Source organism: Petaurus breviceps, unplaced genomic scaffold (assembly GCF_028583685.1).
Source record: "Petaurus breviceps papuanus isolate PSGF00001 unplaced genomic scaffold, PetGlider_PUasm1.0 37, whole genome shotgun sequence".
Classification (NCBI taxonomy): domain Eukaryota; kingdom Metazoa; phylum Chordata; class Mammalia; order Diprotodontia; family Petauridae; genus Petaurus; species Petaurus breviceps.
In genome coordinates this window covers 8,441,984-8,577,950 of record NW_027186296.1, presented here as the reverse complement: position 1 = coordinate 8,577,950, position 135,967 = coordinate 8,441,984, and the positions used below count along the sequence as shown (strand labels likewise).

At 39.3% G+C, this 135,967-nt stretch overlaps 2 protein-coding genes, 1 long non-coding RNA gene and 2 pseudogenes across 10 annotated transcripts; 4 read left to right on the top strand and 1 right to left on the bottom strand.

Annotated features, from left to right (window-relative positions):
* Positions 1-3,369: 3,369 nt before the first annotated feature.
* LOC138168840 (small ribosomal subunit protein uS9-like) lies at positions 3,370-3,850 on the bottom strand. Its single transcript, XM_069097724.1, has one exon. The coding sequence runs from the start codon at positions 3,848-3,850 to the stop codon at positions 3,407-3,409; it is 444 nt and encodes a 147-aa protein (XP_068953825.1). The 3' UTR covers positions 3,370-3,406.
* Positions 3,851-26,273: 22,423 nt separating this feature from the next.
* Positions 26,274-57,026, top strand: LOC138168760 (endosome-associated-trafficking regulator 1-like; annotated as a pseudogene).
* A 14,596-nt stretch (positions 57,027-71,622) lies between these two features.
* LOC138168456 (uncharacterized) lies at positions 71,623-89,574 on the top strand. 8 transcript variants are annotated; one of them, XR_011170104.1, is made up of 5 exons: positions 71,623-71,672; positions 74,434-74,491; positions 78,868-79,033; positions 87,282-87,488; positions 88,513-89,574. It is a non-coding gene; the product is annotated as an uncharacterized lncRNA (long non-coding RNA). The 8 variants fall into 8 exon arrangements; XR_011170106.1 differs by lacking the exon at positions 71,623-71,672 and adding an exon at positions 72,601-72,703 and having other exon boundaries at positions 87,287-87,488; XR_011170102.1 differs by lacking the exon at positions 71,623-71,672 and adding an exon at positions 72,601-72,703.
* LOC138168701 (leukotriene A-4 hydrolase-like) lies at positions 75,030-78,556 on the top strand (annotated as a pseudogene).
* A 36,901-nt stretch (positions 89,575-126,475) lies between the features above and the next one.
* Positions 126,476-126,892, top strand: LOC138168759 (ribonuclease-like). The gene has a single exon (XM_069097616.1). The coding sequence runs from the start codon at positions 126,476-126,478 to the stop codon at positions 126,890-126,892; it is 417 nt and encodes a 138-aa protein (XP_068953717.1).
* Positions 126,893-135,967: the final 9,075 nt, after the last annotated feature.

Below are 135,967 nucleotides of genomic sequence, written 5' to 3'. Positions count from 1 at the left end.
ATCATCATCATCATCATCATCATCATCATCATCATCATCATCATCATATCTTCATCTTTATCTTCATTTCCATCATTAAATATTTAAAGACTAAGTATTAATTACACGCAAGACTCTGTTAAGTATAGGAATACATTAGAGGTTTTGGGGGAGGGAAATATGAATATGTAGTTTATTGGAAAGAGCACTTAGGAGACAGGAGACGGGTTCTGGATCCAGTTCTGTCACTGGTAATTTGGTCAGATAATTTTACTTCTCTGGGACTCAGTAAGATGATTATGTATGGCAATAGAGTGATGGGTTTGGAATCAGAGGAGCTGGTTTTAAATCCAGGCTCTGTATTTTTCTACTTGTGTGTCTTTGGGCAAGACATTTGGCCTTTCTGGACCTTAGTTTTATTATCTATATAATGAGGTAGCTGGATTAGATGGTCTCTAAAGTTCCTTCTAACTCGAATGACCTATGAATTCTATATAAAAATCAATCAGTCAATCAATCAACATTTATTAAGTGCTTAACCTCTTTTAACTTTAACCTTTAACCTCACTGACTGCTCTAAGTGCTTGGGGTACAAGTGAAAAACAAAACAAAACAGACAGTCTCTAACCTCAAAGACATTCTGGGGGTTAGAGGAATACATACTCATAAATAAGTAAATACAAAGCAGTTTTGGTGGGAGGAGGAGGGTAGGAATTTTAAAGGTTTCATGTAGAAGAACTGAGTTCTGAAGGGAGCTAAGGATTCTAATAAATGCTTTAGGAAAGTTGGCCAAGGGGAGATGGGAGCTACTCAAAAAAGGAAATTCCAAAGACCCAAATGAAAACAATTCCAATCAGGAGGAAAAATGGGAAGAGACTAATGTGGGTGCTCAGGGGACTTTTCAACTGATTTAGATATAAAAAACAAATGTACAGAGTTTAGAACTAAGGTTAAGTAATAGAAATGAAAATAAGAGCATGGCAGAGTTCTGTAAAATCCTAGGTTACTCTGAAGACTCGTGCCTGTACATTATGAATACTGTTTTCAAGAAGATAATTAGAAAGCATTGTACATGGTAAGCATATTCCCCCAAATGAAACTGTCTAATTTTTTTGAGAAACACTGAAAAATTATTATGAACTTAACAAATATTAATGTTTCCATATACCAAGAATAGAAGATTGTTCATGAACTCATCAATCTACTGTTTACAGCTTGAAACTGACCATATCTTAATGGATAATATAAAATTGGTTAATAATATAGTAATCATTTCAGAATCTTGTCTATAGGAATTTAGATCACCACCTGGTTACAGCAAAAGTCAAAATCTATACCAAATAAGAAGAAAAGAAGATACAACTATGTGTACTTACAATGTCTCAAACCTTATCTATTCAGACAATTTATTCCCTCCAAAAAAACTGAAAAGGGACAAAAGATGTTGAGTGACTATCTCTTAGAGGTAGCTAGGTAGTGCAGTAGATAGAGTGCTGGACCTGGAGTCAGGAAGACCTGAGTTCAAATGTGACCTCAGCAACTTACTAGCTGTGTGATCCTGGGCAAGTCATTTAACCTGTGTCTGCCTTAGTTTCTTCAACTATAAGATGAGAATAATAACAGCACTTAACTTCCAAAGTTGTGAGGATCACATGAAATAATATCTGTAAAGTTCTTAGCATAGTGCCTGGTACATATTAACTTCCTTCCTTCCTTTAGGACTAGCAGAAGCCTCCCTTATTTTGCTCCCTTAGGATCTTGTTCATCCTTGGGAAATGAAGGGGGTAGTTCATTTCACCATTCATTTAAGCAATCATTTATTAAGGGTCTTTGTGTTAGGTGCAAGGACAGCTAACATCTACGTGATGCTTTAAGGTTTTTGTTGTTGTTCAGCTGTCTCAGTCATTTCTTCATGACCCCAGTTGAAGTTTTCTTAGCAAAGATGCTGGAGTGCTTTTGCCATTTTCTTCTCCAGTTCATTTTACAGATGAGGAACTAAGGCAAATAGGATTAAATGACTTGCCCAGGGTCATATAGCTAGTAAGTGTCTGAGGCCTTATTTGAACTTAGAAAGATGAGTCTTCCTGACTTCAGGTCTGGTGCTGTATACACTGTGCCACCTAGCTGCTTTAAGGTTTGCAAAATTCTTTACAAACATCTCATTTGATCCTTACAATGACCCTGGGAAGTAGAAATGTTATTATTTTCTCCAGTTTACAAATGAGAAAACAGGCTGAGAGCTATGAAGTGACTTGTCCAAGGTCACATAGCTAGTGTCAATATGAAGTAGAACTTTTACTCCTAAATTCTTCAGTTTCTGGTTTAGGAATTCATAATCCTCAGAAATCTTTTCTTATTTGTTCAGGCAGTATCATGCTCTCCACAAATTACCTGGAGTGCATAGTTGTATTCAGCTTTGATAATCTTAGGAGGTTTTCTGTCCAGTACTGCACATATACCCCCAAAAGTTCATCTCTTTATTGATAATGTCATTAAAATGCCATTTAAGTATATATCATTTTAAAGATGCAAATAATCACTATTTCCCCCCCCCCCATTCTGCCATCTAGTGGAGAATCTTATCTTGACTCACTTCACTGGAAACTGGAATATTGACTTTTTTAAAAATAGTTTTTTATTGATGTTTTCTTTTTCTTATATCACTGTAGTATCCTGTGTGTTCTTCCTCTTCTCCCAGAGACATCTCATATGACTAGTAACATTTGTTTTGAGAGAAAGAAAAGAAAATACAACTGACTGATACATTGAGGAAGTCCAAAAACATGTGCAATATATAACACCTGTGGACTTCTCAACTTTGTGGAGACAAAGGGACAGGTTGGAGTTATCTTCTTATATCTCTTCATTCCAATCCCACTTGATGTTTTTAATTTTGTTACATTTATATTTGATTGGCATATTGTTATTCTTTCCATTTACATTTTTATAGTTATTGCTTTCTTGGCTCTGTTTACTTCACTCTATATCACTTCATATAGATCTTTCCATGTTTCTCTGTATTCATCATACATACCATCTCTTACAATGCAGTAGTATTCCATTATGTTAATGTACCACAATTCGTTTAGCCATTCCCCAATTGATAGATAATTATTTTGTTTCCAATTCTTAACTATAACAAAAAATGATAAATATTGCTATAAAAATATTTTGGAATACATGGGGATTTTTTTTTAAAGGTCATATACCAAATTTATTGCAAAAAAAACCACAATTGGGGCGGCCAGGTAGCACAGCGAGTAAGAGCACCGACTCCAGTGTCAAGATAACCTGGAGATCGAATCCCGGGCTCAGACACTCAGCACCACACCCAGAAATAACTGGCCGTGTAACCTTGAGCAAGTTACTTAACCCCGATTGCTTAAAAAAAACAACAACAAAAAACCCCACAATCCTAGCAGTTGCCTTATCGATAGGATTTCTGGTAGCGAGCCCGGGCTCCAGGGCCACCAGACTTCTTGGATTCACAGCGCCTAGGGTCAGCCACCAGCAGGGTTTGGTCATATTGGACAAGGATGTCTTTTATTTCCTTCTTGGAGGCCTCTTCCACATACTTCTGGTAATAAGCCACCAGGGCTTTGGAGATGGACTGGTGGATAGCATAAATCTGGGCCACGTGGACTCCTCCTTTCACACGGACCCGGATATCAACTCCAGCAAAACGTTCCTTGCCTAGTAGGAGGACAGGCTCGAGCAGCTTGTACTGTAGGGTGCAAAGTTCAATCATCTCCAGTGGTCGCCCTTGATTCACCTTGATCAGCCCATTGCCTCTCCTGCAATGAGCCACAGCAGTGGCTGTTTTCTTTCGCCCGAAAACCTGGGCAGACTGGAGCGGCCCCTTGGATGGCATGTCTACATATATATATATTCTTTACATATCTTGCATATCAAACTTTTATTAGAGAAATTTGATAAAAAGACTTTTTCTCATTCAACCACTTCCCTTTCTTTTTGCTTTTTTTTTTTTTTTGGAGGGAAGGCAAGGCAATTGGGATTAAGTGACTTTCTTTAGATCACATGGCTAGTTTTTTGTGTTAAGTGTCTGAGACAAGATTTGAACTCAGGACCTCCTGGGCCGGTGCTCTAGTTGATTAGTTTTTTTTGTTTGTTTGTTTTGCCTTTTTTTTTTTGGAGGGCAGTTGGGGTTAAGTAACTTGCCCAAGGTTACACAGCTAGTTTTGTGTGTGTGTGTGTGTGTGTGTGTGTGTGTGTGTGTGTGTGTGTGTGTGTGTGTGTGTTAAGTGTCTGAAGCCAGATTCGGAACTCAGGTCCTCCTGACTCCCGGCCGGGGCTTTACTCACTGCGCCACCTAGCCGCCCCTTGCCAGGTGTTCTATTTACTGAGCCACCTAGCCACCCCAATCATTTCCCTTCTTATCCTAGATGCCTTAATGTTGCTTGTGAAGAAGTGTTTCTATTTCTAGTAATCAAACTTATCTATTTTATCTTTTATAATTGCCTATAGCTCTTGTTTGGTTAAGAATGCATCTCTTGCCCATAACTGTGAGAGGTACACAATCTGTTTTTTTAAAAATAATTTTATAATAATATGATCTTTAATCATTTAAGAACCATGTATCCTTTTAGATTGTATTGTGTTGTGTGGTATAGGTGATGCTCTCATTTCTGCCTGACTGCTTTCCAGGTTTCCCAGCAGTTTTAAAAAATCAAATAAGGTGTTTCCCCTTAGGTAACTTAAGTTTTCTACTTTATTCAACATTGGATTACTGAGTTCTATTATTTCTGAATCTTCTCTAGTTTGTCCCATTGATCTATCTTTTTATTTTTATTTTTTTTAACAAATACCAGATTGTTTTGATGACTACTGTTTTATAATATAGTTTGAGGTCTGGAAGTGTTATTTCCCCTTCATCATTTTTATGATTTATCATTTTACTTTATCATTTCCCTTGATACTCTAGATCTTTTGGTTTTTCAAATGAATTTTGGAATTATTTTATCAATGTCTATAAATTATCCTCTTGGTCACAATTGGCATAGCATTAAAAGTATAAATTAATTTTGGTGAAGTTGTCATTGTTATTATATTGATATAGATTGCCTATGAACACTGAGTATTCCTCCAGCTATTTAGGTTGTTCTTTAATTCTTTAAAGAGTTCTTTGTATTTGAATCTATCTTTTTTATTTTTGGCATGCTTTAGGAAGTTGACTCCCAGATATTTTATTCATTTTGTAGTAATCTAGAATGAGATTTCCCTTTCTATTATTGCTTCATATATATGTATATATACTTATATACATACATATGTTATTACATATAAATGCGGTTGACTTTTGAGATTTATTTTGTAGTCTACAACTTTGTTGAAGCTATTATCTCTGTTAACCTCTTTGCAGATTCCTTAGGGTTTTCTAATGCATCAGCAAACAGGGATATTTTTTCTACTCTTTACCTATTTTTATTCCTCTAATTCCTTTTACTTATCTTATTGCTAACATTTCCAGAACTATATCAAATAATAGTAGGGAGAGTGGACATCCCCACTTCACTCCTGTATTTATTAGAAAATGTTCTAGTGTATTCCTATTGCATATGATGCTTGCTTTTGGTTTTAGATAGATGCCTTTTTATGATATTAAAGAAAAGTTCTTCTATACCTACACCTTGTAGGCATAAAAGTGTGTTTTATTTTGTTGAAAGGGTAGCTAGGTAATGCTAGGCCTAAAGTCAGGAAGACTCATCTTCCTGACTTCAAATCCTGCCTCAGAAATTTAATAGCTGTTTGATCCTGGGGAAATCACTTAACCCTGTTTGCCTCTATTCCTTGACTGTAAAAAATGAACTGAAGAAGGAAGTGGCAAACCACTCCAGTTCTATATTGATATAAGTATTTTCAGATAAAATATTTCTTCTAAGTACTGCTTTGGCTGTATCCTATGGGACACATCTAAGTAGTTGGAAAAATATTAATTGCTCATGGATAGACCTAGCCAATATACAAAAGCTGACAATTCTAACTATATTTACTTATTTAGTTTATTTACTTATTCAGTGCTGTACTAATCAAAATACCCTAAAATATTTTATCAAGCTAGAAAAAATAACAACATCCATCTGAAGAACAAAAGGTTAAGGATATCAATGAAAAAAATGTGAAGGAAGAGGGTCTAGTTGTTCTAGATTCCAAACCATATTACATGCATTTCCATGTCATGGGAAGACTATAAATTTCTTTTTCTTTTTTTTTTTTTTTGGAAACAATTGGGGTTAAGTAACTTGCTCAAGCTTACATGGCCAGTTATTTTGTGTGGGTGTTAAGTATCTGAGGCCGGAATGCTCTTACTCACTGCACCACCTGGCCATCCCTAAATTTATTTTTCTTCTGGGAAAGAAAATTACCTACTCTTCCCTCATCCTTCTCCCACCTCTACTTCTGCATCTGATTTTTCTAGCTTATGTTCTGTATTGATAGAAGACCACTTCCTGAACACTTTGGTTTCAAAGGTAAGGATTTTTGGGGTGATCTCTGTTTTGGTTCCTTATATTTGTCTTTTAAATTTCTGGCTGGAGCTGTAATGATGACAGCTCCTTGTAGTATCATAGCATTATAGATCACAGCTCAGAGTGACCTTAGAGATTCTTTCATTTTACAAATGAAGAAACCAAAGCTAAAGGAAATGAATTGCCTTATCCTGAGTCACAGAGAACAAAATATTGTAGATTAACCAAATGTAGTGCCTTGTGAGTCCTGGAATGCCCCAGCCAATCACAAGACTACACATAGAGTATAAAAGGGAGAAGTTTTGAAAGCAGAGCCTTGATTTGTCTGAGACTTTTTCTTTTGATTTCATAATCATGCTGCTGCTGCTGGTGTGTATGGTGCTTTCTCTGGGAGCATGTTTGCTGGTATGGTCAAATGCTGAAGGGGAAATGAGCAGGTGGTGAGGGAGGGAGGGAGGGTGGGCACTGATCTAACTTTTGAGTTGACAAATTTTTAAAGTGACCTGGGAGTTGAACCTGGGACCAACCTTCTTTTGATGGGTGGTGGTTGTGAAGGATCAGATCCTGCCTTGTATTCATTGTGTGTACATTTTATGAATACATATTTTCCATGTGCTTACATGTACATTGGCCAACTCTCCCTGAACGTAAGTTTCTTAAGGGCAGGGTCAGTCTGATTTTATTTTATTTTATGCCCAGCACCCAGCACAGTGCCTGATGCTTAGTTATATGCTTAAAAATGGTTATTGATTGACTTATAAATTGATAAATATTATAATAATAAAGTAGTTACTGTCCATTAGTAACAGGTTGTTATTAGAAATGATAAAAGGACCTAGGGGTCAAGCCCTCAGTTCATTCTTCTCATCACTGAGTGACTGATGGCTTTTCTCAGAGTGTTCTAAGAAAGGCTTTGAGGAGGCAAGAGTTGGTGATTTGTGACTGGTTGGGGAAGAGGGTTTGGGAACATGGAGCTACTTGGGAAAGGGAAGGGTTTGGGAATTAGAAACGAGAGAAGGAGAGGGGATGCTAATATGTATCAGAAGTTTTGTATTGTAATGGGGAAAAAAACACTGGGACTGGAGTTGGAAGATGACTGTTTGACTTCTATTTATGACACGACAGTGGAGTGATCTTGATCAAGAAATTGAATTTCTTAGAGGCTGTTCACACAGTTATAGCTGGAAGGTTATTTAAGGGGTTATTGAGTTCAGTCCCTTCATTTTACATATAAGGAAACTTAGGATCAGAGAGATTAAGCAATTTTCCCAAGATCACGAGATAAATTACAGAAGCAGGATTTAAGTCTAGAGCCTCAAGCTCCCAAAATCTAGCCCTCTTTTCATTGCCCCACACTCCCTTCAGTTCTCCATTTGTAAAACAGACAGGCTAATTCTCATACTAAACACTTCACAGATTTGTTATGGGGAAGGACTTTATGAAACACAATGTTGTTGTGAGCTCTTTTTGTTCTCCTTTTGTCCTCAGACATGCCAAGGGTGATTCACAAGACTGGAGTGACCAGCACTGTGGGGGAGAATGTGATCTTGTCCTGCCAGCTCTCTGCAGAGAAGGAGGTTCTCCAAGTTACATGGCAGAAGGAAGGTCAAACAACAGATAATATAGCCACATACAGCTCCAAACATGGCCCTCAATTACTTGGATCCTACCATGACCATGTCCAAGTGACCCATAGTGATTTGAACTCCTCAGCCATCACCCTTGTGTTTGTCTCCTTAAAAGATGAAGGATGTTACAGATGCATTTTCATCATCTTTCCCAGAGGGCCTGTCCAGGGCAGGATGTGTTTGAGTGTTTTATGGTAAGTCATTGAGTTGGGACCATTGATGGATGGACTTTTCACACAGTATAAGATTTGTTCTTCCTGGGAGTAAAACCATTGTTTCTCAGAGGATGTGATATATGGAGGTTGTTTACCAAGAGGGTATTTCAGTTTATACAAAGAGAAAAAAACCTTATAAATTGTAGCACTGGTTAGAAATGGTAGGGAGATTATGGTTCCCTTTGACAGTTTCTGAGCAAAGGCTGGATGAACATTCATCAGACACATCACATAGTAGGACTATAATTTTGATTATGGATTGAACTAGATGGCTGATGAGGTCTCTTCCACCTATGACATTCTCTGATTCTGGTCATACTGAAGGTAGGATAAATATGAAGTTAGGTGAGGACTGTGCCTTCTCTCTTGAGAACTCTAAAATATATGCACTTATTCTTTCATATGATGCTTCCAGGGCTGCTGTTACTACCATTTCTACCACAACGACCACTACTCCCACCATGAAAAATGATGTAGGGGACATAGGACTGAACTAGGAAACAGTAAGAACAAGTTTCAAATCTGACTAGTGTCACCTGCCAATTATATGACCATGGGGAAATTAATTTATGACAGACTTAATAACAATCATTAAGAAAAAAAAAAACAATCTTGGGTTGGCTTGAGAGAGGTATTGTTTCCAGGCATTAGGACTCAAGTCAATAAGCTTTTGTTAAATGTCTACTTTGTGCAAGATACTGTGTAAACAAAGTGCTAGGTATAGCCCTGCTGCTATACCTTTGCTCTGGTCAGATCCCATCAGGAGAATTGTGTTCAGTTTCAGGTGCCAAATTTTTAAGAAATACATAGTTTTTCCTTTCAATTTATTTATTTATTTTTAGTTTTCAACATTCATTTCCACTAGATTTTGAGTTACAAATTTTTCTCCCCATCTTTCCCCTACCCCTACCCCAAAATAGCAAGCCTACTGAATACCCCTTCCCCCAATCTGTTCTCTCTTATATCCTAAGAAATACATCTTGAGATATTAAAGGACACAATTAGAAGGGTGAAGTATGCCTCTGGTTGTCACCATGTGAAGATTGGTTGAAAGAAATGCAGATGGTTAGCCTGAAAGGGAAAAAAAAGGGACAGTGTATTTGAAGGGGGTGGGGTTGCAATAGTCTGAAGGGCTGACACATGGAGGAGGGGTTTGACTTGACCCATTTAGCCCCATAAAGCAGAACCAGGAGCAGAAATTACAGTGTCTAATTCAGGCTTGAAAGAGTTTGGGATGGATTTGGGGACAAGGAGTGGGAAATTCACCCTAACAATGAGAACTGTCCAAAAGTGGAATGAGTTCCTTTGGGAGGAAGCAGTTCCCCCTCCTTGGAGGTCTTTAAGCATGGATTGACTGGACAATCACTTGTTGGGCATGTTATTGTTGTTATTCATACTGTATAAGTGAACTAAATGGCTGCTAAAGTCCCTTGTTTGTTGAAAATTTTATGATTTTGATAGAATTCAAGTAGGGAGAATGCCACTCCTTAGAATGTTCATGGCAAAATGTAAATCCTCACCTGGACGGAATCATTGTATCATAAAGTCTCAGATTTCAAAGTAGAAGAACCTTAGGGTATTACCTAATTTGACTCCCTCATTTTACAGAGGAGGAATCCCAGGTACGGGGAGGTGAAGTGATTTATTGGGATCTCACAAACAAATGAGTTTCTGAGGGGTCATTCAGCTTTAGGTCTTTGCTGCTTCTAGGAACAGCTTTCACTACATTAGGCCATCTAACTCCCAGAAGGGCCAATAAGATCAGAATAATATGGGGCCTCAGCAGTCATCAGGTCCAACAATCTAATTTTATAGTTAAGGAAACTGAGGCTTAGAAGGCTTGACTGCCTTGACTTGTCCTTGAAGTGTCCAAGGCAGTATTGTGGGCACATTGAACCTAAGAAGTGGGTTCCTGCAAACTCCAAATTTTAGAGACATTTAAATAACTAAAGAATGACTCGTGGAGGGGCGGTTGGGTGGCGCAGTAAATAAAGCACCAGCCCTGGAGTCAGAAGGACCTGAGTTAAAATCTGGCCTCAGACACTTGCACACTTACTAGCCATGTGACTTTGGGCAAGTCACTTAACCCCAATTGCCCTCCAAAAAGAAAAAAAAAAGAATGACTCATGGACAGAAAAGCATATATATTCAATGTTATCATCCCTTTTAGAGAAACTGAGGGCCATCAGCCAAGGACATATTACCAGACAATGCCTGGGTATGAAGCAGGGTAACCATTCCATTTACGTGCTTTTTCATGACCTCAGTTTTTGCTCTATCTATACGTTCACCACCTATCTACTTATCCATTTATCTATTATCTATATATATCCACTTACCTACTTATCTCTCCACTATCTATTTATCTAGCTAACATTTTGTGATAGTAATGGCAATTAAAGATTCCCCTGTATTGGCTTGGTTTTCAAATTGATTGTGTTAAAACCCAGAGCTTGTTAATCCCATCTGTGGGATGGACTTTTTGATGTGAAAAGAAAGTCCTGAACTGGGAGGAGCTGGTGACGTAGATTTGGAGAGACAAGGGAGAGGCGGAAGATCTTTTTGGAAGCAGCACCTCGTGGAGAGAGAGAGACTAAGAGAATTGCTGGTGGCCGCTTTGAATTGCCCTGGACTTTTGAGACCTGCCCCCTGAGCTGCCAAGGACTGAGGAGACATGGCTGTTTTGCTGGTACTTTGTCTGTCTGTTTTGATGTTATTTTGCCAGATTTGTCCACTGGTGAAAGACAGTCCTTTTATTGAAGAAGTCCTGGAACCTGGCTGTTCACTAAGAAGCCTTGAGACTGTCCTGCAGACAGAGAGTGAATACTGTCCACTGGTGAAGGACAGTGCTGTTGTTGCAGGGGTCTGGAGACTGTCCTGCAGACAGAATGAATACTGTCCACTGGTGAAGGACAGTGCTGTTGTTGCAGGGGTCTGGAGACTGTCCTGCAGACAGAGTGAATACTGTCCACTGGTGAAGGACAGTGCTGTTGTTGCAGGGGTCTGGGAGCCTTTCTGTTGGTTCAGAAGCCCTGAAGAAGGATTTTCTTGTTGTATGTTTACAGAAATCCTGGGAGAGGGCTTTGCTAATGTGTTCAGGGGTTCTAGGACTGTTCTACAGACAGAGGATAAATTCACGAAGGGATTGGCAATGTATCTTATGGCCTTGCTAAGCCTTGTCTCCCCAGGAACTAAGATTGCTGAGAACTTGCGTTGTGTCAAGATGAAGAAAAGACCTCCATTTGGGTATTAAGTGCTGTGTTTAAACTTGATGTAACTCTGGGGTAGATTCAATTGTGATCCAGGGGTGGGGAACTTTTGACCTTGTGTTTGGAAACTAATCTCCATTTGAGAAGAGGGGCTTTGTGGTGGACTTAATTAAGGTATAGCCTAGGGGTGGAGAAGTATTTAGAACAGAGACTTTGTAATTGATTGAATGATTGGAAGGTCCTGGGGTGGGGTAGTCCTTGGAGATGATTTAATCACATTTAGTAAATGCTGTATTTGGAATGATGTCATGTTTTGATCTTCTCTGTTCTTGGTTGGTCACTGAATAAAATGGAGAGCAGCACCTATGCTGGTATTCTGAACCTTGGGAAGTTGCCTTTCCTTGGCATTACACATTTATGTTTATTTATACATCTATCTATATTCATTATTTCACTTATTTATCTATATGTTTATTCATTCACTCGTTTATTTTATTGCATTTTATTTACTTGCTATTTACTATTTTACTTATTATTTTAACTTTTTTGCTATTTTTATTTATTTGTTATTTACTTACTTGTATGTTTGTTTATTCATTTTGCTACTTGGTATGTTCCTGAGATCTAAAAGTGACTTTCTTTTTTTTTGTAGTTTATTAAAAAAAAAGCTTTTTAGTTTACATCATTCATTTCCACAAAATTTTGAGTTACAGATTTTCTCCTCATTTTTCCCCTACCTACCACCCCAAAACAGCGATCCCACTGAATGTCCCCTCCCCAAATCTGCTCTCTCCCATATCTTCCCCCATCCTCCCTCTGACTTTCCAGTAGGGAATGGTGGACCACTATGCCCCAGTGCCTGTATATCTTATTTCCCAGCTACATGTAAAATAATAATAATAATAATATATATTTTAAACATTTGATTTTAAATCTTTGAATTCCATATTTTTTCCCTACCTCTCTTGTCATTCACCCTTACTGGGAAGATAAGCAATTTCATATTGGTTGTACATGTGTAGCTATATAAAACATTTCCATAGTGGATATATTGTGAAAGACTGTCTATATTTCCCTCCATCCTATCTCGCCCCCTACTTGTTCTATTCTCTACTTTGATCCTGTCCCTTTTCAAAAGTGTGTGCTTCTAACTTTCCTCCCTCCCAACTTGCCCTCCCCTCTGTCATCCCCCCTCTCATCCCCTTCCTCCCTATTCTCCTGTAGGGTAAGATACCCTATTTAGTGAGTATATCATTCCCTCCCTAAGCCAAATTCATTGAGAATAAGGTTGACTCATTCTGTTTTTCCTTCCTGTTCTTCTCCTCCACTGTAACAGTTTCCCCTTGCCTCTTCTATATGAGATAATTTACCTCATTCTATCTCTCCCCATCTCCTCTCATTATATTCCTCTCTCCCCTCTCAATTTCACCTTTTAAGCATCATCCCTTCCTATTCAAGTGGTCCTGTACCCTCTGTCTATGTATACCTGTACACATATATACACATACTCACATATGTATTCATATACCCATATACCCTCCTAAATAGACATACATATGTATGTATACATACATACATATATACACATTCCTATTCCCTTCAACTATTCTCATACTGAGAAAAGTTTCATCAGTTACAATTATTGTTTTTCCATGTAGGAATATAAATAGTTCAACTATGATAAGTTTCTTATGATTTCTTTCCCCTGTTTACCTTCTCATGCTTGTCTTGCTTCTTGTATCTGAATGTCAAATTTTCTATTCAACTCTGTTTTTTTCAGCAAGAATGCTTGAAAGTCCTCTATTCCATTGAATGACCATATTTTCCCCTCAAACATGATACTCAGTTTTGCTGGGTGTGTGATTGTTGGTTTTAATCCCAGCTCCTTTGACCTCTGGAATATCATATTCCAAGCCTTTCTATCCCTCAATGTAGAAGCTGCCAGATCCTGTGTTATACTGATTGTGTTTCCACAGTATTCAAATTGTTTCTTCCTGGCTGCTTGTAATATTTTCTCCTTGACCTGGACTGCTGTGCTTGCCCTGCTTCCCTCATTTGCTCATGTTGCCACTCAATTACTTGACTTTTGAGCTTTTGGTCACAGTAGAACTCTGCTTCCAGAGAGGAGAGCTTTGTCCCAAATCGCTTGGATTTTCTCAGCTGCTGGAGCTATTATTTGGGTGCCCTGTCAGAAGCCTCCACAGGCTCTACCACTGGGTCACACACCTCAGAACCTCCACCCTAGACCACAATCCAGATCCAAGCATGTTAAAGCAAGAGCAATTACCCCTCAGACTGGTGGCTTGGTTCCCCTACAAGGAAGTTCTAAAACAGCCACACAATGGCAGCTGCACAGTCACCGTGCCTCAGCTGCTTCTCCCTCCAGGGGCAGAGGCCAGACCACACTTCTGGACCCCCGGTTCCCAAAGTCCGTACTGACCTCTCACTTTGTCTTTGGCATTTTTGGTTTGATAATTCTGGAAACCGCAACAACTGCTGGTGATCCACTCTCCCAAAGTCACTCCAGTCATGGCTGGTCGTGGCTACCCTGGGGCTAAAACTGTGGGCTTACCCGGGGCTGGGCTCTGCTCCCCACACACTGTGATGGACCCTTTCTGTAGGCCTGCCAGGCTGCCTTCAACAGGAGATTTGTTTCTCTCTGTCACTTTGTGGGTTCTGTAGCCCTAAAGTTTGTTTGGAGTCATTTTTATAGGTATTTGAGGTGGTTATGGGGGGAGCACATGGAGGTATCCTGCTTCTACGCCACCATCTTCTCTGCATTACCTTATGATTGAATCCATACTATCAATCTTCAAAGTTATCTCTCTGACCATGGTCTCTATTTTTTCCCCCTAATCTTTCCTACATATTATTGCCAGGTTTATCTTCCTAAAACTAGTACATTAGAAAAATCATTGGATTTGTAGTCAGTAGACCTGGCATCAGTTCTTTTTTTCTTACTAGTAAAATGAAGGGATCATACTAGATGGCATTTGAGGTCTTTCCGACTCAATCAATGATCCTAAAGCACAGTTTTCCTTACATTACTCCAGCCCCAAACTCCTGTTGTCTGCAAGATAATGACTAAATTCTTTAGTTTGGAATTCACATCTATTCTTAGTCTGGCCTGAACCTTTACTCCTACTTTGTTATCCAGTTACTCTATTGTACCTTCATGACAGTTCTTGATTCTATCGAGGCAGGTCACTTATAGACCTGAGAATGAATTTTGCTATCCCACCTCCATTTCTCCTCTGGCCTGTACAATAGCACTCACAATTTAAGGGCTAGTTTTTTTTTTGAATCCTTTCCTGAAAAGACAACCTGCAGTGGCCTCTCCCACTTCTGAACTTCAAATCTAGAGTATGTCATAAACCACTCATTTGGCCCTTATTATATTATCTTGATTCATTAGTTACCTCTTAACAAGGATGGGTCATGTCACCTCTAATAGATCAAAAACTACTTTGAGTCAGGGTTCTATTGTATGTTCCAAAGTACCTTAACCCTGGTTGGTTGTTGTCCTTAGTTCTTGAAGAGGACCAAAATGACGATGTTGGAGTCAAGGCACAGTGTTTCCAACTGTGGATGATCAGATCAATATGAGCTTGGAAGGCTTTACCACAGTTTGGGCACAAATGGTTCACGTGAACATTTGGAGTGGTGATTTTTTTTTCCTGAGCTACTGCAATTCTACTTCACTCTTAGAGCACAGCAAGCATGCCCTGCTGGGTGGTGCTTTGCCAGTGTATCCCGGGGTTATGCAAACAGTTCCAAAGTTCTTCAGAAGACTTAAAGAATGTCCTTGTATTGCTTCTTCTCACCTCCACGTGAGTACTTACTTTGTATGAGTTCTCCATAAAATAGTCTTTTAGGCAAACATATGTTTAACATTTGAACAATGTGGTCAGCCCATTGGAGTTGAGCTCTCTGCAGTAGAGTTTGAATGCTAGAGAGTTTAGCTACAGAAAGGACCTCAGTGTCTGATACCTTATCTTGCCATGTGATCTTCAGAATCTTCCTAAGACAATTCAAATGGAAGCAATTCCATTTCCTCGCATGACACTGGAATACTATCCAGGTTTCATAGACATACAACAGTGAAGTCAGCACAATAGTTCTGTAGATCTTGTCTTTGGTAGGCAGTCCAATACCTCTTCTCTCCAATGCTTTCTTTTGGAGCCTTTCAAACACTGAGCTAGCTCTGGTAATGTGTGCATCAACCTCATCATCTATGTGCACATCCCTAGAAAGTACGCTACCAAGATAAGTGAACTTATTACTGAATGGAATTCAGTATTTCTCCCTTTGCTGTAACTAATGGTTTTATGTATGGATGATGTGCTGGTGACTGGTGGAGAACTTATGTTTTTTGGTGTTAATTGTTAGGTCTAAATTAGCACAAGCAGCAGAGAGTTGATCCATACTTTGTTGCATCTCAGCCTCAGAGGCTGCATTGAGTATACAATCATCTTTGAACAAAAAATCATGCACCAACTCTTCTCCATTAGGGAAAGCAAGAGGATGAGTATTTATGTTATGTGGCAGGCTCTGTGCTAAGTACTTTAGAAATATCTCATTTGATTCTCAAACAACTCTGAGAGGTAGGTGGTGTTATTATTCCCATATTATAGTTGAGGAAACCGAGGTAAAGCATGGTTAAGTAATCTGTCCAGGGTCACACAGCTAGTAAGTATCTAAAGTGGGATTTGAAGCTAAGTCTTCTTGGCTATAGGCCCAATGGTCTATCCATTGTGACATCTAACCGTCTCCCATGGTAGGTATCACTGAATATTTATTGAACTGTAATGTATTATTAATGTAGTACAGACTGACAGTGTTTGAGTGGTTTCATTATTTTAATTAATTTTGGGGCAAAAATATTTCCCACTCTCCTATGTACTAGAGTCATGTTCCCTATCCTTCATCTTTGTAATTTATTAGTAAGATAGGGTGAACAGGAGAGACTAGAACCATTGCTGTAGGTAGGAGGAGCAAAAAGTATTAGGAGTTGGGGAGAAGTGGAAGGTGAAAAGAGAAATACAGCAAAGAAAAGCATATGATTGACAGTATGATGATGCGCCACAGCCCATTTTAGGTACTTTTATTCATTCAATAAACATACATGCATTAAAAAATTGCTATCACTGCGCAGGGATCTCTCTTGCCTGTTGATAGAACCGTCCCTTGTAATGAAGAAGTGAGTTAAGGAAAACCAGCTAACATATATGTATAATTTCTAAAAACATAGTCAACAAGGCTACCAGACTTTTTTCATCTTCAGTACTTTGGAGTCAAGATTGGTTATTGCAATGAACTGAATTATGAAGCTTTCCTATATATAACTGTGATAATTGTGCATATTGTTCTATTGGTCCTGCTTACTTGACCCTGAAGACAGAAAATAATTCTTATTTGTATATCTTTTTCAGATTTATAAGGTCATTTTCTCACTCTAACCCTGTGAGGCAGACAGTTAAATAAATAGTTGTTTAATTGAATTGTAAATATTATCACACAGATACAGATGAGAAGTCTCAGAAAGGTAAATCCCCAGTGATCATGTACCCAGGTTTACTTATTCCAAGGACAATACTCTTTCCATTACATCACTATGAGCAGTGTTATAGATATTGAGCCATTAGGTATGTGGGCTGGTCTGCTTATGATGAACCCGTGGGTAATAAGGAGGAATGTCTCTGCTGCTCTCTTCAGGCATAGCATAACATTCCATTCAGTCATTCATTAAGCATTTATTAAGTGTCTTCTAGGTGCAAGGGACATTGTGTCTAGCTATGGACTGGAAATTCAAAGAAAGATAAAATCCTGGCCCCCCCAGGAACTCACATTGACCCTTTCGTGGCTGAATGGAGGATGGAATGAAGTGGGCAGACTTGTGGCAAGGAGATCAACCATCAGACTATTGCAGTAGTCCAAATAAGAGGTGATAACTTGAGATATGGGTATATAGGAAATGACCCTCTTTGTGAGACTTGCCTTCCCAGTAAAAAGAGAGAACAATTAGATAAACGTCTTTCCCTCCCAGCAGGTTACTTATCACAAAAATCTTGGAATGATTTGGTTTGTCAGAAGTCAATTCTATTCTACTGTGTGCAGGTAAGATCATACCAAACCTATACCATATTACCTCAGCCTATACAAAGTCAAAAGACTGAAAATATAGAAGACAATGTAAGATAACTTGCAGCAAAAACAGCTCATTTAGAAAACAGATTGAGGAGAAAATAATTTAAGAATCATTGGGCTATCTGAATGCCACGAACAAAAAAATATCCTGTACATCATATTTTAAGAAATCTCACAAGAAAACTACCCATTTTTCTTAGAATCAGAGGGTAAAGTAGAAATAGAATGAATCTACTGGTCACCTACTAAAAGAAATACCAAAATGAAAACTCCTCGGAACATCATAGTCAAAACCCAGAGTTTCTAGATGAAATTAAAAATACTATAAGCAGCCAGAAAGAAAGAATTCAAGTACCAAGGAGCTACAGTCAGGATCTCACATGATTTAGCAGTCACCACTATAAAAGAGCAGAGAACTTGGAATACAGTATTCTTGTATTCTACAACATAGGCTTACAAACAACAATAACTTACCCAGAAAAACTGAATATAATGCTATAGGGGGAAAAATCTTTAATGAAAAAGAGAACTAAGTATTTCTGATGAAAAGACCAGAGCTGCATAGAAACTTTGATATTCAAACACAGGAATGAACAGAAATATCAAAAGGGAAACATGAATAAACAATGATAAAGGACTGAACAAGGATGATCTACTTACACTCTAATATGGGGACATGATACATATGTCCCCACTGAACCCTGTCATCATTAGGGTCTCACAGAGGGAATCTAAATAGACAGGACCTGGGAGTGATTCTATTATGTCTTGATGATCTTTTTTTTTTTTTTTACTGTCTCCTTACATTGTAAATAAACATTCTCACAATTAGTTTTCTGTTCCATATTTCCAGTACAAATGCCCTTCTTTTTTTTATATTTGAATATTTGATTTTAAAACTTTCAATTCCAGATTTATTCCCTTCCCCCCCCTGCCACCCACCCCCACTGGGGGGACAAGCAGTTCAGTATAGGTTGTACATGTGTGGCTAATGCAAAACAATAACATAGAAGATGTATTGTAAAAGACTGACTATTTTTCCCTCCCTCCTATCCCACCTCTCACTTGTTCTATTCTCTACTTTGATCCTGTCCCTTTTCAAAAGTGGGTGCTTCCAACTTCCCTCCCCCCCAGCCTGCCCTCCCTTCCATCATCCCCCCTCACATCCCCTTCCCCCGCCATCCTCCTGGAGGGTGAAATCCCCTATTTAGTGTGTATTTCCCTCCCTTCTCAAGCCAGATTCAATAGGAATAAGGTTGACCTATTCCCTTTTGCCTTCCTATTCTTCCCCTCCATTGTAACCATTTTCCCTTGCCTCCTCTGTATGAGATAGTTTGCCCCACTCTGTCTCTCCCCATCTCCTCTCATTATATTCCTCTCACCTCTTAATTTCACCTTTTAAGTATCATCCCTTCCTGTTAAATTGGTCCCGTGCCCTCTATCTATGTATACCTGTAAACATATATACACACATTCACATATGTATTCATATGCCCGCATACCCTCATATAAAGATATATATATATATTTCTAATCCCTTCAACTACTGAGAAAAGTTTCATAGGTTACAATTATTGTTTTTCCATGTAGGAATGTTAATAGTTCAACTTTGGCCAGGTGGCTCAGCGAGCAAGAGCACCGGCCCCAGTGCCGGGACGACCCGGATCAAATCCGGGCCCAGACACTCAGCACCACACCCAGAAACAATAACTGGCCATGCAACCCCGAACAAGCCACTCAACCCCGATTGCTTAAAAAAAAAAATAGTTCAACTTTGATAAGTTCCTTATGATTTCTTTTCACTGTTTACCTTCTCATGCTTCTCTTGCTTCTTGTATCTGAATGTCAAATTTTCTATTCAACTCTGGTTTTTTCAGCAAGAATGCTTGAAAGTCCTGTATTCCACTGAATGACCATATTTTCCCCTGAAACATGATACTCAGTTTTGCTGGGTAGGTGACTCTTGGTTTTAATCCCAGCTCCCTTGACCTCCGGAATATCACATTCCAGGCCCTTCGATCCCTCAGTGTAGAAGCTGCCAGATCCTGGGTTATCCTGATTGTGTTTCCACAATATTCAAATTGTTTCTTCCTGGATGCTTGTAATATTCTCTCCTTAATCTGGGAATTCCAGAACCTGGCTATAATATTCCTAGGAGTTTTCTTTTTGGGATCTTTTTCAGGAGGTGATTGGTGGATTCTTTCAACCTCTATTTTGCCCTCTCGTTCTAAAACATCAGGGCAGTTTTCTTTGAGAACTTCCTGGAGGATGCTTTCCAGGCTCTTACTTTGGTCATGGCTCTCAGGCAGTCCAATAATTTTTAAATTATCTCTCCTGGATCTATTTTCCAGGTCAGTGGTTTTTCCCATGAGATATTTCACATTGCCTTCTATTCTTTCATTTGTTTGGATCTGTTTAACAGCATCTTGATTTCTCATAAAGTCATTAGCTTCCATTTGCTCCAATCTAATTCTGAAGCAATGATTCTCTTCAGTGAGCTTTTGAGATTCTTTTTCCATCTGGCAAATTCGACTTTTTAAGGCATTCTTCTCCTCATTGCCTTTTTGAGCCTCCTTTGCCATTTGAGTCAGTCTGTTTTTTAAGGTATTATTTTCTTCAGTCAGGCTGTTGACTCTCATTTCATAATTTTCTTGCATTGTTCTCATTTCTCTTCCCAATTTTTCCTCCACTTCTCTTATCTGCTTCTTAAGGTCCTCTATGGCCTGTAACCAGCTTGTATTTTCCTTTGAAGCTTTTGGTGCAGGAGTTCTGACTTCACTGTTTTCCTCCTGTTCCATGCCTTGCTCCTTCTTATCCCCAAAATAGGAGTGTAATGTTGGAATCTTCTGTCTGCTTTGTTTCCTTTGCCTGCTCATTTTGCCACTCAATGATTTGACTTTTGGGCTTTTTGCCACAGTAGGACTCTGGCACCAGACAGGGGAGTTTTCGTCCCAAACGCTGGGGTTTTCTCAGCTGCTGGAGGTATTAGATGGGTGCCCTCTCTGAGGTCTCCACATGCTCTGGCAAGCTGGACACACACCCCAGGACCTCCACCCTAGACTGCAATCCAGATCCAAGCAGGTTAAAGCAAGAGCGATGACCCCTCAGACTGGTGCTTGGTCCCCCTACACTCTGCAGGCCAGGAGCTGAAGCTGCCACGTGGTGCTGGCAGGCTGTGCTGGCGTCTCTGTGGTTTCTCGCTCCGGGGGTAAAAGCCACGCACTTCCACTTCCTGGGTCCCAAAGTCCAGACTGCACTGGCCTCTCACCTTGTCCTTCGCATCTATGTATTGATAAATCTGGAAACAGCCACAGCTGCTGCTGATCTGGAGTCCCTCTGGCTGGCGGCTGGTCAGGCCCGCCCTGGGGCTAAAGCCTGGGGGGGGGGGGCTGGGCTCGGCTCCCAGAGCGCTGTGCTGGCCGATTCCTGCCAGCCTGCCGGGCTGTCCTCAGCGGGAGGTTAGCTTCTCTGTGTCATTTTGTGGGTTCTGCAGCTCCAAAGTTTGTTTAGAGTCCCCTTTTTACATGGATTGGGGAGGGTGGAAGCTGGAGCCACGGGAAGGTCGTGCTTCTACTCCGCCATCTTGGCTCCGCCCTTGTCTTGATGATCTTAAGAGAAGAATGGAAAGAGAGTGGGAAGAGGAATACACTGTGGGTAATGGGAGGAGGGAAAGGAAAGGAAAGTTAGGGAAAGTTATCTTACATAATCAGGGTGCTCAAAATAGACCTGTCTACAAACAGGAAGAAATGGGCAGGAACAGACAACACTTCAACCTCACTCTTATCTGAACCGATTAAAGAAAGGAAAAGTATATAGAGATAGAGTTGGGTATAGAATTTCATTTTATTTAACAGGGCAACATGAGGGAAAGGGGTGAGGGGTGAGTGGAAATTAGAAGAAGGGCAAGTTAAGGGAGAGATTAGTCCTATACAAAGCAAACTTTAGGGATGTACAAAAATATTTATAGCTCTTTTTGGGGACCCAAGGAATGGGAATCTGAGAGGGTACCTATAAATCAGGGAATGAATGAACAAGTTTTGGTATATAAATTTGATGGAATACTATTGTCCTATAAGAAATGATAAAGGGAAGAGCTTCAAAGAAACTAGGGTAGAATTATATGAACCAATGCAGAATAAACAGACCCAGGAGAACAATTTATACAATAACAAATTTACCATACAACAGTATGGTAAAGGAAAAAAAACTTTGAAAGAATGAGACCAACATTTTTTGGGAGGCCAGTGTGAAAATTTGTTTTTGTTGATCATACATGTTTATAATGAATTTTGTTTTTCTTTTATTCTCAATTGCTGGAGGTGGAGATAGGGAGAAGGGTGAGAAGACAGATTTTTGCTGAATTAAACAAAATAAAATATATTAAAAAAAGAAAAAAATTGAATATATTAGTGAACTCTAAGCTCAATATGAGTCACCAATGTGACATGGCAGCTCCCCAAATCTAATGCTATCATTAGTTGTATTAAGAGAGACATAAGATCTAGAACAAGGGTAACAAGATTTTTACTATCCTTTGTCATGGTAATGGCATACCTGGAGTGCTGTGTTCAGTTTCAGGCATTGTCATTTAGGAAGACATATAAACTGCTATGTGTTCATAAGTGGGTAATTAGGGTTATGACAGGACTGGAGAATATATTCTCTGAAAATCAGTTGAAGGAACTGAGGTTGAAAGAGGAATACCATTAAATACTTGAAAAACTACATTGCGAAAGGAGGATTAGATTTGTTCTTTGTGGTCTGAAAGGGTAAAACAAGGAGCAATTGGTGGCCATTGCAAATATAGATATGTTTGGTGTAAGGAAAAATTTTCTGATAATTGGAACAATCCTAAAGCAGAATGGGCTGCCTCCAGAGGCCATGGATTTCTCTGTTTTGGAGGTCCACGGGTAGAGTGAAGATGAGCATTTGGGGATATTGTAGAAGGAATGTTTTTGTCATATCTAAAGTATTATATGGGTCTTTGGATCCTGGATTCTTTGATTGTACTAATTGCTCACTTCTTTTATTCTGTTGAAAATTAGAGTGGAGAAATAGGACGCATCAGCTATCTCCATAACAAATTTCAAGCATAGTAAAATTGCTTAATACTTGAGGAAATAATAATTTAAATTATAGACCTTTAATCCTACCATTGTTAGTACCTTAAAGCTATCTCCCCCCCCCCCAACTTGTTTTTGCTGTTGTTTGGAATTAACTATGAGTTTTGAGATAAATCAATTTATTATTTAAATATATGTCAAATGCAGACATTCTCTCACACTACCAAGCCAACCTTACCAGCTTTATGAGGATACTTGAAATAATTTCTTGGGACAAATGTCAGACTTTCTAATTCTATGTGCAAAAGCATAAATATGGAGTTAATAGACTCAGATATTTATCCCCAAACCATCACCATACCTGTCATGCCCCATGATCCCTATGATGAATTCATTCTCAATGTCTTCTTATAAGGGCTCAAAGATAGAGAGAGATGACTGTGGTTACTGGTGGGTTATATTTTCACATGCCTCTCTTATTATAAGTTGAATTCAACTTCCTTGTTCCTTAAGGGATTTTTCCCTACATTGGATGTCTCATTTACCCCGGTGGCTATGACACACTTATCTCACAAGTTGTCTTACTCATCCTTTCCCTTAAGGCACAAGAGGTACATATAAAAACTCAGGGCCAGGGACAGGTAGGGAGAAGCTGTCCAATACCTGGTCATCCTTACACAGGAAACAGAACACAAGAAGTTGGGTAAGTTGATGAATGGAGAAGCTAGTGGGTAATCAGGGTAATAGCAGGACTGGAGAATATATTCTCTGAAAATCAGTTGAAGGAACTGAGGTTGAAAGAGGACTATCATTAAGTACTTGAAAGAATACATGGTGAAAGGATGATTAGATTTGTTCCTTTTGGTCTGAAAGGGTAAAACCAGGAGCAATTGGTGGCCATTGCAAAGATAGATATGTTTGGTGTAAGGAAAAATTTAGTTTTATAGCATTCAGAGAGAGCTCTTTATTTAGATTGGGTCGGACATGAACGGAAGACTTCAATCCTTACTTATTTGGATTTGGAACTTGTAGAATTTTAACTTTGAGGATTAAACAATAGCACTATTGTTAATATGAAAATTTATATAATAAGTCCATAGGAAGTTATGATTTGATGTTAAAGATGCTGAGCAGTTCAATTCCATCCCCCTCTCACAAAGAAGAGCACATAGATTAAGTCAGTAAGAATTTGCTTTGGTTGGATAAGAGTTTAGATTGGAGAATAAAAATAGCTCACATTTGATAGTCTTTTAGAGTTTATAGAACACTTTATTCCTGGCAACCCTGGAAGATGAGATGCCCAAGTATTGTTATCCCCATTTTAGAGATGAGGAAATTGAGGCCATAAGAAGCAAAATGATGGTGTCAAGGTTTGTTGTGAAACTTGGTAGGGTTATGGGATTCCTAGAAATAATTGGTAGAACTTAACCTAAAAAAGAGGCCCTGTGGGACACAAAGTTTTCAGAGTAACTTGTAAGAAAGGAAAAAAAAAGGTTTCTCTTTAAAATGATCATATCTCACTATGAGTTTCTTCCAAAGGATTTCTTTGGATATTGAAAGGCTTAATAGATAAATTTTTTTTTAATGTGGGAGAAATTCCTAGACGATTTCAGAAAAATATCTACTCCTTCTTGTGGCTTTCCCTATTCCTTTCTTTGAATGGCAAAACTACCAAACTTAAAGTCATAAAAGTTTCTCCTTTTTTCCTCCCAATTCCTGTGAGTGATGATGGTAGTTGTAAGTACTATTTCTAACTCCTGTTTCTCCTTGGAGAAGGGTGGAGGCAACTGGTGCAGTGAAAAGAATGGTGAAGGTGGTCCTTAGAAGGCCTAATCTCATCTCTGCCACTACCTTTATTGCCTTTGAGGAAATTGTTTTTTCTCCCTTGGCTTTAGTTTCCTCATCTGTAAAATGAATGGATCATAGGTAGAGTGACTCAGTGCTCAGAGACAGTTACTCCACACTCAGGAGACAGATCAAGAAAAAACAAACAAACCTCTGAATGAGGGCCTAAGAATTACATAGAAGTATTCTTTGTTGAGGGTCTAGAATCAAAGTATACTGGTGATAGGAAGTCTTATAGTGAGACAGCTTGAGAAAGAAGACCAATCACATATGGAAAGGGGAAGAAAAAGAAAGGCAATCACCTTGAGGGAGGAGAATGATGTTGAAACAACCTTTAAGGGGCGGCCAGGTAGCACAGCGAGTAAGAGCACTGGCTCCAGTGTTGAGAAGACCTGGAGATCGAATCCCGGGCTCAGATACTCAGCACCACACCCAGAAATAACTGGCCGTGTAACCTTGAGCAAGTTACTTAACCCCGACTGCTTTAAAAAAAAAAAAAGAAACAACCTTTAAGATGCTTGTCTCTTCTTTCCTTCAGGATAACCAGACTATGTCAGGTAATTGCTATTTACCTAAGGATCTGATGTGAGCTATAGTAGATACTGAACCACAAAATAATGAATGATGTAGGAAAGAGCCTTAAGTTTGGAGTTAGAAAACCTGGATTAAAATCCTGGCTCTTCTACTTATTAGCTATCTATAAGACCTCAACACTTAAGTGTTAAGTTGCTTAATCACTTATATTTTTTTCTTTATCAGTAAAATATAGTGTTTGCACTAAATGATTTCCAAGTTCTCTTCTAACCCTGAACCACAGAACACTAATAACTACTAACAGAGGTTAAAGTATATTTGAAGGACCTCCATACATTCCTTCACTGGCTCCCCTGTAATGTAGGAACTTTCCCCAGCTCATTTTGAAGGACTGCACTTCCATCTCATATTTCCTTAAACTTTGAAAAAACTTCATCTTTGTTGAAGGGGAGTGGACATTAGAAAGGAAGTAGGAAAATGCTAAACCAGGTAGCTCAGAATGACTGAGGGATTTGGAGGCGTACTGCTTACTGGGGGATCTCTCAGGCAGTAAGAATCCTTTCTGACCTCAAAAAGAGGTTTTGCTACCTAGTAAAAGAATTATTATGATAAACTATAAAGGAATTTAACATCCAGAAAAGCTATGGTAGGGATAAGGACTGAGCTATATATATATTTTGCTTTTTGGAGGGCAGTTGGGGTTAAGTGACTTGCCCAAGGTCACACGGCTAGTTTTTGTGTTAAGTGTCTGAAGCCGGATTTGAACTCAGATCCTCCTGCTTCCAGGGCCCGTGCTCTATTCACTGCACCACCTAGCCACCCTTGGCCTATTTCTTAATAAGCACATTAGGTCCTATAACTAGATTTCATGATTACTAAAGGGCTAATGAAAAAACATCGTACAAATGACTTACATATAATAATCTGACAGTCAAATTTTACACTTATAATTTTATTATCTGAAAAAAATAGATTTAATTATTGATTACTCATCTATCCATATAATTCAATACACAATATTCACCCAGGAGATTATGAAACAGTAGCCCCAAAGGCTTACAGGAACCTTTCTCTGTCTCTAACACGGATACCTTTTCCAAGATGTGTGTTTTCTTCATTGATCTCCCTTCCTTTCCTAGGTGGAATTCCTTTGCTGAGTGAAGCCACAATGATTCTAGAGAGGTCACTCCTCTTGTTGTCCCTGCTGGCTCTGCTGGTCTTGGGGTTGAGCCAGCGTTCCTTAGCAGAGTCTCAAGAAGAAAAGTTTAAGAGGCAACATGTGGACTCAGGCAAGAAAGGCAATCCTGGAAAAAAATACTGCAACCAGATGATGCCAAAACGGGGCATGACAAAAGGGAAATGCAAGCCGGTCAATACCTTTGTGCATGAATCTTACAAGACAATCCAGGATATTTGTCATGAGGCAAAAACGAAGTGCACAAACCCAAATATGCACAACTGTTACAAAAGCAGTCATCCTCTGAGAATCACCAAGTGCAGCCTTTTGGGAGGTTCCAAACCAGGCAAATGCAAATACAAGGGGCAAAGTGCTAAGAGACAAGTCATTGTGGCCTGTGGAGGGAAACCCTTGAAGCCAATACACCTTGATCCTTAGGATAGAGCCTGAGGAGAGAGAAGCAGATGGAACCCTGAGTTGCCACCCGATACCTGACAAATTTTCTGAAATCACACTTCCTCTCCACTTCTGGCACCTCTTGTTACCCAACACATGTCCTTAGCTCCTCTTGTACTGAGTACATGAGGTTGGGAGCAAGGTTGGGACTGGATCCTGTCCCAAGTGTATCCCCTCTATTTTTCAGAGATGTGGTGGTGGTGGGATACCTGGGGCAGAGGGAGAATACAAAAGTCCCAAATGTTAATTGCTTCTCTACTGTTTTCAATAAAACCTATCTTCTTCTCCTGGAGTTCCTGAAGCCACACACTTTCAGAGTCTGTTTCTTTGGTTATCTTCCCACAAAATTTCAGTGGACACCATGGCAAGCATGTGAGACTTGAGTCCCTCTGTCTGGGTATCTTGGTTCATAGAGCTGATAGTCTTATTTCATTGTCTTGGGGGATTTCTCATAGGTGTAATTCAGCTGCTGAAAGTACATTTTCCCATGTAGGACAGAATATAGAATTTTAGAACTACAAGATGACTTAGAGATCTTTGAGCCCCCTTCATTTTACAGATGAAAAAATTTGAATTCCAGAGAGGGAAAGAGACTCATTTAAGGTCAAATACCTAGTATGTGACTGATCTAGAACCGACCCCAGAATTCCTTTCAGCCTTTCCATGTCACCCAATGGCCTTCTGAGGCAGCTAGATGGTACAATGGGTAGAGAGATGAACCTGGAGTCAGGAAGACTTGAGTTAAATGCAGCCTCAGACACTTACTAGCTCTGTTACCCTGGGCAAGTCACTTAATCTCTATTTTCCTCAACTGTAAAAAACACCTTTTTCATAAGGTCATTGTGAAGATTAAATGAAATAATATTTGTAAAGTGCTTAATACAGTACCTGGCATGTAGTAGGTGCTATTTAGATCCTTATTCTGTTCTGCCTTTCCCTTCCCTTCCCCGAGGGAGGAATGACAGCATTAAGAGACAAGATGATATATTTTTGTTTCTTTTCTCTATTCTGTATTCGTGTTCTTGTGTTTGAATCTAAAATAAAATATTGAAAAAAAAAGAGGCAAGATGGTATAATCTATGGAAGGTCTGACCTGCCCTGGAGTCTGCAAGTTTAGTATAAATTCTATTAATTCTACTTCCTTTCTTTGTATCACAGTTAGATTTTTTTTGATTTAATTATCATTATAATCATCTTCTATAACTATATACCTCTCCAAAGTAGCCAATATTTCTGTTTGAGAGAGTTACCAGAGGAGAAATATTTTGGTTTCCCTTCCTTGTGACACTGTGTCTCTACTGTCCTCTTAATCCCTTCTTCCACGTATAAATTGTGACTTAATAGCTAATAAACATTTATATAGTGCATTAAGTTTTGAAGGCACTTTATACATTTTCTCACTTGATCTTCATAACAACAAAGGTAGATGCTATTATTATCTCCATTTTACAGATGAGGACACTGAAGTAGACAGAGTTTACATGATTTGCTCAGTCACAAGGAAAGTGTCTGAGTTCGGATTTGAGCTTGTCTTCCTGACTCCAGGTCCAGCTCTCTGTCCACTACATCTTCTCATCTGCAAAGCTGCCTAGTCCTGGGTCGATTTAGGACCCAAAGAGCCAGTTCTGTGGATAAGTCTCCATCAGCTCATTTCATAAAGTTTGTTATTAACAGTTCTCTCTAGATAAAGAATCTCAACAAGAGCCAGGAAGAGCCAAAGGGCCTGACTCCAAAGCTTGGTTGACCACTTGTACAATTTCTCTCAAACTCCTCAAGGAGAAGTCATCAAATATTTGAAGGAGTGTCACATAGAAGAAGGATTAGACTTGTTTTGCTTGACTCCACAATGCAGAACTAGGAGGTATTTCAGAGACTCAGATTTCAGCTTTTTGTAAGGAAAAACTTAACTATTATAGCTGTCCAAACATTATATGAACTTTTTTAAAAAAACAAAAAATCTTTGATTGACATCTTTTTTTTTTTTTAACATCACCAGAATTTCTCCCAGGATCCCACTTTTTTTTTCCCAGAGGTCTGTCTCATATAACAAACAATATTTTCTAAGGAAATAAAAAAAAAAAGAAATAGAGGAAGAGAAAAAATTATCAACACCAATCAATACATTAAAAAAAATCTGGAAATATATACTGTGTTCTAAACCTGTAGAACTTCCACCTCTGCAAAGGAGTGTGGTGGGCTGTTTTCAAGTGTCTCTTCTTTGGGACTATGCTTATTCTCTAGAATTTCACAACATTAACTTTAATTTTTTTCTTTACATTTACTTTGCTTATATTAACTTTCAATACACTATAGTTTACTGACATGGTGTTGCAGCAAGCACCCCAAGCGTCCTCAGGGTTTGCAGCTACCACAGGTTCTTGGATCTGCTTTGTTAAAGGAAAGCAACTCAAAATGGGTTAACAAGCTTGCTTTAATCAGTCAGACATATATCATTTACCTTTTTCAGGAGAAAAGGTCAGCACCCTGAACCTCAAAGTATACAGGCATAATTATCAAGACAGAAACATCAAGTAGACAGATTTCCAAACTGTCCAAACATTACATCCATACCCAGTCAACATCTGGGTTTCCACATTCTGGGTTTTTCAAAGCCAGGGGACTCTCAACAACGGCTTCCCAGAATTCAGATCAAATCACAGAACACTTCTCAAAGTGAGTCCCAAAACAAAGCTACACATCAGGGCTTATATAGCCTTCTCCTGGCTCAGAGAATGTAACAACCTTATTGACCCACTGGCCAATCAAAAAGTATCTACTGAAAAACAAGCCTCCCACCCCAGGCTCCAGGTGCACTCTAGCCTAGGGGCAGGGAAGATCTTTAAGTTTGCATTTCCATTACACATGGGGAATATTTTATTCGATACTTACAGGGATTTAATACTTGATTTGACTTATTTTTTTAAGTGGTAAATAAGAATCAAGCAATAAAGATACATGGGGATGATGGGGTAAGGGAGTCTCACCATTTACATCTATTTGGGGTTGTCCCACCACAATCAATTAATAAACATCTATTGAGCTATTATCATGTGCCAAGTTCTGTGCTAGGTTCTTAGGTTATAGAATATAGACAACAAGTGAGACAATTCCTGTCTTCATGGAACTAACATTCTATTGGAATGTTATGGCTTTTAAATTATTTTCGTTGTGGAGATTGCCTATAGTTTACAGCAGGGCCAAGCTGAGACAAGGCTTTAGCCAGGATGTTTTGGAAGGGACATAGACTTGTATTTTTACTATAATATTTTTACTAATGCTAGCATATAGATAAGAATGTTACTGGACACTGAAAAAAGTACAGAACATTTCCATCATCAGCACTGTGGAATAACAATGTGCAAGTGGAAGTAATAAAGGTTGTAATTATTGTAGGAGAGTAGATGGGGAAGACAGAACAAGAAAAGATTGGGTAGTTTGGTATGATAAATTAATAAATGAATGAAGAAGCCTTTATTAAGCACCTATTGTGTGCCCAGCATTGTACTAAGTGCTGGGATCTTTGCTCTAAAGGAAGTCATACTCTGAGGATCATAGTACATATAAAATAATAAGACAGTCATTTGTAAGGTTGATGGAAGGGTCCAGAACTCCTAAGGGTGCATTCTTAGCATGGTGGATGGTAAAGCCCAAGAATCCTTAGGGTTTATAATAGGTTAGATGGCAGCACTCATAGGGTCTGGAGAGAAAATGATACAACCTGGTAGTGAGCTATCTCACTAGAGAGACTGTAGCTGGTCACTCCCAATTCATGTAAGTGGTGTCAGAAACCAGATCTCTTTTCCCACCTTGCTGCCCAATGGGGTTTGGGAAAGAGGAGAGGGAATGTAAAAGTGAAGGATATCTTCACTGTTTAGTCTTCCTATTTAGTGGCCCCAGATGGGATGTATAGAAGATAGGATGTCTCATTTTGGTGTATATTAGGCTTACTTCTATCACATAGTACTCAAGTCATAGCTATTCAAGTCAACAAATACTTGTGTTAAGTTTAGGTATGTGACTTACGGTAAATTATTTGAGCTCCCTGCCTCTAAAATGAAGGAATTAGTTTCCATGATTTTGAAGTTCTCTTCCAGTTCTGTCATTCTGTGATTGAGGAATTTGGCAGACTTGTGTTATATTCCCAGCTGTGTCCCTATATTCCCTATATGTCCCACTGATCAACTTCTCTATTTTTTAAGCCAGTACCACATTATTTTAATGATATAGCTTTGTAATATAGTTTGAGACTTGGTATTGTCAGGCTCCCTTCTTCCCTACTTAAAAAAAAATTCCTTTGATATTTGTGACCTTTTGTTTCGCCAAAGAATCTTATTATTTTTTCTAGCTCTCTAAAGTAATTCTCCAGTAGTTTGATTGACATGGCACTGAATGAGTAAATTAATTTAGGTAGTATTGTAATTTTTATCACATTAACTTAGTCTACCCATGAGTAATTAATATTTCTCCAATATTTAGATTTGTTATTTGTGGTAAGAGTGTTTGGAAATCGTGTGTATGTTGGCAGGTAGACATCAAAATATTTTAATTTTAAAATAAAAATTTAAAAAGACATTTAAAAATGTCTTTTGTTAACTTAAACTTCTCCCCATCTTTCTCTCTTGAATTTTGTTGGTAACTTACAGAAATGCTGACTATTTATATGGCTTTGATATCCTGTAACTTCGATGAAATTCTTAATTATTTCAATTAATTTTTTAGTTGATTCTCAGATTCTCTAAGTAAACCACTATGGCATCTGAAAAGAGCAATAATTTTGTTTCCTCTAAGCCTATGGTTATTTTCTCTGCTTTTTTTTTTTCTGGAAATGTCAGTGTTTATTAAACATTTAACACCTTTGGGGAGTCTTAGGGGAAATATACAGAATGTAGAAAAACTCTAGGCATTCATTTCCCTGTGGCCTGGAGTACATCCTAGCCCTCTGTTCTTTTCTCTTTCCATTTTTGCTTCTGGGTTTAGTTTTTTTAAAAGTTATTCCCAAGGCTGTGGCTTGGCTCATGCACCCTCCCTGCCTCCACCTCACTTCCCACTTCCCACTTCCCCATGTGCCTTCTCCATAGAGAAGTCCAGCCCCAGATCCTTACTCCAAGGGTAAGAGGGAGGGGCTCCTTCTCTGGAAATAGAGGACCTGGCTTGGGCCAGCCCACTGATTGGCCTGGCTATCCCTGTGTGGACTGAGGATAGGGTGGGGAGGGTATAACACTGAACATCAGAAGCTTCATGATGTCATTTGTTCTCAGTCATGGTGGAGGGGGGAAGATGGGGCACTACAGGAGAGCAGAAGGGGTAGGCTAAATACAGATAAAAAATAGCAAATTAATTTTTTTAAAACCCTAAATCAACCCCCTAGGAAAGCTTGATCTAGGGTGTTAGCTGGGGATAGGGAATGAGGGACTAAAGAAGGGAGCTGGGTGATATGTCTTGGAAAAGAGGGTAGACGGAGGGGGGCCTAGCTGAGTAGGAATGGGGGCCCCTCTCTTCTTATCACCAAACACATAGCCATGTTGGTTTTAGCTAGTGGAGAGGAACAGGCACTGTTGGGCTCCCTGAGAGCCAGAGTTGGAGGGGGAGAGTGAAGTACCTGGGGACTATGGTTTGGAATGAAACTTATACCTTGGAGTGGGGTGGGGGTGGGGCAAGAGAGGAGAGAGACTAGGCAGAGATAAGGGGCACTGGGCAGGGGTGGGGAGAACCTAGGCCCCCATGTTCTGGCAGGGCCTGACGGGGTGGTCACTTGTCTGAGTCCAGGCCCATCATGGTCTTGAGGGTGTTCTTGAGGCTGGTTCTACTGGGAGACTTGACTGCAGGCCGGAGCTTAGCACCCGGCTCATCCCCTCCAAGCTCCATCTCAATGACCACTACTTGGGAGCCTTTGGAGGGCTCTGCCCCAGGCCCTGGCCCTCTGCCTGGCCAGCTAACTGCTATTTCTTGTCTTTGCGAGACTCCCCAAAAACAGTTTTTCAAATCTTAAAGGGATATTAAAATATTAGCTATTGTTAATTATTATCATATCTAATTTATTGCCATGTCTTATCAATTCTCTCAGTGTGACATTTCTCATATTCCCTCTTTTCTTTCTAGTCGCACAGACACTTACTTAATTTTGTCACTCAACACTTCTCTCTCCTGAGCTAAAGCTTTCTAATTGGATTTCTGTCTCCTAGTCTTTGCTCATTCAAATCCAAACCTTGCAGAATGGCCAAAATAATTTCCCCAAACACACATTTGGTCATGTTACTCTGATGAACAAAATGAATTGAAATGGCAAAGAACTGATGTGTGTATCTCCAATACACTTTCTTATTCATGTAAGAGAATAATGATAATAACAACAATTTCATATTATTCATTCAAATATTCATTCTTATTATATGTCTGAGGTCTGATTTGAATTCAGGTCTTCCTGACTCTAGGCATTCTATCTACTGTGAAACCTAAAGAAAACTGTCGCCCCCCCCCCCTTTTAACCATGCTCAAACTTAACTCATACCTTCATTGCAAAGGTCTTCCCAAAATTACTTTCCAAACCTAAGTTAGAAGGTTAATATGGGATTATTTTCAAATCACCATTTAGTATTTTAAACCTAAAGGAACCTAGAAACAGTAAGCTTTGCTTTAATCAAAAGTATTGTTGAGGAAATATACAGGGATAGTCTGTCCCCTATTGTATTTATTGAATGAGATTACATTGATATCATTTTTCCTTGAGGAAAAGAAATAAGAATATCTAAAAAAAGAAAAAAATGTAACTAGAATTCTATCAGGGAAGTAGGAAGTAGAAAGATGCCAGGGCGACTGCTGGCAGACTTAACAAGTAAAAATGTTTTTTCGCTTAATTGGCATAGAGGTAATATACATACTTCTTTTGGTACTCAGTTTTTTTCCTTCTCACCTCTTTTTTTGGAAATACAACCATTATATCTGATTCAAACTACTTAATTTGGGTCCACCTTCGAACTTCTCCCTCTCCCTCCCCCCATTCCTACTTCTAGGCAATTTAATTGGTTAGCACCTACATTTTAAAATATACAGACTTTTAAAAAGAGAAAACTGCCTCTTAAGAAACTTTATAGGAAATCATAAAGCAATTGCTAGGGAAAGGAAACTATTGCAGAATAAATAGATTGGATATAGATGTAGCCAGCCTGAAAAAGGCAAAGTTAAAGAGGTTAGCATGTCTTCTTAACAGACCTTAAAAATAATTCAGAATGTGATTCCTTGTAGTTTATTTTTATTTATTTATTTTTTAAATAAATATTTTTTAAAATAAAATTTTTTATTTATTCCTTGTAGTTTTAAAATCAGTGGTTTACGTGAATGACCCCCACTGCCTGAATGATTTTGTTGAAGCATGGATGACCTACTTTAGACAATGCCATCAGTACATATTGGATGTTCAGAAAAATCTTGGGAGTTTTTCTTCTGTTTCCCTAGCCAGCAACAATCTTCCTATGTTGAATGTCTCTACTTCTTCATCTGTGGTCACCATCTCTGTAAGGCCTTCAATAAGTGATCCAGCCTGGCCTGAGTGATTTGAAATAATCCAGTGGAGGGTGGGTAAAGAGGAAAGAAGGGAGAGAATCTGGAACTCAAAGTTTTAAAAACAAATGTTGAAAAATTATTGTTGCATGCAACCAGGAAATAAGATATACAGGCAATGGGGTATAGCAATTCATCTTGCCCTACAAGAAAGTAAAGGGCAAGAGGGTAAGGGAAGGGATAGAGGGGATGTAAGAGAGGGCAGATTGGGGGAAGGGGTAATCAGCATGCTTGCCATCTTGGGGTGGGGGGTAGGGGAGAGATGGGGAGAAAATTTGGAACTCAAAATCTTGTGGAAATGAATATTGAAAACTAAAAATAAATAAAATTCTGGAAGAAAAAAAAATCCAGTGAAGTAGAAAAGTCAGTAATAAAGGTTTCTCCATGATTATGATGTTGCAAATGGCAGTAAATTGTTACTTCTAGAAGACTTGGTGGTATTAGTATGGATTCAGTATGGCTTGCAGAAGAAAGAGGAAATCCAAAGGGAAGATTATGTCTTTGGAACTACTCAACTAAGTGTATGATCTATATACAGCCTACCAGTGATGATGTCACATTTCTATATGATTAATTTCATATAAAGTATATTTAAGCATCTTCTGTGTTATTCTCATTATCCTGCAAGATTCAGTCATTCGTGGTACATGTACTTCATCATTACCTTCTGTCCCTTTGATTGGAAGCCAGAGTCATGAATTCCAAAACCTCCATTTAGTAAGGGGGCTCAAATTTGGAACTACATCCAAAGGGCTATAAAACTGTTCACATCCTTTGATCCGGCCAGTACCATTACTACCGTGTTTCCCCGATAATAAGACCTATCCTGAAAATAAACCCTCCCCTTACTGTGTAAGATTCCTCTAAAATAAGCCCTCCCCCGAAAATAAGCCCTATTGAGATTGCTACTGTAGTGAAGGTGATCCCCTGCGCTACACGCTACATTACGGTACCCTCTGTATGCACCGTCCCCCCCCCATGAAACGCACGCCGCGCTCCAAGCTGCATCCAATCAGAGCTGCAGCAGTGAGCGCGTCATCCTGTTCTTCCCCAGTGATTTGCTTATTGAATAAAGGTACATTTTTTTGTTCACATTTACCTGTTTATTAAAATTGCTGTCAATGTTCATTAAAATAAGCCCTCCCCTGAAAATAAGCCCTCTGGTGTTTTTCTGTCCAAAAAAAATAATAAGACAGTGTCTTATTATCGGGGAAACACAGGTAGGTCTATATCCCAAAGAGATCATTAAAAAAGGAAAAGGACATACTTGTGTAAAAAGTATTTATAGAAGCTTTTTTTTTGTGGTGGCTAAGAATTGGAAATTGAGGGGATGCCCATCAATTGGGGAATGGCTAAACAAGTTATGGTATATGAATGTAACAGAATCCTATTGTTCCATAAGAAATGACGAACAGGCAGATTTCAGAAAAACCTGGAAAGACTTGAATAAATGGATATTGAGTGAAGTGAGCAGAACCAGAAGAACATTGTACACAGTAACAACATTGTGTGATGACCAACTTTGATAGACTCAGTTCTTCTCAGCAATGAAATGATCTAAGGGTGAGAAACCTGTGGTCTTGAGGCTACATATAGCCCTCTAGGTCTTCAGGTGTGGCCCTTTGAATTCAAACTTCTCAGAACAAATTCTTTTATTAAGGAGATTTGTTCTGTGAAGTTTGGATTCAATCAAAGGGCAGCACTTGAGGACCTAGAGGGCCACATATGGCCTTGAGGCAAATTTCCCACCCCTGATTAGACAATCCTAAAAGACTCATGGTGGGAAATGCTATCCACATCCAGAGAAAGAACTATGGAGTCTGAATGCAGATCAAGGTTTACTATTCTCTTTCTCTCTTTTCTTTCTTCCTTGTGGCTTTTCCCTTTTGTTCTGTTTCTTCTTTCAGACCATTACTAATGTAGAAATGTTTTTAATATGTATAGCCTACATCAGACTGTATGCCATCTTGGGAAGGGAGGTGGGGAGGGAGGGAGAGAAATTTAAAACTCAAAATCTTATAAAGGTGAATGTTGAAAGCTAAAAATAAATAAATTCAATAAAAAAAGAAGGGGGCTCAACACAGTCTTTTCATTTTCCACCTGGCTGCCCTATTTTGGCACTTTAATGACTTCTGGTATTTGGTATCTTCTTTCTCCTTTTTAGCTTCCTTTTGTTTGTTGTTTTCCCTACTAGATGGTAAGTTCCTTGAGGTCAGAGACACTTTGTTCTTTTGTATTTGTATCCCCAGTGCTTAGCATGGTGCCTGGCAAATAGGTGCTTAATAAATATTTGTTATTATTATCACTATTATTATTTTGAGACTCAGAGAGAATATTAGACACCATAAGCAAATAGGACTTTCTGCCAATAATACGGCATGGTTTAAAAAAAAAGCTTCATTACTTCAGATTTGATGTTACGAGATTTTTGCTTCATGTCAAGAAAGTCTTCTTATCAGATTTTATTGGTTTCACTCATAAGTGAATTCTGCTTTGATTAAACTAGACCAAAAGCAGGAAAATGGTGTTCTACAGAGGTTTTAATAATGACAAGTTTCTTCCTTTATGTAAATAAAAAGTAATAGCTAGCAAGAATATAACACTTTAAATGTGTGCAAAGTGCTCTGCTTATGTTACTCCTCAAAACAACACTCTGAAGTAGGTGCTGTTATTATCACCATTTTCTAGATGATGAAACTAAGGCTGGGAGACATTAGCCCCGATTACCACACGTCACCAAGTGTCTGAAGCAGTAATAGAACTCAGCTCTTCCTTATACCATGTCAAACACACTATCTAATGCACCACATAAGGATTCTATGATTCCATTTTGCTCAAACTTTTAAAAATGGCGCCTTAGCACATGAACATTTTTCCTTTGACTAATAGGATTTAGAACCTAGATGGAACCTTAGACTATATCTGCTGAAAGCCTCTTACTTTATACATATGGAAACTTACCCAAGGTTACATAGCTACACTTAGCAAGATGAATAGAACTCTACCCCACCTTTCCCCATTTTCTTAATTAGGATTCCTGGATCTTCTCTTGTCGCACCTTTCCAGGCTCAGTAATGCCCCATTGTCTCTCTATAGTTAAGCATGGTGTAGTGGATAGAGAATTGGACGTGGAGTCAGGAAGAGGAGTCAGATGCTGACTAGCTGTGTGACCCTGGGCAAGTCACCTAACCTCTCACAGCCTTAGTTCCTCATTTGTAAAATGAGAAATGACAAAGGAGAGTGAGGGAAGAGGCAAAACTGATCAAAGTATCTAGGAATTCTAAATTCTAGCCTTCAATTTCTAGTTACATTATACTACTGAGTCTAGGAATTGGGAGAGTTTATTCTTCTCAAGAGAAACATGGCTTCTGACTAGTTGTTTCCTGAAGTATAAATGGAGGTGGTAGGGGGTGGAGTAAGATGGGCATGAAGGGACCAGGCTTGTTTTAGGTTTCATCTGTGTATGGCATAGCCCCAGAGAGTGATGGGCCTGTCACTGTGACCTCTAAGCTAAAGCCATAGCCACACCTCTAAACAGCTCCACCCACCTACTGGGACTATATAAGAGGATCATACTTAGAGGAAGGAGAGACAAAACTTCCTTTCAGCCCTAGGACCACCTGGATCTGAAATCTTCAGGAGGCAAAACAGAGATACTAGATGAGGAGAGATAGTCCAGAAATGGGACTGGGCATTTGGGATTACTGGCAAGAAGGGAGATAGCTGAGATCCATTTGTGGGTGGGGTGAATAGTGGGTAAACTAACGTGGACAAGAAAATGTGTATTATCTTCTCTATAATAAAAGAATAAAGAAAGGTAGAAAAAAAGAGGAGGCTACTGATGCTTTTTTAAGCTGGAGGGTTGGGGACTGAAGGAAATCTCAATCCCCTATTATAATCAAGATTCTTTGTCCTTGGGATTTCAGGAACTGACATGTTTATATTCACGTAAGAGTAAGGGGAGACTTCTTAGAAGACAAAGATTCTAAGCAGAACTGGGACAAGATAACTTTATCACCCTGGGCAAGGTTAGAAGGTTTTTACATTATGTCAGTATCACATGGGACTTGACATCACAAAATGAATAGCTATGGGGAAGGGGGGGCGCAGAGTCCAGATGGTGGAGTAGAAACAGGACTTCCTTGCAGCTCCAGCTCCCACCTCCCCCAGTTCATGTAAAAAATGACTCTAGACAAACTTTGGAGCTACAGAACCCACAAAATGACACAGACAAGCTAACCTCCCACTGAGGACAGCCCGGCAAGCTGGCAGCAAGCGACCAGCGCAGAGCTCTGGGAGCTGTCCCCAGTCCTGCACCAGCCAGAGGTCTTAGCCCCAGGGCGGCCTGACCAGCCACTGGCTGGAGGGACTTCAGATCACCAGCAGTTATGGTGGTTTCCAGAATTATCAACCTATAGATGCCAAGGACAAAGTGAGAGGTCAGTGCAGTGTGGACTTTGAGACCTGGGAATTCGGAATGCAATTTGGCCTTTGCCCCTGGGGCAAGAAACCACTGAGACGCCAGCACAGCCAGCCAGCACCACGTGGCAGCTTCAGCTCCTGGCTGCAGAATGTAGGGGGACCAAGCACCAGTCTGAGGGGTAATTGCTCTTGCTTTAACTTGCTTGGATCTGGATTGCTGTCTAGGGTGGAGGTCCTGAGGCACATGACCAGTTTGCCAGAGTGTGTGGAGGCTTCAGAGAGGGCACCCAACTAATACCTCTGGCAGCTGAGAAAACCCCAGCATTTGGGATAAATCTCCTGTTTCTGGTAGCAGAGTCCTACTGTGGCAAAAAGCCCAAAAGTCAAGTAATTGAGTGGCAACATGAGCAGGAAAAGGAAGCAAAGCAAACAGAGCAACCCAACTTTACAATACTATTTTGGGGACAAAAAGGATCAAAGTATGGAACAGGAGAAAGACAGCAAAGTCAGAACTCCTGCACCAAAAGCTTCCAAGAAAAATACGAGCTGGTTACAGGCTATAGAGGACCTTAAGAAGGATTTTGAAAATCAAATAAGAGAAGTGGAGGAAAAATTGGGAAGAGAAATGAGAATAATGCAAGAAAATTATGAAATGAGTCAACAACCTGACTGAAGAAAATAACACCTTAAAAAATAGACTAACTCAGATGGCAAAAGAGGCTCAAAAAGTCAATGAGGAGAAGAATGCCTTAAAAAGCCAAATTTGCCAGATGGAAAAAGAATCTCAAAAGCTCACTGAAGAGAATCATTCCTTCAGAATTAGATTGGAGCAAATGGAAGCTAGTGATTATGAGAAATCAAGATACTATTAAACAGATCCAAACAAATGAAAAAATAGAAGGCAATGTGAAATATCTCATGGGAAAAACCACTGACCTGGAAAATAGATCCAGGAGAGATAATTTAAAAATTATTGGACTACCTGAAAGCCATGATCAAAAAAAGAACCTAGAAATCATCCTTCAAGAAATTCTCAAGGAAAATCGCCCTGATGTTTTAGAAGCAGAGGGCACAACAGAGGTAGAAAGAGTCCACCAAACACATCCTGAAAAAGATCCCAAAAAGAAAACTCCTAGGAATATTACAGCCAGATTCCAGAGTTCCCAGATCAAGGAGAAAATATTATAAGCAGCCAGGAAGAAACAGTTTGAATATTGTGGAAACACAATCAGGATAACTCAGGAGCTGGCAGCTTCTACATTGAGTGATCAAAGGGCTTGGAATATGATATTCCGGAGGTCAAAGGAGCTGGGATTAAAACCAAGAATCACCTACCCAGCAAAACTGAGTATCATGTTTCGAGGGAAAATATGATCATTTAGTGGAATAGAGGACTTTCAAGTATTCTTGATGAAAAAACCAGAGTTGAATAGAAAATTTGACATTCAGATACAAGAAGCAAGAGAAGCATGAGAAGGTAAACAGGGAAAAGAAATCATAAGGAACTTATCAAAGTTGAACTACTTATATTCCTACATGGAAAAATGATCATTGTAACTTATGAAACTTTTCTCAGTATGATAATAGTTGAAGGAAATAGAAAGGTATATATGTGTGTATGTATATATATATGTATATGTGTATATATATACATACTATATATGTCTATATAGGAGGGCATATGAGCATATGAATACATATGTGAGTGTGTGTATATATGTCTACAGGTATACATAGACAGAGGGCACAGGACCAATTGAATAGGAAGGGATGATACTTAAAAGGTGAAACTAAGAGGTGAGAAAGGAATATAATGAGAGCAGATGGGGAGAGATAGAATGGGATAAATTATCTCATATAGAAGAGGCAAGGGAAAATGGTTACAATGGAGGGGAAGAACAGGAAGGCAAAAGGGAAGGAGTCAACCTTATTCTCATTGAATTTGGCTTAGGGAGGGAATGACATACACATTAAATAGGGTATCTCACCCTACAGGAGAGTAGAGGGGAAGGGGAAGAGGGGGGATAATGGAAGTGAGGGCAGGATGAGGGGGGAGGGAAGTTGGAAGCACCCACTTTTGAAAAGGGAAAGGTCAAAGTAAAGAATAGAGCAAGTGGGGGGTGGGATAGGATAGAGGGAAATATAGTCAGTCTTCCACAATATATCCACTATGGAAATGTTTTGCGTAGCTACTCATGTACAACCTATATTGAATTGCTTATCTTCCCAGTGAAGGTGGGTGACAAGGGAGGAAGGGAATGAATCTGGAATCCAAAGTTTTAAAATCAAATGTTTAAAAAATATATACATATTATTATTAATATGTTACATGTAACTGGGAAATGAGATATACAGACACTGGGGCATAGAGATCCACTATTCCCTACTGGAAAGTCAAAGGGGGAATGGGGGAAGATATGGGAGAGAGCAGATTGGGGGAGGGGATATTTAGTGGGAATACTGTTTTGGGGTGGTGGGAAGGGAAAATTGGAGAGAAAATTTGTAACTAAAAATCTTGTGGAAATGAATGATTTAAACTAAAAAATAAAAAAGAGAAATAAAATAAAATAAAAATAAAAAAAGGAGAAGAAAAACCAAAATGGATAGCTATCTACCACATATAGTAGAATTTTTGGATGCTAAAAATGTGAATTTGTGAAAACTAGTATTACAAAGTGTTTTTGTGCTCCTCTGGGCATTACCCTCAGTGGTGGCATGACTTGCTCACCCTTTGTCTCAGCTTTGGTTTTTTTCCCATAGTCCTGCCTCAGTGTAGAGCTAGGATAACTATGATTGTGGATCTCTCAGGCTAGGGGGAAAAAGAGGAAAGGGAATAAAGTTATCTAATTGGGATGACAAAGGATTTACAAGGGTAGGACAGTAGGAAAGGGTAAAAATTAATATATGAAGAGAAAAGATGGAAAATTGGTACAAGAGTGGGATGGGAATGTAATAGAGCAGAGAAGAGAACAAGTAGAGTAAGTGATAATGGAGGTTCGGTGGAGAGGGTTTGAGGTATGAATAGCTGGTGTCTCAGGGAAGTCAGATGGCTACTTTCTCCTTCTTTCCCTTATCTCTTCCCCCAAGGTAAGATGTCTCATGCTGTGATAAGGACCCTTTTCTTGCTCCTCCTCCTGGACCTGACTAACTTCTCCTATGCCCAGCAACTCTGGAGGCTCCATATAGACCATCCCAAATCTGACGTCCCAGGAAGTTCAAACAATTACTGTAATGTGACAATGGGTAGGTGGAAAGGGTTTATGGTTGTTGGATACAAGCCAGGCCACTCCTTCATCCATAAGAACACCTCCAGCATTGCAAGCTTCTGTAGTAGAGCTCCTGGGCCCTGTGGAAATCACCATATGAAGAACTGTCACCAAAGCCCCAATCTAGTCAGGGTGGCCACTTGCTTTGCCATGTCAGGATTCTTGCCCCCTACCTGTCAACCCCTATTACCAAAAGATCAAGGTGATTTATATGAAAGGTTGACCAGTCTTTCTGGAGAACCTTTCTTCCCCCAGCTTCAAGCCTGGGGACCCCACCCAACTATGAAGAAGTTTTCCCAAGTTTCTTTCCCACAGATTTGGCACTACTCATTATTTCCCAGAGTATTCAGCTACCTAGATTTCTCATATTTCACCCATTCTGATAGAATGTGAGTTTCTAGAGGGAGTTTAGCTCTATGGTTGTTTTTATATCTTCAGAAACTAGCAGAGTTACTGGGCACATAGAGGGTATTAAATAAATGCATGATGATTGATTCTATAGATAAATAATTTTTATGGGAAACCTGATATTAGAGTAGGGTATTAGGCTTAATACCATCTAATGAAGATTAGAAGCAACCTCATTCCTTCTCCCTCATATTCTTCACATGGGGGCCCTCTTCTCTATATTCAGAGGATGTCTTTTTTAGAGACTTTGCTTTTCACTTCTGTGTAAAGGACAAAAGTATGACAGGATGAAGCTACCCAAGGGATTGGATTAACCTTGGCTACCCAGATGAGCTCACTTCTCCATCCCCTTAACCAATATGGAGAAGGATCTGGACAAAGCTGACCCTGGGTTCTAATTAAGCCTAGCTTCCCTGACATGAGTTCCTGTTCATTAAGGGGCACAAAAAGTGCCAACCCCTCAGACTTAATGGGTGCCAAGAATGGCCAAAACATGATAATATCCTGGTCAGACCTATTTCTAGATGAAGACAATGGGAGGATGCCTCCAGAGAACATTATTTCCCAACATCAGGATCTTTTCCAGTGAGTTCTGTCTTTTCATTGTGTGTTCAAAGTATTTAAACTTCAGCTTCAGTATTTGACCTTCCAGTGAATAGTTTAATTACTTTAAGTATTAACTGATTTGATCCCCTTGCTCTCCAAGGGACTCTCAAAAGTATTCTCCAGCACCATAATTTTAAAGTGTTGATTCTGCGGTGCTCAGTTTTCTTCATAACACATTTCTCACAGCCATAAATTGCTACTACAAAAACCATAAATTTGACTAAATAGATCTTTGTTGGCAAGGTGATGTCTCTGTTTTTTAGTATGCTGTCCAGATTTGCCAAAACTTTCTTTCCAAGGAGCATCTTTTAATTTCATGGCTGCAGTTATTGTCTGCAGTAATCTTTCAGCCCAAGAATATAAAATCGACAATGTTTCCTTTTCTTCTCCCTTTATTTGCCATATCTGCTGTTATTGATATTTCTCCTGGCAACCTTAATTCTTGCTTCTGATGAGTACAGGCTGGAATTTTCCATGATGTATTCTGCATGTAAGTTAAATAAGGGGACAGTATACAAAGATGAATTTTCCTGACTCCAGACCTGGCACTCTCTCCACTGTGCCACCTACCGGTAGCAGCCCTGCCTAAGGTATAGAGATACTCATTGACTCTAAAGAAGACAAAGATGCTCCTAAGACAGGGCCTATATGACATGAATAGCTACAGTGGAATTTCTGAGTGCTAAAAAAGGGTACATTTGTAGAGTAGTATTAAAAAGTATCCTTTGCTGTGTTCCCCTGAATGTTACATCCGGGCAACATCTCAACTTGCCTACCCTTTGTCCCAGCTTTGGTTTTAAGATGATCCTGCTTTGGTGCAGAGCTAGGGCTACTAGGGATGTGATCTCTCAGGACAGTGTTATGGGTGAAATATATCATCTTTGAGTTTATATGGTTCAGCAAATCACTGCTGAATAAGTCTATTTATTATGCTTCAGTACAGGTTCTGTATGTAGAAAAATAACCCTGAATGAAGATTAGAGTTTCTGACAAGACTTTTTAGAAAAAAATTGTGTTAGAAAGATAGAAACAATTTTTAAAAATTAACAATCTTTATGGCCTCCTAAGCCACAAAAGTCACAAAGGACCATTCAAATGGATTTATTGTCTCATGTTTCCTTCAATTAAGGCTGAACAAACTGAGTTAGAACAAATTACATATTTAAATATTGACTAATTTACAGATTTAAATATTGTTTGCAAGATACTACATTTACAGAACAACAAAGCTATGTTTAAAGAAGTCACAATGGGCTAATTGAGAGAGTAAGATCTACATGTCACAAAAGTCCACATCAGGGAAATTCTTTCACAAATAAACTCTTTTTTGTGAGGTTTTGCTGTGTTCCTTTCTTCCTCTCATTTGGTTTCTTATATCAGGGCTGTCTTTTTGATATAAGTAAGTCCTATATTATATGTTATGTTATGTTAATTATATCCTATCACATCACATCACATCATGTCTCACCACACCACACCACATCATATTATATATCAAAAGTATTTTTTTTGACCAACTGAGGTTAATATTAACAGAAAACAGGCTTCAGTTAATCAAAATGTTCCAGGAGGAATAGAATTGAATAGCATAATAAAATTGAATAAAAGGAAAATGAAAGATTCTCATCACAGTAGGTAGATAAACAGAGGAATTAAGTTGCATACTTTTTTGAACAACTCTCTTCCTCTCTGATCCTGCCAACTTCTACAACAAGGCAAGAACTAATGCAGTTGACAAAAGATTTACATGACTGGGAAAGTAGGGTGAATAGAGGGTACAAATGTGGAGAGAAAAGATGAAAAAATGGAGAGATGAATCCATGAAAATGTAATTGAGTACGAATGAGATGAAGTTACTATGGGGGCAAGTAAGTATGGAGATATAGTGGAGAGGGTTTGAGCTATAAAGGGATAAAGAGCTGATGTTTCAAGGGAAGTCACAGATTTTTTACTTTCTGCCTCTTTCCATTGCTCTTTCTTCTTTCAAGGTGAAATGTTTTATCCTATGAAGTGGTATCTTTTCCTGTTCTTCCCCTTGGACCCGGCTAACTTCTCTCAGACCCAGAAATTCAAGAAGCGCCATCTGGACTACCCTAGGTCCACTGTTCCAAAATCAGATCAGTACTGCAATTTCATGATGCAGAGGAGACTGAATAAGAATGGCCGATTCTTGGTTGAATGGTCAAAACAACACTTTCCTCCGTGATTCTCTTGCCAGCATTAGAAAAATATACCATCGTACACCTTTGTCCTGTAATAACGGCTTCAGTTACTGTCATCAAAGCTCTCCAGTCAATGTGACTGATTGCCTTCTCTTGCCAGGTTCCCAGTACCCCAAGTGTCAGTACAATATGAAGTTCCAACAACGAAAGATTATGGTGATTTGTATAAAGTTCTGTCCTGTCTTCCTAAACTAGATTAATCCCTTTTCTCCAGTCTTCCACCTGGAAACCTTACCCAACCATGAGGATTTTCCCACTGTTTCCCAGCTCCTACCTTCCTTCTGGATTTCTAATATGTTCCCTTTTCTGAGACAATGTAATCTCCTTGAAGGCAGAGATTGTTCCATTTTTTGTTTTTTGTGTCTCTAGTGCCTACCATAGTATCTGGAAGATAGTAGACATTTAGTAAATGCCTGATAATTGACTGATTCTGCAACTAATTTTTTAAAAGACCTTGAGAGGAGACATTAGAAATAAAGTCTTAGAAGCACCCTCACAACTACTGTTCTTCATTTTCCACATTTGGGGATCTCCACTCTATCCCACTCATTCTACCATCAAAGTTTGTCTTTTGTATGGATTCTCTGCATTTCATTTCTTCCCTTATTTCCTTTTATCTCACTCATTAGGGGATGGCATAGTGAAGTAAGGGAAATAAAAAATGATGGGAGGGATCCCTGGCAATCTACTCCAGAAGGGGCTGACCTTCTAGAACAGTTCCTCAACCTATTATCCTCCAATGAACCATCTTCCACCCCATCTCAGTCACACACAAAGATGGTCATACCCTCAATTTTGCCATCATCTACAAATGTACCACCCCCATGATCAAGAGTTCTGAAATCTTCTTATCTGACCATAATCTATTGCCTTTTCACCCCTCTCTCTCTGCCTTCCCTTACATAAACCCTACTCTTTATCCTCACCGTGACCTCCAATCTCTCAAGCCATGTCCCCTGCACTAGTCACTTTTCCCTCTTCTCCCTATTATGACTTCTTGGTGAACCAATTCAACTGTATACTGCCCTCCTCTCTTGAATCCTTTTCTACCTTATTGTATTGCCAATTATGCCTAGCCAGGCCTCAGCCTTGGATCACTCTCACCATTCTTCATCTTCATGTCTACATGCATGCTACTGAAAGAAAATGGGAAAAATAATGCACTGGGTCCACTACAAATTTTTGTTACTATACCCTCACTACCTTTAGACAATCCTCCCATACCTCTCTTAATTTACTATCCTGCTCTTCACAGTAGCTCTTCCAAACCTTTTCATCCCTCCTTAAACCTCTCATGGCTCCCCCTCTACCCACTTTCTCAGATGAGAACCATGCCTCATATTTGAGGTAACTAGACCATTTGAGGCAAAAATTGAGACCATTTGCTGTGAACTTCCTCATCTCTATTCAAGTGTCTTCTGCCACTTTCTCTTCATTCTTCCCTATTTCATATGATGAAGTGATCTTACTCCTTACCTAGGCTAACCCTCTGTTTTTTCAAGTGATCTCATTCCATGCCATTTCCTCTAATAGATGGTCCCCTCTATCATTCCCTCTCACTTATTTTCAATCTCTCTCTCTACTAGCTAATTTTCTACTGCCTATAAACATGCCCATGTCTCCTTTATACTGAAAAAAAATCCTCACTTGATCCTTCTATCACTGCTTTCATTCTATTTCTCTTCTACCCTTTGTAGCTAAACTCCTTGAAAAAATTGTTTACAATAGGTGCCTTCACTTCCTCTCCTTTCACTCTTTTTACAATTTGGCTTTCAGTTTTATCATCCCACCTGAAACTGCTCTTTCCATTCAGCTGTATCAGATCTAAAACTATATTATAAAGTGGCAATCATCAAAACTATTTGGTACTGGCTAAGAAATAGAGTGGTGAATCAGAGGAGTAGATTAAGTACATGAGACCCGGTAGTAAATGACTATAGTAATTACAGTTTGATAAACCCAGAAACTCCAGCTTCTGGGATAAGAACTCAATATATGATGAAAACTGCTGGGAAAAACTGGAAAACAGTATGGCAAAACTAGGCATGGACCAACATGAAACACTGTTTAGCAAGATAAGGTCAAAATGGGTACATGATTTAGACATTAAGGGTGATACCATAAGCAAATTAGGAGAACAAGAATTAGTTTACTTGTCAGATTTCTGGAGAAGGGAAAATTTATGACCAAACAAGAGGTAGAAAGCATAATGAAATACAAAATGGATAATTTTGATTACATTACATTAAAGAGTTTTTGCACAAACAAAACCAATGCAACCAAGATCAGAAGGAAAGCAGAAAGCTGGGAAAATTTTTACAGCCAGTGTTTCTGATAAAGGCCTCATTTTTCAAATATATAGGAAACTGAGTCAAATTTATAAGAATACAAGTCGTTCCCCGATTAATAATGGCCAAAGGATATGAACAGACAGTTTTTAGATAAAGAAATTAAAACTATCTATAATCACATGAAAAAATGCTTGTAATCACTATTGATTAGAAAAATGCAAATTAAATTCTGAGGTACCACTTCAGACCTATCAGATTGGCTAATATGACAGAAAAGGAAAGTGATGAATATTGGAGATGTGGGAAAATTGGGACATTGATGCATTGTTGGTGGAATTGTGAACTGATCCAATCATTCTGGAGAACAATTTGGAACTATGCCCAAAGGGCAATCAAACCATGCAAACCCATTGATCCAGCAATACCACTGCTAGGTCTGTATCCCAAAGAGATCATAAAAAAGGAAAAAGGACCCACATATACAAAAAATATTTATAGCAGCTCCTTTTGTGGTGAATAAGAATTAAAAATTGAGGGGATACCCATCAATTGGGGAATGACTGAACAAGTTGTGGTTTATGAATGCAATGGAATACTATCATGCTATAAGAAATGAGGAGCTGGAAGATTTCAGAAAAACCTGGAAATACTTACATGAACTGATGCTGAGTGAAGTAAACAGAACCAGAAGAACATTGTACATAGTAACAGCAACATTATGTAGCAATTAGCTATGGTAGACTTAGCTCTTCTCAGCAATACAATGATCCAAGACAATTCCAATAGTTTCATGATGGAAAATGCTATCCTCCTCCAGAGAAAGAACTATGGAGACTGAATGCAGATCAAAGCATACTATTTTCACTTTTTTCCCCATGGTTTTTCCCTTTTTGTTCTAATTCTTCTTTCACAACATGACTAATGTGAAAACATGTTTAACAAGATTGTACATGTATAGCCTGTGTCAGGTTACTTGCCATCTTGGGAAGAGAGGGGGAAAATTGGAACTCAAAATCTTATAAAAAATGAATGTTAAAACTACCTTTATGTGTAATTGGAAAAAAATACTATTAAAAAGAAACTCTTTCCAAAGTTACTAATGATCTCTTAGTTGTCACATCCAATGGCCCTTTCTCAATTTCATTCTCCTTGGACACTCTAATAGCCTTTGACACTGTTGATCACTCTCTCCTTGATAGTCTCTTCTCTCTAGGTTTTTGGGACACCACTCTCTCCTGGCTTTTCTCCTACCTATTTGACCTCTCCTTCTCAGTCTCCTTTGTTGGATCTCCCTCTAGATCATGCTTTATCACTGTCCTCTTCTGAGTCTTCTTCTCCTCTATTCTACTTCACTTGGTGTTCTCATCAGCTTCATGGATTTAGTTACTATCTTCATACTGATGATTTTCAAATCTAACCTTCCTGCCCTAATCTCTCTGCTGACCTCCAATCTCACATCTCCAATTGCCTTTTATCCCTCTTGATACCAATATATACCAATATATCCAAAACAGAACTCTGGGTATTTTCCCAGCTGTTACCCATGCCTGGAATGCTCTCCCTCCTCCTCTATAACTACTAATTTCCCTGGCTTCCTTTAAATCCCAGTTAAAATCCCATTTTCTACAGGAAGCCTTCTCTAGTTCCTCTTAATTCCAGTGCTTTCCCTATTTTAATTATTTCCTATTATCCTGTATGCAGCTTGCTTTACTGAAGGGTGGAGCAGAGTCCACAGGAAGCTGTGGGAGTCAGAGCAGTTAGATGGAGGGAGGAGAGAAGACACGAGCAAGGAGACAGCTAGGCTTGTGAGTGTTTGCTTGTAGGAAGGCTACCTCTCTCAGCTAGGTGGTGCAGTGGGTAGAACCTCTGGCTTAGAAACAGGAAAATTTAGCTTCCTGAGTTCAAATCCAGTCTCAGGCATTTACTAGCTGTGTGACCCTGGGAAAGTCACTTAACCCTTTTTGCCTCGGTTTCCTTATATGTAAAATGAATCAGAGAAGAAAATGGAAAATCACTCTGGCATCTTTGCCAAGACACCAAAAAGGACATGACTGAATTGACTGAACAACAAAATGTCTCCCCAATTAGATTGTAAATTCCTTAAGGGTAAGGACTGCCTTTTGCCTCTGTTTGTATCCCTGAGTGCTTAGCCCAGTGCTTGGCACATAGTAGGTACCTAATAAATATTTAGTGAAAGTGAATTTTTCTCCTTCCAAATTTTACTTTTAATAAAACTATTAACTATACTGATTGAGTGTCTGTGACTTTATTCAAGGCTGTCTTCACTTTCTCTTTGTTCCCAAGGCATAGAGATGTTTATAGGTTCTAGAGCAGACAAATAAAGATATTCCTGACGTAGGGTCTAGGAGGTGACATCCCACCCCAAAGATTTGGATGAGCCTTCCCTGATTGTGGGTTGTCTCCATTCATCTGTCAGGTGACATTGCCAGCAGGGTATGATTTTTCTACTGGGTCTGGGTGACCAGGGAAGCAGAAGACCTGAATTAAAACAAAACAAAACAAAACAAATCTCAGGGTCTTGGAGACTTGGAGGAAGAAGTCAGAAACAAAGAGCAGGTAATGATCCAGAGTAAGAGGCATAAAGATAAGGGGACAATCAATTGCCCACACAACTGCTAGGGTGTTATTCCTTAAACTGGTTTGATCCCTGAGTTATAGGAGCTCCTTATTGCCTTTAGGATAAAATATAAAACTCTTCTGTTCACATTTAAAATAGGTCACTAGCTAACTCTAATTTATCTCTCTTACCCATTACTCTTCTTTTAAGAATCTCAATTCTACCCAAACTGGACAATTTGCTGGTAGTTGTAGGCAACAGACTTTCTTCCTTCTCCACTACTTTGCATAGACTATTCCCCAGGCCTGGAAATGTACTCTCTCTTTACCACTATCTCTTGGAATACCTAATTTCCTTAAATCTCAAGTGATCAGGCCTCCCTTAATTTCCTTCAGTTGGTAGTGTCTTTCCTTCTAAATTTACTTTGCACACGTAATGGAGTTTGATTAGAGAATACCCTGCCTGCTTCCTACCTATATTTTGTATCTACCTTATGTATTTATGTCCATGAGTTTCCCCCCATAGTCTGTAAATTCTTTTAAAACTGAGACTGCTTTGCTTTTGTCTTAATAAATGTTTCTTGACTAATTGACAGACTGATGGATTATAAAACTGAGGTAGGGAAGGAAGAAGCAGACAAATGCCTTAACCCTAGTGCCTTTTCTCTTAAATTACCACCATTTCACCGTTTGCATCTTGTTTGTACATAGTTATTTGCATGTTTTTTCTTTCCTTAGATCATGAGAATCTTGAAAGCAGAAGTTGCTTTTTGCCTTCTTTTGTAATCCCAACACTTAGGACGATTCCTGTAGGTACTCATTAAATGCCTGTTGACTTGGCTTGATTTGACAAAGACACATAGATGCACATTCATTATGGTAGTAAATTTAAGAGAATTTCCTTCCCTCAAATTTCAGACTGGCCTTTGGGTGTCTACATGGGTATGGTTCACAGGGAGGCTACTGTAAAGGAATAAATGTGTCTTCTCTACTCACCCCCTCCAAGGAGTCATTGATGACTGTCAATCAGGGAGCAACACTCTTGATTACTCTCCCTTTAACAAGTGCTGCAACCTTTATGTCCAAAGCTTTGACTCATTTCCCACCACAAAGTTTTGACTCATTTCCCACAAAGACGATCAGGTATAGCAAGTAGCAAATAAACCCATCAATCAAACCAGTAGAATATAGAAACCAGTGAAGTTGCACAGATTTAAATATATTAGACATTCTGCAGAGTGAGTGAGCTCTCTTTCTGGGATTGAGATATTCCAGCTTAACTGAAAGAGAGAAAGAATACCTAATCTCATCCAATGGGAAATTCTCCAGACTCTAGTGTGGTAAACTGAGAATAGGGACATTGAGAAGTACCTGCTCCATAATATGTCAAGTTATTCCAAGGAATCTTTTTCTTCTTCCAGGAACCTCTCCCTGAAGGGAGCTGGGAACTGTGACAGTCTTCTTTCGAAAGCAGAAAGCAGAGAAGTTCTCTCCTAATTTTTCACCAACTCTGCTCCTCATTTAGGCTGGGAGTAATCATTCTCCATCAATAAGGAGAGTCTTTTGCAAATGGATCTGAGCACCAGTTTATAGGCAGTTCGGACAAACACCAGAGAAGAGCACATTGAAATCTTGGCCAATAGTCTTCCCCTTGAGATGTGAAAACTGTACTCCCTTGCCCCATTCCCATCATCTCTATGTAAAATTCCCTTCTTTAATTGGGAAAGAAAAGAATTCAGCTGTTTTCACAGCCATAACTTAAAATTCCTACATTCTGGGCAAGTTCATTAAGGGAAGAGGCAGAAGACATTATAAAGTTCAATGTTGTTCATCCTTTGTTTTCCAAGAGGACCTGTGAGGTCACAACATATGAGTGATTTCTTGACTTGTACGTGAGTTTGATTTAAACAAGGCAGAGTTGTGCAAAATTGTCAGTCTCACTTTCTCTTCTGGAGTCATCAAAGTCCAGAGGCAAGACAAAAGTCAAGATGACTGGCAATGGCCTGGGATGCAGTAGATAACTTTGGCATCTTTAATGTCTCATGCCCAGCTCCAAACTGCTGCATCCAGGGTCATGTCTCCATGATGGGCCTCTCCCAAAGCTATTTTCCCAGCATATTCCCACCATCCTCTTCTCTGTCCATCTCCGTGGAATTGTATAGAGGAGGGATGAGAAGTGTGGGTAGAAGAAGGATGTTATAGAGGACTGATAGGATTCCCTGGAGGAAGGATTATTCCTCTACTAGGATAAATGTAGCTAAGTTGGACTGTCCAAGAGAAGTTTGTGAATAGAAAGTACACACACACATGTATATGAGAGATATTTTGAGGATAGAAATGACAAGATTTGAAAACAGATTGTGTATGTGGGTATGAGTGAGAAGTTGATGAAATAGAAGTCAGGAATTTGTAGAATGGTGATGCCCTCAGCAGTAATAAGGTTGCTGGGAAAGAGGGAAAGGTTTGTGGAGAAAAGATCATGAGTCTTGTTTTGGATATATTGTGATTGAGAGATCAACAGAACATTCAATTTGTTCTATTCAAAAGATTGTTGGTGATGAGGGACTATATCATAGGACAGAAATTAGGACTGAATACAAAGATCTTGGAATCCTCTGTGCAAAGATGATAATGGAACCCATGGGAGCTGATGAGATCACTATATTAGTGAAAGCAAAGGAATAAAAAGGAAGGTCACAGGGCAAAGTCTTGGGGGATACCTGTCTTTAGTGTACATGACCTGGATGAAGATCTAACAAATGATCTTGAGTAGGAGCAGTCAGACAGGAGTCAGGGAGATACCAGGACAGATGTGAAAACCTGGAGAAGAAGGAAGGAAACAAGCATTTATTAAATACCTACTATGTGTCTACTGTAAAGTGCTAAGCACTTTATAAATATCTCATTTGATCCTCACAAAAGTCCTGTGAGGTAGGTGCTATTATTTTCCTCATTTTACCCTTGAGAAAACTGAGGCAAACAAAGAAAGGGCCACATGGCCAGCAAGAGTCTAAGACTGAATCTGAATTCAAGTCTCTCTTGACTCCAGGATCTGTTCTCTAGACACATTCAAAACTCTTGAATATTCTCTCAAGAGTAGAGCAGATGGTGATCAATAGTGTCAAAGACTGCAGAGAAATCAAGATGTCTGAGGGCTGAGAATAGGCCTTTAGATTGAACATTTATGAGATCACTGGTAAGAGAGAACAGTTTAGGGATGGCTAGTGGTGCAGTGAGTAGAGCACTGGCCCCAGAGTCAGATATTTGAGGGCTGAGAATAGGCCTTTAGATTGAACATTTATGAGATCACTGGTAAGAGAGAACAGTTTAGAGGTGGCTAGTGGTGCAGTGAGTAGAGCACTGGCCCCAGAGTAAGGAGGACCAGAGTTCAGATCCGGCCTCAAACACTTAACACTTACTAGCCATGTGACCTTGGGTAAGTCACTTAACCCCAACTGTCCTGCCTTCTCCCCTCAAAAAGCAAAAAAAAAAAAAAAAAAGGAAAAAGAGAGAGAGAAAACAGTTTCTGTGGAATGATAAATGAATTATTGGAAGCCAGATTGGAGAGAACTTACAGGAAGGAGAAGGGAATAAGCATTTATATAGTGCCTACTATGTATCAGGTGCTGTGCCAACCACTTTTTACTAGTATTATTTCATTTGATTGCCACAACAGCCTTAGGAGGTATGTGCTGCTATTACCCTCATTTTATAGTTAAGAAAGCTGAAGCAAAAATAGAGGTTAAGTGACTTGCCTCAGGTCACACAGCTAGTGAGTATTTGAGATATGGTTCAAACTCAGGACTTTCTGAGCCCAGGCCTGGTGCTCTCTCTACTGTGCTACCAGCTACTTCTAGGAACAGAGGAAGAAGAAAGAAAATGAAGGCAGTGAATACAAACATCTTTTTCCAGATAGTTAGCCAAGACATAAAGGAGAATTATCACAGTGGAGATGTGTATTGCTATGTAATCCTTTGATGTTCTTCTTGGTCAATACATACTCTTTGTCTCTGACTTCTGCCCCCAGGCCTCCATGGTTCTAAGTGTAAGTTTTCTTTTGTTTTTCGTTTGCTTTTTTTCCAGGTGCTCTGCTTGATCGGCTACCCAAGCTCAATAGAAAAAGCATACCTTGCTGTCATTGTCCCCTGACCCCTGAATGGAAATAACCCCCAATCAAGTGAAGTTTGTCCAAGTTTTGGTAGTGCCTACCTCAGCAGCAGCTTTATCTGTTTACTGGAGAGACACTGACCACCTCAGTGTCATGTGAAGGAATAGGAAGTGGAAAAAATTCTCTCAGGGAAGCTAAATATTTTATTATAAATAAAATGTGAAGGGGGGAAAACATTCAACAAACCTTGAGTTCATTAACTTTGGGGAAAATAATTTGTTCTGTTTTGAACATGTTGAGTTTGATATACTTTACAGAACATGTATTTGGAGACATAGAATAAACTGTGTCAGGCATGCAGGACTGGAGCTCCTAAATTCTAGTCCCACAATTCCAGTTGCTTGCTGGATGATTCCATCTGAACATGTATGTCTACAACAACTCAAAGTCAATATGTTTAGAACTGAACGCATGACCCTTTCGCTCTCAACTTGCATACATACCACTTTTCTGTGAATATTAATAGAACTACAATCCTTCCAGTTTTCCAGACTCAAATTCCAAGGGTCATTTAAAATTCCTCTGTGTCCTTTACTCTCTCCCCTTAGTCCCTCAGGTGCCATGTCTTGTTGATTCTACATTTCAACATCTTTCACAGCAATTCCTTCCACTCCACACACACTGCCCTGACCCTAGTTTGAGACTGGCCTGCACTATTCTAAAAGACTCCTAACTTGAATCTCTACCTCCAGAGTCTATCCTCTCTAAACCATTCCTCATACAACTATAAGAATCGTCTTAGCAGTCAGAAGCTTTTTACTTTCTCCAATCTCACCACAACTCTCCCATAACAGACTTGCCTAACTCAGAGAAAAAAGCAAGAGATTGCCCTTAGCAGTCAAAGAGGAGAAACATGAAAAGGAAAGGAGAGAAAAGAAAGAGAAAGGAACAGGATTTCTTTTTTATTGTTGTTTTGTTTTTAATTTTATTTTCAATCAGAAATTAAACACCAAAAAAGTATATTTCTACATATACAACAGATGGCTAGGTGGTACAGGATAGAGTACCAGGCCTGGAGTCAGGAAGACTCATCTTCCTGAGTTCAAATCTGGCCTCAGACACTTACTAGCCATGTGACCTTGGGCGAGTCATTTAACCTTGCTTGCTTCAGTTTCCTCATCTATAAAATGAGCTGGGGAAGGAAATGGCAAACCACCCAAGTACATTTTGCCAAGAAAACCCTAAATGGGGTCATGAAGAGTCAGACTCAACTGAAATGACTGAATAAGAACATGAACACAAAAGGAGGATTCTGGATGAAACTGTGAATCGCCATTTGACACTACTTGGTTTTTTTTTTAAGTATGTTAAATTCTACATGTTATAATCAAAACTGTCCAGCTTGCCTGTGCTTCCTTCTATGGATTTCTAAAAATGTTTTAATGGTCCTGCTTTTGGGGGCATTATTATTGTTCACCTCTCTTTTTCTTACCCTCCCTCCCTTTTCCCTATAGAAAGAGAGAGGGGGGAAATGCGCTTATAACAAATAAGCACAGCCAGTAAAACCCCCAGGGTCACACATAGCTAGTATCTATCTGAGGTTGGATTTGAACTCAGAAAGATGGGTCTTCCTGACTCCAGGCCCAGCACTCTATCCATTGCTCTACCTAGCTGCCCCCCAGACTTCCATGTGGAGGCCTCACCTGCCAATAAAGGTTTGACTTCTTTCCTAAGTGTCTGGTACCCCTCACTATTTCTTAGCCCTGACCCCACCATCTGGATTTTTCACATTTTCTTTTATTCTGAGATTATGTAATGGGCAAAGACTATTCCATTTTTTTGATGATGACTGGAGTGGGACTTATCAGTTGTCTGCCATGGAACAAACTTATGCTTCCAGAGTTGCCATAACACATCACCACGTAGTACATATATTTCCCTTTTTTCCAGCACCTCTGTACTATCAGGCATCCAGTCTCTTTCTCCATGGACTTTAAATGATAGGGACACCTGTGTTTTTCCTACATCTCAAGTGAACAACACAAAGAATTCACTACTCATGGAGAATACTTGGGAGATGGGCATTTTCCATTGCTGCAGATAAGCTATGAAGTGTAAGTGTGGATGGAATGTTCTTCACCTACCTGATAACGCTTAAATGTCTTGTGAAGTTTCTAATGGAGAAAAACTAGTGACCTTACTTTCCTAATGGCCTCCATGCCTTTGGAGCAAAGGACACAATCAGCTCTAATGTGCTGCTGTAATTTGTTGCTGTTTACTGTGGTTAATTAATCTGACATTGCTCACAGTTATGAATGTAGCCGTTTTAAACAGTATTGCATAATGAATGCAAGGGAGACCTTAAAGAAGAAAACTCTAAGCTAAGAAGAAAAATTAATGAGATTCAGGATTTCTCTGAATCTCAGACAGAAATGGTAAGAACACTTGAGTGAAAATTGGAAATAAAAATGATAAAAGAGGAAAGCAACTATTATGATCTTGAATCAATGGTACAAGTGGAACAGAATCTTGAATTGATGACTACGTGGCCTGTGAAGGCAGAAAATCAAGTTACAAAACTGAAGCAGGAAATAAATATGCTCCAGGCTCAGCTTACTAATTATATGAGAGACAGTGATGCCCTCTGATCTGGTCAGTGTGCCATTTTGACAGTACTCAAACAAAACACAGATGTTGCCTTGCAATATCTCAGAGCTGTCAGGAACAATGCACATAGTTTGATAAAACAGTTGCTTTCTGGAGCTGAAACATTGAATCTTTTTGCTGAAATCCTTAAATCCATTAACAGAATTTCAGAAATTCAAGAATAGCCTTGGCAAACCACTGAAATGTCTTCTAGCTTAAAGTTCTGCTTAAATGATGAAATCACTTCTTGCTTTACTTGGAAAATACAATGGTATCTTTAAATATAATCATTTTCCTCAGAACTCATCATGAAATACAAATTTCATGACCTAACACAGGGTTTTTAGCCTTAAAACTCAGTTGGGTGTCAACTGTTGGACTTGAGGTGTGTCTGTAGTTTATATTAACTCTTTTAGGTGAACTGTCATATGTCACAAATTCTAAAAAGCAAAGACTCTTACCAGCAGTTAAAAAGGGGAAAATTAATCTGTTTTTAGGTAATTTTGTAAACATGAAAATGAGTTCTGGAATAAGTATTGCTTTCTACTGTCTGTTATAGTACTTCCTGGATATTAATTGCAAGATAAGCCTAACCTGAGTGTCTTTTGTTAATAATCCTTTAAAAAAAAGAATAAAAATTATAACACAAAATGTACTTAATAGAGACTACTGACTTTTGCCTAGAGTATCTGTGCCTCTTGACTATCTCCCCACATTCCTAAAAATTTTAAGTTTCACTCTTGTGCCTTCAAGAAATATAGTTAAAAACATAGATATATACATGTATACAGACTATAAGCACCTATTACCATTTAAAGTGCTACAACTTGTAACAGAACCCCTAAGTACCAATGTGCTGCTATTCTAAGTTTGCTGTAGGAATTGTTCAGTTAGTATTCCATAGTGTTAAACTCATTAAGTGTGCCTTTTTAAAAACCAGATTTCTTAATATTTAAATACCAACTCTTCTGCTGTGATGTATTGCTAAGCTTTTCAAATGACATTTTATACAGCAAAATTTAGGATGCAATGGTTTTAAGACATTTCTAGGTTGGCATGGGAACATTATATCCTCTGCCTTTCCATAACTTTTCTGTGATGTGTCTAAGGGAACTAAAATTCTATAGGTGATTTGCTGTTTGATGTGAATTTAAAAAAATTTGCATTTTCCCCCCAAATAAACAAAGAAAATAAATTAATAAATAGCAGGCAAGGTATGCCTTTTTCTGATCCAATGGGTCTGAAAATAGTCTATAACTGAATGTGGTCTGTCCTTCCAAACTGTGATCCTTTTTAAAGGGGAAAAATTGATAAAGACCAAAAATAGAAAGATCATCAATCCCATAAAAGGTTTAGATAATTCAGATAGTAAGGACAGGGACTTTGTTGCCCCGACAGGATCTTGGGCAAAAGCCTCCAACTCCCCTTTCCTCCTTTACTGTTGACAAGTGCTTGTTTGAGTTTTATGGACTCTCTAAGGTAATTTGCATGGCTCTGGCACTAGTTGACAGGGGAATGATGGTACTTGAAAATAATTTAACTCCTTTAAGAGCCATAATTTAGAATTGCAGCATCTTGGGTAACTTTATTTTGAGAAGTAGCAAAGGCATCTCGGCAGAAGACAGTCATCTTGGTAGAGGGTGGGCAGTTCTTTCAGAGAGTCCTCTCATGCCCCTGCAGCATTTCTCCTTAGGGCCCCCTCAAAGTCAACCACTCCAGGGAAAGGGACAGAATAGAGAATGGTGTGAGATGGTGGTTCCTTGTGAAAGTGATCTTTGGGAGAGGGTCACTATGGAGATGGGACTCTTGGAGAGGCTAATTAAGCCTGCTTAGCTGAGGACTTAGTTATGTTTCCAGGTAGAGACTATTAGAGGTCTTCTGTAGGGAGTAAACATGTACTCTAGCATCATACTGGAATCTTGAGACAAAACTCCTGTTACTGCACCCTAGTTATTATAACTGTTCACTCTAACGTATGCAGTAGAGGAGCTTGGTGCATTTTCATCTGAAGGTAGAGAGAAAAGTCTTAAACATTTGAGGAGCCCTTTTGTATGCTGCTGTGTGTATAATATAAAGCCATGAACTGATGCAGAATGAAGTAGTATATACCATAACTACAGCAATGTAACTGGAGAGAAAAATACTACACTAAAATTCAAAAGTAAATGTAACAAAATTAATAAAGATCAAGTGGGACATGAATGAAGATATAGGAGAAGACCTTCCCAGACTACCCCTGGTGGGAGGTGGGAATTTTACAAGTGGTACACATTGCCCATGTTTTCAGATGTTTTTAATGCATCAATTAGTTATGCTGATTTTTTTCCTCTCAAAAAATTCATTCTATTTATCATATGGGGGATCTGCCAGGTAGGGGGAAGGGGAAGAATAAATGGGATACTATGGTGATGTAAGAAACAGAAAACATCACTAAAAAGTGTTTTAAAACAACAAAATGAAACGTTTTGTTTAATAGCCCCCTTCCCCACACCCACTCAAAGCAAGCTGGCTGCGTGACAATAATCCCCTTTTAGGAAGAGGTTCTACTAGCAGGTATCAGATCTACCAGATGGTAATAGTGTCTTGGCAGACAAGCAGCCCCAGCAGCAGATGACAGCCAACCTATAAACATTGTCCAGCATTTACTTTGTACTAGTTACTGTACAAAACTCTGGGGATACAAAAAGAGAGAAAAGAATTCCTGCCCTCACTCACAATCTAATGAGGGAGAAAACAAGCAAACAAATATGTACAAACAAGCTATATAGAAGATGAATAGAAAATGATTAAGAGAAGGAAGGAACTGGAATTAGGAGGAATGGGGAAAGGTTTCCTAAAAAAAAGATGAGGATCTGAGGCAGAGCCAAGATGAAGTAAAGGCAGGGACTTGACTGAGCTCTCCCCAAGTCCCTCTAAATGCCTTTAAATAATGATTGTAAAGAAATTCTAGAGCAGCAAAACCCACAAAAAGATGGAGTGAAACAACCTTCTAGCCCAAGACAACTTAGAAGGTTGGCAGGAAAGGTCTGTTGTATCAGGGTAAGAGAGAAATGCAGTCCAGCACAAGTCCTGCCAGCATAGACCTGAACCCAGTAAACTAGGAGCAGGACTTGAATGAGAGCAGTGGCAGTTTTCAGACTTCACAGCCCACAGACTGTGAGGCAGGTTGAACAATTGGTCAGAAGGAGTTTATAGAGATCTCTTTGCTATCATTGAGGCAGGACTCTGTTGCTTTGCTCATACTCAGATCTAGGTAGAGATCCTGGGTGAAAGTCCGAAGGCTAGAAGGAGCGCTAGTACATCTGGACTTGTGGCCCCAATGGAGAGGGACTCTCTTCATAGTCACAGGGTAGAAAAGAGGGCTTGTGTTCACTGGCAGACCAGAGCACAGGCCACGAGAAGAATAAACACTTCTCCTTAGATCATGCTACCTTGGAGGAACTGAAAACTTACATGTCCCTAGAAGTACCTCTGAAAACAGTTGCACAAAACTCCTGAAGCTTAGGGCAGTGTGCCCTGCACCTTGAAAGTTAATTCACTCATTTAACAAAAAGTTAAAAATCAAGGAGTAGGCTGGGAAAATGGAAAAACAATAGAAAAAATAGTAAAAGGACCTCTATGTACAAAAATATGTGTAGCAGCTCTTTTCTTGTGGCAAATAATTGGAAATGAAGGGGATTCCCATCCATTGGGGAATGTCTGAACAAATTGTGGTATGTGATTGTGATGGAATACTATTGTGTCATAATAAATGATGAGCAGGACACTCACAGAAAAACCTGGAAAGACTTACATGAGCTGATGCAAAGTGTGTGCAAGGTAACAATATTTTAAGATGATCAGCTGTGAATGACTTAGCTATTCTCAGCAATACAATGATCCAAGACAACTCTGAAGGACTTATAATGAAAAATGTTATCCATCCCCAGAAAAATAACTGACAGTGTCTGAATACAGATTGAAGCACACTTCTTTTATTTTATTTTTCTTGAGGTTGTGGGTTTGGGATTTTTTTTTTTGGTCTATGCTTCTTTTACAACATGACTGATATAGAAATGTGTTGCATTATTACACATGTATAACCCACATAGGATTGCTTGCCTTCTCAATGAGGGGATATGGGGAAGGAGGAAGGGAGAGAATTTGGAACTCAAAGTTTTAAAAATAAATTTTGAAAATTGTTTTTACTTTTAACTGATGAAAAATAAAATATTAATTAAAAAAAATAAAAGATTAGGATTAGATGGGACTTAGAGGAAGCCAGGGAAAGAAGTAGAAGGAGATGAGTAAGGATAGTGTTCTAGTCAAGAGGGAGTCAGAGAAAACCCCCAGAGCTCAGAGATGGAGTTTCTTGTTTGTGAGGCCAATGTCCCTGGATGAGTGGGAAGTAAGGTACAAGAAGACGGTGTTTTCAGATGGCAGGATTAGTTCCACAGAGATATTGCAAAGTAGGATAAAAGATCTGTGAGGGAAAGCAGTTACTTAGGGATGTGACCTTATTAGAGTGAATTGTTCAGACAGTCAGTTATCTAGCATTTATTATGGGTTTAGTATGTGCCAGGTCCTGTGTTAAGCTTTGGGCATAGAAAGACAGACAAAAACAAGGTCCTTGCCAATTGAATAATTAATGTTTTATTGGAAAGGACAAGAAGAAAACAAATGGGCACCATATACACTACCTACACTGTAAATAAAAGGTAATCTCACTGGAAAGACACTAAGGGGTGAGGAGGGAAGGGTAAAGGCCTCTTGTAGAAGGCTGAATTTGAGCTGAGTCTTGAAAAAGGTAAAGAAAGCTATAAGGTGGAGGTGAGAAGAAGATCTATTTTTAGAGGCATAGAGTAGGAAGATGGAATGTACTTTCTGAGGAACAGCAAGGTCAGTATATCTGGATACAATTGTGTATGGAGGGGAATAATATGTAAGAAGACCAGAAAGGTAGGAAAGGGTTAGTTTGTAAAAGACTTGGGAAGTTTTTGAAGTCAAATAGAGCTAGTTTTATATTTGATCCTGGAGGTAATAGGGAACCACTGGAGTTTATAGGGTGATATAATCAGACCTGCAATTTAGGAAAATAATTTTAGCATTTGAGTGGAGTATGGATTAGAATGGAAGGACACTTGGGACAAGAAGACCCATTAGAAGGTTGTCACAACAGAGAACTTATTTAGGCCTGTACAGGAGTGGTGACTGTGAGTGGAGGTAAGGGAACATATATGAGAGATGTTGTAAAGGTAGAAATAACAAGATTTAACAAAAGACTGCTTAAAGTAGTGCACTCATTACACATGTGTACGAATAAAACAGCAGATAGAAAACCAATTTGTGGGGCGGCTAGGTGGTGCAGTGAATAGAGCACTGGCCCTGGATTCAGGAGGACCTGAGTTCAAATCTGTCCTCAGACACTTAACACAAAAACTAGCCATGTGACCTTGGGCAAGTCACTTAACCCCAATTGCCCTACCTTCTCCCCTCCAAAAAAAAAAACCAACAAAAAACCCAATTTTTGCCTCTCTAATACACAATGATTTAGAGGAGAGGGCAAAACAATTGGTAAAGAAAAGAAACTATTGAAGAATAAGAGAATAGACATGCAGCAAAGACAAGAGAAAAATGGCAAAGCCTAGAGCAGGGGCAGGGAAGCTGCATCCTGGAGGTCACATGTGTCCTTCTAGGTCCTCAAGTGTGGCCCTTTGACAGAATCCAAAGGATTCCAGCTGGCTTAGAGCATCATTAGAACAGGATGAACATGAACAGACCATTAACTGAACAAAGATAACTCAGAGTGAATTTAACTTTCAAACAGAGATGACCAAACCCTTTCTTGGAGGGATTAGCAGAACACATGAGCATCCCCCTCAGTACCTGCATGTTTTTCTAGAAGTATACCTTGTACAATGCCACCACTACATGTTGAATGTTTGGAAATATCTAGGGAGTTTTCTAACTGCTTTCCTGGTCAACAAGAATCAATTTTCCTCAGCCTTTTGTCAAATGTCTTTACTTCCTCATCTATGTTCAGTGGTCTTCAACAAGCAATCCAGTAGCTAGTCCTGGCCTCAGTGAGCTGAAGGACTCCAGTAGTTATAGGAAAGGCAGCATTGTTTGTCCCTTATTATAATGCTGCAAACAGTAGTAGTGAATGATTGCTTCTAACAGATAGGGTGATTGTAATATCCTTGGTATGACTTCTGACTGGGATGATGGAAGTAAGGGAGAAATCCAAAGGGTGAATTACCTCCTTAGAATTGCTCAACTGAGTGTGTGAACTATATATAGCCCACCAGTGACAGTATCATGTTTATATATGATTAACTCTATAGAAAGCAGTTTTAAGTGTCTTCTATGTTAATGTCTTGGGAGGCTCAGAGAGAATACCAGACATCACAAATGGGCTCTTCTGCTAATAATGTTCCATGACAAAAACCTTCATTACTTCATGTCAAGAAGGTTTTCTTACAAGATGCTCTGTTTCCACTTATTTTCATTCACAAGTGGATTCTACTTTTGATTAAACAAGATCAAGAGCAGGAGATCTGTTTTCTACTCAATTTTTGATCAATGGCAAATTATGTAAAATGCATTTATTGTGAATTAAAAAAAATAATTCTATTATTCTTTTCTACCTAAACCTTTAAGAGTGGTCCCTTACCACATGCACACTGATCATGAAGGTTATAGGCTTTAGAATTAAAAGGGACCCTTAGAAGATATCTTGTGCAAACCCTTTACTTTAGAGGTGGAGAAGCTGAAGCCCAGAGAAGTTAACTACTTGTCCAAGGTCAAACAGTCACATATAGTAAGAGGATTAATGGTCCACTCCACTCTTCCTCATTTTTCTGATTTGGAGTCCTACCTCTTCTTTCTCCACATCATTCCAGGCACAAAGACCACCCCCATCACTCTTCTCTCACAGAGTCTGTTTGTGATGGCTTTTTGGGTGGTGTGGATAGAGTTTGAAAGCTGCCTCAAATGCTAATTGGAAGTCTGACCTAGGGCAAGTTACTTAACCTCGCATTGCCTCAGTTTCTTTATTTGTAAAGTGAGAGGAATCAAGGAAAAGTGGAGGGATGAGGCAAAAGTGATTGAGAGACCCAGAAGCCCTGACTTCGAGCTCTTGTTTCTCTAGCTCCATCATATTAAGGTGGTCCAAGAGTTGAGAGAGTTTATTTTATACAAAGAAAATCTGGGTTCTGACTATTTGCCTCCCCAAGGATAGATGGCAGGGTAGGGGTGGGGTTGGAGTGGGATTGAGAATGAAGATGAAGGGGATGGGGCTTGAATTTAGGTTTCATGTTAGAAAACCTATACATGCTGTAACCCCAAAGAATGATAGACTAATACAACAAATTACATCGCACCTAAGCTGAAACTATGGCCCCAACTTTATCCACCCACTTAGTGGAACTATATATTACACTCAGAGGTAAGAGAGGCCAAGACTCCTTCTGGGTTCTAGGGTCAATTGGATCTTATATCTGCAGAAGGCAAAGCAGAGACATTAAGTGAGAGGAAAAGAGCCCAGAAACAGGACTAGGCATCTAGTCACAAGCAAAATGAATTTCATATATATATATATATTACATATCTATATACACAAACATACATATACAGGTGTGTGTATACACCCATATGCATTAAAAGAGGGGAAAAAGGAAAAGAAAAAATCTAAGGGGAGAGGGAGTGACTTAGATGGCCTTTTAAAATAATTAGGGAATGGTAGAACAAATGATAGTACATGAATATAATGGAATAGTATTGTATCAGTAAAATGATGAAAGTGATGATTTCAGAGAATCCCAAGTAGTATAAATTGACATAGAGTAAATAAGTAGAACCAAGAGAACAAGATATACAAGGAAAATGACATTATAAAGAAAGACAACTCTGAAAGACTTAAGAACTGATCAAAGCAGTGACCAACTAAGTCTCCGAAAGAAATAGGATGGCCACCCCAACTTATGGTGTCCTTCCTCCAAAACAACCTTGTGTTTAATTACTATGTGTATTTGTGTGTATTCACTATATATTTGTGTTGTATTTATTTATATGCATTTGTACCCTTGCCCTTCAGGATGAAAACTCTCTGTTACTAGGGATTGTTTCATTCTTTGTACTTGTATCTCCAGCCCCTCTAGCTGTGCATATCATATAGTAGACACTCAATAAATTACTTGATTGATTGATTAATTGAAAAAAAAGCCTACAAAAGAAATAGGATGAAGCATGTTCTCCTCCTCATAATCAAGAGATGATGAACATAAGGTACAGAGACAGGTATTTTTTTTTTGACATGATGACTGTGTGGATTCATTTTGTTTTACTATGTTTATTTGTCACAAGAGGTTCCACCTCCCCCCCCCCACCCCGAGTAAATGGGTGTGAGATTGGGAACAGGGTCAGAAAAGGAGGAGCAAGGACCAGTAGTGATGCCAAAAATGTCACTGAAACATTTTAAAACATAAAAAAAGAAGGAATTTCAGAAGCAAGCACACACGTAAAGGACAATTTTGACAATAGCCTGTATAATTTATGCTTTTTAAAAAGCAAGCAGCATTAAGTGAAGATTCATGGTTTCATATAGAATATTTCTATGGAAATTCTATTACTTAGAATGAAAAAATAAAATAAAAAATAAAAAAAGTAATCCTATTCTTTTATCTTTCCTTTCTCTCTTGTTTCATTTTGCTTTTTCACTTTTTTCTTCTTTGCCTGCTGAGAGCTACTTCTTTGCTTTCCTGGCTCAAGTTAGGCTGGTCCTGTTGGAGAGGGTAGTAATGAGACTGGAGGAGATAGGATGATTTTTGACATCCCTGTGAAGAAAGGATCAGAGAAGAGACCCTGGAGGCAGCAATACCATTTAGGAGGTTATTAGAATATTCCAGGCCAGGCTAGAACTAGGGTAGGGATAGTGTGTGTGGAGAATGATCTGAGAAATAAGATAAAATCAACAAGTATTGTCAACTGATTGACTATGGGGAGTGGGGGGAGCAATGATTCTGAAGATTTGAACCTGGAAAACTGGGAGGTTTTTAGTTTCATTAATAGCAATAGAAAAGTTTTGATGCCTTGGCTCAGTTTCTTTTATTGTAGGTTGGACAACTTTGTACCCCATAATAATTATAATACGTCACTCACATTTATCCCCTTATCTCTAGCACTCTACCGGGCTCTATGCCACTTTTCCCTGTCTTCCTAATTAAGACTCCTGCCTCTTTCCTCAACTTCTTTCCAGGCTCACTCTCTCCCAGTAGCTCTATAGCTCTGCCTGCTGTAGTGGATAGAGACCTAGACTTGGAGTGAGGAAGGCTTGAGTTCGAATGCTGCCTCAGGTGCTGACTAGCTGTGTGACTTTAGACAAGTCATTTAATGTCTTACAGCCTCCGTTTCTTTATTTGTAAAATGAGTAGTCCTAGATGATTAAGGAATTTGGAAGCTCTAACTTTCAGCTTCTTGTTACTCTAGCTAAATCATACTCTAATAAAGCTGTCCCCAGCCTCAATATTCTAACTTCTTTATGGGCCCCACTGAACAGCCAGCATGTCCTGATTTAACCATACAATCTAGCTTTTACCACACCACAGGCCCCCAGACTCAATTACAGGCCCCATTGAACTGTAGACTCACTGCCCCTACCTAGCCACTGCCCTCCTCTGCCCTCAACTCAGTATCCTAACTTCTTCATAAATGTCTCACTTCTCACTAGAATGGTGGGTGAGTCCTTACACTCAACCACAACCAAATCCATCTAGTCTCAGAGAAGACCACAATAGTCAGCCAATCAGAAAGCAGCAGTAGAAGGGACTTCCCTAAGTAGGCACCTGAGTAGTAATAGCAAAAGTTGTCCTTTAGGTGAACTTATGACATAAAGAGGCTTATTATAATATCATTATCATAAATTCAAGCCTCCTCAAATGGGTTTTTCCGTATGCATTATGGGTACTTGCATGTGCAGTTCCACTGAGGCTGGGATCCTTCTCCCATTATCTAATCCCTTAACAAACCTCTCCTGCCTTTTTAATATTCATAATTTCTGTTCTGTAGTCAGCATCATTACACTATGAATTTGCTGGTGTTGTCTTAATATGGTTGCCGATTCCTCTTGGAACTCAGCCCATTTGGAGACCTCATTCCAATAAATGCCTATACTTGGATTAGAGGTGGTCTGATTCTGAATTCTTTGAGATGGTGCCACCACAACACATCATGAAACTGCAAAAATACTTTTGTCCCCTAGGAATTGGGAGAGTTTGTTTTCCAAAGTAAAACCTGGTTTTTGATGAGTTGTTTCCCCAAATACAGATGCCAGGTTGGGAGTGGGTGGTAAATAGAGTGGGGATTGAGGATGAGGATGAAGAAGAAGAGGACTGGGTTTGGTTTTAGGTTAGAAAACTTATGCACGTTATAGCCCCAGAGAATGATAAACCTATCCCTCAAGTATTATTACCTCTAAACTGATACTATGCCCCTCTAATCCAGCTCCGCTCATTATTGGAACAATATAACAAAAATATACGCAGAGGGAAGAGAGATAAAGGCTCCTTCACAACTCCAGGGCCAGTTGTGTTCTAAATCTGCAGGAGGTACAACAAAGATATTGTATGAGGAGAAATCAACCCAGAATGGGACTGGACATTTAGGATTGGCCAAAGGAAGAGAAGTATCAGTGTGGTTCCCTTTGTGGTTAAGCAATGAGAAATAGGAAAACTTGAGTGGACAATCATTCTAGTAAAGAGATAAAGGAAAGGGGGAAAGAGAAGAGAAGACAAGGCTGCTATTTTTTTAAAGCAACTGGGGTTAAGTAACTAGCCCAAGGTTACACGGCCAGTTTTTTTGTGTGGGTGTTAAGTATATGAGGCCGGAACCGATCCTGGGTCCTCCAGACTCCAGGGCCGAGCTCTTACTCGCTGGACCACCTAGTTGCCCCAAGGCTGCTATTTTTTTAAGGTAGGGGAAAAATCCTCCCTTTCTCTCTTCCTAGAGTCAGGACAAGATATCTTTACACTCCAGGCAAGGTTGACAGGTTACTCACTGCCCTCTACCTCCCCCACCCAGTGTTTTAGTGTCCAGTATCACACATGACTTGACTTCTCATAAAATTAAGAGTTAAATGTCATAAGGAGTAGAATTACTGACCATAAAAATGTTCTTTTATAGAGTAGCATCAGCAAGTATCCTTTGTGTGCTCTCTTCATTGTTTCAGCTTGGGCAGCAGGGCAACACGCTTATCCTTTGTCTTAGCTTTGTCTTTTAGATGACCCTGTTTGATTGAAGAGCTAGGGCTACTATTGTTCTCATCTCTCAGGATAGGGAGAAGAATAAAGTTGTCTGCTTCCTTGAGCAACTCTGACTTAAATCCCCCAACCCCTCAACCTCCTATAGAAGTCCCAAAGCTTATAGGGTTGATAAAATATTTTTAATCATAGGACATTGTGATGGGGATCAGGAGTGAAATATGGAGAGAAAAGAAAAATGAATAGATGAGTGGATTGGAAATATAATATAGATGAGATGAGGCCATAGTAGGGGCATGTGGGAATGGAGATATAATAAGGGGTGTTTAAACTATAAAAGGATGAGAATCTGGTGCCTCAGGGGAAGTCGGTGAATGCCACTCTGCTCCTTCTCTCCATTGTTCCTTCTCTCCCCAAGGAATGTTGTCTTACGCTGTGATATGGACCTTCTCCTTGTTCTTCTTCCTGGACCTGATTAACTTCTCCCAGGCTCAGGACTTTGGAAGGCACCAAAGTCCAAGGGGAAAAACAAATCAGTATTATAATAGGATGATTCAACAGAGGGGGTTGATTATGAGTATATACACGCACTCTTCCACACTTTTATCCTTGTCAGAGCTTCCAATATGCAAACCTATGCCATGAGTTTCCTGCAAATTCCCATACAAATGTTACCAAAGCCCCATAGTCAAGGTAACAGATTGCTTTGTCAGGCCATTTTCCCTGTTCCCTAACTGTCAATTTTATATGTGAGTCTGGAAACAAAGGATCATCATGACTTGTTGGAAGGTACAACCTGTCCACCTAGATAGCTAGATTTAACCTTCCCATCAGCATCTTTTGTGGGGACCTCACTCATTCATGAGCTTTTTCTTCATTCCCAGGGGTCTAGGACCCCTCTCTGCTTCCCAGCCCCTATCCATCTTCTGTGTGTTTGTTTGTTTGCTTTTTTTTGGAGGGCGATTGGGGTTAAGTGAATTGGGGTTAAGCACATGGTCACACAGTTAGCAATTGTGTCAAGTGTCTGAGGCCAGATTTGAACTCAGGTCCTCCTGACTTCAAGGCCAGTGCTCTATTCACTGTGCCACCTACCTGCTCCCCCCTCCATCTTCTGAATATCTCATATTCCCCTCACTGTGAGACACTCTAACCTCCCTGAGGGCAGGGACTATTCCATTTTTTTTGGTATCTTCAGTGTCTGACACAGAGCCTGGCATACAGTAGGCACTTACTAAATGCTTGATGATTAATTCACTGATTCTGCAACTAGTTAATTTTTAAGGGGACCTTGATATTAGAATGGGATGTTATGGTTAAAGGCTTGAAAACACTTTCAATTATATCACCCTTCATATTCTTCATGTGTGGCTCTCTGTACTTCTCCATCCATTTTCTGCCTTTTTTTTTTTTTGCTGCTGATATTTTTTGGAGGGGGGAAAACAGGGCAATTGGGGTTAAGTGATTTGCCCAAGGTCACATGGCTAGTAAGTGTTAAGTGTCTGAGGTCAGATTTGAACCCAGGTCCTCCTGACTCCAGGGCTGGTACTCTATTCACTTTGACACCTAGCCACCCTTCCTCCATACGTTTTCTCTGCAGAGATCAAATCCTTTGTAGAGATTCCGTATTTCTCTTCTCATGTAATTTTCTCTTCTTGCTCCCTCACTAGGAGATGGGATGGTGAAGTAAGGGGGAAAAGCAGGTTTGGGAGGGGTTCCTGGCAATCTGCTTTTGAAGTGCTATTGACTCTACAAGGCAGTTATGGGCTCCAAATTTGTTGAATGAATTTTCTCAGATAATCCTTTTTGTCTTTTTTTATTTTTTGCTTTTTGGAGTGGGGAAGGCAGGGCATTTGGGGTTAAGTGACTTGCCCAAGGTCAAACAGCTAGTTTTGTGTTAAGTGTCTGAAGCTGGATTTGAACTCAGGTTCTCCTGAATCTACAGCTGGTGTGCTCTATTCACTGCACCAGCTAGCCACCCCTCAGATAACACTTTTTTTTAAAAAAGCAATTGGAGTTAAGTAACTTGATCAAGGTTACATGGTCAGTTATTTCTAGGTGTGGTGCTAAGTATCAGAGCCCAGATTTGATCCCTGGTCATCCTGACTCTGGGGATGGTGCTCTTACTCACTGCGCCACCTGGCCACCCCCAGATAACACTTTTAATAAAAATTTTGAGTGACTGACTGTTATTGGTACTCTCTCCACTTCCCTTACTTCTCATGCCATAGAAAAGATTATAGACTAGAAAGAAGACAGAAAATTCCTGAGGTAGGTAGGATCTGGGAGGTGATTGACCACTTCCAAAGCTGTTCTGAGACTCTCTTCATTCAGGATTGTTTTCATTCAGCTTTCAGGAGGTAAGGCTTGCTCTTTCTGTTGGGTTTAGTGAGAGTGTTAAAATAAATTTAATTCTAGAGGCAGAAGTTAGAGACAAAGAGTATTTACTGACCCAAAATTGGAGGCAAAGAGATAAGAAAGCACTTAGTCCCCCACTCAGCTATTGTTCCTCAGTCCTTTCACCCTTTTGGGGGTTTTCTTGGCAAAGATTCTAGAGTAGTTTGCCTTTTCCTTCTCTAGCTCATTTTACAGATGAAGAAAGTGAGGCAAACAGGGTGAAGTGACTTGCCCAAGGTCACACAGCTAGTAAGTGTCTGAGACCAAATTTGAACTCAGGAATCCTCCTGACTTCCCATCTGATATTCTATCCACTGTGCCATCTAGCTGACATCTGCTACAGTGATATTCCTGGAGAACAAGTCTGATCATTTCACCAAAAGCTCCAGGAGTTCCCTAGTGCCTCTAGAATGAAATATAACCTCCTTTGCTGGATGCTCTTCATTGTCTAGGTCCAGCCTACCTTTTTCTTAAATATTACTCCTTTTAGAATATTCTCACTTCCACCCAAATTGTCTTACTTGCTGCTATGTTTTTGTTTTTGTAAAGGTCCCTTGATCAGTTGATTGATTCACTCAATGACTCAGGTAGAGACAAGGAGAAAGATGCTGACAAAGGCTTCCAAGATTAGCTCCAGTTTATCCTGTCTGTCTTGTTTGTGCATAGTTTTTTGCATGTTACCTTTCTCACGAAACTAGTTGCTCCTTGATTTCAGGGAGTGTTTCTGCATTTCTTTACTTTCCCATCATACCTACTACTCCTCAAATCCACTAGGTTACCTTTTACATGACCCTGGCTTTCATTTCCATCGACCAGGCTCTGTTTCTGTAGATCTGTCACCTGTAAGGTTTTTTTTCTCATAAAACCTTTTTTGGAGTAATTAAACAATAACAGCAATTAAATGATAATCATATGCTTGCATATGATTATATGGGTCTGAATAGGGCCCACACTTGAATATAGGTTGTTTCTTGAAAATGTAATCTCTTACAAGGGAAAAAAATGACAAAGGCTAAAAATAACATGATTATTAACCATACATAAGATTTAGATGATTCAAGTTATAAGGAGGCAGGAACTTTGCAGCCATTGCAGGAATATAGGGCAAAAGTCTCCTTCTCCACTTACTCCCCTCTACTGTTGCTAGATGCTTCCTTGAGAATTATAGAAGCTTCACGGTAATTTGCATGGCTCTGGCACTAGGTAAGAGGGGAATGATGGTAGTTGAAAAGAATTCAGTTACTTTCAGAGATATAATTTAGAATTGTAGCATCCTGGGCGACTTCATTTGGGGAAGTGGCAAGACAGAGAACAGTTCACTTTGGCAACAGTCACCTTGGTAGAGGGCCAGGCCTTCTTCTAGAGAGTCCTATCAAACCTTTTTAATATATTCCCTTCATAGTTCAGTCAACTCCTCTCTACCCCAACTCTAGGGAAAGGGGCAGGGAAGAGGACAATATGAGATGGAGGTTCACTGGAAAGTGAGTTTGGGGAGATGGTCACCATGGAGACAGAACTCTCAGAAAGGGTACTTGAGCCTGGGTAAATCATGTTGCCTGGGATAGCTTGCTGGAGGATTTCTCTGTGTTTTATCATCATGTTGGCAATTTGAAACAAAACCTTGTTACAGAATCCTAGTTATAGATCTATTCAATCTGATCTTACCAATAGCAGCTCCAAGTGTACTACCATCTGAGGATATATACCCTACCATTATATTGGCACCTATGGACAAAGTCCCAGTCACCCTGCCCTAGTTATGATTGTGATTGGCAATGGAATAAGGAGCAAGAAATTTAATGTATTTGAGTGTGAAGAGAGAGTGTGCTTGAACTTATGCACTGAAGTGTTGGATAGAGAAGTGAGGAAAGAGGTTTGTAGGGTTGATGACCTGGGAAAGAACTGAGTGGTGGTGGGATTGCAGGTCACAGTGAGAATGACAGTTTCAGTGGTTATAAGGCATAGAAACAAAGATGGAAAGATAAAAGATTATTTTCATGCACATAGGACTGGAATATTTGAGAGTGATGGCGAGATCAAGGGTGTGACTATCTCCGTGTATAGGTGAGGTACAGTGGACAAGTAGGTCATGACAATTGAGTAATATAAGAAGTAAGAATTTAGAATATTTGAGAGAGCATCAATAGAAGTGTTGAATTCACTAGGTGAAATAAGGAGCTGGGATGGAAAGATCATGTTCCAGTCACTGAACTCATTGAAGAAGGAAGGAAAAGGTTCCTGGAGTTCATAGGATGATGGCCACCATGGTGTATTTGGATTAGATAGCCTGTATTAGATAGTCAGTATTTGGATTAGATAATTTAGATAGCCTGAATCTCAAAGGCAGAGAGGTTGTTGAGTGATAGTAGTAAAGGGAATGTCTGGGAATGAGAATGGAGACAAAGGAGTATTCTAACTTCTTTGCCACAACCATTGAGTTGTGGGGTATGGTGTGAGAGACAGTGCAATTTCATACTGATGCACTGAGTGTCTTGGAGTGCAGTACCATCAAGAGGGAGTCAGGTCTCATTGAGTTCCAGAACATGGAAGGAGTGAGGAAGGAAAAATGTTAAGGTGAAAGGAAGTTTGTTGATTAAGGAACTATCATTTGAGAGACCTTAGTGGAAGTGGTGGGCAGATCTGGACACTGCTGAGGTTGGAATGTGAGATAGGTTGACAGGGATGGGAGTAAGGGAACAAGTATGTAGGGACTGAGAACAGGGTTTGTATGCCCTCAGTCAGAGGTTCAGATATTTGGAGATAGAGAGAACAGGAGTGCGTGGGTTTATGTTAACAACTGAGGAATGAGTCCAAGTAGAGAATCAATAGTTGGAGAGGGACGTCAGGAGAGTAGATCAGCAGCAGCTGTGGTGGTTTCCAGAATTATCAACCCAATAAATGCCAAAGACAAAGTGAGAGGTTAGTGTAGACTTTGGGAACAGGGAGTCGGGGAGTGTGGTCCAGCCTCTTCCCCTGGAGGGAGAAGAGGCTGAGGTGCAGGGGCCGCAGCTGCATGGCTGCTTCAGAGCTCCTGGCCTGCAGATTGTAGGGGGATGAAGCAACCATTCTGAGGGGTAATTGCTCTTGCTTTAACCTGCTTGGATCTTGATTGCTGTCTAGGGTGTAGGTCCTGGGGTGTGTGACCAGTGAGCCAGAGCGTGTGGAGGCTTCAGAGAGGGCAGCCAACTAATAGCTCTGGCAGCTGTGAAAACCCCAGCAATTTGGGACAAAGCTCCCCTCTCTGGAAGCAGAGTTCTACTGTGGCAAAAAGCTCGAAAATCAAGTAATTGAGTAACAACGTGAGAATCAGGAGTTGGAGCTTGGGTCATTGATGTTGGCATTTGCACTGTTCTAGGTTGTCCCTGGAGTTCCAACCTTGGTTTTTTGGGACTCTTTAGGAGATCACATCTGTTTGTGTAGGAAGGGAGGGAGCATAATATGATTCTACTGCTTGATTTTCCTTTGTTATTTACTATATCTTTCCTTCCTAAATACCTTGCTATTTGATTTATGAATCCTTTATGGTCTGTTGGTAAAGCAAACACTTCATGGAGCCTTGGACCATGTATAATTTCTTATAACACCCTGCTCAGAGAATGGCCTATTGTAGAATGTGACTCCTAGGGGACTAATGCTACTAACAGTCATTTTTTTGCTGCACAGAAGCAGATCATAGCTCTGTTGGCTTAAAAATCATCAGGTGAGGTACCCTTCTCACAGATATATACAGCATAAGAAGGGAAAGTGGAAACATGTAGAAGTCACAAATAGACACATACCTACATAATGCAAGCATACTTTTGAGCCCAGACATAGTGACATCTGGACAATGGCAGATGCTTCTTCACTGAAATTCTTATCCAGGTTATTTCTATGCTCTTTAGCTAGCTTGTTTTTATTCATCCACTCACTCATTATATATGTGTTTATTTATATCTGTTTATCTATTTGTTTATTTTTTTAGAGAAAGTATATCCCTTCACCCTAGGACTAGCAGAGTCTTGGTCATCCTTTGGATAGAGGTAAGGGAATTTCATTCCATCGTTCATTTAAACAACTATTTGCACAAGTTTACACTTTGCTAGGTGTCCAAAAGACGAATAGCATAGTTTTTGCTCTCCTGAAGATTTCACTATAGTGGAGTGGCAAGGAGAGATACAACACACAAAGAAATAGATACAATAGAATGCACAATATAATGAGTGTCATGCAAGGTCTGATGAAGGGAAGATTTCCAACTGGGAGGATCACAGAAGGATTTGGTTGGTAGAGTTTGAGCTGCGGCTTGAAAAAATTGTATTTCAATAGGAAGAGATTGTGGAAAGTATCTTTCAGCATAGAGAATGATGTGCACAATGATGGAGTGATAGGAAAGTATATGACTTGTGAAAGAGATAATAGTAAAATGCAGTTGAAGAAAAGCATTCATATTGGGGACTGTGAGAAAATAACAGCTACCATTTATATAATGCTTTAAGATTTGCAAAGCACTTTACACATTTTATCTCACTTGATGTTCAAGACAACCCTGGAAGGTACATGCTATTCTGTTCCTCCAACATGCAGGTGAGGACTGGCTGGGAAAGGTTAAGTGACTTTCTCATGGTCACACAGCTAGCAAATGTCTAAGGCAGGATTCAAACTTCACTCTTTCTCACTCCAAATCAAGTGGCCCTTCCTCTTTACTGCACTGAAGTTTCATCTTGGGGTTGAGCTACCCTTAATGATTGAAGGAAAACTAGCTCTCTGAAGAGTACACTGCTTCCCTGGCCACCCTCTCCAGTACTAGATATACTTCCTGTCATACTCCTGGACACATTGGGTTGGAAGGGAAAGTAAATATGCCTCTTGGTTTTCACTTCCACTTCTAAACAACCTTGTCTCCTTTGAGGCATTTAACCAGGTTTATGGCCATACCCTGATTCTAGTGGGAGTTATCTATTGGCTTCCAGATCATTCTTCCTTCTTTCTCAAGGAAGAATTTCACTCATTCTTTTCCGTTCAATGCCTGCTTGTTTATGTATTTATGTTCCTTTAAATGTTCTTTCTTCCTCTTTTATCAGTCTCCTCAAGGCTTAGGATTCACACAACAAATTGTTTTAAAGAGTCCTGCCACATAATATAGTTTAAGGTCTGGCAGTGAGGTTCCCCCTTCATCCCTACATTTTTTCATTATTTCTATTGATATTCAAAATCTTTGGTCTCTCCAAATGAATTTTGTTATTTCATCTAATTCTATAAAGTATCCCTTAACTAGGCTGGTTGGTATAGCATTAAAACTATAAATTAACCTCAATGGTATTGTCATTTTTATTATATTGGCATGACCCATCTGTGAGCAATGAATATTCTTCCAGCTATTTGAGTTATTCTTTATTTCCTTAAGGAGAACTTCGTAATTGAATCTATATATGCATTTTGTGTGCATTGGTAGGTTGACTCCCTAATGTTTTATGAATTTTGTAGTTATTTGAAGAGGCATTTCCATTTTAGTTATTGTCTCTTGGATTTTGTTATTGTTATAGAAAAATGTTGGTGATTTTTGAGGGCTCATTTTGTAGCCTGCTACTTTGCTGAAGCTATTAATTGTTTCAATTAATACCTTTTCTGATCCTCCAGGATTTTTCTTTACAATTCATCTTTCTGTGCCTTCTCCTCACTTGGTTTAGGTATTAGTACTCTATTTGTCTCATAAAAGGAGGCTGATAGGAATTCTTTCTTTCCCAAATTTTGAGATTAATTTGTGAAGTATTTGGTAATATTATTCTTTAAAAGTCTGACAGAGACTTTGCCTGGCCGGCTCTGCAGGCCATGGCCCAGCTCATGCTGCACTCCCAGGAGGACAGCCTGGGCAGCTTGATTTTGGATACAAAGGATCTTAAAGTAGAAAAAGTCATAATTAATGGGCAAGAAGTTCAATTCTCTCTGGGTGAAAAACAGAGCTTCAGAGGATCTCCACTGGAAATCACTCTTCCTGCAGCACTGAGCAAAAAGCAGGAAGTGGTTGCGGAGATTTCCTATGAGACGTGCCCCCAATCTTCAGCTCTGCAGTGGCTCACTCCTGAGCAGACGTCTGGAAAGAAGCACCCAGGGGACTCACTCATTGGAAGACTGTTCTTGTGATTTGATCAGATGAGACTCTGGGTAGCTGTTAGGGAGTCTCCAGTTTTGAAAACCTAGATGTTGGTGTTTCTCCGTCCGGTATCTATGCCATTCCAGGGAGTCAAGATGGCGGAATAGAAACAGGACCTCCATGCGGCTCCAGCTCCCACCACCTCCAATTCATGTAAAAGGGGACTCTGAAAGAAGCACCCATACCTTTTCAGTCAGTGCCAGGCCATCCACTGCAGAGTGATTTTCCCCTACCAGGACACTCCATTGGTGAAGCTGACCTACAGTGCTCAGGTATCAGTTCCCAATGGACTGGTGGCTCTTATGAGTGCTGTCTGTGATGGAGAAGCCCCTGATCCTGTAGACTCAGGTAGGAAAATCTATAAATTCATACAAAAAGTCCCCAAACCGTGCTATCTGATCGCTCTTGTCGTTGGGGCCTTAGAAAGCAGAAAGATTAGCCCAAGAACATTGGTGTGGTCTTAGAAGGAACAGGTGGAAAAATCTGCTTTGGAATTTTCTGAGACTGAATGAATGTTGAAAATTGCAGAAGATCTGGGAGGACCTTATGTTTGGGGACAGTATGACTTGCTGGTCTTACCACCTTCCTTCCCTTATGGTGGCATGGAAAATCCTTGCCTTACTTTTGTGACACCCACTTTATTGGCAGGTGACAAATCACTCTCCAATGTGATTGCCCACAAGATCTCTCACAGCTGGACAGGAAACCTGGTGATGAACAAAACTTGGGACCACTTTTGGTTAAATGAAGGACATACCGTGTACCTGGGATGCCATATTTGTGGTCGGTTATTTGGTGAAAAGTTCAGGCATTTCCATGCTTTAGGTGGGTGGGGAGAGCTACAGAACTTGATCAAAACTTTTGGAGAAACCCATGCCTTCATCAAACTGGTGGTGAGCCTGAAGGATATGGATCCTGAGGAGGTTTACTCCTCCGTCCCCTATGAGAAGGGCTTTGCTCTGCTCTTTTATCTCGAGCAGCTTCTGGGAGGACCAGAAGTTTTCCTGGCATTCTTTTTTTTTTAAAGTAATTTCTTTTTTGTTTGTTTCTTTTCTTAATTTTTTGCTTTTTGGAGGGCAATTGGGGTTAAGTGACTTGCCCAAAGTCACACGGCTAGTGTGTCAAGTGTCTGAGGCTGGATTTGAACTCAGGTCCTCCTGACAGCAGGGCCGTTACTCAACTCACTGTGCCACCTACTCGCCCCTTTCCTGGAATTCTTGAAAGCTTATATTAAGGAATTTTCCTACAAGAGCATAATGACCTATGATTGGAAAGCCTTCCTGTATTCTCACTTCAAAGACAAGACCGATGTTCTTAACCAAGTTGATTGGAATGCTTGGTTCTTCTCTCCTGGCCTGCCACCTGTAAAACCAAAGTATGATGGCTTGTATTGACTTGAGCCAACAGTGGATCAAAGCCAAAGAAGATGATTTGGGCACATTCTGTTCAGCAGATTTAAAGGATATGTCATCTCATCAGCTGATTGAGTTTCTAGCATTGATGCTAGTGGCAGCACCAATTCCAGTGTCACACATACAGCAAATGCAGGAGATGTAAAACTTCAGCGCTGTTAAAAACTCTGAGATCCACTTCAGATGGCTGTGCCTTTGTATCCAGTCCAAGTGGGAAGATGCCATACCCCTGGCTCTAGAAATAGCCACAGGACAAGGAAGACTGAAGTTTACCCTGTTCAAGGATCTTGCTGCCTTTGATAAATCCCAGGGTCTGGCTCTCAGTGCCTACCAGCAACACAAAGCTAGTATGCATCTAGTGACCACCATGTTAGTGGGGAAGGATCTGAAAGTGGACTGAGGACATCATCTGCCTGTCCACCTGCCCACCACTCAGTTTTGTAGTGAATGACTGAAACATATTCTGTGAATCGCCCTGTAATCACACATTCCCATTTACTCCTAGATTTGTATTCTGTTGTATCAGTGATTTTTGCCAAATAAATCTGAGCTGAGATTTTTAAAGCTAAAAAAAAAAAAGTTTGACAGAATTCTCCCATCAGGAACAAGATTTTTTCCCTTTGTTATTATTAGTTCTCTATTTGGTCTTCTGTTAGCTTGAGTATTTTCTTTTTTATTTTTGAAGGTATTCTTTTATTTCTTTTTTTGCTCTCGGTTTCATTATATGAAATATAAAAATTTCTGGTTTTCTTGAAAGTTTGATTTCTTCATTTGCTATTTTGTTGATTTGATTTTCTGGAGTATTTGATTCAATACATATAGGGACTGATGCTTGATTTACTATTTTTTTTAGTGGTAAATAAGAAGCAAGAAATGAGATGCTATAATGGAAAATGAAATCCTTACCATCTTACTCTCAATTGGTAGATGTCCTTCCATGTTCAATCAATCAACAAGTATCTGATGAGTCTTTCTTGAGTGCTGGATGCTCTCCAAGGTGATGAAAATGTAGAATACAGGTAAGGAGTAAGACAATTCTATCTTAAGGGAGCTAATATTCTAATTGAATGTTATCATGGTTTTACAATTATTTTCATCATGGAGATTGTCTATCATTTTTATAGCAGGACCAAAGTAGGCCAAAGCTTCGGCCAGGATGTTATAGAAGGGACGTAGTCTTCCTACCCTTAAAAATATTTTTTTATTGATTCTATTATATGGTTAAGAATGAGAGTGAGTACCAGAAGAAGCATAGGGCATCTCTACCATCAACCCTGTGGATGAAAGAGTAACCAGAGTTATGATTGTGGCATCAATGTATGTGTGTGAGAGGCAGATTGTAATGAGTGAATGAATAAACATTCAAAAAAATTTTTATTACACTCTTGTTATGTGCTCACAATGTACCAAGCCCCTAGAATACAAACTGAAACAATGAGGTATCCGTGTTCTAAAGCACATCATACTGTAATTGAGGAAGATAGCACATATAAGATAATTCAGCTGTAGTTGTGGATGGAAAGACCTAGAATTCTAAAGGTATATGAAAGCATATTAGCATAGTGGGTGGTTAAGTCCTGGGATCCTTAGAGTTTATTGGCAGGTTATATGGTAGTATTTATAGGATCTGGAGGCCAAATGATAAAGCCTGGTCATCTACTTTTTCACTAGAAAGACTCTAGATAGTGGCTCCCAACCCATCCAAGTGGTGTGAGCAGTCATATTTTCCTTCATACTTAGATGCCACAAGGGGTTTAGGTGGTATGGGGTTTGGAGTGAGGAGTAAAGGGAAGGTAAGTATCAAGTTTACCCCAGTGACTGTTCTCCCTGCCTAGTTGTCCCAGATAGGAGGTAGGAAAGATAGGATATTTCATTTTGGCATACAGTAGTATTTGTTCTGTCACACAGTTCTCAATCATATCTATTCAAATCAACAAATGCTTATTAAGCTTTAGTTGTGTGACTTTAGATAAATCAGAAGCTTCCTAACTCTTAGTTCCTTTACCTTGAAATTAAGGCCTGGGATTCCATGATCTTGAAGGACTTGTTATTATGTGATTGTGGAATTTGAATTTCCTGTGTTGTATTTCCAGCTGTGCCACTAATTACCTGTGTGAACTGGGTATGATCCTTCTCTTCTCTGGCACCGAGTTAGATTGAATTTGTTAAATTTTAATTTCCTGCTCATGTAGATCAAAAAGAAGGGCAATAATGGTTGTGCTTACTAAGTCATGATACTAGTTTTTCAATCCCATCTGCCAGTTATTATAAGGGTTTTGTTGAAAGTTGACGAGTACATTTCTGTCTTCTATGACTTCAATTCATTTTTTTTTGCAAACTCATTGGAAGGTATTATGTATTTTTAATATAATTTTATATTTATATTTATAATTTAATATAATTTTTATAAATGGATTCAAGATAGCTCACATGAATGAGATATTTCAGTTTATATAAAATCATTTCTTTATAGCAAAACTGTGAAAGTAATAGGGCAAATATCACCACTTCACAGATAGGGGAATAGGCTCAGTGAGAGCATTATGCAGAGAGTTCTGAGGTCAGAAGAGCTCAAAGAGAATAGGGAGAATGAAGGGTTGAGTTGGTGACTGTGCTGGTCCTTGTTTGAGTGAGGAATTTCTATCATTTTCAGCCGAAACCTTTGTCTGTCATTTCCTCTGTTTTTTGGGTTGGAGTTGGCTTTTCACTCATGAGTTGAGTGCAAAAGAGGAGCAGATGAAAGAGACAAAATTGCATGAGCAAGCAAGAAGCCTTGAGTTCCAGTTTCTATTACAGACCAGTTATAGGAAGAGTTTGGTTTTTCCCCAAAACTCTGGCTTCTGACTTCTGGTTTTTCCTAGCATAGGCAACAGAGTCAGAGTGGTGGAGGTTGAGTGTGTGATGATAGTTGAGATGAAGGGGAATGGCCACAGATTTCCTGTTCAGTTTAGAAAACCTCTGCATATCGAAGCCCCAGAAAATGATGACCATTATAACACTTCTGATCTGAAGCCATGGCCACACTTCTATCCATCCCTACCCACTCAGTGGGAGTATATAAGAGGAGGACCCTCAGGGGAAAGAGGGGATAAGTCTTCTTCTCATCTCTGGAGCCAATTGAATCTTAAATCTATGGGAGGTGGAGCATGAACAGATAAAGGGAAAAAGCCCAAGAACGGGACTGGGCATTTAGGATTATCCTCAGAAAGGGATACAGTGGCAAAAATCTCTTTTTGATCAAGTGATGAGGAGTGGGGAAACTAGAGTGGGAAAGAGATAAATGTAATCATTACATTAAAGGAATAATGAAAAGAAGAAATGTTAATGCTTTTATGATAAAGGATCTCCTGAAACCCCTATTACATGGTTATTTCTCAGTGTGAGGATGTTAGGAGTTGGTAGTTTTACATGCATGTGAGAGCAGGTGGAGACCTCTCCCTTTCTAGAATTAGGTTTTCTAAGTAGAGCTGAAACAAGACATTTTTACACCCTAGGCAAAATTGGAAAGTTACTCATTTTGTGAGTAATGCCAGCTGCTTCTGTATCAGATATGACTTGACTTTTCCAAAATTTATTGCTGCACATCATGAAAATTGGCATTTATAGGCAACAAAAAAGTGTAGCATAAGAATTTTTCCTTTGATGTTTGATTTCAGCTTCTCTGAATGTTGCAACCTGGGAAGCAGCTTGACTCGTCTAATCTTCATCCTAGTTTGGGTTTTATGATGGTACTCCTTGGGTGTAGAGCTAGGATCAATATTATAGTGATTTCTCAAGATAGAGAGACAAGGAAAGAAAGGATAAATGACATCTCCTTTATTGAGTAACTTTGCCTCCACCCTTCAATCATTCCAAAACCAAGACCAGATTTAATACAGATACTAAAGGATTTACAAAAAAAAGGAGAGTAAGATGGGGCAGAGGTGCAGATTTGGAGAGAAGAAACTGGAAAAAGGATAGGCAAGTGAGATAGGAATGTAATAAAATACAGATAAGGACATAATGCAGGCATATGGAAATGGAGATATAGTGAAAGGTGTTAGAGTTATGAAGGGATGAGGAGCTGTTATCCCAGGGGATGTCATAGATGACTACTTTCTATTCTTTTTTTTCTGTTCTTCCGTCTTTCCCTAACATATCTCATGCCATTATGTGGACCCTTTTCTTGCCTCTTTTCCTAGAACTAACTTCTTTCAGGTCAGGGCTTCTGAATTCACCATGTGGACTATCTCAAGACCCAAAGTCTGAGGAAAACCAGCCCAGTATTGTAATGTGATGATTTGGTGGAGAGGGATGATGAAGAATAGTTACTTCAAGTCTTTTACCACCTTCATCCAAGAGACATCATCCTCAATATCTGTGCAAATTCCTTTGAGACCTTCCAAAGTTTCAATGGACTCAATTATCATGAAAGCCAATCCACTTAAAATGACTGGCTGCTATATCAGGTCACATGCTTTCCCCCCTTAACTATAGATACAAGGGGAAGGTCCATTTTGCAAGAATCAAGGCAGTTTATATAAATGGACACCAACACCACATAGTTAGGCAGGTTTATCCTCCCCACTTCTGGGTCCCATTTGGGTACCCCACCCACTAGTGACAACTTTTCTCCCAGTATTATTTTTCTCCCAGGGTTCTGGTACCCCTTGCTGTTCCTCAGCTTTTACCCCTTGCATGAATTTTGGACTTATTTCTTTTTTGTGGTAGAATGTAAGCTCCTTGAGGGTATGGACCCCTCCATTTTTTTTGTATCTTCAGTGCTTAGCATATACTTGACTCATAGGAAAAACTGATAATTACTTGCTGGTTAATTGATTAATTCTTCATTTAGCTAATTGTTATGGGAACTTTGATATCAGAGTGGGATTGCTGAATTACAGACTTGGAAGAAAACCCATTTTAACTTCCCTTCAAATTTTTCTTTTGGGACTGCTTTCAATTACTCCCTTTCTGTAAGCAGAAGGAAAGTATTTTGTAAGGATTCTGTGCTTTTCATTTCTCTTCTTTTTACCTTACTAGAGGATGGGGTGATGAAGTAAGGGAAAGAAATGGCGTTGGGAAGGGTCTCAGAAATGGCAATCTGCTCTGGAAGCATTAAGAAGCTATGTACTTGAGGTTTGTTGAATTTTTTCCCTAAAATTTTAATTTTAATAAATTCCTAATTGTCCTGATTAAGTGGCTGTGGCTGTTTTTTTCTTCCCTTCACTTGCTCTGCCTTCACAGGTCACTTGTTCATTGGCTCAAAAGCAAAAAAGATAAGTAAATATGTTCCTAAGGTGAGAACTGGGAAGTGACATGTCACAACCAAAACTTGGATGAACTTTTTTATTTCAGATAGTTTCTATTCAATTGTTAGGGGACAATGTCAGCAGTGTGTACTTTTTCTGTTGGATGTGAGGAGCCCAGCAGGAAGAATAGCTGAATGAAAAATTTAATCTAGAAGCCTGCCAAGAGACAAAGATCAGAGACAGAGTTCAGTACTGACCTAGAATAAGAAGCATAGATATAAGAACACAATAAAACTTACATCCAGGTGTTGAGGGGATATTTCTTTTTTCCTTTTTTTGGAGGGCAGTTGGGGTTAAGTGACTAGCCCACATGGCTAGTTTTTGTGTTAAGTGTCTGAGGCCGGATTTGAACTCAAGTCCTCCTGACTCCAGGGCCGGTGCTCTTGAGGGGGTATTTCTAAAGTATAGGTCTGAACCTGGCAGCAAAACTAAGAGAATAAGGTTTATTGCCTCTAGGATAAAACATGAGTTGTTGTTTGACATTCAAAGCTTTCACTATCTTGTTCCAGCTAACTATTCTCTTGCACATTATTCCCCTTCTCAGAATCTCAATTCTATAAAACTGGCCTATTTGTGGATACTTATAGGCAATATTTTGTCTTCTATCTCCGTGTTTTTGCATGGAATATTTCACAAGCTTTCCAAACACAGCCTTCTCATTTTCCACCTCTTAGAATCCCTAGCTTCCCTTAGGTCTCCAAATGATGGGGCCTTCCTTGATTCCCTTCTGGTGACATTGTTTCTCTCTCCAAATTTACTTTATATTTGTAAAGGATTACATTGGAGAGATACCTCATGGATTGTTGCATCTTCCCCCTACTGATTTTTTGTATTTAATGATGTCCACGTGTCTCTCCACATCCATCAGATGCAAACTTCTTTAGAACAGAGTCACTTTTTCCTTTTTCTTTGTCTCCCCAACACCTATTACAGTTCCTGGAATATAGTAGTTGCTTAATAAATGCTTTATGAATTTTATAAATGTGCTTAGATACATATTCTTTGTGGTGGAAAACTTAGAGTTCCCTACTCATAAATTCTTGACTGGCTTGGTAAACAGAGCCTTCCCTTTGCAGAGTGGAGAACTACCCTCACTTACTTGACTCAGTCTCTGGTGAAAATGGTAAAAAAATATTCAAGCCTGTTTGGGCACATAAGGGAGACTGGAACTTTGGAGCGGCAGTAAGAATGTAAGGCAAGGGCTTCTGGCTCCAACTTGCCCTCTGTAGTGTTTATAAGTGACTTCTTCAAGCTTATTAAAGCTTTAAGGTAATTTGTTGTGTTCTGGGACAAGCTTACAGGGTAATGATGGGAGCTTAAAAGAATTGCAGTATTTTTAAAGCCATAATTTAGAATTCTGCATCTTAAGCAATTTCCTTTGGGGGTGTTGAGTAGCTAGTCCACTCTGACTAAAGTCATCTTGGGAGAGGGCCAGGTCTTCTCAGAGCATTAGGGTCCTTAAACTTGTTTGTGTCATAGAACTCTTTGGCAATCTATTGAAGCTGTGGATCTCTCTTTAGAGCAATGTTTTTAAATAATTGTAGGAAATGTTATGATCATAGAATCATAGAATAAGAAGCTTTCAGACTAGAAGGTTATAGGCCTTCAGACACATCTGTATTATTTTACAGATGAGACTATTGAGGCATGGGGTGGTGTATCACCAATGCAGTATTCACAGTGCCTACCATAACTATAAATATGTTGATATGGTTATTAATCATAAAATGTAATAGGTTCTCTACATGGGGGACATAGCTAGAACATTTATTCAAATAACAGAAAACTGAGTCCCCAAACCAGAAAGTCAAAGCCATCACAGTATCCATAGAGTTGACACATGTAATTAATGCAGTAAACACCCACATTCTCAAGCTTTCAAAACAAAACAGGCTACCTCAGGCAAAGATCCTCCTCTCCTCACTCATGGTAACTGCTCAGCTTCCATGCAGCTTGCTCCCAGCAGCTCCGCCCCCCCCCCGGAAGTTCCTGTCCCTGGCAGTTCTCAGCAAGAATCTTTAGCAGAAGTTCTGGCTGGCTCAAAAAAGAAAGTTCGCTCCACCACCACTGCTTGTAGTCACCGAGCTGGCTCCAGCCTGGTTCCTACTGGGCTCCAGCTCCTTCCTGCCCCATCCCTTCCTGCTACCTTAGCAAGTTCAAGGGGCATGGAAGATCTTCAAATCCTATTCTCATTACAGGTGGTTAAATTATTTGTTAGGGGTCACATGGCTAGTAAATAGTTACACAAGATTTGAACCCACATCTTCTTGGCTCCCAAGGGCAGCTCTCCATCCACTACTCCACAGTGATTCTTTTATTCTCTATAAGACAAACACAGTGTTTGGAACTTGTATTTTGCCTAGCCCATCAATAAAGACAGACATTCCATCTTCTTGGATAGTCACTGTAGATGAACCACTAGCTGAATTGAAAAGGAGAAAGGATAGCAATTCAGAAATGAGTAACAACTTAGTGTAAAGGCAAGGAGATGGGATATGGGTGACAACATTTCACAGCTATGATCGTTACGAGTTTACAAAGCTTATCAGTGAGGAAGCATGAAATATATTTTTAAAAAGGAAAGCCTTCATAGTTTTATATCAACAGAAAATTTAATTCATGTGATGGTGTCTGCAGAAATTGAGAAAGCTCCCCTGTTGAAAAGGAATCATCAGAATGTTTAAATTCCACTATATATATGTTATTCTAGAACTGGGACCTGGAAAGAGACATTAAGAGTACGACAAGTCTAGCTACTTTTGGCTAGCTTTGGAAAATATTATTCCATGTTTAGCTTTTCTACCTAGACAATTCCATTTTTAGGCTTCAGTTTTGGGTTAAGTGCATAATCTGGCCCTTATTTCCCTGAGACAAGCACAAGGTGGTTGTCCATCTCAGCCTATAGTTTACTGTAGAGCAGGAATTATATTAGGCATAAGTTTACCCAGTGCTGGAATTTAGGCAACCTTATGTACAATTTCAGAAGGTCACAGCTAAAAAACTTCCAGAAAGAAGAGACTGGGGTAATAGGGATTGGTATGTGAGAGTGACAAAAACATATAGCTCATATGACAGGTTATTTTAAGGTATAAAAAGTATTTTTTTTTACTAGCAAAGCAATGAGAATGATAGGGCAAATATAATTGTTTTATAGATGGGGAAACAGATTCACAGAGAGTGATAGAGGTCAGAAGAACTTAAAGAGAGTGAAAAGAGTTAAAAGGTTGGTGGCTGTGCTGGTCCTTATTTGAGTGAATGACTTCTATCGTTTCAGCTAAAACCTTTGTCCCTCACTTCCTCTGGTGTTTGGGTCGGATTTGTTTTTTTCATCATGGCTACTGTTGTGTTTGTCCTTCATTCTTGAAGAGTATCATGACATCAGGGAGATGATGACATGACTTGCAGTTGACTTGGATTTGAGTGAGGAAGGGCTGTGCAAGTTCTCCTTCAGAGCCATTTGGGTCCAGTGGCCAGATATTCATCAAGATGGCTGGAGATGGCCCAGGATGCAGTGGGAGACCATGGCCCATGTAGGCTAAGGTCTTTTCAGGTTCTCACTTTGAGTGTGGTAATATCCATTTAGTGAATAGACCTCTTTAAGAAGTTAATCAAAGGGGGCACCTTTAATCAAAAAAGAAAAAGAGAAATCAAACTGGGAGGGGAAGACCCTCAGGCTTCCTGGCCAAAAGAAAAAAAGTTAATATTTAGTGTTTTCATCATGAATTGAGTACAAAAGAGGAGAGGAAAGAGAAAAACTGCTTGAGCAAGTAAGGAGTCCTGCTGTCCAGTTTCTTATTTCTGTAACTACATCATACTACTATGGCCCAGTTATGGGGAAGAGTTTGGTTTCCCTAGAAATATCTGGTTTCTGACCTGTTGTTTCCATAAGTTTAGGAAGTAGAGTCAAAGTGAGTAGAGGTTTGGGGGGGTGATGATAGTTGAGATGAAGAAGAATGACCATGGATTTGCTGTTCAGTTTAGAAAGCCTCTGAATGTCACAGTTCCAGAAAATTATTACCCTTACATCACTTCTAATCTGAAGCCTTGGCCACACCTCTATTCAGCCCTACCCATTCAACTGGAGTAATATAAATGGAGCACACTCAGAGAAGAGAGACCAAAGCTTTTTTCTATCTCTGGGACTAACTGGATCTTAAATCTGCAGGAGGCAGAGCACAAGATAGTAAGTGAGGGGAGAAATATCCAAAATGGGACTGGGTATTTGGGGTTAGACCCAGGAGGGAAGGCTTCCTTTCTGATCTAGTAGTGTGGAATAGGGAAACTAGGATGGGTAAGAGGATAAGTGTAACATTTATATTAAAGGAATAAAGGAGAAGGGAGGAGTCTGCTAATGCTTTTAATATGTAAAGGGATTTAAGAGGATCCCCTTTAATCCCCTATTACCTGGTTATCTATCCCTATGAGGATGTTAGAAACAGGTGGTTTTATATACACATTAGAGGAAATGGAGACCTCTCCCTTCCTAAAGTCAGGTTTTCTAAGCAGAGCTGGGACAAAAAATTGTTATCCACCACCCCAGCCCTCCTTCGCCCCCCTCCGTGCAAAACTGGAAATTGACTTATTCCCCCAATTTGCCTCAGTTTGTAAATGTCCAGTATTACATGTGACTTGATTTTTCCCCCCACAAAATTAATAGCTAAATGTCATGAAGAGTGGAATTGGTGGACACTAAATGTGTGCCTTTATAAAGAATAGCAAAAAAAAAAAATGCTTCTTTTGATGTGCCTGCCTCCCTGACTGTTGTAGCCTGGGTAGCAGCTTGACCTTTGTAGCCTTCACTCCATCTTTGATTCTATGACAATCCTCAGATTTAGACTTAGAGTTAATATGGAAGTGATCTCTCAATATGGGGATAAAAAAGAGAGATGATGAATGATGGTCCTTCTTTGAGCAATTTTGCCTCCACCCTTCAATTACCCTAAAATGTTAAATCAAGACCAGATTTAAAAGCCAGGACTGTGGGATGGGGCACTGATGAAGATCTGGAGTAAAGATATGAAAAAAGCGATATATAATAGGGATAGGAATATCCCATAGATGATAAAAGAATATATTGAAGGCAAGCAGGAAATGGAATTATCGTGGAGAGGGTTTGAGCTATGAAGGGATGGGATATCTGGTGTCCCAATAGAATTTACAGATTGCGATATCATGCTCCTTCTTCCATGTTTTCTTCTCTCCCTAAGGACAGATGTCTTATGCTGTGATGTTGACCCTTTTCTTGCTCGTTTTCCTGGACCTGACTAACTTCGCCCAGTCTGAGTACTTTTGGGGTTACTATGTAGACTACCCCAGGACCAGTTTCCCAGGCGATCCAGACAATTACTGTAATATGATCATGAAGAACAGGTGGCTGATGATGGGGATCTCCTGCTTGCCTTTTCATACCTTTATCCACGATACAAACAAAACCATCCTGAACATCTGTGAGGGTCCTGAGAGCCAGCATTGTACCTATACAGCAACCTGTCATAAAAGCCCCAAGCCAATTAAGGTGACAGATTGTTATACCAGGCTACAAAGCAACTTCCCTAACTGTAAATACAAACAAAAAGTCCATTTTAGAACAATTGAGCTGTATTGTATAAATAAAAAACCCCAACATTTGTATGGACCAGTTTATCCTCCTCTTTCATATACATAACTTCCCCCTGTTTTACTTTTTTCCTGCTCTCTGGGACTCCCCATTTTTCCTCAGTTTCTACCCCCTACCCCAGCCTGAATTTCTCACTTTTCTCCTTTTTTTCTCAAAGAATGTAAACTCCTTGAGGACAGAGACTCCCTTTTTGTTTTTTTTTTTTGTATATCCAATGCGTAGCACATACTTGGTGTTCATAGGAAGAGCTTGATAATTACTTGCAGATTGATTGATTCTCCTTTTATCTCATTTTTATGAGTTCCTTGATACTAGAGTGGTGCTGTTAGAATGAAAGCCTTGGAAGCAGACCCATTCTGACTGTCTCTCACATTCTTCTTGTGTGACACTTCTCTTTTATTCCACCCTTTGTATCATCAAAAGGCAAAATTTTCATATGGGCTCCCTGCGTTTCATCTCTCCCCTGATTTCCTTTTCTTTTTGTCTCACCAGGGGACTGGGTGGTGAAATGAGGGAAAGAAAGGGTGTTGGGAAGGGTCTCTGGAATGACAATTTACTCTAGAAGGGTCTTTAGAGAGAAATGATGTACCCAAGGACTGGGAAATGCTTTTTACTTCAAATTTTGCTTTAAATAAATTTTGATTTGTCCTGACTAAGAGGCTGTGGCTGTGTTTTTTCATTCGTTTTATTATCTCTTCCTTCTCAGGTCACCGAGATATTCATTAGCTCTAAAGCAGAAAGATAAATATGTTCCTGAGGTAAGAACTAGGAGTTTACATCTCATAACCAAAGCTTGGATGAGCCTTCTTTGATTTCTGATAGAGACTGTGCAATGGCAGGGTAAATGAGTTCGGAGACTGCTTAGGAAAGTAGAGAAAAGTTTATTTATCTTTCTTGAGAAAGGGCACAACCTCCACAGCGCCCAGAATAGTGTAGGAAGGGAGTGCAAAATGGTCACAGAAAGCAAAGATTATTATGCCCTAATTCAAGCCCACTCCTCCTTAGCGCCCTGCCTCCTAATCCCCATTATTGGGTTTCAGAGTTCACATTCTAGATGAGGAAATTCTACCTGGAGGCACGGAGGGTCCCTAATCTAAAGGACCATATTTACACAGATTCTTTTAGAGTTGGAAGATGTTTGTGGATGGAACCTTCCAGGGTTGGCCTTGTAAATTTCATTGATCTGAGCAATCTTTGGGGAACAATCAAACAAATCCCCCCAAACCTTGTGATAATCATGTCACTTAGCTCACTGGTGCAGATTTTTTTACAAAAGGTTAATCAATAAGAATCACTAATCCCCGAGGAAACTTCATTCTTCCCAAGGATTCCATTCCTCAGAAGACAATGCCAGGGGACAATATAGGGTGTATTTTTTTTTTTCTATTGGGTGTGAATAGCTGGGCAGGAAGAGTAGCTGAATTTACAAAAAGAAAAATTCTAGACCAGAGGCAGAAATCAGTGTCAAAGAGTTCAGTATTGACCTAGAATAAGAAGCATAGATATAAGAACACAATAAAGCTTCTATCCAGGTGTTGAGAGGATATATATCTATATCTACATCCATATCGATATAGATATATATGTATGTATAATCATCAAATATCATATTTTGGCCAAAGTCTGAATTAAGCAAACAAACTGCTTTGATTGATTTAAAAATGCCTTTCCCTGTGTCAGCAATTTCAAAAACCAGAAGTGAGATTCCCCTTATCTTGGGACTAACTCCACATGAGAGAAAACAGTTACCCTTCTCCGTTTGTTGTCAACCAAGGAACTTCTTTCTGTAACCAATGGAAGTCATAAAGTTTTGTGACAGGGTCATCCTAAATTGGGATGGTTCTAAAATGTATAAAAAGTCTTGTGATTCATCTGTTCTTCAGTCTGGACTTAGTTCTTGGCTCCTTGTACAAGAAATGCTAGACTTAAGGGAATAATGAATAAATATTGTATTTTTATATTACTATTTGTCTCCTTTAACCAAACCTTTTCTAGAGGTCGACTATATATATATATATACATACACACACATATAGTTTAGAATTTATTCATTTATTTTTAGTTCATTCTTGTGGAATGTGGAAACATTCATTTCCACAAGATTTTGAGTTCCAAATTTTCTCCCCATCTCTCCCCTACCCCCACCCCAAGATCAGCATACTGATTATCCCTTCCCCCAGTCTGCCCTCTCTTATATCTCCCCCTATCCACCCTCCCTTAGCCCCTTCCCCCTTACTTTCTTGTAGGGCAAGATGAATTTCTATACACCACTGCCTGTATATCTTATTTCCCAGTTGCACGTATAAACAATTTTTTTAAATTTAAATGCTTTATTAACTGCTGATTTACATAATTCGTTTCCGCCAGATTTTGAGTTACAAATTTTCTCCCCGTTTTCCCCCCACCCATCCCCCCAAAACAGCAGTCCCACAGGATATCCCCACCTCCAATCTGCTCTCTCCCATATTTTCTCCCATACACGTTTCAACTTTTCCAGTGGATCTCTATGCCTCAGTGCCTGTATATCTTTTTTCTTAATTACATGTAAGATGGTATTAATAATAGTATATATATATATATATATATATATATATATATACACACACACACTCACATATATATATATTTGAATATTTGGTTTAAACTTTCAATTCCAGATTCATTCCCTTCCCCCCCCTGCCACCCACCCCCACTGGGGGGACAAGCAGTTCAGTATAGGTTGTACATGTGTGGCTAATGCAAAACAATAACATAGTAGATGTATTGTAAAAGACTGACTATATTTCCCTTCCTCCTATCCCACCTCACACTTGTTCTATTCTCTACTTTGATCCTGTCCCTTTTCACCTGTTGGGTGCTTCCAACTTCCCTCCCCCCCAGCCTGCCCTCCCTTCCATCATCCCCCCTCACATCCCCTTCCCCCCCATCCTCCTGGAGGGTGAAATCCCCTATTTAGTGTGTATTTCCCTCCCTTCTCAAGCCAGATTCAATAGGAATAAGGTTGACCTTATTCCTTTTGCTTTCCTATTCTTCCCCTCCATTGTAACCATTTTCCCTTGCCTCTTCTGTATGAGATAGTTTGCCCCACTCTGTCTCTCCCCATCTCCTCTCATTATATTCCTCTCACCTCTTAATTTCACCTTTTAAGTATCATCCCTTCCTGTTAAATTGGTCCCGTGCCCTCTATCTATGTATACCTGTAAACGTATATACACACATTCACATATGTATTCATATGCCTGAATACCCTCATATAAAGACATATATATATATATATATATATATATATATATATATATATATATATGTATTTCTAATCCCTTCAACTATTGAGAAAAGTTTCATAGGTTACAATTATTGTTTTTCCATGTAGGAATGTTAATAGTTCAACTTTGGCCAGGTGGCTCAGCGAGCAAGAGCACCGGCTCCAGTGCCGGGACGACCCGGATCAAATCCAGGCCCAGACACCCAGCACCACACCCAGAAACAACAACCGGCCATGCAACCCCGAACAAGCCACTCAACCCCGATTGCTTCAAAAAAAAAAATAGTTCAACTTTGATAAGTTCCTTATGATTTCTTTTCCCTGTTTACCTTTTCATGCTACTCTTGCTTCTTGTATCTGAATGTCAAATTTTCTATTCAACTCTGGTTTTTTCAGCAAGAATGCTTGAAAGTCCTGTATTCCACTGAATGACCGTATTTTCCCCTGAAACATGATACTCAGTTTTGCTGGGTAGGTGACTCTTGGTTTTAATCCCAGCTCCCTTGACCTCCGGAATATCACATTCCAGGCCCTTCGATCCCTCAGTATAGAAGCTGCCAGATCCTGGGTTATCCTGATTGTGTTTCCACAATATTCAAATTGTTTCTTCCTGGCTGCTTGTAATATTCTCTCCTTAATCTGGGAATTCCGGAACCTGGCTATAATATTCCTAGGAGTTTTCTTTTTGGGATCTTTTCCAGGAGGTGATCGGTGGATTCTTTCAACCTCTATTTTGCCCTCTCGTTCTAAAACATCAGGGCAGTTTTCTTTGAGAACTTCCTGGAGGATGCTTTCCAGGCTCTTACTTTGGTCATGGCTCTCAGGCAGTCCAATAATTTTTAAATTATCTCTCCTGGATCTATTTTCCAGGTCAGTGGTTTTTCCCATGAGATATTTCACATTGCCTTCTATTCTTTCATTTGTTTGGATCTGTTTAACAGCATCTTGATTTCTCATAAAGTCATTAGCTTCCATTTGCTCCAATCTAATTCTGAAGCAATGATTCTCCTCAGTGAGCTTTTGAGATTCTTTTTCCATCTGGCAAATTCGACTTTTTAAGGCATTCTTCTCCTCATTGCCTTTTTGAGCCTCCTTTGCCATTTGAGTCAGTCTGTTTTTTAAGGTATTATTTTCTTCAGTCAGGCTGTTGACTCTCATTTCATAATTTTCTTGCATTGTTCTCATTTCTCTTCCCAATTTTTCCTCCACTTCTCTTATCTGCTTCTTAAGGTCCTCTATGGCCTGTAACCAGCTTGTATTTTCCTTTGAAGCTTTTGGTGTAGGAGTACTGACTTTACTGTTTTCCTCCTGTTCCATGCCTTGCTCCTTCTTATCCCCAAAATAGGAGTGTAATGTTGGAATCTTCTGTCTGCTTTGTTTCCTCTGCCTGCTCATTTTGTGATTTGACTTTTGGGCTTTTCGCCACAGTAGGACTCTGCCACCAGACAGGGGAGTTTTTGTCCCAAACGCTGGGGTTTTCTCAGCTGCCGGAGGTATTAGATGGGTGCCCTCTCTGAGGTCTCCACATGCTCTGGCAAGCTGGACACACACCCCAGGATCTCCACCCTAGACTGCAATCCAGATCCAAGCAGGTTAAAGCAAGAGCGATGACCCCTCAGACTGGTGCTTGGTCCCCCTACACTCTGCAGGCCAGGAGCTGAAGCCGCCACGTGGTGCTGGCAGGCTGTGCTGGCGTCTGAGCGGTTTCTCGCTCTGGGGGTAAAAGCCATGCACTCCCACTTCCTGGGTCCCAAAGTCCAGACTGCACTGGACTCTCACCTTGTCCTTCTCATCTATGTATTGATAAATCTGGAAACAGCCACAGCTGCTGCTGATCTGGAGTCCCTCTGGCTGGCGGCTGGTCAGGCCCGCCCTGGGGCTACAGCCTCGGTGTGGTGCTGGGCTCGGCTCCCAGAGCGCTGTGCTGGCCGATTCCTGCTGGCCTGCCGGGCTGTTCTCAGCGGGAGGTTAGCTTCTCTGTGTCATTTTGTGGGTTCTGCAGCTCCCGTATAAACAATTTTTTAACATTTGTTTTTAAAAGTTTGAGTTTCAGATTCTCTCTCTTCTTCCCTCCTCACCCACCCCCACTGAGAAGACAAGCAATTCAATATAGGTTATACAAATGTAGTTATACAAAACTTTTCCATAGTAGTCATATTGTGAGCCTCCGTCCTGTCCCCCCCCCCCATTTATTCTATTTTTCTCCTTTGATTCTGTCCCTTTTCAAAAGTGTTTGCTTCTGATTACCCCTTCCATTAATCTTCCCTCTCTTCTATCCCCTTCCCTCTCATCCCTTTCCTGGCTACTTTTTTATAGGGTAAGATACCCAATTGAGTGTGTATGTTATTCTCTCCTTAAGCCAAATCCAATGACGAGTAAGGTCGACTCATTCCCTTTCACCTCCCTGCTCTTCCCCTAAGTTGTAACAGCTTTCTCTTGCTTCCTTGATGGGAGATAATTTGCCCTCTTCTATTTCTCCCTTTCTCTTTCTCCCAGTGTATTCTTCTCTCACTTTTTAATTTTATTTTTTAGATATCATTCCTTTATACACCTATACACACCTATACATACATGTACACATACATATATGTATAAATACACATATAAATACATATATACATTCCCTTCAACTATCCTAATAAGGGGATTTTTGTTTTGTTTTGTTTTTTGCCTTTTGGAGGGCAATTGGGGTTAAGTAACTTGCCCAAGGTTACACAGCTAGTAGTTTTGTGTGGGTTTTAAGTGTCTCGGGCCAGAACCGAACTCGGGTCCTCCCTACTCCAGGGTTGGCACTTTTACTCACTGCGCCACCTAGCCGCCGCTCTAAGGGGATATTTTTAAAGTATAGGTCTATTTGTACTAGATCTGAACCTGCCTGTAAAACTTAGAGGAGCACCTTCTTGCCTCTAGGATAAAACATGAACTCATGTTTGACTTTCAAAGCCATCCACTAGTTTGTTCCCACTGTGTTCTTTTCCATTGCTCCTCTTCTCATTATCTAATTCTACAAAAATTGACCCATTTGCCGATGCTTTTAGACAATATACTGTCTCCCATGCCCATGGCTTTGCATAGACCATTCCATGTCTTCAAAATCTACCCTCCTCATTTCCAACTCTTAACATCCCTAGTTTCCTTTTCATCTCCAGTGGTGGAGACTTGATTCCCTTCTGGTGGTATGGTTCCTCTCTCTAAATTTATTTTGTATTTGCAGGGGATTTGGATTGAAGGACAACTTGTGGACTTGAGTCTTCTCCCTGCTGATTTGTGGAATTTATTGATGTTCATGTGCTTTCCTGCTCACATAGGATACAAAGTTCTTTAGAAAAGTATTTTTTTACCTTTGTCATTGTGTCCACAGCACCTTTCACAGGTCCTGGAACAAAGTAATTGCTTGATCAATGCTTTATTGATTGAATTGCTGATTGATTCAACTCTGAAGTAGAAAAAGGAAAAAGAATCTGAGAAATGTGCTTAAATGCATATTCTTTGAGACAGAAAAACTAAATTGTTTCTTACCCATAAATTCTTTTTTTTTTTTTTTGGCTTTTAGGAGGGCAATTGGTGTTAAGCAACTTGCCCAAAGTCACATGACTAGTAAGTATATCAAGTGTCTGAGGCTAGATTTGAACTCAGGTCCTCCTGACTCCAGGGCCAGTGCTCTATTCACTGCACCACCTAGCCACCCCTTTACCCATAAATTCTTGACTGGCCTTAGGGCAGTTTGGCCAAATGCTACAGAAAGATTCCTTGAAGTCTTGGTAAGCAGAATCTTTTCCTTGCAGAGCTGAGAAATGCCCTCTGTTACCTGTTCCAGTCCCTAGTGAATATTAGGAAAAATGTTTTTCTGTGTTTGAGGATGTAAGGGAGACAGGAACTTGGCTTTAGTGGCAAAGCCTTCTAGTTCCAGCTTGCTTTCTGCAGTGTCTCTGAGTGACTCCTGGAAGCTTAATAAAGCTTCAATGTAATTTGCAGGTCTCTAAAAGAAGCTGACAGCAGAATGACTTTTAGAGCCAAAATATAGAATTCCTCCACCTTGGGCAACTTTCTTTGGGGGAGTTAAGTGGCCACAAATAATCCACCTTAGTTAAAGTTATTTTAGGGAAGGGTCAGTACCTCTTGGAGGGCTGTCCTCCCTAATCTTACTTGTATCATGGAACCTTTTGGTAGTCTGCTGAAGCTATGAATCTTTCTTTAGAGCAATGTTTTTAAATAATTGAAGAAAATACTAGATTTCAATTAGAGATGAATGAGGATGAAGATGTAACTTATTTCTCTGTCAAGTTCAGGCCTTATGAAATGTATCCCTGGTCCTGAGGTTAAGAATCCTCCTTACAGAGCGTCCTGTCCTGATCCTTCAGAATACATCTTCTCTCCCTTTCAACAGGAGGGATTGATGTGAAATAGGAGTGCGCTGGAAAGTGAGTTTAAAGAGGAGAGCCACTTAAGAGTCCCTGATGTTGGCAACTTGGACCAGAATGTTTGAGAGGGGGACCTCCAATCCTTCAAATTCTTAATTATATTCATTGTCTTTACCCCAGAACTGGCTCTACACCTCTCCCTACCACATATTGGCCCCTTGGTGAAAGTTTAATTCTATACTGTCTTCTTCTCTTGAATCCCTTTGCCCCTTTCACCTGTAGGTCAATTTGCCCTGCTAAATCTCAGTTCTGCATTATGTCACCATCCACAGCCTTTGCTCATATTCACATATTGCTGAAAGAAGTTGGGGATAATTATAGAAAGGTACTCACCTGGTCCACTGAAGATTTGTAGTGCATAATTTCAACTGGGCTCTGACTGCAACAGGGCCATCATTTGTTCTTTCCTAACTAATCACTCTCCTACTCAACACAGCACCTTTTCCAAATTTTTCATCCTTTCTCAAACCTCTTCCTTTCCCCATCCTCTAAGCTGAGAACTTTGTATCATATTACACACACACACACACACACACACAGAGGACATTTACTGAGAGCTTACTCTTCTCCTCTCTTCAACAGGGGAATGATGGGAGCTTGAAAGAATCCTGGTGTTTTTAGAGCCATAATTTAGAATTCCTGGATCCTGGGCAACTTCCACGGGGGGAAATGGAGTACAGCAGACAATCTGCACTAACTGAAATCATCTTGGGAGAGGGGCAATTATTTTTGGAGGGCTAACATCCTAAATCTTATTTGTGTAATGAAACTCTTTGACAATCTGGTGAATTTATGGATTCTTCTTTTGAAAATATTTTTAAATAATTGAAAGAAATGCTAAGTTTCAGTTATAGATGAGTGGAAATAAAGATGCATCTTCCAAATTCAGGTGCTATAAAATATATTTGTGGACCTTAGGTTAAGAATTCTAGCTCCTGAGATTCTTGTCATGGCCCTATGATATTAATCTCTCATCTTCCTTTCCTCAACTCCTGGCAAAGGGGAGGAGCTGGGAACTTTTTGAGGTCGGGGTTCCTGAGAAAGTGAGCTTGAGGGGATGGGGCATTATAGAGATTGGACCCAGTTGTGGCAGCTTAGACCTGAGTGGTTGGTTGAGAGGGGAAGTCTTTTGTCTGGTGTAGGCTAGTGGAGGATTCCTATGGGGAGCATATATGTACTGTACCACTATCTTGGGACCTTGGAACCAAAAACTCAGGAAAGGCAGGGAGTTGAGAGATGGAATGTTGAGTTTGACCAACAACAGTTAGATCATTGCTTTAAAAAAGCACTAAATTCACTTTATCCTTGTGATAAATGAAGCAATAACTGTAATTCTGCAAACTGTGTTTTATTCTTATCCTGGTTTTATTTCTAATACTCTAGTCTCCACCACCATGTCACTCCACTGGTACCTGGGCACTTGTTAGAGTGGATGGAATGCTGCACTAGGTACAGGAGAACCTGAAGTCAGGAGGTCCTGAGTCTCAGGCACTTACTAACTTTGACCATAAGCAAGTCACTTAATCACTACCTGCCTCAGTTTCCTCACCTGTAAAATGTAGGTAATAATAATAGCACCTACTTACCAGGGTTGTTTTGAGGATCAAATGAGATAATATTTGTAAAATTCTTAGCACAGTGCCTACTACATGGTAAGAACTTAAATACTTGTTTCTGTTCTACCTTCTGCTCCTCCCTGCTTTTCATGTGTTGTCATTCCTGTAAGAATGCCTTGAAGGCAGAGACTTTATTTCTTTTTGCTTGTATTTGTATCCCCAAAGGTTAATACAGTGCCTGGCATATAGTAAGTGCTTCATAAATGATCTTTGCTTGTCTGCCTGACAATTGGAGTAGAAGAAGCAAGTTTCTCCAAAAAGTAAGAAAGAAGCTTCAATAAGAAAGAACAGGGAACCTTGGAGTGGATTGGTTGTATTCTATGGGTTTTAAGAAGGGAATGTGAAGAGAGAGTAAAAGGAATATATTAGTATAGAAAAGAGGAAGAAGGAGATAGAACTTGTTATTCCTCATAACTGGGTGATTCAGAAGAACATAGACACACGGAAGAAGAGGTGGGGAAGTGGGCCCCAGATGAACCCCACTCTTTGTCTGTGTAAACCCAGTACCAAAGTCTGTTGGTATTGGACTCTCATTTAATTGGTGGAGATCAATGTCTTTGCCCTTTGTGAGGAGCAGGGCAGAATTGACAAGAACGGGCCAACTCAAGTGTCTTCAGTCTTTTTGAGTTGTCATCTCTAAGTTTTCTTCTTACTTGGAGTTTCCTTCAAGCTCTCTTCAAGTTGCTTCTGGAGCTTCTGTCTTCCAGCTTTGAGAGGGATGAGGCCAACCAACCTTACTTTAGGGTGCTGAAGGGAAAGACTCTGTGAAGACACGCGAGGAGTCAGAAGTCTTCATCATATTCCACTCCTCAGCTTGCTACACTAGAGACTTTGGGGAACTTCCCCTTGGGTGAGATCTAGGATTCTTTCTCTGGTTGAGCTGAGTTACCTTGCCCCCAGTGGGAGAGCTCCTTCACTTTATAATGTCTGCTACATATATTCTTCCATTTTTGCCTTCTCTAATTTCTGTTTGGCTATGATTTAGATAAACAAGTTTCTTTACTCTTCAGTATGTGTATTCATTACAGAACAGATATTCTTTGGGAAGAGGATTAAGCCTTGCATGTAAAATTTTGGGTCAGAAGTTAGATCAAATCTGAAAAAACTCATTCCTAAAACTAACAATATTTAAAGATCGGTTAGATGTAATTCTAGCTTGGTACCCACTCTTATCAAGAAGCTCAGAGTGGCCTTTGTCTTCAACTTCTTGCTTACATTCTAGCAGGAGTTAAATTCTCCTTTGGAGAAAGTTCGGGGGCAGAAGAGACTAGAGATATGTATTCTACATCAGTTCATGCCATATAAGGACATCTTTATGCCACATGTGGGGGACAGCCCTCGATATATCTAAAATGGACTAAGGAAAATTAAACACACATAAAATAGGTTGATGGTGAAATACATCTAATATATCAAGGAAACACAAGTGGAGATGAAGCACTTTCCTATAGATAGCAAGGTTCCCTTGATTTCTATCTACTGGGAAGACTATACTAGTTGCTTCTCAATGAAATCCATAGTCAGTCTGAAGATGTTGGCCATCTGGATCACAGGATCAAAGACAAAAGGCCTTCAGGCTAAAAGTTCATCTACATTATTTAGATCCATCTATGCTAATTTACAGAGGCAGCTGTAGAGGCATATAGAGGTATGGTTATGTTATTTTTCTGGGATCATATAGCTAGTAAATACTTGAAGCAGGATTTGAAACCACATCTTCCTGATACCCGGGTGCAGCTCTCCATCACAACTTCACAATGTGTCTTTCATTCCCTACAAAACAAAAACAGTGTTTGGATACTGCGTACAGTCTTGACTGAGGCATATATCTCATTGAGTCAGTTACCAACTATGACAGGCATGTCATTATCTTCGACAGACACTATAGAAGGACCATTAGCTGGGCACAGAATTAAAAAAGAGAAGGGAGAGAAACTTAGGAATGAGTGTAGCCAGGACAAAGGTAAGGGGATGGGATATAGATTGAAACTTTCTAGTACTGAGATCATTGTGAGTTAACAAAGTTTTATCAGTAAGGAAGCATGAAATATATTTATTTTTAAAAATCAAAGACTTCATAGTTTCTAACACCAGAAAACATAATTCAGGATAGTGTCTGAATAGATCTGTACAGAAAAAAAAATACTTTTACTGGATCATCAGAATCTTAAAATTCCACTCAAATCTTACCCCAGAATTAGGAACCTGAAAGAGACAATAAAGGACCATCTAATTCATCTGCTTTTGTTCACTTTGGAAAATATTTTACCTAATTTAGCCTTTCTATCTAGTCTCAGTCCCATTTTTAGGCTGAGTTTTGGGGCAAGTGCTTAAGCTGTTCCCTATTTCCCTGGGTCAGCACAAGGCAGTCATCAATCTTAGCCTATACATTATTTGTAGAGCAGGGATTAAGTCAGATATAGGCTTACCCAAGTTGAAATTTAGGGCAAGACCAGAAGATTTGAGTGTAAAATACAGAAAAATTCCCAGAAAGAAGAGACTAGGGCAATAGGGATCTGTTGGAAAAATAACACATAGCTCATATAAATATGGTATTTCATGGTATATAAAATAATTTCTTTAGAGCAAAATTATGAGAGTAATGAGGCAAGTATTTCTGTTTCACAGATGAAGAAACAGGCTCAGAGAGAGCATTATGCAGTGAGCTCCAAAGTCAGAAGAGCTCAAAGAGAGCAGGAAGGGTTGAAGGATTAGATTGATGACTGTGCTGGTCCTTGATCAAGGAATAGATTCTAACATGTCTAGATGAAACCATTTCCTCTGGTGTTTGGGCTGTAGTTGGCTTTTTCTTCATGGATTGAATGCAAAAGAGGAAGAGATGAAAGGGGCAAAAATGCTTGAGTAATCAAGGAGCCCTGACATCCAGTTTATTATTTCTCATCTTATAACTGTGACCCAGTTATGGGGAAAGTTTAGATTCCCCAGAAAAAGCTGGCTTCTGACCTGTTGTTTTCCCAAGTGTGGGTGGTAGGATGATTGTTGATGGAAAAGGGGTAGGTGGTAAGATTTGGAATGACAGGGAATGGCTATGAATTTTCTCCTTAGTTCAGAAAGCATCTGCATGTCAGTTCCAGAGAACGATGAGTCTTATACCACTTCTTAGCTAAGCCATGGGCACACCTCTATTTAGCACCACCCACTCAATGAAAGCATATAAGAGGACTCTCAGGGAGAAGATAGATTAAAGCTTCTTCTCATCTCTGGGGCCAACTGAATCCAAAATCTGCAAAAGGCAGAGCACAGGCAGTAGGTGAGGGGGAAAATCCCAAGGATGAGACTGGGCATTTGGGATTATCCCAGGGAGGGGAGGCAGTAGTGGAGATTTCTTTTTGATCAAGTGGGGATAAATGTGGAAAATAAGTATAATCATTATATTAAAAGGAACAAAGAAAGTGGAAAGGGAAAAGAGGCATCTGCTAATATTTTTATGATGGGGGCTTGAGGATCTCCTCAACTCCCTATTAAATATTATTACTATTATTATCTCTCAGCCTGAAGATGTTAGAAATCGATAGTTTTATATGCACATTAGAATAGGTATAAACTTTTTCCTTTATAGTCTCAGATTTTTTAAACATACCTGGTGTATGACATCTTTATATTCCAGGCAAAATTTGAAATGTACTCATTCCTCCTACCAACCTACTTTATAAATATCTAATGTGACTTGACTTTTCACAAATTGATAGCTATGTATCATGAAGAGTGGAATTTGAGAACTAAACATGTGAATTTCTAAGGAATGGAATGAAGACATTTTCTTTGATGTGCTCTCCTGAATGTTACCACCTGGGCAACAGGTTAATTTATCTGCTCCTCATTCCAACTTTGGTTTTATGATGGTCCTCTTGGATGTAGAGCTAGGGTCAATATGGTTTTGATCTCTCTGTAGAGGAAATAAAGAGAGAGGATAATTGATGACTTCTCTCTTGAGCAACTTTGCTTCTATATCTTCTAATCATCCCAATGTTTCAAATCAAAACTAGATTTAACATAGTTAAATAATTTGTAGTCCAGGACAGTGGGATGATGGGACAGAGATGAAGACTAGAGAGAAGACATCAAAAATAGATATATAAGTGGGATAAAAATATAGTCTAGTACAGAAGAGATAAAGACATAGTGAGATGTTGGAATTCTGAGATAATCGGAAATGAAGCCATAGTGGAGAGAAGGTTTGAGCTATGAAAGGGTGAGGAGTTGATGTCCTATGTGAAGTCACAAATTTTTACCTTTTGCTTCTTCTATTGGTCCTTCTATCTCCGAGGTCAGATGTCTCATGCTGTGATGTGGATTATTTTCGTGATCATCTTTCTGGAACTGACTTACTTCTCCTGTGCTCAAGGTTTCTGGACTCACCATGTAGATTACTCCAAGACCCATATCTTAGGAAATCCATCCCAGTACTGTGATTTGATGATGATGCATAGGGGTCTGGTTAACAGTAGTTACTGTATGCTTTTCAACACCTTCATTCATGAGACAATAATACTATCCTTAATATCTGTACTAATTCTGTCATCTCTTACCCAAATTCCAATGGACTAAACTGTTGTATAAGCTGCTACCCAGTTTTGGTGACATTGTTTTGCCAAGTGCCATTCTTGTTTCCCTAGCTGTAGATATGTGCAAATGGTCCATTTTACAAGAATTGGGGTAGTATGTGTAAATGGACAACTAGAACAGATGATTAGACAGATTTATTCTCCTCCCTTCTGGGCCAAATTTTGGGTCCCATCTGAATACTACAGCTATCCATAAAAACTTTTATCTAAATTTTAATATTCTCCAGCTCTCTGGTACCCCTTACTGTTTGTTCTTAGCTTCCATCGCTCTAGCCTAAATTTCTTATTTTTATCCTAATTTAGAAAGAATGCAAGTTTCTTGAGGACAGGGACTTCTCCATTTATGTTTCTATATTTCCAGTGATTATCACTGACTTGATGCACAGGTAATTCATAATTATTTTTTGATAAACAGATTAATTCTTCATTTATCTACTTTTTATGAGGATCTTGATGTTAGTGTGGGGGCTGTTACAAGTGAAAACTTAGAAGCCAATTGACTTCTACTGCCTTTCAAATTTTTCTTGTGGAATATCTCTGTGCCAAATTTGTATAACGAGAGGGAGAGACTTTTGTAAGTTTCTTCTTTTCTATTCTTTTTTATTTCACTAAGGGACTAGGTGATGAAGTAAAGGAAAGAAAGGGTGTTGGGAAGGGTTTCTGGTGTGGCAATCTACCCTAAAAGTATTTTACAAGGAAGTCATGTATTCAAGGTTTGTTGAATTTCTCCAAGAGTTCAGTATTGCTCAAAGAGGTGTAGACTCTGCCGCTGTAGAATTTGTTTTGAGGCATTTTTTAAAGTTGTTTGAGGAGTTTTGGGGAGAGCCCAGGCAAGTGTCTGCCTTTTCTCAGCCATCTTGGCTCCCACCTAGATTCAGGAGTTTTTAAAGTCATAATTTAGAATTCCTTCATACTAGGCAATTTCCTTTGGGGAAGTGGAGTGCAGCTGAAGTCTGCTTTGTCTAAAGTCATCTTTGGAAAAGGTTGGTCCTTATTGGAAGCTTTACACCTTTATTTTATTTCTGTCATGGAACCCTTTGGTAGTTTAGTGAAGCTATGGTTCTCTCTTTAGATAAATTTTTTTAAATAATTGAAGAACATCATAAATTTTACTTGGAGAAGAATGATAATGAAAATACAATTTATTTCCCTTTCAAATTCAGATGGTTTGAAATCTATCTGTGGGTCCTAGGTTAAGAGATATTCTGTCAGAGTTCTGTCTGACCCTACAGAATTCATCTCCTTCCCTCCCCTTTCCAACTCTTGAGAAAAGGGAATCCAAGGAATTGGTGTGAAGTGGGAGTGTTCTGGAAAAGTGAGGTTAAAAAGGAAAGCCACCACAGAGACCCTGGAATTGGAAACTTGGGCCTGGATGGTTGAGAGCAGCACCTCCAATCTGTTGGAGCCTTAGTTATTTCCCAACCAACATCCCTGTGTTGGCTACGTTCTCCTTTCCTCCCTTCCATACCTTGACCCCTCATTCTGATACAATTCAGCTATATACTGTCTTATTCTCTCAGTCATCTTGCCCTCTTATCCTATAGATCAAATTGCCCTGCCAAACCACAGCTTCAGATTATTCCCACCATCTACTGCCTTTGCTCCTAGTCACATGCAGAATGAAATGGAGAAACTCATGAAACCATGCTGACTGGGTCCACTAAATAATTATAGCACATCATCTCAATTGGGCCCTTGATGCAGCATGGACATCATTTATACTTTCCTAACTGATTCACTCTCCCATTCATCATAGTACCTTTTCCAAAATTGTTCATCCTTTTTCAAATCTCTTCCTCTCCCCATCCTCTCCCCTGAGAATCTTACCTCACATTTCACTGAGAAAACTGAGGACCTTTGCTGAGAGCTTCCTCATCTCCCCTTCTTCTCAACTCATATCTCCTGCATGCTTTCAGAAATTCCCTCTACCTTTACTCTGATCCCACAGAATGAGTTGACCCTTCTACTTTTTAAGGAATTACCTTTTAAATACACAACTGATTTTATTCTATCTCATCCTCTCCAAAAGATGACTCTCTCTATTGTCCACACCCTCTTGTTTATCTTAATGTCAGTCAATAAACATTTACTAAGTTACTACTGTGTTAACAGTGCTAAGCACTTGGGATACAAAAAGATAATGCCACCTCTCACAGGACCTTATCTCTCCTCACCTGAGCTATTGAAGTAGTCTGATGGTTGACTTCACTGCCTAAAGTCTCTTACCACTTAATTTGATCTTTTCCCCACCTCTTAAAGTAGTCTAAATGAAGCCCGCATCTGACTTTCTAATTGCTTTACTTAATAGACCCCAGCTGTTTCATATCACCTACAGGGTAAAACATAAAATCCTATTTTTGATGTTAAAAACTTGTCATAACCTCCTTTTTCTCCCCACACCTTTCCTGTCTTCTAATACCTTATAGCCCCTCACCCCAGGTACTTTGTGATCACCATCCCACAGATGGGGAAACTGACTATTAGATATTCCTAAGGTAAGAATGGGGGGGGGGAGGGAATGACATCCTTGGACTTTACATCGTTTCCATTCAGTTGTCAGAGGACAATGCCAGTATGTCTGCTTTTTTGATGCGGTGTGTGTAGCCAGGCAGAAAGAGCAACTGAATGAAAACATTTATCTCAAGACCGTGGTGGCCTGAGGTCAGAACTGAGAGACAGAGACAGGGTCTGTTCTGACCCAGAGCAAGAGAAATAGAGATAAGAAGACAATGATACCTCATGCTCAATGCAAGGGCTCTTTCACTTGATATTGTCTGGTAGACCATGCCAGACAAAACCCTTCCTCCCAAATCTTCAAGAGCTCTCTATTCCCTCTAGGATAAACGATGGCCTCACTCTTGGCATTTATTACCCTTCACTCTAGCTTACCTTTCCCTTGCATGCTATTCCCCTTTTCATAATCAGATATCTGCCCCAAATGACCTATTCCTTGATGCTTTTAGGCTATGTTCCATCTTCCATCTTTTTACCTTAGCACACAATATTCCTTATGCTGAGAATATATTACTTCCTCAGCTTCACCTCTTGGGATTCCTAAATGCTGTTAAATCACAAGTATTGAGACCTTCTTTGATTCACTTCTGTCTTTCTTTGTATCCCTAGCACTTATCACAATGTCTGGCACAGAGCAGACACTTAATAAATGCTTATTGACTAAATGACTGATTTACAAGTGTCCTTCCTTCCAAATTTACTTTGCACCTTGCTTTATTTGGCTTCCTGGCCTCAGGTTATAGCAAAGACCTGAATTTGGGAATCTACATGAAATTGATGCTGGGTAAGTTGATACAAACAAGAGCTTTATTATTATGAGGTGTAGCAAGCAGGCACAAAACCAAACAAACAACAAGCCAACTCTCCAAACATATCTATATATATTTTATGGCCATATAAGTATGGGGAAGGAGACATTTTGGGGAGGAAACATATTCAAAGTTGAGGTTCAAGAGGTTAAATTACATATCCTAGAAATGGGCTTGGTTGAGAACAGGTAATTGGTGTCAGATATAGGAGGGGTCATTCCTAACCAGACCCAGATGTGGTGGGAAAGCTCTAAGTGTCACTCATTGATATCAGTCTTCAACAAGGCTTGGATAGGGAGTTTGTTGGGATCAGAAAGGGGGAGGGGACATAGTTTAATTATCTAAGGCAGAGGGAGGAAAATGACTCAGAGACCACTCATTCACTGCAGCTGGTCAAGAGTTTTATTCAGTCAGAAGCTTTGAGTATGAATTGCCTGACTCTCTGACACAGAGTTAATATAGGTCAGTACAGTGGAAGTGTACAACTGCACAAGTCTTTGTTCATATCCTTTATAGGCATCGGGACCACTTAGACTAATGATTCCATATTGGAGTGTTTTCACTATAACTGTAATATCAAACTACATGAAGCTTACAATGATCACTCATATGTAATGGGTTTGATTGGAGGACGCACAGTGGAAAGTCTCATCTTTCCCCAATCATTTTTTGTGCATACTGATATCCATAAGTCATCTCACTCTCATTATAAGCTTCTTTGGAAAGAATCTTTTTTTTTTTTACTCCTACATTGCAAGTCTGAGGGACCGGGGAACCTAGAACAGTGGTTGAAATGTAGCTAATACTTTGTAAATGCTTTATGGTTTAATTATTGATGCATTCAGACATTATGGTAGAGACCAGGAAAAACAATTTGACAACTTCACCTAGATGCACATATATAGTAAACTTAAAAGTTCTATACCCATAACTTCTACATTGAATTCTGGATATTTGGACTCATGCCAGAGGAGAATTCATTGAAGGCTTGGTGAACAGAGTTTTAACTTTCATTGCAGAACCAAGAACAGCCCTTCCTTGTTTGCCGTTGTTTCCTCTCTATCCTAAAAAAACCCTCACTCAATCCTTCTGTCACTGCTAATGATTGTCCTCTTTCTCTTCTAGCTTTTGTAGCTAAATTCCTTGGAAAAAAGTAAAATAGGTGCTTCCACTTTCTCTCCTCTTACTCTCTTCTTAACCCCTTACAATCTGGCTTTCCACCTTACCATTCCACCCTAAATAGCCCTCTCCAAAGTTCCTAATGATCTCTAGTTGCCAAATCCAATGAATTTTAAAAAATTCTTATTCTCCTTGACTTTTATGCAGTCTTGACACGATCACTCTCCTCCTTGATACTTTCTTCTTTCTAGGTTTTTTGGGATACCATTCTCTCCTGGTTTTCTTCCTATCTCCCTGACCACTCCTTCTCTATTTCCTTTGCTGGACCCCCCTTCAGATCACACCCTCTGAGCATAGGTGTCTCTCATGGTTCTGTCCTGGGTCCTCTTTTCTTTTCCTTCTATACTACTTCAATTGATGATCTCTTCAGCTCCCATGGCATTAATTACCATCTTTGGGCTAATGATTTTCAAATCTACCTTTCTTGCTCTAGTATCTTTACTGACCTCTAATTTTGCATCTCCAATTGCTTTCCAGATATCTGAAACTGGACCCCCAGTAGGCATCTTAAATTCATATCTAAAGCAGAACTCAATATCCCCACTGCCCCATTCCATCCCCGAATTCCCTATCACTGTAGAGGGCAACACCCTCTTCTCAGTCCCTCAGGCTTGCAGTCTAGGAATCATCTTGGATTTCTCCTTATCTTTCATCCTACATAGCTGAGCTGTTGCCAAGACTTGTCTATTTCACCTTCACAACATCTGTTGAATATATCCCCTTCTCTCTAACTCTGTCACCACGCTAGTGCAGGCACTCACTACTGCACGCTATAATTACTACAATACTCTCCTGGTGGGTCTGCCTGTCTTCAGTCTATCTCTATTCCAATCAATCCTCCATTCAACCACTAAAGTTATCTTGCTAAAACACAGGTCTGATTGTGTCATCCCCCCTACCCTCAATAAACTTCAGTGGCTTCCTATTGCCTCCAGGGGAAAATACAAAACTTTGTGCTTGGCAAAGTCCTTCATAGTCTACTTTTCCTGTAAGAATTCTCTCCTACTTTTCTAATTTTCTTACCCCATAATCCTTGACAAGTACTGTCTGATCCAGTGACATTGATCTCTTGGCTTTTTCATGAACAAGACAGTCTATCTCTTGTGTCCATGCATTTTCTCTGGTTGTCCCTTATACCTGGAATGCTCTTCCTCCTCTGCTCCAATTACTGATGTCTCTGACTTCCTTTAAGTTGTAACTAAAATCCCACCTTCTACAGGAAGTCTTCCCTAGTTCCTATTAATTCCAGTACCTTCCCTCTTTTAATAATTTCCTATTTATCCTGCATATAGCTTGCTCTGTATTTGTTTATTTGCATGTTGTCTTCCCCCATTATATTGTAAGTTTTTTGATGGCAGGGACTTTCTTTTTCCTTCTTTAATATCCCTATGGTTTAACACAATGCCTGGCAATAGTAGGTACTTGGTAAATATTTATTGAATGAATGAATGAATGAATAGTGAAACTGGTAAAAATTTGTTTGCAGATGTTTGTGTGTATAAAGGGGACAGGGACTTTGCTTCAGTGACAGGAATATAAGGTTTTCTAGCTCCAGTTTGCTTCCTGTTGTGTTTTGAAGAGACTCCTTGAGGCTTATTAAAGCTTCAAGATTATTTATTTACATATCTCTGGAACAAGCCAACAGGATAATAATGGGTGCTTAAAATAAATCAAGCATTTTTAGAACCATAATTTAGAATTCCTGCATCCTGGGGAACTTCCTTTGGGGGAGTGGAATACAACACCCAGCTAATGTCATGTTGGGAGAGGCCAGCCCTTCTTGGAGAGCCAGTATCCTTAATTTTGTATGTGTCATGGAACCCTTTGATAGTGTGGCAAAGTTATGGATCCCTTGTTAGAAAAATGTTTATATGTAATTTAAGGAAATGCTAAATTTCAACTGAAGATGAGTGCAAATGAAGATGTAATTTTTTTTTCCTTCCAATTTCAGACTCTGTGAAGACTATCAGTATACCATAGTTTAAGAATCCTTACTCCAGAGTGTCCTATTATGCCCCTAGAATATTAATTTCTTCTCTTCACTTCCCCCATATCCTGGGAAAGGGAAGAATATAGAATGGTGTGAAGCAGAGGTTTCCTGGTAAGGTGAGCTTGAGGAAGAGGGCCGCCACAGAGACTGGATTTTAGGTTTAGCACCTCACTACTAAATGAGTGAGACAGGCAGTCTTTTGCCTGGTGTAGGTCAGTGGAAGATTCCTCTGAAGAGTACATATGTTGTGGCCTTAGGGCAAAAAAACCTATCAGTCACTCTTACTAGTTATAGCTCTGTTCATTCTAGCCTATGTGATTCAGGGTGGGAGGGGGAACATGGTTAGGAAGAGGAGGAAGTAGGAAGAGGATGGTGTGCTTCTAGAAACCTAAGTGAGGGGTACAGAGAAATATCTTCACCATATGAGGATTCTTTTTCTGTACTTTTGGGGGTGGTTGTATGTATAATCAACAAAATAATGTGTTGGTTAAGCATTCCCCCCACCCCCATCCCAAGCATGTTAGCTGAATGAAATCAATCCCTTTGAGGAAGAAAGCCCACGAGTAGGTTTCAGATCTAGCAGATGGCAGTAACTTCTTGGCAGAGTAGTAGTCCCAGAGAAGATGATAATGTTAGCAGATGGTAGTAGGAAACCCAGGAAAGTTGCAAAAGACAAGTAGAGGAACTGGGATGCAAACCCATTACTTGAAGGTGCAGCCCTAGCAGGGGGAGTTGTCTAGGTAGCCAGTCAGTCCATCAGTCAATAGCCATTTATTATGCACTTACCATGGTCCTGTTACTGTGTAAATAATGGAGACATAAAGAGAAGAAAAACCATGGTGTCTGTTACCAAGGAACTCACATTTTAATGGGGAAGATAATAACAAAATAATGATGTCTACATAGCATGTACACAGTGTAAATAGAAGATAATCTCAGAGAGAGGTCAGAGGGGAGTGATGGTGGCAGTGCTCAAAGGAAGTTGGTGAAAGGATATGAGCTAAATCTTGAAGGAAATCAGGGAAGTGAAGAAGGAAAGGTGAAGCAGGAGGGCATTTCAGGAAAGGGAGACAGCCAAGGGGAAGGCTGGGAGATCAGAGATGGAATGTTGTGTGTGACAATCAGCAATCAAACCTTTGCACCAGAATCATAGAGTGTGAAAAAGTAAGAAAATGTAAGAAGCCTGGACATGCTGGAAAGGGTCAGATCATGAAAGACCTTCAATGCTAAACAAAGGATTTTGTATTAATTTCTGAAGGTAATAGGGAGCCACTAAAGTTTATTGAGTCGGAGGGGTGGTGGTGGTGGTCACACGATTAGATCTGTGTTTCAAGAAAATCATGCTGGTATCAGAGGAAAGGATAAATTGGAGGTGTAAGAGATTAGAGACCAGGAGACCAATTAGAAGGTTATCACAATAGATTAGGTAAGAGGTGTGTCCCTGTGAGTGAAGAGAAGGCGCTTATACAAGAGACACTGTGAAGGTAGGTGGGGTAGGTGTGAGTGAAGAGTTGGGGATGAAAGCAATGTTAAGAGACTGGTTGACTGTGAGGATGGAGGTGCTTTCAGTGGGAAATTGGGAATAAGGAAGGACTTAATAGAAAAATAGTTCTTGTTATAACTCGTACTGAGCTTGAGACACCCAATAGACATCCAATTTGATATGTTCAAAGGTCAATTAAGGTCAAGCCTAAGAGAGACTTTAGAGTTTGGCTATATGGATCTAGAAATAATCTGCATAGAACTGGTCATTGTATACATGGTAACTAGCGGATGGCATATGTTCTTTCAAGAGGAGAGGGACCTGAACAGAGCCTTGGAGCTGAGTTTTGCTCACGATTAATAATATAATCTGGATGAAGATGCTGCAAAGGAGGCAGGTAAAAGGAGAAGCAGGAGGGAACAGTGTCATAAAAAAAACCTAAAGTGGAGTATCCAGGATTATATGATGATCCTCAGTATCAAAAATTGTATGGAGGTCAGGATGAATGAGGATTCAGAAAAGTGCCAATAGAATAGAGTTGGCGATTATGAGATCATTGGTAAATTTGGCAAAAACAATTTCTACTGAACACGGACTTGCAATCCAGATTGCAGAACATACAGAAGAGAGTAAAGGAATACACTAAGTATAGTTAACATTTGGGGGGGGGTATTTAGCCAAGAAGGGGAATAGAGACATAAGATGATAGCTAATAGGAATGTTTGGATGCAGTAATGGTTTTATTAGGATGATCAGATATTGTTATGTTTATAAGTAGCAGGGAAGGAGCTAAGAGATAAAATGATAGAGAAGACAGGAACTGATAATGGGGGCAATGGGATCAAGAGTACATGTTAGAGGGTTTTACTCTGATTAGCTTAAGGGCCTCATCTTCATTGGTGACATGACTGAAGGAAGAGATAATGGGGGAAGATGTGTGTGTGTGAAGTCAGATGATGAGAAGGCAAGAAAAGGAAGCCCTTGGGGAATGGTTTCAATTTTTTCAGTGAAGTATGAGTCCTGGTCCTCAAGTGGGTCAGTGGAGACAGGGAGTGATTTGGGAATCCATAAAGAAAGATAATAAGGTTTAAAATATCCTTTGTGTTGAGTGGGATAAAGAACTGGTTGTTGTTCAGTCGTGTCTGACTCTTCATGACCCCATTTATGGTTTTCTTGGCAAAGACACTGAAGTGACTTGCCATTTACTTCTCCAGTTCATTTTACAGACAAGAAAACTGAGACAAACAGGGTTAAGCACCTCTCTCTTTTTCTTGGTTGCCATTGAAGCCATGCTTCATTCTCATCCTGGCTGAACATCTAATGCTCCAGACTTCATCACCATGTCACCCTTTTGGATAATTGTTAGAGCGAATAGAATGTTAGGCTAGGTATTGGTTGGAGAAACTGGAGTCAGAAGTCTTGAGTTTAAAACCCGTCTCAGGAACTGACTAGCTACTTGACCATGATAAGTCATTTAACATCTATCTACCTCAGTTTTTTCATCTGTAAAATCTGGATAATAATACCACCTTCCTCCCATGTTTGTTGTGATCAGAAGAGACCATATTGGTTAGGTGCTTAGCAGTGTACGTGGCTTATAGTAAGCACTTAATGGATGTTTTCTTTCTACATTCTTTCCCTCATTGCTTGTTTTTTGTGTGTGTGTTGTCTTCCCCATTAGGATGTAAGCTCCTTGACGGCAGGGACTTTATTTCTTTTTGCTAGTGTTTGTATCCCTAGTACTTAGCATAGTACCTGGAAGATAGTAATTTATTAATTAATTAATTATCGTTCATATGAAGATATCTTCAATATCTGTGCTAATTCCTCTAAGCCATACCAAAATTTCAATGGACTAAATTCTTTGTCATCCACTTAAGGTGACAGCATGTTATATCATGACCTATGCTTTTTCTCTTAACTGTAAATATAGGGAAATATTCCATCTTGCAAGAATTAGGGTAGTTTATGTGAATGGACACCCAGACCACATAATTAGTCAGGTTCATCTTTTCCCCTTCAGGATTCTAATTAAGTTCCTATTTGGAAACCTTGCCTGTCCATGACACATTTTCCCCAGGTTTTACATCTTCCCCACTCCTCTGGTACCCCTCATTGTTTCTCAACTTCTACACACCCCACCTAAATTTTTCCTTTTTATCTGTATTCAGATAGAAGGTAAGCAAGCACCTTCAAGTCCCACCTTGAAGGCTGGGACTCCTTCATATATGTTTTTTTTTTCTTTTTAAGCAATTGGGGTTAAGTAACTTGCTCAAGGTTACACGGCCAGTTATTTCTGGGTGTGGTGCTGAGTGTCTGAGCCCGGGATTCGATCTCCAGGTCGTCCCAACACTGGAACTGGTGCTCTTACTCGCTGAGCCACCTGGCTGCCCCTCATATATGTTTTTCTATCTCCAGTGCCTCCCATGTTGGGAATGGTTACTGGTATAGCAATTTACACTGGAAGGGAATTTACTCTACAGAGAAATTATGTGCTTGAGTTTGTTGAATTTATTTTGCACTAAATTTTATTTTTAATAAATTTTTGGTTGTCCTAATCAACTGGCTGTGACATTTCCTTGGTTTCCTTCAACTTTCTCTTCCTTCCTAAAGTCACTGAGATGTTCATTGGCTGTATAGCAGACAGTGTTCTTGAGGTAAGAAGTGATAAGTAATATCTCACAACCAAAGCTTGGATGAGCCTTCTTTGATTTCAGAAAGTCTCCATTCAGCTGTCAGGGAATAATGCCAGCAGAATGTACTTTTTCTACTGAATATGAGTAGCCAGGAAGGAAGAACAGCTAAATGAAAAATTAAAATCTTCATACCAAGTTGTCCTAGAAATAGAAATCATAGACAAAGAGTTTAGTACTGACCTAGAATAAGAAGCATAGAAATGAGAAGGCAATAAAATTTCTATTCAGGTGCTGAGAGAACATTTCTAAAGTATAGGTCTATCCATGCTAGGTCTGAACCTGGCTGCAAAGCCAACAGGAGCACCTTATTGCCTTTAGGATAAACCATGAATTGTTGTTTGACATTCAATGTTCTTCACTATCTTGTTCCAACTAACTGTTCTCTTGCACATTGCTCCCCTTCTCATAGTATCAGATCTACACAACTGGCCTATTTGTTGATGCTTATAGGCAATATTCTTTCTCCCATCTCCATGGCTTTGTGTGGACTACTACACATCTTCAAAATCTACCCTCCGCATCCCCATCTTTTAGAATCCCTAGTTTCCTTTAAATCTCCAGTGGTGAGGCCTTCCTTGATTCTTTTCTGGTACTACTGTTTCTTCCTCCAATTTTATCTTGCATTTGTAATGGGTTTGGGTTGGAGTGCATCTCATGGACTGTTGAGTCTTGTCCCTGATGATTTTTTATATTTAATGGTGTCCATATGTCTTTCCACTCTTGTAGGATGCAAGCTTCTCTCTCTCTCTCTCTCTCTCTCTCTCTCTCTCTCTCTCTCTCTCTGTCTCTCTGTCTCTGTCTCTCTCTGTTTCTCTCTCCTTCCCTCCTTCCCTCTCTCTCTCTTTTTTCTCTGTTTATTTTGAAAATTTTATTGTTTTGCTTTTACATTTAAAAAGATACTGTTTGCTCCCATTCCATGAGACGTATATTGTAGTAAAGTAAAACAGTTAAGCAAAACTAACAATATAGTGACCTCATCTGAAAGTACATGTAATATTATCCATTTGTAGCACTCTGTCATCTATTTAATGTCTTAGTGTTTCCTCTCCAAAATGATGTATCTCTCCCCTTTTGTGTTAAGTGAGTGTCTTTCATTCATGGGGACAAACTATCTATTTTTATGGACATGTAGCATGTGCATATGGTTTTGTTGTTATTTTTTTGTGCCTGCTTGCTATACCTCATAATAAAAAAGCTTTTGTTTGTATCAATTTGCTCAGTATCAATTTCCTATAAATTCCCAAATTCAGATCTTTGCTATAACCTGAGGCCAGGAAGCCAAATAAAGCAATGTGCAAAGTAAATTTGGAGGGAAGGACACCTGTAAATCAGAAATTCAGTCAATAAGCATTTATTAAGAGTCTGCTCTGTGCCAGGTGCTGTGATAAGTGCTGGGGATACAAAGAGAGACAAAAGGGAATCAAGGAAGGCCTCAATACTTATGATTTAAAGGCATCTAGGAATCCCAAGAGGGGAAGCTGAGGAAGTAATATATTCTCAGCATGAGGAATGTTCTGTGCTAAGGTAGAAAGATGGGAGATGGAACATAGCCTAAAAGCATCAAGGAATAGGTCATTTAGGGTAGATATCTGATTATGAAAAGGGGAATAACATACAAGGGAAAGGTAAGCTAGAGTGAAGGACAATAAATGCCAAGCATGAGGCCATCATTTATCCTAGAGGGAATAGGGAGCTCTTGAAGATTTGGGAGAAAGAGTTAGACCTGGCATGATCAGACCTGCACTCTTAAGATATCCCTCCAAAAGTTGTTGGGGGAGGAGTGGTGGCTTTTTGTTTATTTGTATGTTTTTAGCAAAGAAACCCATCTGTCCAAGTACATAGAAAAGCAGAAATAAGAGAAAGTATACACATGAGAATATATACCAGACAATGGAGTGAAGGAGCCCTCCCATTGGGAGTGAGGTATCATTGTCTTCTCTCTGTGTCTCTTAACTCTGGGTGTGGAAAGAACTCTTTGTCTTTCTTTTCTGACCTCAGGTCTCCTTGGTCTTAAAAGTTTTCATTCAGTTGCTCTTCCTTTCTAGTTATCCATATCCAATATAAAAAAGCAGACCTACTGGCATTGTCCCATGACAATCAAATGGAAACAATCTGAAATCAAGGGACATTTATCCAAGCTTTGGTTGTGATGTGTCACTTCCTTAATTCAGGAACATCCTTAGGGAGAAGGCCAGTATCACTCGATCACAGAATACCTGGGATGAGGATATATAACTTGTCAGGAAACAGGAAAAGTGAGGGGATAAATGTGAAGTTATAAAGGACTTTGAATATCAATCATGGGATTTTATGTTTGATAAGAAGCAACTGGTGACACAGTCAAACTTGGGCATTATTTAGATCACTTTGAGAGCTGGAGGGGAGGAACAATGGACTTGGGGAGAATTTAGCCAGGTAAGCTAACCATCAGACTATTTCAGTAGTTCAGATGTGCAGAGATAAGGACCTGCTCTAGAATGATGACATTATCTTTTTTATCCCCAGTATTCAACACAGTTTCTGTCACATAGTTGGCACTTAATGAATTTTTATTGACTAAGATTAAGATTATCAAGAAAGTTAGGATGAAAAAGAGAGTAATCTGGTAGGAGAAGATGAAGCAGAATGAGATCACGTATGGATATTGCTTTCACAAGGAAAAGGATCAGCTCATCATGTGAGAATGGAGTGTAGTTGGAGAGAGTTCCTGAAGGCATCTGGGAGATGTAAGTTGAGAAGAAGGAGAGAAGAGGAAAATCTTAGCAAAGGTCCTTAATTTTTTCAGTGAAATATGACACAAGATTGTCTGCTGAGAAAATAGAGAGAGGTTGTGGTTTAAGAAAGGATCAACAATTTTGGAGAAGGCACTGTGATGAATGTGATGAATGGGAGAGTGAATCACTTAGGAAAGTGTAAGTGATGACCCTGGTGCAGTGAGGGCCCAGTTGAGATGATGTGCCATAATTTTTTTAGCAGACTCTGTCAGTAGGGTTTCAGCAGTTTTTCTAGCTTCGTTCTACAGCATGTGAGAAGGAGCAAAGGCAGTGAATGATGATCATAATTTGGAGCTGTCGTTTGGCAGGGACAGGTGGTCTATAGGGTAAGAAGGCAAGATGATCCAGAGAAGACAGTGTGTAACTGAATTGTTTCAGTAACTGGCCAAAGTGTGGAAGGGAGGAGAGTGTAGCCAGTGCAGGTATAATGATCTGGGAAATAACTAAGGTTTTGAAGGATTAGAGGTCCCCCTCTCAACCACCCAGTCCCAAGTTGTTTACTCTAGGGTGGCTTCTCCTCCCCAAACACACTTTCCTAGGGCACTCCTAACTTATGCCAATCCCTGCTCTTCCCTTTTCCTTGAATTTAGGAAGGGGAGGGAGTAAGGTGAATTCTGTAGGAACATGACAGGACTCTCTGGGCCCACAGATAGATTTTATATGACCCGAGCATGGAAGGGAAAAAAATTACATTTTAATTTTCATTAGTCTCCAAGTGAAATTAATCATTTTCTTGAATTACTTAAAAATGTTGTTCTAAAGAGAAATCTGTAGTTTCACTAGATTGTCAAAGGGTTCCATGACATAAAACGATTAAGGATCCCAGCCTTCTAAGGAGGACTGGCCCTCTCCAAAGATAACTTTAGTCAGAGTGTCTACATGTATAGGGGATTGGGACATTCCAAGATTTCACAAGATAAGTTATTTTCTATAATAACTGAAAGTCCATAGAGAATGCTTAGGAATCCCTAGAGGAGAGAGGTTAGGACATTTAAAAAATAGTCAGAGGCTGGGAGTGATAACGTGTGCTGAGGGGATATTATCACTCTCAATCTCTGCTTTCTTTTGGTTTTAGGTAGATGCTTTTTATGATATTAAAAAATATCTCTATATATCGATACCTTATAGGATTTTTAGCATAAAAATGTGTTGTATTTTGTCAAAATGTTAGGGTGAAAGGTCCTCTTGAAAGAATTTGCTCAGGCTGTCTCCAAATCAAATAAAGGTGTTTATTTGGTATAACACATCACTCCAAGCAGGCTCTTTGCTCCTGAAGGGAAACAAAGCTAAAGGGAGACCCCAGCTCTCCTAAGGAAGAGGAGACCCCAAGGGAGAGGGTGCAGCCCCTCAAGGGAGACAACCAATTAAGGAAGAGGGCCACTTAAAGGAGATGCCCACTAAGGGAGGTGCCCCTTAGGGAGGACATCCTCTGATAAAGGAAGACACCCAGTAACCAGGAAAAGCTAGGGATTTTTATAGAATAAAACCTGCCATGGACAGGGAGCACCCTGAACCTCATCATCTGTATCAAAGTTGTGTCTCCCTTACATGCCAAACACTGAAAAAACATTTTTTTTCTATTTTCACCAAAAACTGGAGCAAGTAAGGGAAACTGAAAAGCAATTTGGCAGAAATTGGGCTTAAACTAACAACTCATACCACATTACACAATGTATTATAAAGGATATGTGACCTTAATATTGTGGAACTGCAGCTGACTGAAACTAACCTAGTCCCAGTTTTAGAACCCATGAATTGTCCAATTTCAGTTTCCCTAGAATTTTTTAAAAATCAAATGACTGACTTATGTTTTCTACTTTATCAAACACTGGGTTATCAAGTCTTACTGTTTCTGCATCTTCCTTTTATAGTCTGTTCCACTGATCTATCTCTCTATTTTTAACCAATACCAAATGGTTTTTTTGACTTCTACTTTATAGTACAGTTTGAGATCTGGAAGTATTATTTCCCCTTCACCCCTACTTCTTTTTTTATAATTTCTCTTGCTATTAGAGGTATTTTGTTTTTCAAATAAGTTTTGTTATTATTATAGCAAGTTCTATAAAGTATCCCCTTAGTTATATAATTTGTGTAGTATAAAAAGTGTAAATTAACTTTGACAGTATTGTAATTTTTATTATATTGTCATGATCTAGGCAAATGACACTGAATATGATTACAGTTGTTTAAGTTCTTTATTTCTTTGAGGAGCACTTTGTAATTGAATCTATGTAAGTTTTTTTGGACATTTTGGAAGGTTAATTCCCAGTTATTTTATACATTTTGCAGTAATTTGAAATGGGCTTTTCCTTTTTATTATTGTTTCTTGTGTTTTGTTATTATCATGTAGAAATGTTGATTTTTGAAGATTTATTTTGTAGTCTGCAACTTTGCTGAAGCTATTGTCACAATTAGTATTTCTACTGATTCCCTGGGGTTTTCCAAGCAAACCATCATATCATCAATGAACAGGGATAGTTTTATTTTCTCCTTACTTATTAATTTATTTATTCCTTTCTCTCATCTTATTGACATTGCTAGCATTTTCAGAACTATATCAAATAACACTGGAGAGACTGGGCAGTCTTACATCACTCCTGTTATTATTGGAAAATGTTATAGTGTATCCCCATTGCATACAATGCTTGCTTTTGGTTTTAGATAGATGTTTTTTATGATCTTAAAAAAAAACTTTATACCTATACCTTATAGGGTTTTTAAGCATAGAAATGTGTTGTACTTTGTTAAGAAAAAAGTTTGTATCTATGGTCATGTATTTTTGGATGTTTGATTTTGAATAGAATTAATTGTGTTGATTGATTTCCTATTGTAGGACCATCCTTTCAGCTCTGGTATAAATCCTACTTGATCATAATGAATCATTTCTTGTATTCATTATAATTTTCTTTTATATGGTTATTAATTATTTTTATGATTTACTCTTTGACCCACTCATTAAGATTTCATTGTTAAGTCTCTATTTGAGTCTGCATCTTTTGTCTGTGGTCCCTAAAACAATTTCTGTTCTTATTGCGTATGGTCTGTGAAGGTTGTATTAACTTTCTGCCTTTTTATATTTGTTTGCACTATCTCTGTTAGCCTTATTCAAAGCTGTCTCCTGTCACTATTGTGTTACAATCTGTATCTTCTTGAAGCTCAGATAATGTTTCCTTTGTGAATTAGAATGTTAAGGCTGTTGGAGTATATAAGCTCATGACTGATATTAGTTTATTGTCTATGGTTCCTTTCAGCATGATATACTTCCTTGTTTATCCATTTTTATTTTGAATGTTTGTTTTTGCTTTGTCTGATAGATAACGTGATAACAACACTTACTTTGGATTCACTTGGTGTATAATAAATTCCCCCCCCCATTGCCTCAATTTTATTTTGTGTATGTTTTTAAAAATGTGTTCCTTACAAGCAACACATTATGTTTTTTTTCCCTTTATGCAATAAGTTACCCTTTTTCATTTTATTGTTTTATTTAACCCATTCTCATTAAAGCTATCAGGATTAGGTTTATATTTTCCTCTATCTCTATAATTTTTTCAGGTCATAACCCCCCCCCCCAACTTTTCTGCTGTAAATTACAACATTATGTTCCTTCAGTTACTTTAATCTTTTTTTTTTCAAGATGGACCTGTTTCCATGGCCTCTCTCCCCCTTCCCCCACTTTAACTTGTTATTCCTTTTCCTTTAGGGTTTTGCTTATTGGTTCCTCTTTATTGCTTTTATCTGATTATGTATTTCTTCCCCTTCTTTTCCCACTCTCATTCAGGTAAATCCCCCCCTTTCTTTCCTCTCCTTCAACTTGTCCTATGAATTAGTTTTTCAATTTCAACTTTTGTGCCTCTTTCAAAAAAATTTCATTCACTCTCTTCATTGTTCATCTTTTTCTGTTTTTACTAGACCCTCATTTTCCCACTCATACCTATAATCATCTAGTCTCTCACTTTTCTCTGTATTCTTCACACAACCAAAGCCTCCAATGTATTGATTCTAGGTTTTGCCCTCTAGGAGTTTTCTGTCATTGCCTTAAAGGGCTTATGCCATGGATTCTACTTTTTCATTGGACCTCACTCAGAGCAATGCCTATTATCACAGGTGTCAGAGAGGATATTGCTCCATGATAGGGAGTCAACAATTCAATCCCTTACCCCTACAGATCTATATCCTCTCTTGGTGACTTTTATTTTTCTTCATTTGCCTGAAATCTCCCTGTGTCCATGCTCTCTCACTCCTCCAGGTGCCAGTTGTCCCCAACGATTCCAACTCTCCCCACTCACAGGACAAACAGACTTTTCCAGCATCAGATCCCCCATGCCTCATTTAGTGTAAGATTCTTATCTTTTTTCACCTACAGATGTATTCATCAATGGCAAAGTAAAGCTTCCTTTCTTTTCAATCATTTCCCTTGCCTCTTAACCCATTCCCCTGTAAACCATTCTGAGACTGAGGAAGCCAGCCTCTCCTTATTGCTAGCCCTTGATTTGTCTCTGGTGTTATCTCTCATTCCTCTCTATATCCCTCTTTTTCTCACCTTCTTTCATTTCCTTCCCATGCTGTGATGTAGTCTCAGAAAAGATGCATTCACCTGTTGGCAGGTTCTATCCATAATGTCTCTGTCAACCTCCTCACTGTTACCTCTCCAAGATTTCTGCATTCACCCTTGTCTCATTGTGTACTGTTAGAAAGAAGTCTCTTACTGGTCTTTCTGTAGTCACTCTGTTTCTGTCTATAATTTTTTCACTCTTATACTTCAGTTTTTGAAGTATTTGAGAAGCAAATAATTTTTTCAGTTATGGTTTTCTTTCTAAAAATACTTCAACTTCTTATTATTGAATGCCTGTCTTTTGTCTTGTATGGTTAGGCTCAGATTTATAGGCTTGATCACACTGGGATGCACTGAGTGTTCTTCAGAGCCCATTATTCCATCCCCTCCTTTTTTTTAGTGGGTCTTGCATTTTTTTTTAATGTTATTTCCTTTGTATTTGAAGGTCTTTTTCACAATAGCTTGTGGAACTTGTTTCTGGATTGATTTGTTAAATGTAACCACCATGTGTCTTCAAGTTTGTAGCCTTGGTTTTTTTTTCTGAAGGTGATCTGCAAATTCTTTCAGTTGGAATTTCTTATGTCCAGAAGTTAGAGGCAGTTCTATTATTTACTTCATCATATTGTAAAAAATTTTTGTCCTGCCTTGTTCTTCTGGGACACCTATAATCCTTAGGTTGTCCTTATTCATTCTGTCTACAAGATCTGTATGTGTTGCTTGCATAATAATCATGTTTTCTTATAGTGTTATTATTCTTTGTTTTTCATATTATAAGTTATTATTCACTTCTATGTATTTGAATTTCCAATCATTTATTTACTCTTGGGGTTTTTTTGGGTGAAATTTGCTATTGAAGATTCCATTTTTTAAAGTTTTACACATTATTTTTGCTATATGGGTCATATATTTGGTTCTCAAAACTTTCATTTTTCTTTTGAACCACTTAGGAACAATGTATTGTGTTTCCATGTCCTTCTCAAATTCCACAAGGTCCTCTGTCTCATCAAGTGTTGGATTATTTTCCTTCATTTTGTAATTGTTCATAGATGTCTGAACTAATTTACTAAGTCTAGAGGCATTTCCTTCTGTTTGAGGAAAATGTATTTTTCCACCTTTCTTTGAATTTCCAGCACTTAGGTCAGGGCTTGGCACAGAGAAGTCTCTAAATAAATGATTATTTTCTGACTGACTGACTGTACTGGGCCTCAACTGAGTGAAAAATTTCTCTCATTTCTAGCAGAAACTTTGCTCAACTATCTCTTGTGTTTGTCTCGTTTGTTTGTTTGGTTTATACAGGATTTACTCATAAGATGAATGCCAAAGAGGAGTAGGGGTAAGAGCCAAAAATGATTAAGGAACAAGGAGGTTTGGTTTTTTTTTTAAGCAATCGGGGTTAAGTAACTTGCTCAAGGTTACACGGCCAGTTATTTCTGGGTGTGGTGCTGAGTGTCTGGGCCGGGATTCGATCCCAGGTCATCCCGACACTGGGGCCAGTGCTCTTACTCTCTGAGCCACCTGGCCGCCCCTAAGCAATCGGGGTTAAGTAACTTGCTCAAGGTTACAAGGCCAGTTATTTCTGGGTGTGGTGCTAAGTATCTGAGCCGGGATTCGATCCCAGGTCATCCCGACACTGGGGCCGGTGCTCTTACTTGCTGAGCCACCTGGCCAGCCCGAGGTTTTATTTTCAGTCTTGTTTCTCTAACTGCACGATAATGCTGTGCTCCAAGAATGGGGAGAGTTTGCTTTTCCCAAGAAGGTTATGACTTCTGACCTATTGTTTCTTCAAGTGTAAATGGTAGGATGAGGAAATAAAGCACACATTTCCATAACATAGTAGAGTAGGAAAAAAAAAAGATTGTACATGAAACCATGAAACTGTAAATCTATTAGGTACAACTTGCTATTCCTTTTAAGTATACAGTAAAGTTGTCGTGTAATTTTCTTCCCTCTCCCCCTCCCCTAGAGATAAGTGCTTCTTCTCTCCCTTGTTCTTGGTCCTCCCAAGGGCAGATGTCCCATGCCATGATGTGGACCCTCTTCTTTCCTCCTGGACCAAACTTCTCCCAGGCCCAGGATTTCTGGAAGCACCATGTGGACTATCCCAAGACTAAAGTCCCAGGAAGTAAACATCAGTACTGTAATGTGATGATGCAGAAAAGGGACCTGACTATGGGTAGATTCTGCAAGCAATTGTACACCTTCATCCATGGGAAACAGAGTAAAATTGCAAACATTTGCAACAGGTCAAAGCTTTGTGGCAGTTCCAATAAGATAAACTGTTATGAAAGCCCTTTCTTAATTAGTGTGACATATTGCTATACTAGTTCATATGTCTGGCCCCCTACCTGTAGATACAGGGCAAAGTTGGAAATTTTAAGCATCAAAGTAGTGTGTGTGAAAGGAAGTCCTTTGAACATGGTTAGTTAGAATTATCCCTTTTCCCAGACTCCCACATGGTGATCCCACCTAGAAGTCAGAGACAAAGGGTACATGCACTGACCCAGAGAGAAAAGGCATAGAGATAAGAACAAAATCATTTCTCCACTGAGATGCTGAAGTGACATTCCTAAGATATGGGTCTGATCATGCTAGGTCTTACTCTTGCACCAAAATGCCTCTGGGAAAAAATAGAAATTCTTCTGTTCAACATTTAATTGTGTTAATGAGAAAGCCTGAAATTATATATATATATATATATATGTATATATATATATGTATGTATGTATATGTGTGTGTATAAAATATAAAATGAAAGTATCATTTATATCAACAGATATGGTTGTGTCTGTATAGGTTGAGAGAGTGCCTCTACTGAAAAAGAATGACCAGAATTTTAAAATTTAACTCTAAATCTTATCCTAACACTAGGACTCTGAAAGAAGCATTAAGGGACCACACAGTGAAGTCCTTATAGCTAACATTGGAAAAAAATTATTCCAAATTAAGCTTATCTACCCAGATTCAGTCCCATTTTTAGGTTTACATTTTGAATTAGGTGTACAATCTGTCCCTTATTTCCCTGTGGCAAGTCACCACAGAGTTATCAGTCTCAGCCTCTAGTTTATCTGTAGAGCAGGGATTATGTTAGGCATAGTCTAATCCAGGGTTGGAATTTAGGGGGCATTAAATGTAGGCCTAGAGTATTAGAACTTAAAATATTAAAAAATTCCCAAAAAGGAGAGTCTAGGCCAAGAGTGCTTGGGATCTATAATGGGAATGAAAATTTGGAAGATCTTCCCTGCCCCTAGGCTAAAGTGCACCTGAAGCCTGGGGTGGGAGGCTTGTTTTTCAGTAGATACTTTTTGATTGGCCAGTGGGTCAATAAGGTTGTTACATTCTCTGAGCCAGGAGAAGGCTATATAAGCCCTGATGTGAGGCTTTGTTTTGGGGGCTCACTTTGAGAAGTGTTCTGTGATTTGATGTGGATTCTGGGAAGCCGTTGTCCAGGGCTTCCCCCCCTCTTCCCCCCCCCCCGCTTTGAAAAACCCAGATGTTGACTGGGTATGGATGTAATGGTTGGACAATTTGGAAATCTGTCTACTTGATCTGTTTCTGTCTTGATAATTCTGCCTGTATACTTTGAAGTTCAGGGTGCTGACCTTTTTCCCCTGACCAAGGTAAACGATATATGTCTGACTGATTAAAGTAAGCTTGTTAACCCATTTTGAGTTGCTTTCCTTTATCAAAGCAGATCCAAGAACCTGTGGTGGCAGCAAATCCTGAGGATGCTTGGGGTGCTTGCTGCTACAGGATCTGATAATGATAATAATATATTGTATTACAATTATTATTGTATTATGAATTACAATTAATATATCACAATAATATATTGTATATACATGCTTGTGTATAGAGTATTTTTAAGGTATATAAAGTAATATCTTTATAGTAAAGTTATGAGAATAATTATACAGGCATACTTATTTCACATATGGGGAAATAGGGTCAGAGATAATATTATGTTAAGAGCTCAGAGGCCAGAAGGTCTCAAAGAGAGGGAAAAGAGTGAGGGTTTGGGTTGGTAGTTGTGCTGTCTCTTGTTTGAGAGAGGCATTTCTGTTATTGCTAGCTGAAACCTTTCTCATCATTTTCTCTATTGTTTGGAAAGAATTTGATCTTTTTCCCTCACGAGATGAGTGTAATAGAAGAGGAGATAGAAGAAGCAAAACTACTTGAGGAACCAAGGAACCCTAATTTTCAGTTTCTTATTTCTATAGCTATATGATATTTTTGTGGCTCAGAAATTAGGAGAGTTTGGTTTTCCAGAAAAGACTGGTTTTTGACCTTTTTTTTTTTTTCCAAGTATGGGTAGAGGATGGGTGGCTGGTAATGTTGGGATGAAGGGCAACAGGGCTTGAATTCAATTTTCAGTTTAGAAAACCTCTATATCTTATAGCCCCAGAGAATAATGGGCTGTACATCATCCCTAACCTGAAGTCATGGCCACACCTCTATCCAGCTCCACCCACACATTGGAACTATATGATAGGAGCCCATTCAGAGGGAAGCAACTTCCCAGCCTTGGAGTCAACCAGATCCTAAATCATCAGGAGGCAGAGCAGGTGAGGAGAGAAAGCCCAAGAATGGGACTGGCCATTTCAGATTACCCACAAAAGGGGAGGTAGCCGAAAGGATCCTTTGTGGGTAAGGGGTAAGGAGTGGGGACCTGATAGTGGACAAAGGGATGAGTTTAATTACTATAACAAAGAGATAAAGAAAGGGGGAGAGGAGGAGAGGAAGCTGCAGTGCTTTTCTATAGTAGAAGGTTTAAGGGAATTTTTTCAATCCCTTATTACATGGGGAACTTGATTCCTGAAGATATTATGGTAGTTTTACATGCATATTAAAGCAGGGAGAGATTTCTCCTTTTCTAAACTTCAGGTTTCTGAGCAAAACTAGGAAAAAACATCTTTATACCCCAGGAAAAATTTGAAAGTTACTCATTCAGCTCAATATCCCATGAAAAGTCAAGTTGGATTTCTCACAAAATTAATAGCAACATGCCATGAAGGGTGGAATTTGTGGGCACCAAGAATGTGCCTTAATGAGGGTTAGCATTAAAAATTGTCCTTTGTTGCATTTCTCTGAATATTGCAGCCTGGGCAGCAGTATGACTTGTCTACCCTTCATCTGAGGTTTGGGTTTTCTGACACTAATAATAGCTAATAAAAACTAACATTTATATAGTACTTACCATGTTTTGGGCACTGTGCTAAGTGCTTTACTTTTATTATCACATTTGATCCTCACAACAATCCTAAAACGTAGGTGCTTTTTATTCTCCCCATTTTATAGAAATAGAGACTGAGGCAAACAGAAGTTAAGTGACTTGCCCCAGAATCACAGGACAACTAAGTATCTAAGGTCAGATTTGAACTCAGGATTTCCCTGACTCCAGGCCTTGTGCTATATCCTTTTATGATAGTCCTTTTTGGGTTAACATGGTAGTAATCTCTCAGGATAAGGAGATAAGTGGGATAGGAACATAAACCTGTGTTGATTAAATAAGGGCATGGTAAGGACAAGTGGGAGTGGAGATGTGGTGGAGAGAGTTTTGTCTATGAAGGGGTGAGGAGTTGGTATCCCAGAGGAAATTGCATTGTCACTTTTTGCTCCTTCTTTCTGTTGTTCCTGCTCACGTCAAGACCAGATGTTTCATGCTGTGATGTGGACTCTTTTCTTGCTCTTCCTCCTGGACCTGACTAACTTTTCCCAAGCTCTGGACTTCTGGACTTACCATGTGGACAATCCCAAGACCAAAGTTCCAGGAGGAGAACGTCAGTACTGTAATGTGATGATGCGGCAGCGGGGACTGGTTACACGTAGGCACTGCTCGCAATTTAACACCTTCATCCATGAGACAAACAACACTATCATAAACATCTGTGCTAATCCCACTGAGACTTGTGAAAGTTCTAGATGGGTAAAATGTAATGAAAGCTCCCGTGCACTTAAGGTGACATACTGCTTTACCAAGTCTTATGCCTGGCCCCCTAACTGTGGTTACAAGGCAAAGATCTATTTTGCAAATATCAAGGTAATTTGTGTGAATGGACTTCCTGTCTACATGCTCCCATCTTAAACCTCCAATATGGTGACCCCACCCATCTATGTCAACTTTTCCTCTGATTTTCCTCTTTTTTCCTCTCAGCTGTCTAGAAGACCTAGATTTCAACCACCTGCCTGAGTTTCTTACCTTTCCCCTTATTCTGATAAAATACAATCTCCTTAAAGGCAGGGATTACTCCATTTTTGTTTTTGCATCTCCAAGTGCTTGGGCAGCTAGATGGTGCAGTGGATAGAATGCTGGACCCAGAGTCAAGAGGACTTTCTGAGTTAAATCTGGCTTCAGACCTTTCGTAGCTGTGTGACTCTGAAAAAGTCACTTAACTCTGTTTACCTCAGTTCCTCATCTATAAAAAGATCTGGAGAAGGAAATGACACACCACTCCAGCATCCTTGCCAAGAAAACAACAAATGGGGCTATCAAGAGTCAGACAGGGACTGAAAAATCTTAATTGCTTGTTCTCCATTGCTTGGCATATAGTAAGCACTTAGTTAATGTTTGCTTAATTGATTCTTCATCTAGTTAATTTTTATGGAGACCTTGATATTAGAAGATGGCATTATAATTATTAGCTTTAAAACAGCATCAATCCTACTGCCTTTCATATTTTTATTGAAGGGTCTTTCTCTCTACTCCATGAATTCTATCAGCAGAGGGTCAGTCTTTTTTTAAATTTATTTTTACTTTTATGTCTATTTTCAGTTTCATATTCTCTCCCTCCCTCCACAACCCCCCTCAACCACTGAGAAGGCAAAAACATATGATACTCATTATGCATGTGAAGTCATGCAAAACATATTTCCATATTAGCCAGGTTCAGTCTTTTGTAAGAACTTTTGGCATTTGACATCCCTTTATTTTCTCTTGTCTGGATAGAGTCATGAAGAAAGAGTGGTAAAAGGTGCTGGGAGAGGTCCCTGGTTTTACTCTACAGAGATGTTGTGTACCCCATATATGATGGATAATGTTTTTCCCCCCTCAAAATTTCACTTTCAATAAATTTAGCTGTCCTGATTTAGTGGCTATGACTTATTCAGCTTTCTATTCACTTCCTCTCCTCATATCATGAAATGATCACTGGTTCTACAGCAGATGGAGAAAAAAATTCTTAAGGGAAGGAGCAGGAAATGACATCTCACACCTAAGGCCTGGATGAGCCTCCCTTGATTTCAGATTGTGGAAACATTCAACTGTTAGAGGACAATGACATTAAGGTGTGCTTTTCTTTATTGGGTATGGGTAGTCAAGCAGGAATGAAAAAAAAAAATAATCTTAAGACCATGGAGGCCTGAAGAAAGAATTATTGTGTCAGTGTGATTACTGACACAGAAGAAGAATCATACAGATAAGAAGACAATCACCTCTCTACTCAGCAGCTATAGTAATATTCCTTTAAAATATGTTTAAATTATTTCTTTTTTTTTCTTTTTGGAGGGGGGAGGGCAGGGTAATTAAGGTTAAGTGACTTGCCAAAGGTCACACGGTTAGTAAGTGTTAAGTGTCTGAGGCCAGATTTGAACTCAGGTCCTCCTTAATCCAGGGCTGGTGCTCTATTCACTGTGCCACCTAGACGCCCCTAAATTATTTCTTTACTTTTAACATTCATTTAAAAAAATTTGAGTTTCAAATTCCCTTCCTCTGTTGAGGGCATTGTTGAGAACACAAGCAATATGAATGATGCAAATATGTGTGTGAGTGAACCTGTGCAAAACATTTCTATATTATCCATGTTGCAAAAAGAAAAAAAAAACAAAAAATAAAGTGAAAAATAATATGCTTCAACCTGTACTGAGAGTCCATCAGTTCTTTCTCTGGAAGTGGATAGCATTTTTTATCATGAGTCCTTTGGAATTGAGTTGGATCATTTAACTGTTCAGAGTAGTTGTCATTCACAGTTGATCATAGTTACAACATTGCTATTGAATTAGTGTACAAAGAATAGTATGAATTCATGTCCAATATTCAATATTCTCCTGGTTCTTCTCACTTTATAAAGTGATATTCCTAAAGCATGTTTCTGATCCTTGCTCCAAAAGTTCCAGGAGTTCCCTATTGCCTCTGGATAAAATAAGAACTCTTGCTTGGGATTTAAAACTCTTAACTATCTGCCTTCAGCTTACTTTCCCCTTATTTATTACTCTACTGGTATTACCTCCTGATGATCTCAGTTCCACTGAAAGTAGTCTATTTGCTGAAGCTTTTTGGCAATATTCTATCTCCCAGCTCCATGGCTTTGCACAAGTATGTGCTACTCTACATGCCTTTAATATACACCCTTCTCATCTTTACCTCTTGGAATCCCTACCTTCCTTTAAACCTTAAGTGGTGAAGCTTTTCTTATTCCTTTCAGTTGTCTGTGTCCATCCCTCCAAATCTGCATATATAATGGGTTTGATTTGGAGGACATCCCATGAATTGTTGAGCCAGTCTCCCATTTTTTGGTATTTACTGATGTCCATGTTTCCTCTATCTACATTTGATGTATTGAGAACAGATTCTTTTATTTTTGTCTTTGTATCTCTAGCACCTGGACCAGTGCCTGGAACATAGTAGGTGCTTAATAAATGTTTTGCAGAGCATCTAGGTGGTACCACAGATAAAGTATTTGTCCTAGAGTCAGGAAGTCCTGAGTTCAAATGTGATCAATTTTGATATTTATTAGGACTTCTTTGATTCCATCAAGAAATATTGAATTCTCTAGAAATGTGCTACACCATCTCTTTTGCTTTCACCTCTAGGATGGAAACCATGGCACTTCAGAGATGCATAGAAAGCACATGTGTAACATTTGTACCTCTCTGGGTCTAAAGGTGAAGCTAGCAGACAAGCAACAAGCATTTATTTAGCACTTACTATGTACCAGACATTGTTCTAAGCACTGGAAGTACAAAGTAAAAATAGTTTCTGCCCATAAGGAATTTATATTTTAATAGGGAAAGATAACACAAAAAAGGAAACTGAAAAGCTGGGTGTGGAGAAGAGGAAAGGAAAGGTACTCATGTGGGGGATAAGGTTTTGAAGGTAGAGAATTAGAAACAGAACAGAGAGGGAAATGGGGATCCCTGGAGGAACCCACCAGTGGGAGGAGGCTGGAAGAGCAGAGGTATGTTCTAGGTGAGGAGACTTGAGGCACTAAGGGAAGTTTTAGGATTTGAAGACAGCTGAGAAATAGCATTGAATCTAAAAGGAAAAAAAAATCTTTCCTCTGACGCCAATTTATATAATGTGGATGTAACCAGACAAAGCCAGCTGCACATTTTCCTTCCTATGTGGAAGTTCCTACTCCCAAATCAACATCCTCAACAAAGGTGCAGAAAATTTTCTCTGAGCATGTATGGGGAAGGGAGTGCTTTCTTCTAGGCATTGCAGGAATAAAGATAGGAGAAGGATTCACAGAATGTTCACAAAATGTAATTTTTTTTTCCTTGTTTGACTAATGTAGAGAATAATATACTTCTTAAGGTAGACTATGACCATAATAGCTTTTCTTTTTTCTTTTAGCTGACAATTCAAACTGTTAACTTATATTATCATCAACTAAAAGTGTTCCAATTCCAAATTCTCTCTTTTCTTCTTCCCACCCCACTCACTGAGAAGGCAAGACAAATAAAACTCATTACAAGTATATGTAGATATATAAAACAAATTCCTGCATTATTCATGTCCCACTGGGGGAAAAAAGCAGGAAAAAATAGAAGAAAACATGTTTCAATCAGTATTCTAAGTACCTTAGTTCTTTTTCTGGAGGTTAACTTCATGTTATATCATGAGTCCTTTGGAACTGTGTTGCTCAGAACTGATAATCTTTATAATTCTGCTGTTTCTGTATAAATTGTTCTCCTGGCTCTGTTCAATTCACTTTGCATCAGTTCATACAGTTTTTGCAGTTTTTTTTCCCTCACTTAATAGTGTTTTATTTTTTCCTATTACATGTAAAGATAGTTTTCAATATTCATTTTTATAAGATTTTGAGTTCCAAATTTTTCTCCCTCATTCCTTTCCCTCACCCTCCCTAAAACAAGCAATCAGATATAAATTATACATGCAAAATCATAAATGCATTTCCACATTAGTCATGTTGTGAAAGAAGAATCAGAACAAAAGAGAAAAACTATGAGAAAGAAAATAATCCAAAAATTAAAGAAAAGTGAAAATAGTAGGCTTACATCTGCATTCATACCCCATAGTTCTTTTTCTGGATGTGGATAGCATTTTCCATCATGAGTCTTTTAGAATTCTGCCCCATCATTGCCCCACCCCTGCCAGAAAAAGGCAATCGTCTTTGATTATTGTATTGCTGAGAATAGTTAAGTCTATCATAGTTTTCATAGCACAATGTTGCCATTACTGTGTACCATGTTCTCCTGGCTCTGTTTACTTCACTCAGCATCAGTTCATGTAAATCTTTCCAGGTTTTTCTGAAATCTGCCTGCTCATCATTTCTGATAGCACAATAGTATTCTATTACATTCATATACCACAACTTGTTCAGCCATTCCCCAACTGATGGGCATTCACTCATTTTCCAATTCTTTGCCACCACAAAAAGAGCTGCTATAAACATTTTTGTACATGTGGGTCCTTTCCTTTTTTAATGACTTCTTTGGGATACAGACCTAGTAGTGGTATTGCTGGACCAAAGGGTATGCATAGTTTTATTCTTTGGGCATATTTCCAAATTGCTCTCTAGAATGATTGGATCAGTTCACAACTCCAAATGCCAAAAAGACACCAGTGTTCCAATTTTCCCACATCTTCTCCAACATTTATCATTTTCCTTTTTTGTTATATTAGCCAATCTGATAGGTGTGACCTGATACCTCAGAATTGTTTTGATTTGTGTTTTTCTAATTAATAGTGATTTACAGCAATTTTTCATATGACTATAGATAGTTTTAATTTCTTCATCTGAAAACTTCCTATTAATATCCTTTGACCTTTTATCAATTGGGGAATGACTTGTATTCTTGTAAATTTGACTCAGTTTTCTATATATCTGAAATGAAACTAAAGGTTTCAGAAACACTTGAAGTAAAAATTATTCCTTAGCTTTCTGCTTTCCTTCTAATCTTGGTTGCATTGGCTTTGTTTTGGCAAACGCTTTTTAATTTAATTTAATGAAAATTATCCATTTTGCATTTCACAATGTTCTCTATCTCTTGTATGGTCATAAATTCTTCCCTTCTCCATAGATTTGACAGATAAACTATTCCTTGCTCTCCTAATTTGCTTATGGTATCACCCTTTATGTCTAAATAATGTACCCATTTTGATCCTTGGTATAGGGTTTGAAATGTTGATCTATGCCTTGCTTCTGCCATACTATTTTCCAGTTTTCCCAGCATTTTTTTTTCTTTTTGGAGGGCAATTGGGGTTAATTGACTTGCCCAAAGTCACACGGCTAGTGTGTGTCAAATGTCTGAGTCAGGATTTGAACTCAGGTCCTCCTGACTCCAGGGCCAGTACTCTATTTACTGCACCACCTAGCTACCCTTTCCCAGCACTTTTTGTCAAATAGTGAGTTTTATCCCAGGAACTCGAGTCTTTGAGTTTATCAAACAGTAGATTACTATAGTCATTTACTACTGTGTCTCGTGTACTTAACCAATTACACTGATCCACCCTTCTATTTCTTAGTCAGTACCAAGTAGTTTTGATGATTGCTGCTTTAAAATAGAGTTTTAGATCTGGGACAACTAGGCCACCTTCCTTTGTATTTTTATCATCAATTCACTTGATACTGACTTTTTGTTCTTCAAGATGAATTTTGTTGTTATTCTTTCTAGCTCTATAAAGTATTTTTTTTGGCAGTTTGCTATGACACTATATAAGCAGATTTAATAGTTAGTAATGAGTAATTTAGGTAGAATTGCCATTTTTATTATATTAACTTGGCCTACTCATGAGCAATTGACATTTTTCCAATTATTTAGATCTGACTTTATTTCTGTGAAAACTATTTTGTAATTGCGTTCATATAGTTCCTCGGTATGTCTTGGCAGGTAGATTTCCAAATATTGTATATTGCCTGCAGTTATTTTGAATGAAATTTCTCTTTCTATCTCTATGGGTTTTGTTGGTAACATATACAAATGCTGATGATTTTTATGATTTATTTCATATCCTGCAACTTTGCCAAAGTTGTTAATTATTTCAAGTAGTTTTTTTGTTGATTCTCAAGGATAGAAAATTCCAAATTGCTTTCCAGAATGACTGAACTTGTTCACAGTTGCAGCAATAGTGCATTAGTGAACCTATTTTCCCATTTCCCCTCTGGCATTTATAATTTTTCTTTTTTTTTCATCTTAGCCAGTGTGCTGTGTGGTACCTTAGAATTGTTTTAACTTGTGTTTCTATAGTTAGTGATTTAGAGAATTTTTTTTTCTTGTGGCTGTTATGGCTTTGGCTTAGATTTCTCTTGATCCATATCATTCATTATATTTGGTATTTTCTTCTACTTAGTCATATTTCCAGTTTTAATTTCTAAATTGGAACTTTGTGCTAGAACCAGGCATTCTTAGATGGAGCTGGCAGGCGCCACTTAGTTTTTCTCCCCTGAATTCTGGATGCAATTCTAGATAGTGTAATTGGAACTACGCCCAAGCCTTTGACATAGTCCTTGGCTTCTGCTTCCTCTACTTGTGGCCCAGTTGGGTGTCAATCTCAGTCCTTTTTGTCTCTCTTTGTGCAGTCCTCAACCAGGAGTAAATTCTATCACTTGCTATGGCCCTAACAGGCCCCAAATAGATGGCAGAGATTGTACTGATTTCAGACTTATTAGAAGGCCTTCAGGCATGTATATACACACAGTGAATGACCTCCTGGGGCTGGTTCTGTCCCATATTGTTTCTCTAATAGATGAGGGCCAAGATCCTGTCAGCTTCAGGCCCTGTTTATCAAGATGAGGCAGGATATAGGTTAGAGAGCACCTACACATTTTTTACTCCATTTATCAGAGATTAGTCTATCTTCAGACACTCTGGCATGTACCTATGATGAGTATCGATAGACTTCTGGCTATTTTACTGTGTATCTCCTACTGGGCTATATGAAAGAACTTACTGATATTTCTCTTTTGTCTTATTGATCATTATACAATCTGGTGCACCTTTAGATATTTTCTGCAGTGTTTGTTAGTAAAGTTAAGCTCCTAATTGAGACTTCCCTGGGACTTGATTTTTAATGACTTCCCTCCCCAACGACATAAATACAAAATACTGCAATAAAATGTGTGTTTTTTGGAGGAGGAAGGTGAGGCAATCAGGGTTAAATGACTTGCCCAAGGTCACATAGTTATTAAGTGACAAGTGTCTAAGGCTGGATTTAAACTCAGGTCCTCCTGACTCCAAGGTCAGTGCTCTATTCACCACACCACCCAGCTGCCCTAAATGTGTGTATTTTTAAGGGAGAAAAAGGCAGAGAGGGGATAACTAACTACTGGAGCAAGGTCCTAGATGAGGTGAAAATGTGGGTGGGAGCAGTGAGAGGGATTACTCTTAGCAAGGAATAGAGACTCTTATTCCATGACTTGAGGTAGGAAGAAGAAAGACTATGAGAAGGAGAATTGAATAATAACCTGAATATTCTCTTGGAGAAGACTAAATCATCTGCTCTCAATCTCTCTCTCTTTCTCTGTGTGTGTGTGTATGTGTGAGAGAGAGAAATAGAGAGAAAGAGAAAGTAAGAAAACAGAAAGATAGAGAGAGAATGAGAGAGAGAGAGAGAGATGATGGATAGGAAAAGATTTAGGAAAAGAGTATGAGTGGAGGGCGGCTAGGTGGCTCAGTGAGTAAAGTGCTGGCCCTGGAGTCGGGAGGACCCGAGTTCGGTTCTGGCCTGAGACACTTAACACCCACACAAAAATACTAGCCGTGTAACCTTGAGCAAGTTACTTAACCCCAATTGCCCTCCAAAAGGCAAAAAAATAAAAAAAATAGAAAAGAGTATGAGTGGGAACTTGAATGGAGGGAAAATGGTTTTGAAAAGTTGCCTTGGAGAGAGAAGAATCTGCATTTGTTCCAGCTTTTACTGAATCAGGATACCCCTTGACAATATCCTAAGCAAGTACGCATCCAGTTTCTGCTTAAAAACCCTTGGGGAAGGGGAATTTACAGCCTTCTAAGCTTAGTTCACTTAACTTTTCTCTATTTCTTAGAAAGTATTTGTATTTAGTAGAAATCTACTCTTCAAGTTGCAAGCATTTTTTTTCTAGTTATCTTCTTAGGTTCAGGTAAAGTCAGTAAAATCCCTCACTCTTTTTAGCCTCTAATTCCTCTTGTCTAAGAGTCCTAAGTTTGGGGTCTTGTAATATTTCTACTGGACATTCTAAGAGCCAGACCCAAAGAACTTGTTCTGCTGCAGTCTGAAAGTGGGTGAAATTTCTTGAGAAACAAAGTTGGGCAAAAGGTCTAGTCTAGGAGGACCCTACTTGGGGATAAACTTGAAATCCTATGTAGTCACCAAAGAGAAAGGATAAGGTAGGCCACAGATGTAGAAGGTAAGACTCACATTTCACATCTAAACCAGTATTTGAGATGTAGTTTCCCCAGCAATAAAATGAGGATAATTTTACCAATAGTACCTACCTCAAAGGCTATCATAAGGCTCAAATGAGTTAATGTCTGCAAGGCAAATTGAGAATTTTAAAGTACTGTCAGCTCTTATTATTATTATTAGAATAGATTACAAATAATAAGCAAAGAGATGCTTATCCAGAATTGTCCAGATGGTCCAGTGGTATCAGTGTAGTGGAAAGTACCCTACCTAGACTTGAGTCAGGAGAAATCCTGGTTGAAATCCTGGTTTTGTCGCTGTCTATTTTCCTCTGGGTAAGTTATTAAACTTTTCTGAGTTAATTTCCTTGGTAAAATGGGTTAATAGCTTGTCAACAAACTTATTAAATGCGTACTGTGTGCCAGGTGCTCTGATAAGCACTGAGGATACAGAGACAAGCAAAAACCTTTCTGGGGACAGAGTGTAATATACAAGTAATAGCAATAAGGACATGTCCCTGGCTTGTAAAACACCTGGAAGGGAGCAAAGCAGAAGACTGGAGAGGTAGGAGAGATGAGCTTATGAAAGACTTTAAAA

What these genes read in the sequence shown, in the direction of transcription:
- LOC138168840 (XM_069097724.1), bottom strand. Translation starts at nt 3,850, where the DNA reads ATGCCATCCAAGGGGCCGCTCCAGTCTGCCCAGGTTTTCGGGCGAAAG.
- LOC138168759 (XM_069097616.1), top strand. Translation starts at nt 126,476, where the DNA reads ATGTGGACTCTTTTCTTGCTCTTCCTCCTGGACCTGACTAACTTTTCC.